Source organism: Delphinapterus leucas, chromosome 10 (assembly GCF_059928025.1).
Source record: "Delphinapterus leucas isolate spDelLeu-1000000601 "Yukka" chromosome 10, BTC_Dleu_Yukka2, whole genome shotgun sequence".
In the NCBI taxonomy this organism is placed as follows: domain Eukaryota; kingdom Metazoa; phylum Chordata; class Mammalia; order Artiodactyla; family Monodontidae; genus Delphinapterus; species Delphinapterus leucas.
Window position 1 is genome coordinate 15,705,749 of NC_143138.1, and position 141,937 is coordinate 15,847,685.

A 141,937-nucleotide genomic window follows, 5' to 3' on the forward strand; every position below is an offset into this window, starting at 1 on the left:
CATATACAAGTATCTATTCTTTTTCAAATTCTTTTCTCATATAGGTTATTACAGAATATTGAATAGAGTTCCTTGTGCTATATGGTAGGTCCTTGTTGGTTATCTATTTTAAATATAACAGTGTGTCTGTGTCAATCCCAAACTCCCAATCTATCCCTCCACTTCCCCTCCCCCTCCCCCCAGTAATAATAAGTTCTCTAAATATGTGAGTCTGTTTCTATCTTGTAAATAAGTTCATTTGTATCATTTTTTTTCATTTGGCCTTCTGTCTGCTGTCCTGATTGGGTACTTTCCATCATTCTATCTTCCAGGTCATTTACTCATTCTGCTATTCATTGCCTTTAGCTCAGCTTTTGTCTCAGCAAATGAGTTTCCTAATTTTTCTTGGTTCATCTTTATAGTCTCTAGTTCCTTTTTACAGTACTCTGCATTTCTGTCAATAGCCTTTCTTAATTGCTTCAGTATCTTCATTATCTCCTTTATGAAATCAGTGTCTATTAGACTTAAGAGGTCTGTTTCACTGTTTGTTCTTTCAAGGGAATTCTCTTGGTCTTTTAACTGGAAGTCGTTCCTCTGCTTCTTCATTTTACTTATATTTCTCTTATTTTGGGGGTTTAGGAGAAACAATTATCTACTGTGGTCTTAGAGGGTTATATATATGTGGGAGTGTCCCTATGTAGCTTTAATATTTTTGGTGTGAGGGCTGTTTTTAGTGTGGGTGTCTGTCGCCACTTTCCTCGGTGTGTGCTGACCATTATGCCCTTGATAGGGACTGTGCAGATGAGGTGATTGGTGCTCTGTCCTGGGGTTTTCAGTGGCATCAGCAGCTCACGTGTACCCCCAGAGCACACGATGGAAATGGTGACAGTTCAAGACCTCTCCCGGAGTCCAGGAGTCCAGCGGCAGCGGCTTGCAACCACTCCTGTAGCCCAGGGGTGGGGGTGGGATGGCAGCTTGCGATTGTTCCTGGAGCTTGTAGCCTTATGTAAGTTTAGGGAGTTAGACAAAGCTCAGGTGGGCTGGGCCTTCTCTCAGCAAATGCCCTTCCTCTTGGGCCTCATCACATCATTCACTGAGCCTGGAACCTTCACTAAACATCCTTCCAGGAGGGGACTAGCCACCCCACTATCTCTATGGGCAACTGTGAAAGCACAGCCTGCTCCTTTGGGTGGCCACTGCATTAACTGGTACTGATTTGATGCAAAGGCAGCATCCAATTTCAGGATAAGGGCAGGCTTAACTTCACCCGGACGAGAGGCTGGTGAGTGGTGATGGTGCTGTGCCGGGTAGCCTTCAGGCACTGTGAGATGAGGTAGCTCCAAACTTACAGGAAAACAAGGATACAGCGACCAATCACTCTGTCATTCTGCATGCTGGGATTCCCCCAGGTATTCCTGCAGCACATGCTCTGGATCTTGTCTTTCTGGTCACATTGTGAGCTCTTCAAGGGCAGAGAATGGGTCTTCAGCATCTTTACCTGCAGTGCCTAACAGAATGCCAGACCCATTCCAGACCCAACAAAATTTGATAAATATGAAAATGCATTAATTAATGGATGGGCAGATCAGGGGGTTTCAGACTATGTAAACTGCCTGCCTGAGTGGCTATTTCACATAATGTGCTTTCAGAATTCCCTGAAGACACATGCCTTCATTTCAAAAACTAATTGTGAAAAGCAGAAAAGATGTTTCCCAGCACAAAACTGATTCCATCAAAACTGTCAAACCCAACAACGCATTAAACATGCTTTCAATTCCTCATTCATTCAGTGAACACTTACTGACTCTTCACTACATGTCAAGCACTATGCCAAGTGCTGGAGACAAGAAGAGATAAGATGTGGTGTCTCGCGAGGCTGGGCATCGATCACTTATTTTTAAACTTCCTGTTGTGGTTGTGATGTGCAGCCAAGGTGGAGAAGGGCTGGCCAGAAGGACCCTCTGCTCACCGCCCTCAGCCTGCAGAGTACAGAGGGCACACCCACCCCATTCTGGGACCACCCACCAACTCCTCTTTTTTCCTCCCGATTTCTGCCTTTTTCTCTCTCAGCCTGTCAAAATCTCAGACTGAAGCACTTACTGATTTTTTGCAACTACTGAATAATGTTCCTCTTCTTTATGGTAACCTTAAAACTAAAATAGAAATGTTTTTAATTGAATGAAATATTCTTTAAAGTCTATAGTGCTTTACAATTTTCAAAAGTTTCATATACATGATTTCATATAATCCCATAATAACCCCTTTTTTCTCCTACCCCTGTGTTGCCCCTCCCTTCCCTCTCCCTACTGGTAACCACTAGTTTGTTCTCTATATCTGTGAGTTTACTTCTTTTGTTTTATTCACTAGTTTGTTGTATTTTTTAGGTTCCACATATAAATGATGTCATACAGCATTTGTCTTTTTCTGTCTTATTTCACTGAGCATACATAATGCCCTCTAAGTCACTCCATGTTGCTGCAAATGGAAAAATTTCATTCTTTTTTATGGCTGAGTAGTATTCCAGTATGTGTGTGTGTACATATATATGTATATATGTTTGTGTGTGTATCTTCTTTACCCATTCATCTGTTGATGGACATTTAGGTTGCTTCCATACATTGGCAATTGTAAATAATGCTGTTATGAACACCGGGGTGCTTGTTTCTTTTTGAAGTAGTGTTTTGGGGGTTTTTGGATATATATCCAGGAGTGGAATTGTTGGGTCGTATGGTAGCTCTACTTTTAGTTTTTTGAGAAACTCCATACTGTTTTCCACAGTGACTGTACCAAATCTCACTCCTACCAACAGTGTACAAGGGCTCCCTTTTCTTCACCTTCATGCCAACATTTGTTACTTGTGTTCCTTTTTTTAATTAATTTTTATTGGAGTATAGTCGCTTTACAATGTTGTTGGTTTCTGCTGCGCAGCAAAGTGAATCAGTTATATGTATCCATACGTCCACTCTTTTTTAGATTTCCTTCCCATTTAGGTCACCACAGGGCACTGAGGTCACCACAGAGCACTGAGTAGAGTTCCCCGTGCTATACAGTAGGTTCTCATTAGTTATCTCTTTTATACATAGTAGTGTATATATGTCAATCCCAATCTCCTAACTCATCCAACCCTCTCCTTCCCCCCTTGATAACTGTAAGTTTGTTCTCTCCATCTGTGACTCTATTTCTCCTTTACAAATAAGTTCATCTGTACCATTTTTCTAGATTCCACATATTTGTTTTTCTCTTTCTGACTTACTTCACTCTCTATGACCATCTCTAAGTCCATCCACGTCTCTGCAAATGGCACTATTTTGTTCCTTTTTATGGCTGAGTAGAGTAATATTCCATTGGACATATGTACCACATCTTCTTTATTCCTCTGTCAATGGACATTTAGGTTGATTCTATGTCCTGACTATTGTAAATAGTGCTGTAGTGAACATCAGGGTGCATGCATCCTTTAGAATTCTGGTTTTCTCCAGATATATGCCTAGGAGTGGAATTGCTGGGTCACGTGATAGCTCTAGTTTTAGTTTTTTAAGAACCTCCATACCGTTCTCCATAATAGCTGTACCAATTTACATTCCCACCAAAAGTGTAGGAGGGTTCCCTTTTCTCCATACCCTCTCCGGCATTTATTGTTTGTAGACTTTTTGATGATGGCCAACCTGACCAGTATGAAGTGATACCACATTGTAGTTTTAACTTGCATTTCTCTAATAATTAGTTATGTTGAGCAGCCTTTCATGTGTTTGTTGGCCATCTGTATGTCTTCTTTGGAGAAATGTCTATTTAGGTCTTCTGCCCATATTTTGATTGGGTTGTTTGGTTTTTTTTGATATTGAGCTGCACGAACTGTTTGTATATTTTGGAAACTATTCCCTTGTCAGTTGCTTCGTTTGCAAATATTTTCTCTCATTCTGAGGGTTGTCTTTTTGTTTTGTTTACAGTTTCCTTTGCTGTGCAAAAGCTTTTAATTAGGTCCTGTTTGTTTATTTTTGTTTTTATTTTCATTACTGTAGGCAGTGGATTGAAAAAGATCTTACTGTGATTTATGTCAAAGAGTGTTCTTCCTATATTTTCCTCTAAGTGTTTTATAGTATCCAGCCTTACATTTAGGTCTTTAATCCATTTTGATTTTATTTTCATGTATGGTGGTAGGGAGTGTTCTAATTTCATTCTTTTACATGTAGTTGTCCAGTTTTCCCAGCACCACTTATTGAAGAGACGATCTTTTCTCCATTGTATATTCTCACCGACTTTGTCATAGATTAGGTGACCATAGGCGCATAGGTTTATCTCTGGGCTTTCTATCCTTGTGTTCTTTTTGATGATAGCCATTCTGACTGGTGTGAGGTGAGATCTCGTCGTTTTGATTCACATTTCCACGATGATTAGTGATGTTGAGCTAAAACAGAATATTTCAAATCTGGCCTTTTCAAAAACAAACCCTAAAAAGTATTTCTTTTAAACTGAAAGCTCATCGACCCAAAACATATTTATTAAATGCATATTATGTTTAGGACAACTAGGAACTCTAAGGCAATAGGAACAGTCCCAATCTTCTGTTTAAACTTTAGTCCTAAATTGAAATTTTTTCTACGGTTAAATGTTCTCAGGGGAAAAAAGGTACCAATTGCTCTTGGAGGTGTTGTCCTTTTAGTACTGAATAAGGCCTCATAATATGAAAAGGGTGTCCCAGGACCTAGCACTGTCTGAAATAGAGAATCTATAAGCCCAGGTTCCACAGGCTTGGCTTCCATTCCATAACGAGTAATTGATTCTGAGTGGTCTCTTAAGGGACCAGTGGTCCCTGTTTGCCCAGGACTGAGAGGTTGGCAGAGTCTCTGCAAAGCAGGACTGCTGGTCTCCCTAATGATCACCTCTCCTCTCGCCACCAAAGTTCTTCTCTAAGAAATGAAGATACTAAATATAGAGAACCCCAGACATAAATCATATTGCAAGTTCAAAGATTTCATTGTAAGATGGATTATTCCACACACTCCATGCCAATGGTGATGTATACCATTTTTGCTGGTGTGCAAGATGGGTATTTTTCTTGGTCTTGCACCTCAAAATATTCCTGTTGGAGACAGACCCTGACAGATTTTAGGCACCTACATTCTCTTCCCTCTATCCACTATCTAATATTCCTCCTGGGACAGCAAAGTAGGGTTGCCACAAGGTTCCCTGGTTAAACTGGGGTAAGCCTCCTATGCTGGCACAAAAGTGCTACTTCTCAACTTCCATTGTCTCACATAAGGAGTAGAGCTCAGGTTCTGAGCAGCATCAGGACCACACAAACTATTTAAGGGACAAGCACATCATTTCACATTTCATTGTCCAAAGAGACGCACCAGCAGGATACCTCATAGAAAGATCCACGGCCATTGGCTCTCTTGGGAACGTCTTGGATTCAAATCTCAGCTCAAGCACTAAGTCTGTGACTCTGGGGCAGTTAGCAGCCATCTTCCTGATTCTGTTTCCTCATTTGTAAAAGGAGGTTAATCCTACCTGCACTGTTAGGAACGAAGATCAGAAATCAAACCAAAAACATCCAAGCACCTGACATGTAGTACAAATTGAACGTGTGATGCTCAAATTTTAAGCAAGTAAAACCCTGTACACATTTGTTAAAACACATACACACACACAAAATACACACACATGCTTCAGAACGGCAAGTCTGACACAAACAAAAAGCACTTCTTTTTAGAAATATTTCCTTTATGTAGAAATGCAGTATTGATTTAGTAAGAAACTCATTTTTAACCATCTGATTTGAACAAATTCTCTCCTCCCAAGGTATTTGATTGAGGGTACAACATGGTAGCATATATTTTATTATTATCATTATTATTTTCCACAACAGTTAATACCACGTTTCCTTCTCCCACATAGAATATCACCCAATAGAAGTTTCCCAAAGGAGCCACAGCACATTCATTACAAAGATAGAAAGGAAAACCGTTTTTCAATCTCTGCTTTCTAATAGGATGATTCAACTAAAACAATGTCGGATTTAATCAGCTATGAAACTGAAAAAAAATGGAGACCAGCCCGAGTGAACATCATGGGCTGTGATCATGAACACCTCTGAGAAGTGAGGGGAGAGAAGAGAAATATCTGCCTCTTCTTCCCAAACTTCAATATAACTTTAAATTACTTTAAAAAATATTTATAAAAAGACATCCCTCTGCCTTAATGGTGTGAAATCTGGGTGTCTTCTCAGGGCCATGCCTGGGCCAGCAGATGGCACATATGCAATGGAAAACAGTAGCCCCTCTGAGACTTCTGTTATGTGGACAGGAGACTTTCTGATTTCCAATCCTGGCTCATTTCAGAAGAAAGAAGGGTTACATCCCTGGGGAGGGGGGGTGGCGGGGGAAACGCAGCCACCTTCAGGGCACGTGCCTGACCTCCAGTCCATTCAAGTGTCCATTCACAGTTCTCCAGGCTCATTGAATTTTCAGTATTCTGCAAACCTTCCTCCACACGGTCCCTCCCCGGCAGTCTTCTGAGTGTAGTTAATGTGTTTGAGAACAGTAATGTCACAAGTCAAGGGACTGGCGGCTTCCCAAGGAACAACCGTCTTGCATATGTTCTGGAAGACAAGTCATCTCAGCTTTACCTTCTAACTTCTGGAGCAGACGCCCGGGTTCCCAACGTCCAGATTTCAGTGGTTGGAGATCATGCCAGAAAAGTGAAGACCCAGCTAGCCCAGAGTGGACTGCCTCTGCAGTTCTAGCACACTCTCCACACACCTCCATACTACTGAAATGTCCTAGAAAGTATTAAATCAACTGGACATGGCTGATTCAATGGTACAAAAAAAGCTTTATAAAAATACTCCCTGCACTTAAAAAATCAAAACAAAACAGAGGCATGTAAACATCACCTCTAAGTCACTGGAGAACTCTGGAGGCTTTTTATCTCCTCTGTCCAGTGATTTGCAGTCTTATGTGTTCAGCTTTTGTTTGTTTCTTTTCTTTGGAGGTATCGATCTATTTTTTGCTTATTGACAGAGTTCAGAGTCTGAGGCCGCCTTTGATTAGGAGCTTGTGGTTTGATTGGCAGGAACAGTATGATCAGGAGACTGATAATGTGTAAGTAAAAGTACACGGACCTAGGAATAAACACACAAATTATATTTCAAACAAGGGTGTATGTGGGAAATGTCACATGAGGCAATTACATCACCTTTTGGCACTGGCGGACCTGACTGCACTCAGGCTCGCCTTGATCCACTCCACAGATAACTCCCTTTGGTGGGTGAGTGGGCCAGGGGTGGACCAAAACCACAAAGCTGGGCAGAGCAAACCAACCAGCCCATCTGCAGGCAGATGTATGGCAATGTCCCACTGACGTAATAAGCAGATCGAGAGAATTAACCCTGACAGCTAGAAACCCACCATATTAAAAGTCTAAGGATGCATGGAATGAAATTGAAGCCCTACCCTATGTTCCCCAAACACAAATGCAACCGACACTTTAGCCAATGTGCTCCACTAAGTGTCAGGGGTTCCTGTATATATTATGAGCCTGAGGAATCCAGATTTCAAAAGCCTACTCCATAACTCGATTTTCATCCAAACTAAAACAAGTTTTGCTTTTGAGGTTTGTGGACTTATTGCCTAAGTGTGATACTGGACACAGGGTAGATGCTCAATAAATACTGTACACATCAATGAATGCAAGTAATTAGAAAGTAGCTTTTATAAGATTGTTCTATATCCATTTGGGAAAACTGAACTTACACTTTCTCCAATGCTTTTTCAAGGGCAAAGGAAAATAATGTTAAGGGGCAGGGGACCCACAATTGGTTTACATATAATTCCCCAGCTTTTGTGATCATAATGTCAGGTCTATAGAATAGTTAAAAGCTCCAGCAGAACCAAACATATCTTCATTTCTTCTTTCAATAAGCATTTACTGCCTAGGATGTACGAAGCATTGAACTGGGATCTACAAAAAGGCAAAGACCCCACCCCTCCTTTGGGGAATGGAAAAGAAGAGACGTATAGACACAATGGTAGTAATTAGCAGAAGGGTGAAGAGCCACAGGTAAGTGACCATCTGATTTACTATTTAAACCAGGACATTAATGAGGGTGAATAACAGCTCTACAGAGAAACACACTGGTTCAGCAAGTGTAAGCTGGGATTCTCACAGGCACACCCCAGGCAGAGGGAACTCCAGCTTTCAGAGTCTGCTCTCGTAAAATGTACTTTGTTCTTGCATTTTGCCTTAATCTTTTACATGTGGCCAAATCTACACTAGAGCAATTTTGTTAGATTAAAGCCAAATATTCTGGAAGTCAAGGGAGAAAAACATCAACTTCCCAGGGAGGTTTAGTAACCTATTCTGACACTCCATACTTCTCTCAAATTTTAAGCAATACTTCCATCTTTTTGTTATGGAAAAACTCAGCTAACATTTATAGAGCATGCTAGGACTAAACTAGGTGCTCCAGATACACAGATGAATAAAGCATAGTTCTACTCTCAAGGAGTTTGCTATCTACAAAAATTCCTACACAAATTCTAACATTCTTATACATTGCATTTAATAAAGTGCTATCTAGTTAAAGACAACAACACATGAGATTTTGCTTTTGAAAATGATTTCATAGAAAGGTTCTGCTCTGGCTAAATGTTTGTGTCCTCCCCCAAATTCATACGTCGAAGCCCTGACTTCCAATCTGATGGTATTTGGAGAAGTAGACATTGGGTGGTAATTTGGTTTAGATGAGGCAATGATGGTGGGTCCCCCATGACAGCATTAGTACCCTTATTAGAAAATAAAGGCAAATCAGAGCGTGAGCCATCTTTCTCTGTGTCCCTCTCACTGTCCCTCACCCCATCTCTTTTGCTGTCCTTGTCTCCCTCCGTCTCTCTGCTATGTGAGGACACAGTGAGAAGGTAGCCTTCTGCAAGCCAGAAAGAGAGCTTTCATCGGAAACCAAATCTGCTGGCATCTTGATCTTGGACTTCCAGCCGCCAAGATTGTGAGACATAAATGTCTGCTGTTTAAGTCACCCAGTCTGTAGTATTTAGTCATAGCAGCCTGAGCTAAGACAACTCCGTTCTTTTTAAAAAAATTTTATTGGATTATAGTTGATTTACAATGTTGTATTAGTTTCAGGTGTACAGCAAAGGGATTCAGTTTTATATATATATATATACATTTTTATTCTTTTCTCATATAGGTTATCACAGAATATTGAGTAGAGTTCCCTGTGCTATACAGGAGGTCCTTGTTGGTTATCAATTGATATCTTATAGTAGTGTTTGTATGTTAATCCCAAGCTTCTGATTTATCCCCCCAACCTACATTTCCCCTTTGGTAAATATAAGTTTGTTTCTGATATCTGTAAGTCTTTCTGTTTTGTAAATAAATTCATTTGTATCATTTTTTAACATTAGATTCTAGATATGGGTGATATCATATGATATTTGTCTTTCTCTGTCTGACTTCACTTAGTATGACATCTCTAGGTCCATCCATGTTGCTGCAAATAGCATTATTTCATTCTTTTTTATGGCTGAGTAGTATTCACTGTATATATGTACTATATTTTCTTTATCCATTCCTCTGTAAATGGACATTTTATGTTGCTTCCATGTCTTGGCTATTTTAAATAGTGCTGCAATGAACATTGGGGTGCATGTTCATTTTCAAATTATGGTTTTCTCTGGATATATGCCCAGGAGTGGGATTTCTATTTTTAGTTTTTTAAGAAATCTCCAGACTGTTCTCCATAGTGGTTGTACCAATTTACATTCCTACCAACAGTGTAGGAGGGTTCCTTTTTCTCCACACCCTCTCCAGCATTTACTGTTTATAGACTTTTTGATGATGGACATTCTGACTGGTGTGAGGTGATTCCACATTGTAGTTTCGATTTGCAGTTCTCTAATAATTAGTGATGTTGAGCATCTTTTCATATACTTTTTGGCCATCTGTATTGCTTCTTTGGAGAAATGTCTATTTAACTCTTCTGCCCATTTTTTGATTGGGTTGTTTGTTTTATATATATATATTTTTTGACATAGAGCTGCATGAGCTGTTTGCATATTCTGGAGATTAATCCCTTGTCAGCTGCTTCGTTTGCAAATATTATCTTCCATTCTATGGGTTGTCTTTTTGTTTTATGGTTCCTTTTGCTGTACAGAAGCTTTTAAATTTAATTAGGTCCCATTTGTTTATTTTTGTTTTTATTTTTATTAGGAGGTGGGTCCAAAAAGATATTGCTGCAATTTATATCAGAGTGTCGTGCCTATGTTTTCTTCTAAGAGTTTTACAGGTCTTTGATGCATTTTGAGTTTCTCTTTGCATATGGTGTTAGAGAATGTTCTGATTTCATTATTTTACATGTAGCTGTCCCATTTTCCCAGCACCACTTACTGAAAAGACTGTCTTTCCTCCATTGTATATTCTTGCTTCCTTTGTCATAGATTAATTGACCATAGGTCCGTGGGTTTATTTCTGGGCTTGCTATCCTGTTCCATTGATCTATATGTCTTTTTTTGTGCCAGTACCATACTGTTTTGATTACTGTAGCTTTGTAAGTATAGTCTGAAGTCAGGGAATCTGATTCCTCCTGCTCCATTTTTCTTTCTCAGGATTGCTTTGGCTATTTGGGGTCTTTTGTGTCTCCATACGAATTTTAAAGTTTTTTGTTCTAGTTCTGTGAAAAATGTCATTGGTAATTTGGTAGGGACTGCATTGAATCTGTACATTGTCTTGGGTAGTATAGTCATTTTGACAATATTGATTCTTCCAATTCTAAGAACATGGTATATATCTTTCCATCTGTTTGTGTCATCCTTGATTTCTTTCGTCAGTGTCATAGTTTTCTGAGTACAGGTCTTTTGTCTCCTTAGGTAGATTTATTCCTATGTATTTTGTTCTTTTTGATGCGATGATAAATGGGATTGTCTCAATTTATTTTTCTGATCTTTTGTTGTTAGTGTATAGGAATGCAAGATTTCTGTGTATTAATTTTGTATCCTGCAACTTTACTGAATTCATTGATGAGCTCTAGTAGTTTTCTGGTAGCATCTTTATGACTTTCTACGTATAGTATCATGTCATCTGCAAACAGTGACAGTTTTACTTCTTCTTTTCCAATTTGGGTTCCTTTTATTTCTTCTTCTCTCTGATTGACGTGACTGGGACTTCCAAAACTATGTTGAATAAAGTGGCAATAATGGACATCCTAGCCTTGTTGCTGATCTTAGTGGGAATGCTTTCAGCTTTTAACCATTGAGAATGATGTTAGCTGTAGGTTTGTCATATATGGCCTTTATTATGTTGAGGTAAGTTCCCTCTATTCCCACTTTCTGGAGAGTTTATATCATAAATGGGTGTTGAATTTTGTCCAAAGCTTTTCCTGCATCTATTGAGATGATAATATGGTTTTTATTCTTCAGTTTGTTAATGTGGTGTACCACACTGATTGATTTGTGGATATTGAAAAATCCTTCCATCCCTGGGATAAATCCCACTTGATCATGGTGTATGATCCTTTGAATGTGTTGTTGGATTCAGTTTGCTAGTATTTTGTTGAGGATCAGTGATATTGGCCTGTAATTTTGCATGTGTGTGATGACTTTGTCTGGTTTTGTTATCAGAATGATGGTGACCTCATAGAATGAGCTTGGGAGTGTTCCTTCCCCTGCAATGTTTTGGAAGGGTTTCAGAAGGATATGTGTTTAACTATTCTCTAAATGTTTGATAGCATTTACCTGTGAAGCCGTCTGGTCCTGGAATTTTGTTTGTTGGAAGTTTTTAATTGCTGTTTCAGTTACAGTACTTGTGATTGGTCTGTTCATATTTTCTATTTCTTCCTGGTTCAGTCTTGGAAGGTTGTACCTTTGTAAGAATTTGTCCATTTTATTGGCATTAGTTATCTGTAGTAGTCTCTTATCTTTTGTATTTCTGTGCTGTCAGTTTAACTTCTCCTTTTTCATTTCTAACTTTATTGATTTATAGAGTCCTCTTCCTTTTTTTCTTGATGAGTCTGGATAAAGGTTTATCAATTTTGTTTATCTTCTCAAAGAACCTGCTTTTAGTTTCACTGATCTTTGCTAATGTTTTCGTCTCTATTTCATTTATTTCTGCTCTGATCTTTATGATTTCTTTCCTTCTGCTAACTTTGGGTTTTCTTTGTTCTTCTTCCTCTAGTTGCTTTAGGTGTAAGGTTAGGTTGTTTGAGATTTTTCTTGTTTCCTGAGGTAAGACTGTATTGCTATAAACTTCCCTCCTATAACTGCTTTTGCTGTGTCCCATAGGTTTTGGGTCATTGTGTTTTCATTGTCATTTGTCTCGAGGTATTTTTTGATTTCCTCTTTGATTTCTTCAGTGATCCATTGGTTGTTTAGTAACATATTGTTTAGCCTCCACATGTTTATTTCTTACAGTTTTTTTCCTGTAATTGATTTCTAATTTCAAGTGTTGTGGTTGGAAAAGATGCTTGATATGATTTCAATTTTCTTAAAATTACCAAGGCGTGATTTGTGACCCAAGATGTGATCTATCCTGGAGAATGTTCCATCTGCACTTCAGAAGAAAGTGTATTCTGCTGCTTTTGGATGTAATGGTCTACAAATGTCAATTAAGTCCATCTGGTCTAATGTGTCATTTAAGGCCTGTGTTTCCTTATTGATTTTCTCTCCAGATGATCTATCCATTGATGAAAGTGGGGTGTTAAAGTCCCCCCCCATTATTGTGTTACTGTCGATTTCTCCTTTTATGGCTGTTAACATTTGCCTTATATATTGAGGTGCTCCTATGTTGGGTGCATACATATTTACAATTGTCATATCTTCTTCTTGGCTTGATCCCTTGATCATTTTGTAGTATTCTTCTTTGTCTCCTGTAAGTCTTTATTTTAAAGTTTATTTTGTCTGACATGAGTATTGCTACTCCAGCTTCCTTTTGATTTGCATTTGCATGGAACACCTTTTTCCATCCCCTCACTTTCAGTCTGTATGTGTCCCTAGATCTGAAGTGGGTCTCTTGTAGACAGCATATATATGGATCTTGTTTTTGTATCCATTCAGCCAGTCTATGTCTTTTGCTAGGAGCATTTAATCCATTTACATTTAAGGTAATTATCAATATTAATGTTCTTGTGGCCATTTTGTTAATTGTTTTAGATTTGTTTTTGAAGGTCTTTTTTTCTCCCCTTCCTCTTTTGTTCTCTTCTCTTGTGATTTGATGTCCATCTTTATTGTTGTGTTTGGACTGCTTTTTCTTTTTGTGTGTGTGTATCTGTTGTAGATTTTTGGCTTATGGTTCCCATGAGGTTTTGATATCGCAGTCTATATATGTACAAGATTGTTTTAAGTTGCTGGTCACTTAATTTCCAGTGCATTTCCAATACCCTGCATTTGTGCTCTCCTTTTCTCACAATTGCTGGTTTTGATATCATATTTGTGTGCAGATGATTTCCTACCTTTACCTTATGTTTGCCTTTACTGATGAGCTTTCCCATTCTTAATTTTCTCGATTCTAGTTGTGGCCTTTTCTTTTCTGCCTAGAGAAGTTCCTATAGGATTTGTTATAAAGCTGGTTTGGTGGTGCTGAATTCTCTTAGCTTTTGCTTGTCTGTAAAACTTTTTCTCTGTTGAATCTGAATGAGAGCCTTGCTGGGTAGGGTATTCTTGGGTGTAGGTTTTTCCCTTTCATCACTTTACATAATATACCACTCCTTTCTGGCCTGCAGAGTTTCTGAGTTTCAGCTCATAACCCTATGGGGATTCCCTTGTATGCTATTTGTTACTTGTCCCTTGGTGCTTTTAATATTTTTTGTCTTTAGTCTCAGTGTGTTCCTCCTTGGGTTTATCTTGTATGGGACTCTCTGCATTTCCTGGACTTGATTGTTTCCTCTCTCATGTTAGGGAAGTTTTCAGCTATAATCTCTCCAAATATTTTCTCAGGCCCTTTATCTCTCTCTTCTCCTTGTGGGACCCCTATGATGTGAATGTTGGTGCATTTAATGTTGTCCCAGAGGTCTCTGAGACTGTCCTCACTTCTTTTCATTCTTTATTCTGTTTCACGGCAGTGATTTCTACCATTCTGTATTTCAGCTCACTTATTTGTTCTTCTGCTTCAGTTATTCTGCTCTCGATCCCTTCTACTTTATTTTTCATTCCAGTTATTGTTCATTTCTGTTCGTTTGTTCTTTAAATCTTCTAGCTCTTTGTTAAACATCTCTTGTAACTTCTTCATCTGTGCCTCCATTCTTTTTCTGAGATCTTGATCATCTCTACTATCATTACTCTAAATTCTTTTTCAGGTAGGTTGCCTATGTCCACTTCATTTAGTTGTTCTTGTCGGTTTTTATCTTGTTCCTTCGTCTGGAACATATTTCTCTGCTGTCCCATTTTGTCTAACTTTCTGTGTTTGTGGTCTTCTTTCTGCTGGCTGGAGGATCATAGCTCCTCTTGCTTCTGGTGTCTGCCCCCTGGTGGGTGAGGCTGGTCTTGAGGTTTGTGCAGGCTTCCTGGTGGGAGGGACTGGTGCCTGCCCACTTGTAGGTGGAGCTGGGTCTTATCCCTCTGGTGGTCAGGGCCATGTCAAGGGGTGTGTTTAGAGGTGGCTGTGAGCTCAGTATGGCTTTATGCACTCTGCTGATGGGTGGGGCTGTGTTCCTACCCTACTGGTTGTTTGGCCTGAGGCGTCCAAGCACTGGAGCCTGTAGGCTGGTGGGAAGGGCCATGTCTTGATGCCAAAATGGCAACCTCTGTGGGAGTTCACGCTGATCAATATCCCCTGGGGCCTCTGCTACCAGTGTCCTTGCCTCCCCACCCCCAACAAGCCACAGCTGACCCCTGCCTCCCCAGGAGACCCTCCAAGACTTGTAGGTAGGTCCAGCCCCAGCTCCTATGGAGGTACTGCTTTGTGCTGGGTCCCAGGGTACATGAAAACTTGTGCATGCCCTCCAAGAGTGCAGTCTCTGCTTCCCCCAGTCCTGTGGAGCTCCTGTACTCAAGCCCCACGGGCCTTGAAAGCCAAATGCTCTGATGCCAGACCCTCAGGTGGGGAGCCTGACGTGGGGCTCAGGACTCTCATTCTTGTGGGAGAACCTCTGTGATATAATTATTTTCCAGTTTGTGGGTCACCCACCTGACGGGTATAGGATTTATGTCGCAAAAGCACCCCTCCTACCGTCTCGTTGTGGCTTCTTCTTTGTCTTTGAATATAAAATATCTCTCTTGGTAGATTCCAGTCTTTTTTGTTGATGGTTGGTCAGCAGTTAGTTGTGATTTTGGTGTTTTCACAAGAGGAGGTAAGCTCAAGTCCTCCTACTCTATCATCTTTTCGGAATCACAAGTTCTTTCATAATACATTTAGATGTTCACTTGGGGCTCATTTACAACTTAAAGGGAAAAAATTAGACTAAGAAATTTAAAGCTGGGATTTGTAATCACTGTATATTGAAAAGTGACTAGCCAGAAAAATGAAGCCCATCTGACATTTAAATGTCAATCAGGGAAGGGTATCCTGAGAAATGGATTTGCATACAACTGCCATTCATTGCCAGTTATTTAAATTATCCCCTAGTGAGGAACAGATCTGGAATGCATCTAGACCCACCTTGACTAAAAAGATGATTCAGTTTTTATTTCTTTTGCCAGATTCAGTGATTCTCTTAAGAGTTTCTGAAAAAAAATTGTTTTTAAAAGATTCTGAAAACTTTTTTTGAGAGGCAATCTATAATAGCCATTGGCAACATGTGGCTGTTAAAATTCAAATTAGATAAATTGAAAACTCCGTTCCTCAGTCACACTAGCCAAATTTCAAAAGCTCAACAGCCACATGCACTGGTGGCCAACATATTGGATGGCATTTTGGTCATTGTAGAAACTTCTATTGGACAGAGCTGATCTAGATAGGGAACTTAAATTATATACATAAGCAACTATGAAAACAAGATAACATATTAGGTTGACTTGCTTGTAATTGACAGAAGTGACAGCAATGTCAATTTCACCCTAAACAAAGGTGTTTTCTAAAAAAAAAAAAAAAATAGATTGTTTTTAAAAAAATGGAAATCTACATGAGTGATCTGGATTGATTGATAATCATTGAATTCTTTCCCTAGAACTCCTGCCTAAATATAGAAATTAGCATACTTAGTTGGTTAAATGCATGTGATCACAAACAAATCACCACTCTGTGCTATTCCCCTAGCAGTAACATTCTTCCAAAATAGCTTCTCCTAGAGAAATTTTTAGTAACTGCACTACTGCTCTTGCTGTTGAAAAGAAAAAAAAGTTTGCATCTGAAACTCGGGCCTTGCTCTGTGAGTTTTAACTGCTCACCCTCTCTGAGCCTCCACTTCCATATATGATAAACAGGGACACGGATACCTACCCTTGTCTCTTCTCAGCTCGCTACTCTCTACCTTGGATTGATTCTATATTCTGCCCACACTCATGTTTCTCGGGGCCTCCTCCTATCACAACTGCTCCCTGGGTCTGGAACACAACCCACAGCGTTCCATCCACCACTCTCAGCACCCTCAGACTCCAGGACTCAAACGCTGCTTCCTCCCAAGAGCCGATTCCTGTTACATGCTCTCATAAATCTTTGTACCATTCACTCAGAGTATGATCTTAGTGGGTATTTATAAATTTGTCAATTGTTTCCTGTCACTTCCACCAAGCTATCTCCTCCATGGAAGTAAGAATGATTTCTATCTTTTGCTCACCATCCCATCCCCCAGCTTCTAGAGAAGTGCCCAGCACACTGTAGGTATTAAATGGTACTGAGTTAAATACAGGCATTTCTGCTACAACATGATACATATATTCCTGAAAAAAATCTTGCGTCTGGTAACATCATGTGCTTAAAACGCCAGGACTAGGGTGGTTTTTCTGTCTCTCTCTAGTTCCTGTTTATTAGTCCTCATAGGCACTTAGATTTTCCAAACACGGGGGGAAACCCTCAGCCCCATCCATCTTACTCAGGAATGCAAGTCAATGTGTTTCAATGCGTGTTATAAAAAAACAAGTACCTCTTTTTAAAAAATCTGATTTAACGGAACATTTTTTATTTCACTGTTCCACTTCTTTTATAAAAGTCATCTCCTCACTAGCAGCTCTCTGCCCTAGAGTAAGGAAGTGTGGAGGGGATTGGGCCACCTACAAAGAAAAGGGAGAGAAGGGCCCAGGGTTACAAGTTAACCTATGAAGACGGAAGCAGACAACTCAAAACCTATGAGACTTTGTAACACAACGAACACCCAAGCCAGAAACTTGGACAGCCTAGGCAGGTAGCTCAACGGGCTAAGGCTGCTTCAGGGGGCAATAAAAGTCCCAGATAATGAAGGGCAAATGCTGGCTAGAGGGCACTGAGACAAGAGAAAGGACAATAGAGCTGTGAGCAAGTGGGGCTGCCCAGAGGGAGGGTGCAGAGGAGGTAAACCAAGATGGTGCAGCTTGGGCGGGGCGCCTCTGAGAAGAGGAAGCCCAGCGCTGGGCGGGCACTCATGGCTCCTACCGCTGTAGCAGCTGAACTGAGGGCTATTTTTGGCTGAAGATTTCATCGTCTTTCCACTCTTCTGGCATCCCTTGTCTAGAAAAATTTGTGTATAAACCAGCTCAACTTCCATATTATACGGACATAACTCCTGTGACCTAACCGGCATTATAGAAACAGAATTCATTGAGGAGCACGGTGTACTTCCCTCTACCTTCTTTTCCTATAACCTAAAAAAAAAAAAAAGTCATCCTAGACATTGATACCTGTACCAAGTAGTAAAATTTCTTTGATCATTCCTGACCAGCGAGTCCAATCCCTGATGTACAATAAGGCATGTTTGCATGTTTATTTCTAAGCCACTTTTCTGACTGTAGCTATGGTCCAAACTCAATCTGCAAAAGTCTCTGCAAATCAGTAAAGAACACAAGTTGGTATTTATCCAGTACAGACTACACGCCAGACACTGGGCTGAGCCCCTTGCACGTTTGCCTCATTCAACCCTAACACCTAAAGGTGCTTGGAGGTGAATTCTATTCTTACCTTCATTGTACAGTTGAGAAAACACTGGTAAAAGAGGTTAATAACTTGCCAGAGGTCATGTAACCATTTCTCCAAGAGCAGTGAAACATGACTAATTCAACAAAAGAGGGAAACAATAAAAGCACAAAGAGGTCTGCAGTTCATCTGGAGGGCTGGTGTTTGAATATAAGGGCCTGACACCCTTTCCCTAAAGGCCTCTTGTCTGTAGGGTGAACCCAGCCCCAGCTGCGGCCTGCTTCTGTCCCTCTCTGAGTGCCCCACGGCCTCCAACATAGCCTAACCCCAGGAAACAGAGGCAAAGGGCAGCGAACTCACCCTCTGAGTCTGTGATCTGGATACGGCCCTTCAGAATTCATTGCCATAAGCATCTCCTACTTACACGAGTCATGGCTGAAGGGCTACCAGTCAGCTGTGCTCACTGTATTACTATTTGTCTGCTGGCATCTCCAGGACGGACACTTCCTCCTAAAGCTTTCTCTAGACATTTTCCCATCGAAACCACACATAGAGATTGTCAGTCCTGATTGATTCAATTTGCCAACTCCTAAGTCCAACACAGAACAGACAAGTTTACTATAGAGCAACCAAGAACAGTGGAAACTTACTTGTATAAACTGATGGTGGGTTCAACGGCCAACATAACGAAGGGGGCGACGGTATAAGAGACGGCCAGCTGAGTGGCAGCCCAGGTGACTATGTCGTAAACAACCTTGAGGGCTTTTGAAGAAAGGAAGTAATGTCTGTAGTTGTTCCTCACCTGCTCACCAAGGAAGTCATGGTGGATGGGGGGGGGATACAAAAAAATAGAAACTTTTACTCCATGCATGCAGGTAATACCCCTCAGGAACATAGGAGGTAAAAACTACCAACCATCTGAGTTCTATTTTCAACGAAAAATACCACTATGGCTTTTCTTATTATTAAAAAGATATAAGTTCATTCACTGTAGAAAAATGTTTAAGGAGCTAAGCAGAATCAGATTTTTTTTTCCTTTAATATCTCCCAGAGAAAAGCACTGTTGAAAAACTTGGCACATACCTTCCAAGTCCTTTTATATTCATATATCCATATTTACGTTTCCAGTGGCGTCAATATATGTTTAGCCTGTTTTTTCATTTAGTAACATGGCATGAATGTTTTTCCATGTCATTAAATATTCATCTGATACAATTTTAATTATGGGAAAGTTAGTCTCCTATCCCCTGCTATTGTAAACAATTCTGTGATGTATACTCTTGTAGAAAAGTCTCTGCCCTGTTTCCTAATTATTTCCTCTGAATAACAGTAATAATATAATAGTATAATAACATGAGCTACCATTTATTGAGTGCTTACTGTGTGCCAAGCCTGTGCGAATTCCTTATGGGTATCACCTCTGTTGACTCTCCCGGGACACAGGCCTATCATGTAAGCATCAGTATGCCTATTTTCCAGACAAGGAAACAACATTCTTTGAGATGGAAAATGCTGGGTCAAAGGATACTCATTTGTAGGTCTTTTGACACAGATTTGGCTCCAGAAAGACACCTAATTTCCAGATGCCAGAACCAAACACAGAGCTGCAACAACGGCTGTGTTACAGGTAGGTCAGCCTCAAATCAGGAAAGACTTCCTAGGGCTGCCTGGGAAGCTGAGGGCACCTCCTAGGCTCTGAGTTCCTCAGGACAGAGGCTAGAGGTCCATCTGTGGGCAGTACTGAAAAGCATGTAAGAGATTTTACTAGGTAACTTCCTGGGCCTGAGACGCTTCATGACTGTTTGAGTTCATTCTCCTTTTGGAAAAAAAAATGGAAATACTGTTCTATCAACCCTCTCCCCTCCATCCCTTACCTAACTTATTTGTGAAAAACATTTCCAGGTCACCCAAGAGGCTTTACATAAGTTAATCCTTTTATACCCACTGAAGTCAACTAAAGACAGCTTAAGAAATAATACTCTGAAAGTATTAACAAAATTCTGGCCTTTGTTCAAGCTTGTCCTCCCATCTGTTTTTCAGTTTTGTGATCCAAGTCAGTATATGTACGGGAGAAAAGAAGATGTCTTCTGTTTTCAATGCACAAATATGTAAAAGAGGTACTTTAAAGTGTGCTAATCAGGATAATCAATTATCCATCTTGTTCACACATGTATCCCCACAAACCTTCTTCTAACTAAAATAGAAATTCCATGAGGAACTTTTGTTCACTGCAATAGCCCAGCACCTACTAGCATATAGTAGGGCTCCTGAAACATTAATAGAACAGATGAATTCAAGAATCAGTGAATAGCTAAAAGAAATGGAAAAGAATTCCCACTCTACCTGTCTCTCCATTTAACAAATATGAAGAAGTTCTCCATTTCTATTCCCAGCATTAGACCAGGAGCAGGGGCCACATGTGTTCTACCCTCCATTTTTTCTCCAGTGCCCGTCACAGTACTTGGCACGTACTAGGCACTCAATAAATATATTTTTAAGATAAAAAAAAAAGAGCGAGTGAATAGCTGTGCTGGGGCTCCTAAATCCACATCTAAAAATACAGCTCAACAAATCTCATTAAAAGCTCTTGGCACCTGAATAAGGAATGCCACAATCATTATCAAGTATTGAAATGAAATAAAATTCAAAGCTCTGTATTTGACAGAATACAGTGAATTGTAATTACTTATATACATGTTCATCTCATTCTTTGAGAGCAGGCATATTTTTTAATTCTGTTATTATTCTTGCTCTACAGCCAGCAAATGGCAGGAACAGTCTAGGACAAACTGAAGGCTACCCCCAAAACCTAGAGAACCAAATTTATCAAATTCACAAAGGACTTTACACAAACGAATTTAATTGGATCCAACATGAGGGCTGAGAGCAATCTTTAAGAGAACAGTTCCTATGGCTGCAATTTTTCCGGTTGCTCTGAAACCAAATTATTTTTAGGTGTAGGATAATGAAAAGAGAAATTAAGTAGAGTCTAAGCAAAATGAAGTTTTACAGAGCCTACGTTAATAATCATTGTCACCTGTAATTAGTAGACTGTATGTTTACAGCCTTTAATGATTAAACATGTTTTCATCTCTTAAGGCACTAAACATTGTTCCTAAAAGTCCTTTTGTTTTGCAAACCCCCCCTGCAAGTAATATGAAAATAAAATGCTTAACCATTTTATGACCATAAGTTCCAATATATTTAAGTATTTCTCTAATGGGAAGGCTTTTGTTGATTTTTCAAAACATCACTCCTACCATCACCCCCAACACCACTTCTGCTGGGACCTAAAAGACAAACACACAGGCATCCGATTACTAAGGAAAAGACCCCACAGCCAAAGGGAGCTTACCGTTCTGGCTGCTAGCGTGACAAGGATTCCAGTTAAGAAGGTAAAGTAGTATCCAGGGTAGACACCATGCCACAAGGCAGACAGGATGAAGGTTAGCACTGTGGGGTGCCAGGGAACCCGCTCATAGCACACTCTGTGAAGACAGGAAGGTACAACGGGCCATAGGTCAAACATACCAGAAACTTCCGCCTACACCTGCATCATTTTGGAACCAATCATGCAGAAATCATTTGATCCAATATTGATGGCGTGCCTGCCTCACCCTTTTCAGGCACTTGCAGTGCAATCCAAGCAGCTTTGAGCTCTAGTTTTCTTAAACACTCCCAGATGGGCCATTCACACGGTCCAATCCCTTTGTAAGATGCATGAATGTTTAACCTCCATAGGACTAAATGATCTGGACCCCATCACACAATATCTAATAAAAGAGTGGTCGCTTTTCCCCAATGAGAGCTCCTGCCTTATAGAAGCTTATTCCACCAATGGCCTAATCTACCAGGGATACTTATGGATAAATAAGTGCCACTGGCACTAAAACTTTTAGAATCAGGGTCTTTAGAAGTGAGATCCTTATTTCGTCTAAATTAATTTACTTTTCCACACTGGCCCCAATGTCATCTAACTCATCAACACTGCAGCCTTCTCATCTCTCTTGGCCATGACTCCACAAAATCAATGTGTCAGTTATATGGCTTCTTCAGTCCTCAGTATCTATTGGATTCCAATCCATGAATTTGCCTTAAAGAGTGAGGACATCCTAAGAATCTAGAAACTGTCAGCAAATACCCTGGAGATCTTTGGCTTCTTGGTTGTTTATTAAAACAACGTGAAAGGGGACTTCCTGCCAAATTCAGTCCACGGATTGCCAGTGGCACCATAGGAGCAACTACATGGCTTCCTAAATGAGAGGGCCCAGATGAAAAGTAAAACAGAAATCCCAACAGTTAATACCAATCCAGCCTGCAAGTTAAACCCAAACTAAGGACTATGGCTCTCTCTTCATAGGAAGAAAGGGAATGCATTTGAGGAAAGAAACACAGGATGGGACTCCGTTTGTAATGTTCCTTTTTGAAATGAGAGGTAGTTTGCATGGGTATTTGTTTCTTACCCTCTGTATCTTTTTGTATGAATGAAATATTCCATTTTCTAAAATGATTTTTAAATAGTTTTTTTTTCATTTTTTTATGTGCCCACATGTATGTTCAGTCACATAAAAAATGTTTATGTAGAACAAACTCCTAGTGGAGACTGTAGGACTCTCCATACATTGGGATTATTCAATATACAGAAAGAGGTTTATGCTAAAATGACTTGCAAAATGAATAGCAATAACATTAAGGGCAAATTTTCAAAAACTGCATGTTCAGAGTAGTTGCATGAGTTTACTTTGTTGGAATTATTATACATTGTCTCTTCTTTTACCCCGATGTTTTAACTGATGAAAAATGCTGCTTATCAAAATCGGCAGAACCAACAGCTTAATATTTTTATACTCTCCCTGCACTCATGTGATAGGAATATTCACGAGCTCAAGTTTGCCACTTCAAGGATAGCATATCATTAGTTCCACAATAACTAATGTTTCTAATTTTGGAATGTGTAGAAAAACAAAAGGACAGAGAAACAACAAAAATACAAAGTTGAAAAGCATAAGCATTTGGGGCACCATAAAGCTTTCAATACGGGGGATAAAATAAACACAGCAATCTTCAGTGATCTGATGCTGACACTGACTTTCCATGACATCTGAGCAATAGGCTCTCCTCTAGATAAGAGGCAGCACATCATAGAGCTTAAGAGCCTGGCTCTGGAGAGACACTCATATCTATCATCTATGAGATACGGGTTCATATCTATTGCTCATAAGCAATAGACTTTGGGCAAGTTACATAACCCCTCTGTGCCTCACTTTCCTCATCTGTAAAATGGGGATAATAATTACCAACACCTCATGGGATTGTTATGAGGATTAAATGAGTACCTGGTACACAGTAATGGCAGTATGAAGTATTTGGTACAGTAAAATAAATATGCTACATTGTGACCTTCTCAAATTACTGTATTTCTACTTTTTCATTTACACAGCATAGATGTTAATACCAAACACAAGTGTCAGATGAGGTTACCACTGGCAGACTATCGCTGTTCATCTAATGACACCCATCTAAACATATCCCAGTGCCATGAGTAATGAGGTCGTTTTTGGTTTCCTTACCGCTTTAGCCAAGTAGCTGTCTGAATATTCCAGTTTTCTAAGTACATTTTGAAACTTGTGGCAGTCTAGAAAGGAGAAAATAACACCTATCATTAGCTTTAAAAATACCCCAAGAAATGGAAAGTCCTCCCCAGAATTTCCCTGGCGGCAGATTAGACGTGCTATTCCAACAGTGAGTACTGACTCAGGAGCAGATCTGCTGTTCCATCACACACAGTCAAATTTTCGGGGGTTTATAAGATTTACTTTGCAACTAAAACTTGGCTCACAAAGTCTCAATTTTTCTCAATCTATTTTCAAATTATAGGACGACTGAAGGAATGTTTTGTAGGTTTTCCTTCCATTCTGGTGAAACACAAAATTTAAGTCATCTGAATTTTAAAACTAAATACTCTAAAATGGGATTTGCCACCGGAAAAGTTTCATCATGTGAATTTAGCGCCTTTACGGAGACGGCTTGAATTTAATTGTCATCTTTTCATTCTGTGGCCATCTGTAAACCAGGTCAGTCTGGTGAAGTTATTCTACAAATAGCACAGGTTCAAATGCTTCCAATTGTATCTAGAATAGTAAGGAGATTTTATGCAGGAAGGAGTCACAATACAGAAAAGGAAACAGATATCACCCAACTGGCAATGATGCAGGTAAATCAACCATTGAGAAAGAGAGATTCCAAAATAAGTCATCAACTGGGTTTTCTCATTCAAAAGAAAAAAGAAGAAAAAAGGACTTAATAAAGGCTGGTGGTAGAAAGCATGAAGCAAACATTTAAGAACCAGAATTCCTAACGAAGTTGAAAAGTGCAAATGTCACTGTTTTCTGTTTCAACCGTAAGAAAATCTTAGGCCACACACTGGCCTAATGTAATATATTTGGAAGGAAGGGAGAGAAATATCAGACCAATGATGGACGGACAGACAGACTTTTGTACTATGAGTTTTTAATGTCAAAACCCTACGGAGTTTTATTTATCCATTTAGACACCTTCTATGGCTGATAAAATGCTATACACACAGCTTCAAGGTGCCTTAAATAAGTCGGACTTCCTTGGTATCCTTTAGCTCCTTGCTCTATATCAACTTTATTGGAAATACAAGCTTTCTCCTTCTGGTTTTCTTTTATAATAAATACATAACTCAGCCCTTTACCCAGAACACAGGTCTCCTGAAGGCCTAGTTTCCACCAAATGTGGGTGGCAGGTTGTCAGTCTCCACATCCCGGGTTTCCTGCCCTATAGGGCATCCCCTTTCTGCCCAAACTTTCCAGTGGCACTCTGCCTGCCCTGTGGCAGGTGGAAAATCAACCACCAGCAACCATGAGTCACGTGGCTGGAGAACCAACACTTTGGTATGTTGAGAATCATGCCCTTCCTCCCAACCAGCTGCCAGGAGGAAAAGGGCCCAAGACTTGGCATTCCTTTCAGCTCCGAGGGATGACAATGCCAAGGGAACCAAGAAGGATGGGGCCCCAGAGAGACCACCTCTAGAGACGGAAACATATCCAGAACTGTGGTCCAAGAACAAAGCCAGCGAAAAAGAAAAACCACGCTAATTCTAGTGGCCTAAAAGCTGTGCACCAATTACAATTCTTAAAAGCGAACGCATTACAAATGTTTCCAAAGGAACCACCAAGAACACTGGCAATGCTGAAATCTAAATACAACTGCTAGTCTGTACCCTTGACTGAGGAAAGGAGAATGTGAACAAGAGAAAATGATATCTGTACTTTCTAGTTGACGGAACAGGAATGTAAGCAACAAAAAGATTTTCCTGGCTCTTTTTCAGATTTTTCGTGTGTTGTTACTACTTGAACCATTAATACTGCCAAGAAAGTAGGCACCTTAAAAGAAAAGAAAAAAAAAAAAAGGAAAGAAGTTCCAAGATACAAAATGTCCCCGAGCCTGCTGGAGCCAGCATTTCCTGATAGCAGCTTTTCCTCGCACACTGATGATAAACTTCTATGGATACCACACTCATAGCAAACCATCTGCTTTATTCACAATGGCAGCTTGATTCAAAAGCATGATAAACTCACCTCAATTTTCCAGATGTTTAGGTTAGAAAGCAGATCCCAACAGAAATTTCCATTCTTATCCACTCCGCTGAACCCAAAGCCAGCTGCGTTATTCACTGCGTCAGCTATGGTTTTTAAAACAACACATTAGGATGTGGAACAAAAGTCACATTGCTGCTTCAAAAGATACTAAATGTCTGTCTAGCTTTAAGATGAAGAGAGAGAGTTTCCTTGGAAAAGAAACCAAAATAAATTTAAAGGACCTGGCACCATTATCAATCAGTTTGGGCTCTTGGGTGACCTCAACTTTTATTCATTTTTATTCATTCACTAGCGTTTAGTGAGCACCTGCTAAGTAAGAAGGAAGGTGCTAGATGCTCACAGAATGCAAAATGAAAAAAAGAGAAATGAAGAAGCAAAACAAAGAAACAGGAAGATTTAGTGACCAACTGGTATAAGGGGAGAAAGGGAAAAAGGTGAAAATACATATAAGCTCAGAGACCAGAAGATATAGGGGACTCCGTCCAAGAGCTGTCATTAAAGATGGCGGGACACAGGCTGATATCATTATATCAGGAGGAGAACCAGCTCTGAAAGAGAAATTGGAGCTCATTCTGGACATGTTAAGCATGACATGCCAGTAGGATATCAGTTGGGGCAGCCAAGATACAGTTAGAAAAATTTAGAACCTAAGAAAAAGAACGGTTCTAGAGATGTGAATTTGGGACCAGCTGCCATAGAGGCCACATGTGGACACAATGACCAAAGCCACCCTACCCACAAAGTCAGTCCAAAAGCTCCTGTGTCCACCGTTATGTCACTTCACTGAACTCTATGAAAATGCCCCCCTGCTGTATTTCAGTTCTACTCAATTCCTTAATGAAATTTTTTACACTCAAAAAGAGATCTGATGAAATCAACACAGTTGTATTATGATAGCCAAGAGGCTAATTTTTTCTCTTCACTTATCTTCTTTCAAGTTCAGTCTGTTAGAATATTTTCCTAAGAAAAATAAACTAATGAAATTTTAAAGTCTGAGATCTGGGGGAGAGCTCAGAGAAACCTTTCCTTCGCTAGTTCTGTTCATTCCATTTCTATGGGAGTTCAGGTCCAACTCAAGCTGGACTTCTGAAGAAAAATCACCCGCTCTAAGTATGCCTCCTTTCTTTTTTGGCATCGTTGATGATTTAATATCGCTTATCTTATTTTTAGCTTCACTGTAAAATGATCTGGTTTCTTTTAGAAGAAAGGAGGAAAAGTACCGAGTCCTAATATGTCTTTCTCCCAAGCCGACCGGAGGGAAACTCAGTGGAAAAGAAAAAGAAGAACAAAGGCAGAGTGTACCAGTTAAGAAACCAAGAGTTTTAAAATGTGTGGGCACAAACTGTGAATGACAGAAATAAACTAAACCAGGAGAGGACAAGCCCTTGAGGGTTGTGTTGACAACTAAAAACAGGGCTGGGCTGACCATGCTGGGACCAGCATGGCAACCCAGGAATTCCCTCTCCCATCTCCAGCCTCAGATCTAAAAAAAAGAAGAATAATGACTTTTTTTTTTTTGGTCCTTACTGTTTTCCCAGGATTCTGTAAAGCATTCCACAGACATTTCTCATTTAATCACACCACTGTGAGCAAGGTGGTGGTTCAGGGTGGGAATGACAGCTCTCCTGGGTTCCCTTCTCCACTTGGGAACAGGGTCAATTCACAGCCTTGGGAGAGTTGTCTAACTTCCAGAAACCTATTCCCCTGCGTAGAAAATGGATGTAATAACAGTACCCATTTTAAAGGGATGTTGAAAGGATTAAACCAAATTGAATATATGTAGAGTGCATAACACAGGGCCTGGCCCAAGTCAGCACTCAAGAATGGTTAGCTGCCACCATTATTATCATTATTTATTACCACCCCCATCTTGCTATTAAGAAGATTAAAGCTTAGTAATGTTACCACCTGAGTGATCTTAATGTTAAACAGTGCTAGAATCTGAATACTAGAACTCTGGTTCCACAGCCTGAGTGGCTAGGAGTCGTCTGAAAGATAAATGTAAGAACCAGAAGTGGTGACTCTCCGAACTGCTGCATTTAGAGGAGGTCAGAATTCCCTGCTCCCCTGAGCGCATTCTGCTACCCTGTATCCAAGACTGGTTTTTGCTTTAGAGCAGTTAGAGGTTCTAATTTCACCAGTCTAAAACTGGCTTCGCTTGCATCGTACACGGCTCTAACATATGACTGAAGATAAATTCATTTAGACACCCACATTTTGGAATCTGTGATCTTTAGAACACAGCCTGGGCTAAAATTGAGTCTCACTCATTAGTACTAATTAGTAGAAGAAAAACAACCAACCAGCCTCCTATGCTAAGTCCAAAGAAAATAGCTGTACTCTTTCAATAGAAACGGTAACTAGAATTAGGCTTACACAGTGCAACTCAGCTGAGATTCATCAAAAGGCCAGCTTTAAGGATTAAATTTATAATCATGTATTATTAGTATATCAATTATATGTAAATGGTGTTTGAAAGATCTGGATAAAACAAGTATTCAGTTAAGCAGTTTAAACATTCCCTGTTACACTATTCATTGCTTCTTTACTCATAAATAATACAAAGCTTAATTTCAGACCAGCCCACGCAATCTAAACTACAACAAACTTCAAATTGAGGCCAAAGTAATGAAGTGTTTCTATGGAAGCCACGAGAAACAATAAAGAAAGGGCAGTGGGGGAGAACAGACAAAGAGGTGAGTCCACAGAGAAAGCTGTCCATGGAAAGGGTCACTCCTCTATTCCAAATATCTGGGGTCACTCCGCAACGAGCAGACTGATGGCAGACACCCCTGTGCCCTGTAAGCCCCTCCCCACCCAGGTCCCCGCCAGCACAACCCACCTCGTGTTAGACTTTCCCTATGAGACTACGGCATGGCCTTTCTTTCCTCCTTAAATCAGGAGCTGCTTTACTCCAGAAGCCAGCCCATAAGCCCTGGGATACAGAATATGGCAGCGGGAAGGGGAGGGAGAGGGGAAAAGAAAAGGAGGAAAAGTGAAGAAGTAGAGGTTAGGAAAGGAGTGAGATTCTATTACACACACACTCTCTCACTCTCTCTCTCTCAAGGTTGGAGCAAAGCAAAAACTCTACTTCACATACAAAAATATGCCCAGTATTCCATCCATAGTAGGCCCAATGCCTACCTACAAAGGAAATTATTTTTCAATAATAAAGCATCTGCAGAAAAAGGGATCAGATACACGGAGACTCTGGAAGCCCCTCCCCCAAGGACCAGTCCATATACATCATCCCCTCTGTAATCCTACTACTGGGGCAGCTCTTGACGTGCATTGCCTGGTTGGTGTACACGTCTGTGTCCTCACAGACTGCAACGGTCTTGAGGGCTGAGATATCTTACTCACCTTTGAGTTCCTCATAGCACACAGACTGGTGCTCCACAAAAAAAACTCCTTGAATTAAACTGAATGGGACCAGAAACAAAATTTCCCCCGTGGCAAATTTTGGAAAAGCCCTGAAGTCTCTCTCTGGTCAAGCATAACATAAATACTGCGCTAGGCTGAACTGGTCTCTGAACATTGTGACCTTTAAAAATAATTTGGACCAGGAGCAGGGAAGAAAGAGGAATGGGGGGTTATTCCTTTGTTTAATGGACAGTTTCTGTTTCAGGAAAAGGTCTGGAGATGGATGGTGGTGACGATGGTTGCACAACACTGCAAATGAACTTAATGCCATTAAATCGAACACTAAAGATGGTTAAAATGGCAACTTTTACATTATGTATATTTTACCATAAAAAAAATAATAAATGAAAAAAAACAGTAGCTACGAACTTGATTTGGGGGCTACAAACGTGGAGCATGAAATGAGAGAAGAGAACTCAATTAAGTGCTGTGCCCTTATGAAATATGGACTAAGCACTGGGAACTGAGTTTAATAATCTATTTGGCTTCATAAACCAAGTCACTGTTCCCTGACATCAAGCCCCAGGTCACTGGCAGCTAAGGTGTTAAACTTCCATTCCTGAAAGGGTTCCAAATGTGAAATAGGTACGGTTACCATGCCTTATCAAAATACTTTACCATTCTTGGTAAGTAAACAGAAGGTTTATTGCTCACTTTAGCAAAGGTTTCAACTTTTCTGGTCTAAAATTATTTAAAAGGAAAGAGATGGAAGCTTAATATTGACTAAAGATATCTCACAGGGGAAAAAAAAAGTGTGATAATACCAAACTAAGTTGAACTTTCTACCTTTAAAAAAAAAAAGTCACTTGAAATCAGTTTCTTTCTAAGGTATAAAGCTTAACCAACAATTTCTTAAAGAAGTGTAACCTAAATGAGCTCATGTGTTGATACAATTAAGTCAGTGTATATCCTGTATTACAGACAAGCCAGAAAAATTACCAGAAAGCCAGATCATTCTGGAATTTTTCCCTAACTTTCCAAGTAGGATTGGTAGAAGAAGCAGCTTCCAGGTTGTGACGTCTGTTAATAACAACAGCCGGGATTTCTTTCCTCCTTATCACAGATAATTGAGTTTATGGGCGGCGGGAAAGAAGAGGGTTACTCCGGAAGGTAGAAAGTGACCCTGGCTCAACTGCCTTCCATCATGCATTGGACTTTTTTTAGATTAGCTGATCCAAACGCTGCCCTGGCCAAGCCATCCAAGGAGTATCATTTTTCCCTCATTCATTTAGCACCCTCCAACAAACTCACCTAACGTCCAGGCAAAGTAATACTTGGGCTTCGAGGCTTGCATGACAACATATAAGTAGCAGAGTCGGGTCAGAAAGTTTGCCTTATGAACAAACCAGTCGTCAACCAGGCAGGTGACAGGGAAGGTCTTCGTAAGCGTCAAAAACAAAAGGAGAGACACCAAGGTCATGCACAATTTGTGTATCACGGCTCCCTGAAAATGGGGGGAAAAATGAGGTAACTATTCAGAAGACACTGGTATGAGGAAAACAATCTCAGCAAAGGCACATTGAGAACAAAGCCGTTTCAAAGCTGCTTTGGCAATATTCTCTAGAAGGAGTGGCAAAAGGCATTCTTCCTCAGGGCACGTATTGGGTGATGGGCATTATGTGCTATATTTAGATGCAGAACACACCTCTGACACCTGAGGTGGATGGATCTAAAACAAAAGAAAACTTTTACCGGCACATTCTACCAACAATGGGCAGGTGGTTTTATTACCCAAAACATAAGAGAAATCAGTAACATTACAGGGTGGCAATCTTCCATCAGAAAGAAAGAACCATTGGCCCTGCGGTCCTGCAGCCAGCAGAGCCAAGGAAATGGGTTTGAATCGCCAGCAAGGGGCACAGAGGCTTAGCTGGGAAGGATTATGTACACATAATTACATGTCTGAGCCAGGACGTGGGCAGGTAGTAGAAAGCTTTAGAAAACCTTTCTGGTTGGTTTACATGTAGTCTGCTCTGGGGTTAAGCTATACAGAGGTTTTAAATTCCTCTGGATGGAATCGTTTTGCCTGGTTCCCCTGACATTCCAAACGTCAACAGAATTATAGTTCCCAACTTTATAAAAACAGACTTCTTTTACTTGTAACATAGGGATAGCAGTAGCACCTCCCCCAGAGGGTGGCTTGGGGTTTCAGCGCGTGAATATTTACAAGGGGCTGAAAGCAGTGCGGGGCTCCCCGTTAAGTGCGCACCACGCTTAACTATGACGACACTGCTGAGGGGCCAGCAGCTTGTGTGCGCCAGCCCCTCCCATCCATGTGTCCTTAGCCAAAATGGAACCTTAACCGCTTCATGTTCTCTGGGCACAAAAAAATGCGAGAGTCTCCTTGGAGGGTGATGTGAAGACTCTCTAATAATGTTATTTTCCAAATTCAAGTATGTGAAACGCAGCACTCCTGTGACAGATACTCCCTAGAAACACCTGTGGTTACTTTGATGTCTCCCAGCCACAGTGACCTCACTCCTAGATTCTGTCAATAAAGCCCCTGGGGCTGAGACATCTAAGTAATCATAAAGTGCAGAGGACCCAAATGTGTCAAAACTCTCCAAAAATGCATGCTTTATTAATCAATCACTTAAATTTTCAAATACTTAATGTTGCCTGATGGTAGCACTTTAAAAATATTTAAATTACCCTCAATTTCTCCCTTTCCAATGTTCCCCATCCCTTCAATTAATTACAGGTTTCCCTTAAATATAAGATATTTGATCTGGATAAATTCAGCATATTTGTAAAGTTCAATGAATTAAGCGCATGTTGACTAATCTGAGGTTAATACACTTCAGATTAAAATTTAAATGTTGTTTAAAAAAACCACCTAAACTCTCTCAAAGTCAATATGACCAAACTACAGGCATGCCAGTGTAAAACTGGTTTCCCTTGCCATAAAAGCAGGATCTGCAATAAAAAGCACATTTATTCTGGTCCCACTCTTTCCTCCTCCACCATTTATGACATAGTATCTTTTGGCTGTCTATGAATTTCTATTCATAAAGAGAAAACACTCATAAATTTGAATGTGTTAACAAGCACAGTCATAGGCACATTGTAGGCACTAAATATTGGCTGGTTGGCAAATGGGTTAATTGCTTCAATATTCCCAGCCAATGAGCTGTGAATTGGCTCTGTGAAATAAACATCTGTTGCTCCAACACAGAGAACTACTGCAAATAAATACCAATATTGATATTTTAAACAAACGGGGGAAAATGTTACCAGCCAAGATTTCTGATAAACTGTTTGGCTTTTTAATTAGAACAATTAAAAGTGACAGTCAGCCCTGGCGGCAAAGCTCATTTTCTGGACCTCTGGGTAAATACTTGGCACTAAAAACTTACAGTGGGAGAAGGTTCTGGCAGGCTGTGGAAGCCTTTTTTCTTCCAGTTCACTTCCAGCAACTTCATGTGTGTATGTCTCCCCTCAATGAAGGCTATATACTCCTTGAAATTGTTACAAGGGCCTGCTATGACACTCATGAAGTTGAGAAGGTAGCTTACGTATTCCAAAAAGGAGGGTTTTGCTCTGCGAAAATAAAGTAAAAGGTTGAAGAGTCTTCAGTCTTTGATTTTTCGTTCATATTGCAAATATGCCGATCGTAAACACAGGTGTTGTCTCTGTGGGTTGTTAAACGCGGCATGATCTTTCCTTGTTCTGGTTCTTTAAAAATCCGTCCAAGGAGAAATCTAGTTGAAAGGAAGTTATTGAGGTGGGTGGCGCAGAGACGGCACAGCACTCCGTGGCGCCCTCTGCTGGCCACCCACAGCTATAAACGCGGAGGGCCAGGAGTGGGCCAAAGGCAACCCTGAGGCTGGGAAATGCTCTTTCTCAACAACAACCTTGGCTGTCTGTGTACCAGAGAAAATGAAGGTACTGAACATAAGGCAAGGTGGGAACCCGACCTAACGGGAGTTGGTTGAGATGCTTTGAAATGGGAAAGCTCCCTCCCAACTGCCAAAATAAATACAAAACAAATGATGGGTAGAACCAGTTTCCACTTGAGGCCACACAAACTGCAGCTGTAACAGCCTCTTGTCTGCTTTGGCAACCAGGCACGAGGTCCCGGACAACGGACAAGGGAAGTGGCGGGAAAAAATTTTCTAGAGACCAGTTCTGTCTAGTGTTTTAAGGGCCTTTGAAAGGGCATGCTCTTCAAGTAGGACAGAATTGTGGGGAAAGGCTTCCTCAGATGCCATTGCTAACCAGTCACTGGAATTATGCCCTATAGCATTTACACCCCCATGATGCTTAGCAAAGAACTTGGTTCATTAGACTCTTCCAATGATAACTTTCTACATTGCTTCCAAGTCCCAATTTCTTAATGAAGGAATGAAGCTGGGACCCTCTCTTACATATCCCAGTTATTTCCCGCTACTCTCTGGTAGGAACCCTCCACCATGGCTGCACCACTCTTCCCCATGTGCTACCCCATAAGCCATTTCTGCTCCTCTGTCAGCGTTATTCTCCTACTTTAGACGGCCTCCCTTCCTCTCCAATACCCATCCTCTTTCTACTACATATCAACACTGGCCAAAGACCACCTTCAGCTTCCTCCTTCATCCTATTCTCCAGCCCATATTTATCTCTCCAACCCCACATCCTATCTTTTTTCATGCCAGCATAATCATACTGATAGGCACTGATAATTAACTGTTTCTTGGCAACCCTCAGACACATGCCCAATAAAAATAATTTTGGAATAAAGAGAACAACCCCACTGAAGGAGAATCCTGTAAAACTAACAAAATACAGAGCCATTTACCCTTTGATCTAGCACTCTCAGTTCTGGGAATCTATCCCACAGCTATACCCAAACCCATTTAAAATGACCTATGGACAAGGTTATCATGGCTTACCGTTTATAAGAGCCAAAGACTGGTAGACAACCCAAGTGTCCATCAATAGCAGATTCATTCAATAAACAACATTAAGGAAGATCTCTGCATACTGATACCCAAGGGGCTCAAGAATATATTGTCAAACTTACTTTACAGCAAGCCGACGTTGCTCAGTGGAAAGATCTTCAGCCTTTCGACCTAATCCTATGAAAAGAAATATTGAGAAATAAGAAGTTTTAAGTGAAGTAGATAACTTAATCCTTAAAGAGGCTTATAAAAACTCATTTGAAAGAAGTGATTCGTTTTTGTTTCATCAATCATAAACAGTCCCCGTTCTCCATTTTTTTCAATGGATCAAAGGGCTGCCTGTAAGGACACGTGTGAGGAGGAAAGTCTCTATAGGTTATGAAGAGGGGAGAATTCAGGGGTTACCCCGATTTAATTCACACAGTATGAACATGGATCCCAGAGAACCCTTCACACCTCATACACTCCTTACCACGCTGTATACGTTTTCATTGCTCCATGAGAGACATAAGCCTGCCTTTGCAGCCAGCACCTGCCTAACTGCCTTCCTGATTATGCTGGGTGCAGATACCTGGTATAAGCTGGGAATGCAATGGAATGGATGGGGAAAGGAATAGGGGACTTTCCTCTTCCAAAAAAAACAGGAAACGTAACCCTGAATGCACGGAAAACACAAAAGAATTAACAAGAGGTTTTTCTTCTTTTAAAACCCATCCATGCCAGAAAAACTCCCAACCAAATCACATTTGTGCTTCCTATAAAATCTGTATGTTAACTAATAGTCAAGGAAACCGAACTGTCATCTTAAGAGCAGAAGAAGTCGACTTTAAAACTGTATATTCAGCTAAGACTGATTAGGGTTACCATCAAGGCAACTCAAAAACATGCCTAAGAGAAGGCAGAGAGTTTCTGGGATTTACTTGTTCCTCCCACACACAAGAAAAAAAAAAGAAAAAGGCAAATAAACATTTTGCTGCATGTAAGGGATGTTCCAAAAAACAGGGTAAACTGAGAATGCTTTAAAAAGTAAATTTAGGCAAAAATCCTGTGTATTAAAAACAAAACAAAACCAAGAAGCAATGTTAATAAAAGAAAAAAATCACACTCACTTTTTTCTAAGATCTCATCAAATAGTACACCTCTGGCAATCCCAGGAATTAAACTGATTTTAGCTATTGACTTACGGTGCTAATGTGAGTCTATAACAACTACCAAATGGTTTTCAGGTACAAAAATATTGACCAAATCACCCCATTTTGCCCAGGACTTTGCCAATGTGGGCACTAAAAATCTCATATCCTGGGAAACTTCTGGGTTCTGGGCAAACCAGGACAGTTGCTCACCCTAGAAAGACTCCATCCTCAGAATAAAATTACTCAGTTCTCTACAGAATGACTAAATCACCAAGTATGAACTAGGAATAAACAGGGTCAAAACGAAATTAAATCAGCTCCCCAGCTGTAAGGAAAAGCAGGAAGACTCGCTAGCAGAGACTAAATCTTCCCAACCCGTCAACACATAAAGAAATTTCAACAGTCGCAAAGTATTTGCCAGAGCCGTACAAATCCGCAGAAGATACCTTTACTAATTGCACCTGGCATCTCTTAAGCCCATATTGAAACCTTCCACATGGATGGAAGGGCCATCCTCCTTTCCTGGAACCCAGTATTAACGGTGGAAATAATCACACTTTCTGGCCATTATCAGGAAGGGCCTGAGCGAAGAAAATGTTCAGTTTTATATAAAGAAAAGATAATTTTTCTTCCCAGCTTTTTATAGGTTTGGGCTAATCTCATTAGATAATTTTCCAATCCCCCGCACCCCCAAAAAATGGTTAACTAGCCAATGCTGTTTAACATTTTACTACCTCATGAGCTTCTCAGAGATTAAACCAAAGAAAAAGGATTCCATTTCTTCTGAATGGATTTGGAAATGAAGGGCAGAGAGCACCACACATCAACTTAAATTTAAAACACTGTAAAACTAAACAGAAAACCCACCATTCTCAATATAAACATTTTAGCCAAGACTATGGATGCAGCAGGGAAATGGTAAATAATAGCTGGGAAAGTAAAAAGCTATGATTAAAGTGGGCTGCAATTTTTTTTGCAAGATCTGCCAGCCCTTGTCTAACCTTTGAACTGTGTATACAGTAGAAAAGAAGAGCTCTGAAGGTCAGGCTCACTCTTAGAACCAAAAGGAGGGCTGTTTTTCTCACCGTCATGAACTTGGAATGCCAAGGTTGTGATCTTCTGAGTGACAATCATCAAAGGCCTAAAAGGAAGATAGAAAACAATCAAGATCGGCAGGACTGCCACTGGAGAAAACACTTATTCCATTTCTGGGCATGGTAGTGTTTCATCTTGAAGGTTATGAAATAAAATACAAAAATACAGAATTCAAACAATTGTTTTTCCCTTCCAAATCACTTTAAATAAGTAGATAGGCAACAGTGAACAAGAAGATCACCGGAGAAACTCCCTCTTGCATTCTTACTCTAAGCTAAGTTCTAGGACCAGCCCTGCCAGCATCGCCTGGCGCTTGTCAGAAACATAGACTTTCACACTCCATTCCCACCCCAGAAAATGAGAACCTGCATTTTAACAAGATCTCCATGGAACTCAAATGCACATTTAAATGTAAGTAGCGCTGGTTTGGGAGGTGACCTAATCCAGTGCCCTGGTTCCACCTGGATGGATATGTATCTTGGCTTCTTCATGCGAATATGCTCTAACATGCTTTGTTCTATTTAAAGGCAATTCTTTCATTCACACATAGTAAAAGATACATTTGTAAAATGTAGCTGCCTGTAAATAAACCATTTAGTGACCAAAAATAGCACCAATCTTATTTTGAAAAAAGCCATCAAATACAAGCCTAAGAAGTGACACCCATGTCAACAAGCATGTCAAGATAATTCAGTGTATACCTATATCCCCATATATATGTATACATACAGCTGATTCACTTTGTTATACAGCAGAAACTAACACAACATTGTAAAGCAATTATGCTGCAATGAAGATGTTCAAAAAAAATCACACACACACAAAAAGATAATTCAATGGAAGCAATAGTATTTTCAACAAATAGCGATGGGACAACTAGATATCCACATAAAAAGCACACAAAAAGTAACTAAAAATGGTTCAAAGACCTAAATGGAAGCGCTAAACTATAAAACTCTTAGAAGAAAACACAGGCATAAATCTTCATGACCTTAGATTTGGCGATGACTTCTTAGATGTAACACCAAAAGCACAAGTAACAAAAGGAAAAGATAGATTAAATGGATATCATTAAAACTTAAAATTTTGTGCTTCAAAGGACACACACAATCAAGAAAGTGAAATTCACAGAATGCATGAAAATATGTGCAAATCATATATCCGCTAAGGAACTCGTACTAGACTATGTAAAGAACACTTCCAACTCAATAATAAAAAGACAAAAGTAACAATTTAAAAATGGCCAAAGGATCTGAATGGACATTTATATTAAAAAAAGATATAGAAATGGTGAATAAGCACATGAAAAGATGCTCAGTAGTAATCAACCCTCAGAGAAATGCAAATCAAAACCACAATGAGATACGACTTCACAAACACTAGGATGACCAGAATCAAAAAGACAGATTGTTTTGGCCACAAGGTGGAGAATTGGAACCCTCACACATTACTGGTGGGAATATTAAACGGTGCAGTTACCTGAGAAACAGTCTGGCAGTTCCTCAAAACGTTAAACATAGAATTACCACATGACCAAGCAATTCCACTCCTAGGTATACACCCATGAGAAATAAAAACATGTCTACACAAAAACTTGTACATACATGTTCAGAGCAACATTATTCATAACAGCCCCCAAAGAAATAACCCAAATGTCCATCAACTGATGAATGGATAAATAAAATGTGATATGTCCCTCTAACAGAATATTATTCAGCAATAAAAACAATAAAGTACTGATACATGCTACAACATGGATAGACCTTGAAAACACTATGCTAGGTGAAAAAAGCCAGGCATAAATGGCCACATATTGTATGATTCCACTTATATGAAATATCTAGACTAGGCAAATCCACAGAGAAATGGATTGCTGGTTGCCTAAGTCTCAGGGAATTGGGAGGAAATGAGGAGTGATAGCTAATGCATACAGGTTTCTTTGGGCTGGGTGGGTGATGAAAATGTTGCAAAATTAACTGTGGTAAAATGGTTACACTCTGTAAATTCACTCTGCATATGTGTTTAAACCTGCTGAATTGTATACTTTAAGTGGTTGAATTGCATTGTATGTGAATTATATCTCAATAAAGCTGCAATTAAAATGACACCTGAAAACTGAACAGCTACACGTAAAAGAATGAAACGAGAACATCCTCTAACACCATAAAAATAAACACAAAATAAGCCCAAAAATAAACTCAAAATGGATTAAAGATCTAAATGTAAGGCCAGACACTATAGAACTCTTGGAAACATAGGCGGAACACTCTCTGACATAAATTGCAGCAAGATCTTTTTTGATCCACCTCTGAGAGTAATGAAAATAAAAATAAACAAATGGGACCTAATGAAACTTAAAAGCTTTTACACTGTGAAGGAAACCATCAATAAAACAAAAAGAAAACCCACAGAATGGGAGAAAATATTTGCAAGCAAAGCAGCTGACAAGGGATTAATCTCCAAAATATACAAATAGCACATGCAGTTCAATATCAAAAAAACAAACAACCCAGTCAAAAAATTGGCAGAAGATCTAAATACACATCTCTCCAAAGAAGACATACAGATGGCCAAGAGGCACATGAAAAGATGCTCAACATCACTAATTATTAGAGAAATGCAAATCAAAACTACAATGAGGTATCACCTCCTACCGGTTTAGACTGGCCATCATCAAAAAAATCTACACACAATAAATGCTGGCGAGGGTGTGGAGAAAAGGGAACCCTCTGACACTGTTGGTGGGAATGTAAATTGGTACAGCCACTATGGAGAACAGTATGGAGGTTCCTTAAAAAACTAAAAATAGAGCTACCATATGATCCAGCAATCCCACTCCTGGGGATATATCCAGAGAAAACCATAATTCGAAATGATACATCCACCTCAATGTTCATTGCAGCACTATTTACAATAACCAGGACATGGAAGCAACCTAAATGTCCATCAGTGGAGGAATGGATAAAGAAGATGTAGTGTGTACATATATATATATATATATACACACACAACACACACACACACACACACACACACACAATGGAATATTCCTCAGCCATAAAAAAGAATGAAAAATGCCATTTGCAGCAACGTGGTTGGACCTAGAGATTATCATACTGAGTGAAGTAAGTCAGACAAAGACAGACAAATATCGTATCGCTTATATGTGGAATCTAAAAAATGGTACAAAGGAACCTATTTACAAAACAGGATAGAGTCACAGATGTAGAAAACAAACTTGTGGTTACCAGGGGGGAAAGGGAGGGAGGGATAAATTGGGAGATTGGGTTTGATATATACACACTACTATATATAAAATAAATAACTAATAAGAACCTACTGAATAGCACAGGGAACTCTATTCAATGCTCTGTAGTGACCTATACGGGAATAGAATCTAAAAACCAGTGGATATATGTGTATGTATAACTGACTCACTTTGCTGTACAGCAGAAACGAACACAACATTGTAAATCAACTATACTCCAATAAAAAATTAATTTAAAAAAAGACATCTGTTTTTCCAATCATCTAGCCTAGCTTAGTACCTTTAATAGCTCTATCCTTGCCCAGTGAGACGAGATAAAATCCCACTGCCCAACTACCCTACTTTCCTTCAAACCTTCTAAGTTTAGCCTGGTTATCTGATCTCCATTCTCATAGCTTCTTATTGAATTTGCTATCTCTGACCCGTATGGACTGATGACTCATTTACATAGAAAGCTGAGGTTTGGTCAACGTCCTATGACAGCATCCCTGGGATAAACCTAGGATGCCGCACAGCCTCTGTGCCCTGAGCTCAGGCCACGCTCAGGTGTGGCAGGATGGGATCAGACGCAAAGCATCTTTAGGCCAAGGCTGATGTGTCCACTGCGCTCGGCCGCCTCTCTGTGAGTGCATTTTCTTTAATTCCTCTCGTTCTCATTTCCATTTTCCATCTCTTTAAAATAATAAGCATGTAATATTTTAAACTGTCAATATGAACTAATAAGATAAACTATTTTAAAGAAAGTGTCAACAAATGCCCTTTGACATCTTAACACCTACACCCAACTTTATATCTTATTTGTAAAATCCAGTGGCCAACGTTTGAAACAAGATTCCTAATGTTGTGTAAGGCGAAGAGAAGGAGAAGTGATTTGTCTGACTGCGGAAGGGAGGAGTGACTTGCTCTCCAGGACTGGGGGAGAAGTGGGGGGTGGCAGACAAGGGAGCCCCCAAAGTGGTCATTCTAGCGCAGCAAGACATGCTCACAGCTGACAGTAATTTTGACCATTCTCTTGTATAGTGAAAAAAATAACTGCTTCCAGAACACCGAGGTTTGGGTCCTAGAAATAAGGATTACATCAAAACTTTCTATAAGAGCAATTTCGTCTTACAGACAAATATATAACTTCACAGCTCATCTTCTTGATGTTCAACACCACCTCTGACCCAGAATGTATAAAAGATGCCGAGAGCTGTTTTTCTTGAAAGGGACTTACACTAAGCATCACATTCAATGTAGTTGCCAAATATGACTGTTTTTGTTTTCAAAGCCTCTTTGTGCTTTTTTTTTCCTGTAAGATTGTAAGCCTGAGGAATCAGTAATAGGACTTAAACTCCCAGCCTTCTTTACACAAAGCCCGGCACACATTTTTTGTGTTTTGAGACACACATTCTGGTAACCATGCAACTTGCAAACCAAGTTCCTACCTCTGATTTAATTCACAACTTCATTTTAAAAAGGTCTAAAAAATTGATATATCCATAAAGGAAATGTGTCATGGAATTAGCCTGACCTTCAGCCTCTACAGAAATGTACCATTTGTTTTCCTCTTTCTGGGGTTAGATTTAATGTATTCCAATTAGGCACATGTTCAGCAAAGCATCTGGAGTCTATTCACAGAAGTGGTGGGCATGAGAAAGCACCTCTCAGGTTGGCTGCTGGGGGTGCGTGACTGACTGGCTACAGCTGCATCCTCTGATTCCACCACCTTGCTGGTGCTCAGCCCACGCCTCCCTGAGGCTACGTCCAGCCAATGACTGAGCACAGCAGGGTAGCCACGCCCTCCAGACCAGGCGCGGTGCTCCTCAGCCAGGGAATTCCAGCTCGAGGACTCATCCTTGAACTCGCTGAAACAGGCTCAGAACTGCACTGCAGTCCAAGACCTCCCTTCCTTCCTTCCCTCTCCCATCTCAGGGGTGAGACGTGCATTTTAATCTGATGGCTCTCCCAGCCTCATCCAGTTGCCTCCCTGTTTTCCCTCACAGGTATTTCGCCCAACAAATCTCATACATCTGTTCTCATCTTGGCGTCTGCTTCTCAGAGAACCCAGACTAATGTAATACACACTACTGAGTATCTAGATCAATGTAAATAAATAATAATTACTCCATGTTCAATCTGTACCTTTGGGCCTATGTAAGAACCACATTGTTATCATTCTTTAAGGGAAAAAAATCTCCCTTTTGGGGGGAAAAAATAAGAAGCTATGGATCAAATTTTGTTACCCATCATCTAGACTATACTTTTAATAATATATTGTTTCTGTTTTAAACATCTGAAGAAGTTTCTAGCAACTTAAATAAGAAGCGACTCACACATGTGATCATGGGCTTATAAAAAACAACATACTGACAACTTGCAGAAAAGGAAATGGAGTTAGGTTCCTCCTACATTCTTACTTTTCTGTGGGTGTAAGGAAGAGCGCCATACGCTCCTGAACAGAGGAAGTCCATTCTGAACGCTTTTCACTGATCAATTTATTTAAACCGATGGGTAGATCAGATGCCAAACTCAGACTGCACAGCTTACTGAGATTTCAGAGTCAAATCCAGAGAGTTACCGACTTAGGATAAAACTCAAATACCGGGACTTCCCTGGTGGCACAGTGGTTAAGAATCCGCCTGCCAATGCAGGGGACACAGATTCGAGCCCTGATCCGAGAAGATCCCACATGCCGCAGAGCAACTAAGCCCGTGCGCCACAACTACTGATCCTGCACTCTAGAGCCCGTGAACCACAACCACTGAGCCCGTGTACCACAACTACTGAAGCCAGCGTGCCTACAGCCCGTGCCCCGCAACAAGAAGCCACCGCAATGAGAAGCCCGCGCACCACAACAAAGAGTAGCCCCCGCTCGCCGCAACTAGAGAAAGCACACACAATGCAGCCAAAATAAATATATAAATATATTTTAAAAAACACTCAAATACCATCGATGTTGCATTTCAGTCAAAACATAATATAATCTAAGACGTGTTTGTTGGTCTGTGATCGGAATTCATGTTTTTTCCGGCAAAAATACAAAACCCAGGAGATCGAAGCACATACTACAAGCACACGAAGGGCACAGAAAGGCTCCTTGATGCAGCCAAAGGACTTCCTCAGGACAATGAGGCCTTAGAAGCTTAGCTGTACTCAGATTATCCACCCCCTGAGAAGTAGGCCCTGTCCTTGGATTTTTACACACTCACCAGTCAGAGGCCCCTGCCCTTGAATCTATGGGAACTATCTGACCAATCGGAAACCAAGGTTTGAATCCAGCAGGGTTGAGATGGGGCCATTTCTCTTTTGTCCTGTGAATTTTTTTCATGATAAAAAAAAAAAAAAAAGCTGAAGAAAATTTTTTCTTCCTGAACCTAAAATTATTAGTCTAATTTGGATAAAGAAATATAGGGGGAAATAAAGTATGGGGAAAACAGGCAGATGGAGATGTGTTTAGAGTAAAAAGAAAGAACTATGCCACTCTGCTCTCCCCACCACACACACACACACACACACACACGCGCACACGCACACACACACACATATAAAATCAATGCCTTCTGATACAGACTTCGGGCAATTTACCAGTAGTGGTACCCATTCATCCATTTCCATTTCCCGTATCAACTCCCAACAAAAAATAACCTGTTTTTAAAACACTAAGCAAAACCCTGTTTTGAGCAGTATTCCAGTATAACCTGCATATTGTACCTTAATCTTTGGACCTTAAGTGGTTAAGTTCTCTGTCCTGGTAAAGCTTGGATGGAACAATGAGATGATGCAGTCATCAGTTAGAGGTGTCAAAAGAGCCAACCAATCACAGCTGGCTGGACAGCATCAAGCCAAATCTGACATTCAAGGATCTTATTTTCCCTAACAGGTAATTTTAGATGCAAAAAGTTATACTTTATCTTTTCATCAATTCTTTGTTTATAATACAAATCCACTTACAATGCATACATACTAGGAAAGCAAGGAGTCAGGCCAGCAAGAAGTTTGACAGGATGGGAGAATCCAATGCAACAAACTTCCAATCAACCGCAATCTAGGACGGGGCTGGATCTTGCACAACAACTAGGGGTGCCAAGATACAATGCAAACTGCAGCCCGTGGCCCAGACCCAAGAGCTGAGGGCCAGACAGGAGGCTGTTGCTTCTGCCCCTCCAGTATCCCCCTGCTCCCGGGATTACTGAAGAGGGGGGTGATGATATTATACCTTTAGTACAATGCTCCCAAACTCCTATCAACTATGCCAGCCTGGGGGAAGAAAACAAGGGACTCCTGGAGTCAGAGCAAAGAAAGTACATGGTTCCACCAGGCTTCCTAGAGCTGCAAATGAAGGCAATGGAAACTCCTCTGGACTCACTTCAGAGTTCACTGGTATCTGTTCAGACCCATCTAATCTCTATACTTTGGCACTCAACAACAACAGAATCACCAGCTCTCCGTTTTAACAGGAACCCGCCAAATATACTTGGTATAACTTATACTCATGTCCTCAGAATTAAATTCCAAGTGATGGTGCTAATTACTGAAAAGCTGGCAGCAGACTGAAGGAGAAACATGAAATACGCTAATCTGGAAATCTCTTTGCAAATCTCTTCTTTTGTTCATATTACAGAACCCAGTTATTTGCACATACTGGGCTGGTTAGGTAGAGTGATCAGGATATCATAAACCAACAGAGGAAAACATCTCGCATGGAACAACAGGGCAATGATCTCCACTGCTCCAAGGGATGTGGGCAAGTGATACTTCTAGAATGCCCAACAGGATAACCAGGAACACAAACGACTATTGTCCCACTGGTTTAGGCTGCAGCTCAGCACGATGCGCATGCATAGTACGCGTTCAAACACATTTAAATAACATGTAGAATTTCTTATCACAATCATATAAAACAACTATTAAAATCCCCAATAAAGACCACCCCCAACCCCAGACAGAATCACTGTCTTAGCGTGTATTATTTCCTTCTACTCTTTTTTCTACACATGTCCACATTCATAAAAGTGGAATCTTAGGGCTTCCCTGGTGGCGCAGTGGTTGAGAGTCCGCCTGCCGATGCAGGGGACACGGGTTCGTGCCCCGGTCCGGGAAGATCCCACGTGCCGCGGAGCGGCTGGGCCCGTGAGCCATGGCCGCTGAGCCTGCGCGTCCGGAGCCTGTGATCCGCAACGGGAGAGGCCACAGCAGTGAGAGACCCGCGTATCACAAAAAAAAAAAAAAAGGAATCTTAATACATGTATTTGTTTTGTGGTTTTGATTTTCCATTATATTGTAAGCATTTTCCAATGTCACTAAATATTCTTTGACGACATCATTTTTAATGGATGTATATTAGTACCATAATTTAATCATTCACCTCTTTTGGGCCAATCAGGAGCTTCCAATTTTGCACTATTATCGACAACAGTTGAACACGCTTATGAATAAATTTGATTTCATTAAGGTAATTCAGTTCCTAGGAATTTATCCTATTATAGGATATAAACTTTAAAAAAATTCTTGCTTAAAATTTATGGCTAACTTGCCTTCCAGAACGGTTGTACCAATTCATACTCCCACTAGCAGCGTATGAGTTCTCATTTCATAATGTTTTCAAAAACACATGGGTAACTCAAATTGCCAACATGATGGGAGAGCAATTATCTGCCTGAATCTGGCCTTGCCTGCAAAAGGAATTAAGCTTCCTTCTTGCTGCTTCCCTCAGAAGAAAACTCGAATTGCGCCCTTCTGTGAGCAAAAAGGAATCAGTTCACCATCACCAACTTAAAAGGAATCAACTATCAGCTTTATTACAAGCAGTTGTTGAGCTTCCCCGGGGAGAACAGTAAGTGCTCCAGTATTGTTAATCACCCATATTCACAGAGAAAACACGGAGGACACTGGCTTCTACATGTGTTGATACAAACTACATTAGCAGCACTAATAAAAGTGTATCTTGTGTGTCGTCCTCACCATTTAACATCAGTCTTGATTACTTTCAGAATGGTAACAAAATTGCGAGCCCCAGAATCATCCGAAGTACAAGTTAAAAACATATATACGTCATTGGACACAAACACTAAGATACTCCAATCCTGTTCAATTCCTGTCTGTGCTCTTACTCTAAGTACGTATGTTCAGCACATAGGTTCACATGCAAGCTCAAAAGAGAGCAGCTATCACATCAGGCTGCTTTAAAACGCCAAGTTCAACTTCAAATCACCGCTTCATTCCTCAACAAAACCCTAAATAAGATTTTTAGGCTGAAATAAATAGTAGTGTTAAACAAATTCCGTTCTGAAGGAGAACTGGTGGTTGCTTGCATGTTCTTAATGAGACTGGACACTGGAAAAGAATCTCTCTTACTGACCATTTGTGATTTAAAACATCTTGTCAATTTCAGTACGTACCCCTTCCATTTATGTTTCTGACATTATCCAAGAAGATGGATTTATATCAGTGAGGCACTGTGCATTTATGGCGACAGGAAAAAAAATAATTCTGCTGCTTAATGATGCCCTATAATTTTTTTAAAAAAAGACATACCCTCCAAGAACTGGATGAAGTATGGTCACTCCACAATCAGGGATCTAAATCACATTCTACTTACAGGAGCAGACACATTTTTGTTGTATCCTTTCCCAAACAAAAGTGTCCTTTCTCATTCAAACAGTCTACACTTTTGTGTGTAAAGCCAGAGATTTCTTAATACAAGAAGATCCAAAAAATAACAGAGAACAAACATCGCCTAAGGAAATTTATCATGACTATGCCTATGCCACTGAAAGCGGAATGGACAGGAACTGCTTTCCATCCTCCCCTGCTGTCAAACCCCAAATCCACCCCATTTCACAAGCACATGACTGTCTTCCCTTTATTTGCTCTTTATTTTTTCCTTTCGGTAACTTTCCACAATTCTGATTATATTAAAAATGGCATAACAGTCATTCACGAGTTTACAGTTTTATGGGCAAAACCACTGGAGGAGGAGATGTGACGAGAACAGAGTGAAACATGGAGAGTGGAGGCATGACCAGGACCAGGGGACAGCTGTCAGCTCATCAAAGGGTATGGAATCATATAAAAATGGGTATTCATTTCCTAAAGCTGCCATAACAGATGACCACAGATTGGGGGGCTTAAAACCAGAAACGTAATGTCTCACAGTTCCGGAGGTCAGAAAGTCCCAATCAAGGTGTTGGCAGAGTTGGTTTTTTCTGGAAGCTCCGAAGGAGAATCTGTTCCATGCTTCTCCCTAGCTTTTGTGGCTGATGGCAATCTCTGGAGTTCCTTGGCTAGTAGCTGTATCACTCTTATCTCCACCTCCATCTTCACGTGACCATCTTCCCTCTCTGTGTCTCTGTGTCTGTCTCTCTCGTGGCCTTCTTAGAAGGACACCAGTCGTAATGAATTTAGGGCCCACCCGAATCTAGTATGCCCTCACTTTAGCTAGTTACATCTGCAAAGGTCCTATTTCCATATAAGGACATATTCTGAGGCTCCAGGTGGACACGAATTTGGGGGAACACGTGTCAAGCCAGTACACAATGACATGCTCACATTTGACCTTCCTATACAAACCTGAAATAGGTAACTACATTCATTCCACAGTCTTTGGTCACCTCTGTCTCCTATAATTGTGCCTGCCATATATAGGTTCTCAGTCAGGTCTGCTGAATGATGAATGAATGAACCTTTCAATGCAGGACCAAAGCTCTTCCTTGTGGATCTGATCAATGGTGGCTACTCTCTTACATAAACCCCATCCACTATCTCCAGAGTTGTTTCCTCTAACAAGGATTGAGAAGGTAAAAGGAAGTAAAGATGCTTGCAGAGCAATCTGTGTGCAGAATTTTTACTTGGTATAATCCTCCCTGAGATCCTTTCGGCTTTCTCAGCCACATTACATTTAATTCAACCACTATTACTTTTAATATACTAAATTTGCTTTGGTGGCTTTCCAAAGGACCCTACCTAGATTTAGAGAAACCACTCTCTCTCCTTTCACATCCATATATAATCAGCTTATTTATAATAAGTACAAACTGGAATAAACAAATTTGGGGGTAAACACATGACACTACCTAAGCGTACAAATCAATGAATGAGAGCAGAAGTGCCCATGCTCACCACCTACAAACACTCCGTGCACTGGGGTCTCAGTGAGTATGATTCACGGGCGATGGGCAGCACCAGCCAGTGAGAGCTGATGAGAGGCCTCCTGCTACACAGGTCCAAATGCAGGGACTCACGAGGTGGAAGGAAGGGGGCGCGGGAGGGAGGAGGCAGCCAGCAGGGAAAGCTCTGTAAAGCAGTAATCTTTGAGCTGGGTTATAAAAAGTGAAGTGAGAGATTTCCATGCAGTTAAGGATGGAAAAGGGGCTTCTAATCAGGGGAACGAGTAAGGCAGAGGTGCAGAGACAAGAAGTAACCAAGCGCATGCACAGACCCTAAACTTTTCTGCACTGCTGCCACATGCCGTGCACGCAGGGAGGCGATGCAGCAGAGGAAGCAGGTCCAAATCACCATTGGCTTTGATACTCTAGAGAACATAGACTGGAGAAGAGGTTCAGGATGGAAGGAAAGATGGCCAATTAGGAAAGGCGCAGACATGGTGAGCCAGGGTGGTGGCAGTGGGCATGAGGGGCAGTGGACGGATTCTAGGGACTGCCAGGCTGCTGACATAAGAATGTGGGTGGCAGGGAAAGGAAGGTGGCTTTCCGAGACCTCCACAAGCACCTCACATCTCTGTGCTCCTGCAGAGCTATTCCCTTTGCCAGGAATACCCCTCCTCCTGCTAAAATGCACGGTGTCTCTGACACCTGGCACTGTGCATAGCATATTGCAGACTAAAAAGTTGTTGTAGAAATGAATGAATGAATATACACTTGTGTCCTAAAAAGAAAGATGATATAGATGAGAAACAAGTAATAATCTACTTTAGGCTAAAGTCAAAGTTTTTTGTTCAATATCCCAACCAAATATGGCTGGAGGGGCTGTTTAATTGAGGCTCCTGGAAGCATTAAAAAAAAAAAGGACAAATACTAGAGTATTTAACTCATTCCTTTAGTGAACATCTATGAAGAGCCAGGAACTCTTCTAAGTATGGGGAATGGGGTGTGGGGGCCCAGTTCTGAGGTTGATCCAAAAAAAATAAAGTTTGTTGATTAAACACTAGGGAAAGTTATGACCACCATTTAAAACTACTTTTGAGATTCCCTAGTGGTCCAGTGGTTAAGATTCCACCTTGCAATGCAGGGGACACGGGTTCGATCCCTGTTCAGGGAACTAAGATCCCACCTGCTGTGGGGCAATTAAGCCGGCGCGCAACTACTGAGTCCGCACACCACAACCAGAGAGCCCACATGCTGCCACTACAGAGGCTGCGCGCTCTGTAGCCCACGTGCCACAACTGGAGAGAAGCCCGCGCACTGCAGAGGAGGATGCGTGCCACAACTGAGACCCAATGCAGCCAAAAATAAATAAATATTGTTAAAAAGGGGCAAGATGGCAGAGGAGTAGGATACGGAGATCACCTTCCTCCCCACAGATACATCAAAACTACATCTACACGTGGAACAGCTCCTACAGAACACCCACTGAACGCTGGCGGAAGACCTCAGACCTCCCCAAAGGCAAGAAACTCCACACATACCTGGGCAGGGCAAAAGGAAAAACAGAGACAAAAGAATAGGGACGGGACCTGCACCCTGGGGAGGGAGCTGTGAAGGAGGAAAAGTTTCCAAACACTAGGAAGCCCCTTCACTGGTGAAGACGGGGGGTGGGCAGGGGGGAAGCTTCAGAGCCACGGAGGAGAGCGCAGCAACAGGGGTGCGGAGGGCAAAGCGGAGAGATTCCCGCACAGAGGATCGATGCCGACCAGCGCTCACCAGCCCGAGAGGCTTGCCTGCTCACCCGCCGGGGCGGGCGGGGGCTGGGACCTGAGGCTCGGGCTTCGGTCGGAGCACAGGGAGAGGACTGGGGTTGGCGGCGTGAACACAGCCTGCAGGGGGTTAGTGCACGACGGCTAGCCGGGAGGGAGTCCGGGAAAAACTCTGGATCTGCCTAAGAGGCAGGAGACCATTCTTTCAGGGTGCACAAGGAAACGGGATTCAGAGCACCACCCAAACGAGCTCCAGAGATGGGCACGAGCCGCGGCTATCAGCGCGGACCCCAGAGTCGGGCATGAGACACTAAGGGGGCTGCTGCAGCCACCAAGAAGCCTGTGTGCAAGCACAGGTCACTCTCCACACCTCCCCTCCCGTGAGCCTGTGCAGCCCGCCACTGCCAGGGTCCCGTGATCCAGGGACAACTTCCCCAGGACAGCACACGGCGCGCCTCAGGCTGGTGCAACATCATGCTGGCCTCTGCCACCGCAGGCTTGCCCTGCATTCCATACCCCTCCCCTCCTCCCCGAGTAAGCCAGAGCCCCCAAATCAACTGCTACTTTAACCCTGTCCTGTATAAGCAAAGAACTTATGCCCTCAGGTGACCTATACGCAGAGGCAGGTCCAAATCCAAAGCTAAACCCCAGGAGCTGTGCCAACAAAGAACAGAAAGGGAAATCCCACCCAGCAGCCTCAGGAGCAGCAGATTAAATCTCCACAATCAACTTGATGTACCCTGCATCTGAGGAATACCTGAATAGACAATGAATCATCCCAAATTGAGGAGGTGGACTTTGGGAGCAACTGTAGACTTAGGGTTTGCTTTCTGCATCTAATTTATTTCTAGTTTTATGTTTATCTTAGTTTAGTATTTACATCTTATTATCATTGGTAGATTTGTTTATTGATTTGGTTGCCCTCTTCCTTTTTAAATTTTTTTATATATATATTTTTTCCTTTTTCTCTTTTTGTGAGTGTGTATGCTTCTTTGTGTGATTTTGTCTGTATAGCTTTGCTTTTGCCATTTCTCCCATGCTTCTGACTGTCCTTTTTGGGGATTTGTTTTGGTTTTTTTAGTATAGTTTTTAGCATTTGTTATCATTGGTGGATTTGTTTTTTCGTTTGGTTGCTCTCTTCTTTCTTTCTTTCCTTTTTTTAAATTATTTTTTTTTAATAATTCTTTTCTATTTTAACAACTTTACTTAATTCTTTCTTGCCTTTCTTTCTTTCTCTCTTTCTTTCTTTTCCTTCGTTCTTTCTTTCTTTTCCTTCCTTCTTTCTTTCTTTTCCTTTCTTTCTTTTCCTCCCTCCCTCCCTCTTTTCTCCCTTTTCTTCTGAGCCATGTGGCTGACAGGGTCTTGGTGTTCTGGCCAGGTGTCAGGCCTGAGCCTCTGAAGTGGGACAGCTGAGTTTAGGACACTGGTCCACCAGAGACCTCCCGGCCCCAAGTAATATCAAACAGCGAAAGATCTCCCAGAGATCTCCATATCAACACTAAGACCAAGATCCACTCAACGACCAGCAAGCCACAATGCTGGACACCCTATGCCAAACAAATAGCAAGACAGGAACACAAACCCACCCATTAGCAGAGAGGTTGCCTAAAATCATAATAAGTTCACGGACACCCCCAAAACCACCACCGGACGTGGTCCTGCCCACCATAAAGACAAGATCCACCTCATCCACCAGAACACAGGCACCAGTCCCCTCCACCAGGAAGACTACACAACACACTTAACCAACCTTTGGTGTCTGCCTGGGAGCAGACACCAAAAACAACGGGACCTAAGAACCTGCCACCTGCTAAACGGAGACCCCAAACACAGTAAGTTAAGCAAAATGAGAAGACAGAAAAACACACAGCAGGTGAAGGAGCAAGGTAAAAACCCACCAGACCAAACAAATGGAGAGGAAATAGGCAGTCTACCTGAAAAAGAATTCAGAGTAATCATAGTAAAGAAGATCCAAAATCTTGTAAATAGAATGGAGAAAATACAAGAAACGTTTAACAAGGAACTAGAAGAACTAAAGATCAAACAAACTATGATGAAAACACAATAAATGAAATTTAAAATTCTCTAGAAGGAATCAAGAGCAGAATAACTGAGGCAGAAGAAAGGATAAGTGACCTGGAATATAAAATAGTGGAATTAACTACTGCAGAGCAGAATAAAGAAAAAAGAAGAATGAAAAGAATTGAAGACAGTATTAGAGACCTCTGGGACAGCATTATATGCACCAACATTTGAACTAAAGGGGTCCTAGAAGAAGAAGAGGAAAAGAAAGGGACTGAGAAAATATTTGAGGAGATTATAGTAGAAAAATTCATTAATATGGGAAAGGAAATAGTCAATCAAGTCCAGGAAGTACAGAAAGTCCCATACAGGATAAATCCAAGGAGAAACACACCAAGACACATATTAATCAAACTATCAAAAATTAAATACAAAGAAAAAATATTAAAAGCAGCAAGGGAAAACAACAGATAACATACAAGGGAATCCCTATAAGGTTAACAGCTGATCATTCAGCAGAAACTCTGCAAGCCAGAAGGGAGTGGCAGGACATACTTAAAGAGATGAAAGGGAAAAACCTACAATCAAGATTACTCTACCCAGCAAGGATGTCATTCAGATTAGACGGACAAATTAAAACCTTTAAAGACAAGCAAAAGTTAAGAGAATTCAGCACCACCAAGCCAGCTCTACAACAAATGCTAAAGGAACTTCTCTAAGTGGGAAACACAAGAGAAGAAAATGATCTACAAAAACAAACCCAAAACAATTAAGAAAATGGTAATAGGAACATACATATCGATAACTACCTTAAATGGAAATGAATTAAATGCTCCAACCAAAGACATAGACTGGCTGAATGGATACAGAAACAAGACCCATACATATGCTGTCTACAAGAGACCCACTTCAGACCTAGAGACACATACAGACTGAAAGTGAGGAGATGGAAAAAGATATTCCATGCAAATGGAAATCAAAAGAAAGCTGGAGTAGCAATTCTCATATCAGACAAAATAGACTTTAAAATAAAGACTATTACAAGACACAAAGAAGGACATTACATACTAATCAAGGGATCAATCCAAGACACAACTGTAAATATTTATGCACCCAACACAGGAGCACCTCAATGCATAAGGCAAATGCTAACAGCCATAAAAGGGGAAATCGACAGTAACACAATCATAGTAGGGGAATTTTAACACCTCACTTTCACCAATGGACAGATCATCCAAAATGAAAATAAATAAGGAAACACAAGCTTTAAATGATACATTAAACAAGATGGACTTAATTGATATTTTTAGGACATAGCATCCAAAAACAGCAGAATACACTTTCTTCTTAAGTGCTCATGGAACATTCTCCAGGATAGATCATATCTTGGGTCACAAATCAAGCCTTGGTAAATTTAAGAAAATTGAAATCGTATCAAGTATCCTTTTCGACCCCAATGCTATGAGATTAGATATCAATTACAGGAAAAAGTCTGTAAAAAATACAAACACGTGGAGGCTAAACAACACACTACTAAATAACCAAGAGATCACTGAAGAAATCAAAGAGGAAATCAAAAACTACCTAGAAACAAATGACAATGAAAACACAACGACCCAAAACTTATGGGATGCAGCAAAAGCAGTTCTAAGAGTGAACTTTATAGCAATACAATCCTACCTCAAGAAATAAGAAAAACCTCAAATAAACAACCTAACCTTACACCTAAAGGAATTAGAGAAATTAGAACAAAAAAACCCCAAAGTTATCAGAAGGAAAGAAATCATAAAGATCAGAGCAGAAATAAATGAAAAACAAATGAAGGAAATGATAGCAAAGATCAATAAAACTAAAAGCTTGTTCTGTGAGAAGATAAACATAATTGATAAACTATTAGCCAGACTCATCAAGAACAAAGGGAGAATACTCAAATCAATAGATTAAAAATGAAAAAGGAGAAGTAACAACTGACACTGCAGAAATACAAAGGATCATGAGAGATTACTACAAGCAACTCTATGCCAGTAAAATGAACAACCTGGAAGAAATGGACAAATTCTGAGAAAAGCACAACCTTCTGGGACTGAACCAGGAAGAAATAGAAAATATAAACAGACCAATCACAAGCACTGAAATTGAAACTGTGATTAAAAATCTTCCAACAGGGGCTTCCCTGGTGGCGGAGTGGTTGAGAGTCCGCCTGCCGATGCAGGGGACATGGGTTCGTGCCCCGCTCTGGGAAAATCCAACATGCTGCAGAGCAGCTAGGCCTGTGAGCCATGGCTGCTGAGCCTGCGCGTCTGGAGCCTGTGCTCCACAACGGGACAGGCCACAACAGTGAGAGGCCCGCGTACCGCAAAAAAAAAAGAAAAAAAAATCTTCCAAGAAACAAAAGCCCAGGACCACATGGCTTCACAGGCGAATTCTATCAAACATTTAGAGAAGAGCTAACACCTATCCTTCTCAAACTCGTCCAAAATATAGCAGAGGGAGGAACACTCCCAAACTCATTCTACAAGACCACCATCACCCTGATACCAAAACCAGACAAAGAGGTCACAAAAAAAGAAAACTACAGGCCAATATCACTGATGAACATAGATGCAAAAATCCTCAACAAAATACCAGCAAACAGAATCCAACAGCACATTAAAAGGATCACACACCATGATCAAGTGGGGTTTATCTCAGGAATGCAAGGATTCTTCAGTATACAGAAATCAATCAATGTGGTAAACCATATTAACAAATTGAAGGAGAAAAACCACATGATCAGCTCAATAGATGCAGGAAAAGCTTTTGACAAAATTCAATACCCATTTATGATAAAAACCCTCCAGAAAGTAGGCATAGAGGGAACTCACCTCAACATAATAAAGGCCATATATGAGAAACCCCCAGCCAACATCGTTCTCAATGGTGAAAAACTGAAACCATTTCCTCTAAGATCAGGAAAAAGACAAGGTTGTCCACTCTCACCACTGTTATTCAACATAGTTTTGGAAGGTCTAGCCACAGCAATCAGGGAAGAAAAAAAAATAAAAGGAATCCAAATCGGATAAGAAGAAGTAAAGCTGTCACTGTTTGCAGATGACATGATACTATACATAGAGAATCCTAAAGACGCTACCAGAAAACTACTAGAGCTAATCAATGTATTTGGTAAAGTAGCAGGATACAAAACTGATGCACAGAAGTCTCTTGCATTCCTATACACTAACGATGAAAAATCAGAAAGAGAAATTAAGGAAACACTCCCATTTACCACTGCAACAAAAAGAATAAAATACCTAGGAATAAACCTACCTAGGGAGACAAAAGACCTGTATGTAGAAAATTATAAGACACTGATGAAAGAAATTAAAGATGATCCAAACAGATGGAGAGGTATACCATGTTCTTGGATTGGAAGAATCAACATTGTGAAAATGACTATACTACCCAAAGCAATCTACAGATTCAGTGCAATCCCTATCAAACTACCAATGGCATTTTTCACAGAAGTAGAACAAAAAATTTCACAATCTGTATGGAAACACAGAAGACCCTGAATAGCCAAAGCAATCTTTAGAACCAAAAATGGAGCTGGAGGAATCAGACTCCCTGACTTCAGACTATAGTACAAAGTTACAGTAATCAAGACAGTATGGTACTGGCACAAAAACAGAAATATAGATCAATGGAACAGGATAGAAAGCCCAGAGATAAACCCACGCACATATGGTCACCTTATCTTTGATAAAGGAGGCAAGAATATATAATGGAGAAAAGACAGCCTCTTCAATAAATGGTGCTGGGAAAACTGGACAGCTACACGTAAAAGAATGAAATTAGAACACTTCCTAACCTAACACCATACACAAAAATAAACTCAAAATGGATTAAAGACCTAAACGTAAGGCCAGACACTATGAAACTCTTAGAGGAAAGCACAAGCAGAACACTCCATGACATAAATCACAGCAAGATCCTTTTTGACCCACCTCCTAGAGAAATGGAAATAAAAACAAAAATACACAAATGGGACCTAATGAAACTTAAAAGCTTTTGCACAGCAAAGGAAACCATAAACAAGATGAAAAGACAACCTTCAGAATGGGAGAAAATATTTGCAAATGAAGCAACTGCCAAAGATTAATCTCCAAAATATACAAGCAGCGCATGCAGCTCAATATCAAAAAAACAAACAGCCCAATCCAAAAATGGGCAGAAGACCTAAATAGACATTTCTCCAAAGAATATATACAGATTGCCAACAATCACATGAAAGGATGCTCAACATCACTAATCATTAGAGAAATGCAAATCAAAACTACAATGAGGTGTCACTCCACACCAGTCAGAATGGCCATCATCAAAAAATCTACAAGGGCTTCCCTGGTGGCGCAGTGGTTGAGAGTCCGCCTGCCAATGCAGGGGACACGGGTTCGTGCCCTGGTCCGGGAAGATCCCATATGCTGCGGAGTGGCTGCGCCCGTGAGCCATGGCCGCTGAGCCTGCGCGTCCGGAGCCTGTGCGTCCGGAGCCTGTGCTCCGCAATGAGAGAGGCCACAACAGTGAGAGGCCCGTGTACCGCAAAAAAAAAAAAAAAAAATCTACAAACAATAAATGCCGGAGAGGGTGTGGAAAAAGGGAACCCTCTTGCACTGTTGGTGGGAATGTAAATTGATACAGCCACTATGGAGAACAGTATGGAGGTTCCTCAAAAAACTAAAAATAGAACTACCATACAACCCAGCAATCCCACTACTGGGCATATACCCTGAGAAAACCATAATTCAAAAAGAGTCATGTACCACAATGTTCACTGCAGCTCTATTTACAATAGCCAGGACATGGAAGCAACCTAAGTGTCCATCGACAGATGAATGGATAAAGAAGATGTGGCACATATATACAATGGAATATTACTCAGCCATAAAAAGAAACAAAATTGAGTTATTTGCAGTGAGGTGGATGGACCTAGAGACTGTCATACAGAGTGAAGTAAGTCAGAAAGAGAAAAATCAAATACCATACGCTAACACATATATATGGAATCTAAAAAAAAAAAAATGGTTCTGAAGAACCTAGGGGCAGGGCAGGAATAAAGATGCAGACGTAGAGAATAGACTTGAGGACATGGGGAGAGGGAATGGTAAGCTGGAACGAAGTGAGAGAGTGGCATGGACATATATACACTACCAAATGTAAAATAGATAGCTAATGGGAAGCAGCCGCATAGCACAGGGAGATCAGCTCAGTGCTTTGTGTCCATCTACAGGGGTGGGAGAGGGAGGGTTGCAGCGAGATGCAAGAGGGAGGAGATATGGGGATGTATGTTTATGTATAGCTGATTCACTTTGTTATACAGCAGAAACTAACACACCACTGTAAAGCAATTATACTCCAATAAAGATGTTAAAAAATATATTAAAAAAACCAAGGGATTACAATTACTCCTCTAAAGGACACATGTATGTTATTGTTTAAAATAAAATAAAATTACTTTTAACGCTATAACTTCACGACTATATTGTTATCTTTGTTGCTGCCATATTTTCCGTATTTTGTTAGCAGTACACATTGTTAAAAAGTAAAGAAGTTTGTGAACATGTTTCAGAAAAATTGAAAAGTTATGCTCTACAATCTGGGAGGAAAGGAATAAAGAAAGGAGGCAATTCAAAGAGAAAAAGGTAAAATCGAAAGGACTGAGGGTAAGAGGAACCGATGCCCAAAAAGCTAGTCTGAGACCAAACTATGGTTATCGAAATCCCAATGCAACGGTTTTTGTGTCCCAAACAACACTTTGCCTTCCGAAGCCTCTTCACAGTGGGACAGTTTAGTTGCACAACTTGCAAAGTTCACACCAATGGGCAGTAATCTGTAGCTCTTTATTTCATTGACTATTGTCTACCAACTCATCCAATGAAAGGCAATTCAACCTGAGAGGAGAACCCAGGCTCTCCCTGACTCCAGACTGCCTGCGTAGACCATGACCAAACTCCTAAGGAAGTAACGTGGATAATGTACAATGTGTCATGAGAAGTAGCTCTGCTTTAGTACCCATTCCTCAAGATTCATAAAAAGTTGCTCCTAAACAAATACCAACAGAGCAATAGAATTTTCACTGATCCACCGCCGTCTTCACCCAGTGACCAATCAGGAGAGGGGTGGCCCCCAGGTTAAGGCTATGGTAACAGACAAAATTTTTAGAAGAAGTATGGAGACCCTTGCTGTGCCAAAATTTTTAGAAGAAGTATGGAGACCCTTGCTGTGCCAGGCATTGCCCTTCTCATCACTAGAAGTCTGGGGGATCTGGGGAGGGGGCCAGGGCAGCCAGGCAGCACTCACGGGGCTCAGGGTAGCAGCTGTTCATCAGCTAGTATGGAAGAATTTTGTATTATTAACCAGTAGGAGATAAACACCAACTCTGTGTTAAGGACCTTAGAATAGGGGTTGGCAGACCTTTCCTGTAAAGAGCAAGACTGTAAGTATTTTGGCTTTTGTGGGTCATATAATTTCTGTCATAACTACTCAACTCTACCACTGTAGTGCAAAAGCAGCCAGAGACAACACATAAATGAGTACGTGCCTGGGTATGTTCCAGTGTAACGACAAAAACGGGTGGCCAGACAGATATAGCCCGTGGGCCATAGCAGAGCTCACCATCCCACAGAGCAATCAAATCTTCAACCTCAACCTCATTAGCACAGTCTTACCAACTGATTTAATGAGCTGCCGATGACTCTTACGTGCATGCTTGATCTTTACAGACCCCAAGGGACCGAGTCAAGGGACTCAGCAGTCAAGGGGCTGCTGGACTGAGTCAGCAGTCCAACTGTCCCCACACAAATTGAGATACTCACCCAGAGAAATCTGTAGTGAGAATGCCATAGTGGAAGATGTATATTCGGCTGATGTGGCATATCGTAAGGTAGCCCATCGCTACAAAAAAGGAGTATCTGGAACCAAAAACACAGAGGATCAGATTGTTGCGCACCCACTCAGTCAACTTTCTCTTCTTTCTCTCCCTCACCCGCCACATGCAATTAGTCACAAAGTCCTATGTGGTCCATCTCCATCCCAGCCCATCCCCTCTCCTCACTTTCACACCCACTGCTCTGAGCCCTTCGTCTTTTCTCACCTGGACCACTGCAGTAGTTCTCAACTACGGCAGCGTAATGGAATCACCTGGGGAGCACCGGGCCCCACCCCCAGATACCCTGATTTCATTGGGATGGGGTGCACCTAGCAGGTATAATTCCAACGTGCAGCCAGCGCTGGGAACCACTGGCCTGTAAGGTCCTTCACTCAGATTTTCCTCTTCACAAACCATCCTGTTTACACAATGATCTTCCTAAAATACAAACCATCATCATACTGCCAACCACTCCCTTCCCAAAACACTTTGTTCTCTTGGCTTCCATTCTCCTTGTTTCCTTCCCAGCTCTCTGGTCAGTTCTTCCAAGGCGTTTGCTCAGCTCATCTTCCTCAATCTACTCCTTAGGTGTTAGCATTCCCAGTGCTCTGCTTAGGACCCTCCCTGCTGATGCCTGAGGCTTCAATTACCACCTACCTGCTCATGTTCACTCCCCGGCCTCCTTCAGAGACAGGTCCTGACCATCCTATAGTATAAACCCCCAATGCACAGACACACACCATTCAAAACATTCATCAACTTGTACATATAAAGATCGGTGATAATCTGATTAACTACCATCTCCTTTACAAGCCTGAAAGCTCCATGAAAGCAAGGATGGTCATGTGTGTTTCATTCACCACTGTGTGCTGAGCGAACCTACTGTGTGCTGAGTGAACAAACAATAAATGAATGTTACTGGTCTTAAAAGTCTCCAGTGGATCCCACTATCTAATCACATCAAAACTCCTGAACACAGCATCCAAGGTGCTTCGCATGCTAAGCTCTACCTTTCTTTCTGGACTCATCTCCAACCATGTTCCATATCCACCCTGTGTTAAACCACAATGGACTGCTCCCTTTCCACAACTACATCCTGCATTTTCAGGCCAGGAATCTTTCTCCTTCCTCTGCCTGCAACTCCTTGCTCCCTCCTATGGTCTGTCTGGAAAGTAACTATCAGATAAGGCTCAGCTCCAGTGTCACCTGGCATAGTCTTGCTGTATCCATCCCACCCCCACTCCCAACACAATTCGCTGCTCCAATGCCTGTATTTCTCTAGTGCTACATGCTAACATATATAATTATAATGTTAAAATCATATGTATGGATCTGTTTCCCCAACTCTGAGCTTTCATTTTTCTCCATCTCAGGAAAAAAATCTGTATCCTATAGAGTTGTCCTAGAAAGAATATATTAGCAATAATGATAGGAAATAGTAAATGTAATAGTATATTAAGTGATATACTAAATAAGGGTCTATAGATCAAAATAATGAAACATAATATATTTACGAGTGCTCAGCCTAGCACCTGGCACGAAGCAAGTACTCCAAAATTGGTAACTGCATCACCAAGTTCCCACATGAGGCCTTCCATCCCAGGAGATATTATATTCTGTTCCAGTTGGTTCATATGAGGTAAGTGACTACCTGTGATTTCTGCCCAACAGAGTGGCTTGGGAAGGAAACAGAAATGGTACCCCAAGAACTCTCTAGATAAATCCTGAATAACAACAATCAGTCCTGAAATGGGTTCGTTCCACATAGCTGCAAATATTACCTGTCCCCTCCTATTCCCAGCTATGCACAGGACAGGGCTCATAACTCGGTGAAAGGAAGAGGAAAACAATTCACAAAGAACCCAGAAATTCTAGTCTTGAAGAGAACTTAAGCTCAAACCACCACAAACCCTACATTTCATAGGCAGGAAACCTGACATGCGAAGAAGCTGCCCGGCTTTTCCAAACCCACAGTGCTGGAAAGAGCCAGGCTTCCTGACTCCAGCTTCTTGTTCTTTCCCAGCGGCAATAGGAAACAACTTCCATCCATCGGGAAATGTGAACCACTCCCTATTTCTGCAGTATTGGCAACCACACAAGCAAAGAATGAGGGGAAGAACTTGTTCTGGCATTTTTTCTTTTCGGTCTTATGACATGGCTCTCTGCTACCACAACATTATTTGGGGGAAACAGTCAGAGCCTGTCTGTAAAGTCTCTGCCAAAGCTGGAAGATTCCACTCCTGGCCGGAGACTAACCCAGAGAACCTGGAAATGCAGCTTGACCCTCTGCAAAACAGACTGCACCTCACCAACATCACACAAGTGTGGGGAAAGGTGACAAATTACAACTGGTAAGGTAGCTGGAAATGTGCTCTAGAGATGCAACAACGCTTTTATAAATCATTTAATTGCTTCCAACATCAAGTGCAGGAAAAGCCAGGCATCTTTACCTCCCAGGGAAAAAAGCATTTTGTCATAATATGAAGCATTTCCAAAACCAAATTATAGAAGTACGGATTGCCTATTTCCCGTCTGAAGGAATGACTCTATCCCCTTCAAGGAGGGCACTTAGAAGAGAGATGATTAGAATTCAAATTTCCAGAGCTCCTTTGAATACAAAGTTGAATGACTATCCAAGTTAAAAGCAGGCAAAAATATTTTCCCTTACAAATCAGAAATTTATTGGAAGTAATTACAAGATTATACACTCAAAAATTAAATTACAGTGCTTTTAAGAAGGAAAACGATTGTGCTAATAGTCTCATTAATCAAAGAACTTTCTGAGGCTGAAAGAAGGCATCTGCTTTTTAAGAGAAGCCATCAGAAAGGAAGCCATAGAAGGGTGAAGCTCTTTTCAAGTATACTCAGTCATTCCATAAATATTTATTGAGCCTTTATTTGTGCCAGGTATTGTTCTAGGCTCTGAGGCTATAACAGTGAACAGGAGAGAAAAGTCTTTGTTCCCACAGAGCTTCCATTCCAGTGTTACTGAGGCTGAATTAATTCTGAGGTTTCAGAAAGACCATGGGAAACAGAGACAGTGCAAAACAGCTCTTCCAGGTATCTCCCTGGATTGTTCAAGCGTGTAGTTTGCAAGGGAGAATTAAATTACTTCTGCACTTTGAAGTCAAAATAGCATAGTAAGAATATTTCTTCCTTTTTTTTTAAACACTTATTGGACATATGTAAAGTATACAAAATTTTGACCTATTTCATACTCAGAAAATCTCAGCCAAGTTCAAGATAACAGACATATCCATCACCCCCCAGGTTGCTTCTTTCACATCTCCCTGAGCCATCTCACCCCTGGTTACCTCTGATCTGATTTCTGTCACTACAGATTAGCTTGCATTTTTGAGAACAGAATTTGTGGGTCCTCCTTCATTCAGCATGTTGATTTTGAAATTCATCCATGGCATTGTGTGTAGCAATCATTCATTCTTTTCTATTGCTAAGTAGTATTCCATAGTGTGACCATCTGGGTTGCTTCCAGGTTGGTGCTATCACAAATGAGGCTGCCTCATTCGGACAAACTCTCTTTCACCTGAGTCCCAATTCACATCACACTTTTTTTCCGTAAAGCTTTCTCTGAAGACTCCCAGCATTTAAGGTCTCCCATCCCTCCTTTCTGATATCCCAAAGCACTTAGGATACGCCACGTGTGGCAAATGGGGAGGGCATCCCTTCATCCTAGAAATATATTTCAAAGATCATGAAAAGCCTCACCTTGCATCGTTCATTCCCAGGGTCTTACCTGTGAATATCGGATGTGCTTGCAGTGACCATGATTCCATAGCACATTAACACCAGCACAAAAAGATGCACAGAGTACCTGTAGGCCATCATGGGGAGGAAAGGGAAACACTGAATATATTTCATATTAACATACCTCTTGGCCACCCATACGGCACCTCCACCTCCACTCCCACAAAAAAGCAAGTGATCAGTTACCCCATGTTTATGTAGGAGAAAATAAATCAAGTATTTTCGTTCTATGTAATTAAGATACTGTGTGACACTAGGAAGACATGACATAGTCTGCCAACTGCAGTGAAGAGAGTTCTTTCTTTCAATTTTAAAGTATCAAGACCACAACTGAGCTGCCCCAGATACCAAAATACTCATCATCCTTTCTCAAATTTTCATTGAAGGAGGAAGAGCCATAATCTACTACCCTGAACAAAGTCACAAATTCCCTGAAGTTGTACTTCTAGAAATGTTCATTCCTAAAACTTCTTCCCCAAGAAGTACCCCTCCCAGGGGATTTGCCCAGCTTTCCTAGTAGAGAAAGTCTTAGACCACAGACTTTCTCTGTTAAAGAATGACACATTCCCTAACACCAGCACGAAAACTATTGTTCTACTCTAAATGCAGGATTAACACCAGTATCTCTAGCAGTGATGCAAGAAAAACACCAATATCTACAACAGTTAGGAAAGGGCCCTTGTTGGGAAAATTAAACCTTAGAACATTCCATTTACATGACCCAAGGTGAGATCAGCAGAAGTCTAATTTTAAGAAAAATTCACTGAATTGATTTCTAATAGTCTGTTTATTGGTTCCAGTTTCTTACAGTAAATGGAGATTTCTCAACATCCCCAACATTTTACAATACGAGTAAATATCTTTTTTTTTTCCTTAGTGCCTGGGAAATGCCAAGAATATCGCTACAAAACCAAATGATAAATATTAGAATTCAGGAGGCTCATACTCACCAGCCAAAGCAAAAGATGACAAAATAGATGCCCAAAATGGTGGCGAACGCATGCCGGACATCAGGACTGGTTTTACCAGGACTCAAGTAGCTGCGGAACCAGAAAGCAGCAAACAAAGCAAAGAGCTGGCATGCCACAAAATTCACCTGTATGGGGAAAAAAAGAGAGAATCGAGACTTTTACTGTTTGGCCTGTGTGTGAGTTTTCCCTACTTCTTTCAGATTCTACGTCAAGGTGCATCTCAGACTTGGATGTTTTCCTCAGTAGAGCATTCGTTTGGAGGAGGTGCGAGAGACTGAAAAGATAACCATACCCTCATCTGGTATAAGAAGTGACAAACCCAAAACTTCCTTCTCCAGTCTCTGAGACTAGCCAAAGCTGCTTTCCCACCAACAAACAGGAGACTTTCTATTGGAAGGGGCCTTATCAGACTGTGAGATCACTTTGCTGGGTGTCTTCCCCTCCCCCACCACCCAGCATTATGTTCTTCTGGAGATGCAGATGAATCAAATCCATGAGGCTTCCCTCACTGGCACCTCAGAAAACACATGCTTCTCCAAAACAATCATCAGCTGTCTTCTGAGTCTAATTTTTCTCATTTTAAATTAACACGAAATAAGCAAGAACATTGCTCAAACCCAAGGTGCACCACTAAAGACCCACAAAGTAAGAACCAGCCCTGCATTGAAGTTTCAACACCAAAACTATCCAGTTATGCAAAATAGGCACCACATCTCCTTAGAAAAATCTCAGTGATCTCTCTCCCAAAAATATTTTACCTAAAAGAAGCTAAAATTCCCCGATACCCTTAGAAAAGATCAGCTGATCTAACACAAAACCAAAATACATTAAGTGGTTTAACCATTAATTAACGTTGGAAAAGCAGTTTAAGCTTTGCAGAGTATTCAGCATGAAAACTTCGGTATCAATTTGCTTTTAGAACGGATGGAGGATATGAGTATCTGAATAAACCCTCAACTTCAGCCTCGACAGTTTTTCATGCTACGAAAAACTGTGGCTGTTAGTGAAATTCATCAGGGTTATGCTCCAAGGTAGGGCTGCAAGTAGCCGTCAGCTCCACCCAAAGCTCATTTGTTTTCCTAATAACAGGAATACTTTAAACTCCTTATAATTCATAGAAAATAACACTTTCAGAGAATTTCTTGTTTTTAAAATTGACTGTGCTGTGTTTCCCCTCTATTTGGAGATCACCCTTCCCCAGTCTTTCCAAAAACTTATTCCTACTAGTGTTCATACTCGATTTCTACCTTGAAAGACAGAAGGTGAACTGGGATCCTATCCTGCATGATGTGGTCATATCTCTTTATAGCCTAAATGCACAACCAACAACACACACACACACTCACACACACACACACACATATACACAAATAGAAAAATAACTGTCTTAGCAAGGTTCAGAATGTAAAGGAATTGGCAACTAGGAAGTCAAAGTTATGATTATTTGTAGACAATCGGTCACACATTCTTTCATTGTCTCAGCCTGCAGACCAGCCCACAGTGAGAGCAGAACATAGTTACTCAGAAGAGCAAGCAAGGGGAAATTTGCACCATTCTTTTTGGCTGGCCAGTAATTATTGAGCACCCTTGTGCATGAAGAATGGTTCAGGGGCTAGAGCAGCAGTTCTCAAAAGTATGGTCCCCAGACCAGCAGGAGTAGCATCACCTGGAAACTTGTTAGAAATGCACACTCCCCGGCCCCACCCAGACCTACTAAATGAGACATTCCCAGAGTGGGCCCAGCAATCTGTGTTTTATCAGGCCCCCCAAGTGATTGTGATGCACACTCGAGTTTGAGAGCCAACAGGACAAAGGAGAAAAAAGGCATGATCCCTGCCTCCAGGAGTTTATAATCTAACTGGCAAGAGAACACAAATAACCTACAAGAAATTGTAAAGTAACATCAACATTGTGTGCCTTTAGATCCAAAGTAAATGACAAGAAGTTCATCGTTAAGGAGGGATGAGATTCAGGCAGACAATCAGGAAAACTGTTGAAACAGGTGAAAATTGAGGGATGTTACGAACATTAAAAAATTAAAAAAATAATGCCTGCGTCCTATCCTCAATCATTCTGATCGATCTGGCCTGTCGTCAGGCCCTTTCAAAGTGTTCGGGTGATTCTAACATGCAGGCAGGATGGCGACCTCCTAGATTAGAAGAATAAAGAGAGAGACCTACAGAGGCACCCATTAGGAGCCGGGCTTTCCCAGAATGCAAAACACAAATACAGGACAGGGAGGTTGGACTGTGCAAGCTTGAGGCAAGGATGAAGTAGAAGAGATTTAAGAGTGATCAAAGCCTGACTGCCATCACTCAGCCAACCCAGGGCTCCTCAGGGCTCCTGAGCTGGGCTGGTCGTCTTCAAGACCCCTTCAAACCTATCTCCAAGGAAGAGAGGGCCTCACTGTGGGAAAACTACATCTAGTCTTGTCACGCCAGCAACTGAAAAGGAGAAAGAGAAGACTCACTTGGCCATTGAAGCAAACTGCCATTATTTAGTCACCATAATGTCATATGTAACCAACTGAATGCCCTAGTCCTGACACTGAAAAGCCAACTGGTCAGGCTTAGGTAATTCATGGATTAATTCCACAAACATTTAGTGGTTGACTCTATGTGTTAGATACTGGGGACAGTGAGCGAGACATTGTCACTACCCTCAAGTCAAGAAGAGGAGCTTTACATGCTCTGGGTTTCAATTTCCTTTCATGAACTGGTCTCTAATGCCTCTTCCAGCTCTAATGGTCTCTGATTCCATACATATCTAACCAGAATCTTTTCCCTTAACTGTTCATGGTAAATGTGCAAATGTAACACTTCAATATGGATTAAAAGCTTTCCCCTATATACAAACACAACCCACTCCCCCTGCCTCTTCCCAGGAGTAAGTCACAGATGGCTAGCTGAGGGTTCAGGGCAAACTGTTCCAAGGTAAAAGTAGAAATACACAATAGCAGCACTTAGTTCTAGCAGGAAGGTTCTAGCAGAATTGCTTTTCAATTACCAGAGGTACAGCTTAAAAGGTACGGGCTGAACCACAAGTAGACACCACTTCACACCATTAGGATGGTGATTATTTTAAAGACAAAATAATGAGCATTGGCAAGGATGTGGAGAAATTAGAACCCTTGTGCACTGCTGGTAGGAATGCAAAATGGTGCAGCTGCCATGGAAAGCAGTGGTTCTTCAAAAAATTAAAAATATAATTACGTACAATCCAGCAATTCCGCTCCTGAGTATATACCCAAAAGAACTGAAAGCAGGGTCTTGAAGAGATATTTGCCCACCATGTTTATAGCAGTATTAACCACAATAGCCAAAATGTGGAAACAACCCAAATGTCTATAAACAGTTGAAGGGATAAACAAAATGTGGTATATATACATACAGTGGAATATTATTCAGCCTTAAAATGGAGAAAATTCTGACACATGCTACAACATGGATGAACCTTGAAGATATTATGCTAAGTGAAATCATCCAGACACAGAAGGACAAGTATCTAATTCCACTTATATGAGGTACCTAGAAGAGTAAAATTCATCAAGACTGAAAGTAGAATACTGGTTGCCAAGGACTGAGGAGTGGAGAGATGGATGGTGGTGATAGTCTCATAACAATGTGAATGTGCTTAATGCCACTGAACTGCACTATATGCTTAAAAATGGGTAAAATGGAAAATTTTACACTATGTATATTTTACTATGGTTTTTAAAAATGTACAGGCTGGAGCACAATACCAATTCCTTTGTGTTTCCTTGCTCATATCAATACTGGTAGCTGGTAGGAACTATGGCCATCTCTGCAGCCAAGAGTGGCTAGCTGCCGTGACAACAATTCGTATAGGAACATAATTAGATCTTTGTTCCCTTCCTCTCTAATGGACTAACAAAGTTGGAGACATTATATTTTAAAAATATATCCCCAAATGGGTTTGATTTAATGTATGGGATCTACTTCCAAATAATCTTGAGGGGATGGGAAGAGTGGAGTGAGCATAAATCCGTGGTCCTCAGCTAGGGATGAACTGCTCCCCAGGGGACACGTTTGGTTGTCATAACCAGAAAGGGGGTGGGGGGTTGGTGCTACTGGCATCTAGTAGGTAGAGGCCAGGGATACTGCTAAACATCCTGCAAGGCACAGGGCAGCCTCCCACACAAAGAATTTTCCAGTCCAAAATGTCAGTAGTGCCAAGGTTAAGAACTCCTGGTCTAGATGAAACAAGATTGGCCATGAGCTTCAAACTGCTGAGGCTGAGTGCTGGGCACATGAAGAGTTCACTCTACTCATCTCTCCACTTTCACATATTTTTGCCCTTTTCCCTAATAAACAGGTTTTTATAACTACACAACTCTGGAAAGCAGATCACTGGCCTGAGATGATACAGAGTTTAAACCCTAGTGATAAAGAAGTCTCTTTATCCACATCAGAGAAACAGCTAAGTTAGTGAGGAAATATACGTAAGTATAGAAACAAACCAAAACAATAAAGGGATGATGGCTTCCTAAACAGGAAAAGAACCACCTTTTATGAAAGGATCAAACTCCCGAAAGAGGAGAACCAAATTATAACAAATGCAAGAGAAAAGTATTTTTCAATAATAATCAAATTAAGTACTTGTGGCCTCCCAGCCCGTGACCAGCAACAGAACCAGCGGTTACCAGCAGAGGCAGACTACTGGGCTGCAAGACCCAGCTTCACCACTTACTGGCTGAAGAGTTACAAAGCTCGCTTCGTCTAGGCTCCGGGTTCATGTGATGGAGGCAGTAACAGTAGTACTACTTCTCAGGTTGTTTTGAGGGCTAAAGAAGTTAACGTAGAAAATCACTGGAAACAGTCCTGGCACTGACAGGCACTTGCTATTAATATTATTCTATATCCACTAAGTTAACACACAAATTGTGCACAGATTAAACTCAATATGCGGTCACCACTGTTGGGCTGTTAAGAATCGGCTTCCCCAGTCCCCTCCCTGCTGCTCTTGGACGGATGCCCTTTCGCACCCATCATTCAGGCAGCTGCCTGAGTCTTCCACGTACCCTTTCTTCCACAGGGAGAGGCAATGCAGCCTAGGACGAGAGAGTCAACCCCTGGGTTTTCCAGTTCCTGATTAGATTCTTCTAAACCTAAAGCAGAGGTAAATCTGAAAGTCAAAGCAGTCTCCAGAAATTTAGGAAAGCTCTCTTTTTCCTTTTTAATCCTGAAAGCTTATCTTCATAGATCAGGAGCAAAACTGAAGAATTTAAAGCATTGGAGTTTCTACCATAATCCCAGAGGGAAGAAAAGCTCTTAATGATATAAGAGCTGTTTTTCGGCACAAAAGTTGATAAAGAGCTTGGCCAGGGTGCTTCCCTGGCGGCACAGTGGTTGAGAGTCCGCCTGCCGATGCAGGGGACACGGGTTCGTGCCCCGGTCCAGGAGGATCCCACATGCCGCGGAGCGGCTGGGCCCGTGAGCCATGGCCGCTGAGCCTGCGCGTCCGGAGCCTGTGCTCCGCAACGGGAGAGGCCACAGCGGTGAGAGGCCCACGTACCGCAAAAAAAAAAAAAAAGAGTTTGGCCAGGGATCTGAAGGAGGGATTCCGTGGGTCAGGACTACCACTTAGACATGGGGACAAAAGGGTAAGAGCAAAGATGCTCAGACCATCGAAACGGATGGCATCCCTAGAGAAGTCTGGAGGAAGGATGCAGGTTATCACAGAAGAGAGGGTGGCCCGGCTTCTCAGAACGCAGCCCGGGGAGATGGCCAGCCCTGTAGAGAGGCACTCCAGAGGACCACAAGATGGGCTCCTCTTGAGCAGAGGCCAGCAAGGTTCCAATGGCACGGGAACCCAATGCCTGCCAAGGCCACGGGGAAGGTCTGCTTCTCAGTCCCAGGTGCAGAGGGAGACGAAGCTTTACAGCCTTAAATGGGAGGTGAGCTGCCTAAAACTGGCAATTCAGCTTGAAAGGTAAATTAAGTTTAGTAGGGAGAAATTTTAGAAGTTCCGTTTTTGCATATCTGTCTGTGGCTGTAAATTTTAAACCCACTGTTATTACAAAACAAAGGATGCACCTTGCACTACAATCCTTTTCAAAAGGAATATGGTAGTATTTGCTACAAGTCATACTTTTGACCAATTCCTGGAAATGTATTCATTGGCTGGTAAAAAGCTTAATGCTGAAAAACTGTCAAGGCATTATTTACAAGACAAAATAAAGCAAAATCTACCTACATATAGGATAATAGAGGGATAGTAATTAATGGTAAACCCGTTCAGTATAATAGTATTAAAATGGGCATTACAAAGCACCTATAATGAAATGAAAAACATTTGCTGTAACTAATAAAAAACAGAATATAAAACTGTATGGACATGTACAACCATGTTTTAAAAAAAACAATAATGGCATATGGAAAAAAGGCAAAGATAACATGTAAAATTGAATATGGCGGTTTTATCAAGATAACAGGAATCCAGGCAAATTCTTTGTAAATTTTTTTTCAACTTTTTTCAATGTTTTTTTCAATAATGTAATTTCCATAACGAATTTCTCATACACACACACACACACACACACACACACACACACCACACAATCAGGGCACTCTAAGAAACTCACAACAATTCTTATTTAATTCTACTCTATCCTCAGGGTTGCATTTATTAGCACCTACCATAAATAAAGTTTAGGGAGGAGTTAGGCATAAATAGAAGTCAACTTGTAAAAAGCTTCACCTTAAAGAAAAACGCCCTTTTTACAGGCAGCAAAATGTCAGGAGTAACCTTGATGTGCATGGCCAGAGAAGATGAAAATACGCAGCTTTACACTTAATAAACTCTTCACATTTAAAAGGTAAGTGTTAATTCTCGATATCACTCTGCACAGTAGTCAAAGAGTCAAGTTTTTACTTTTAGTATTAGAAACTACATGAATAAATGTATTTATAAACATATTTGTTCTAGTAATGCTATATTGGATGCACTATTTAATTTTAAAAAATCGCTTTTAAAACCTCTTTTCCATTTCTTAAATTTTACTATTTTGAAACAAACATGCCAAGCGGCGAGTTAGTTAATTTCTAGCTCCATTCTACTATTTAAACTCATTTGAAACAAACATGCCAAGCGGCGAGTTAATTTCTAGCTCCATTCTACTATTTAAACTCATATGAATATTACATTCTGTCAATAGCACAGACCACTGTATTTTCATTTAAAACATGTAAATTGTATTTGTATATTTCACTTGTGTATTTATAAATTTTTACGGAAAAACTTTGTTACTAACTAGACCTCTAAAATTACAAAATTATTTTGTTTTTGCCTTAGTAAAAAAATTAAAATTAAAAAAAAAAAGGAAGGTGTGCCAAGTTTTTATTTTTCTACTGATGCCCTCCCTCTAGAGCAGGAAAGAAAGCTGCGCTTTCATTCGTGATCTCCAACAATACGCCCTCCACAGTTAAACAATTATGTGGGCCCTTCTACAGAAGGAAGCAGTAGAGCACAGTTGTTTTGATCCAACATAACTTGGATTCAGCAAGAGCTCAATTTTCACTGCTCTCGCAAGATTTCAAAGTCACGTACCCAAGGGTTTGACTTCTTATTTCACCAAAGCCCAATCACACTGAGCTGCAATTTTCCAGTGTAAGTTTTCAATCTTTGTGCTCTCATGTGCTGCTAGAAAGGCATTTCTTTGGGAGTTGTGTTCCATGGCCTTCATATGCTTCCCAAAAAAACCAAACTTTGCCAGGAGCACAAAACATTGCCTTCCTCCTAATGAAGAGATGCAAGCAAGATTTTTTTTTTTTTTTTTTTAATGGCTGTGTTGGGTCTTCGTTGCTGCGCGCGGGCTTTCTCTAGTTGCGGCGAGCGGGGGCCCCTCTTCATCGCGGTGCGCGGGCCTCTCACTATCGCAGCCTCTCTTATTGCCAAGCACAGGCTCCAGACGCGCAGGCTCAGTAGTTGTGGCTCACAGGCTCAGTTGCTCCGCGGCATGTGGGATCCTCCCAGACCAGGGCTCGAACCCGTGTCCCCTGCATTGGCAGGCAGATTCTCAACCACTGCATCACCAGGGAAGCCCCCAAGCAGGCTATTTTAAACGAACAGCAAAGATTAACAGTCCAAAATGATTTCCCTGCTACAGTGATTTACCAGAGGTTCACCAGTGAGACCGAGGCAACTGTCCAGGCCTGGAATGCTCTTCTCAGCAACGCTGCCTTATATGTTCCCAGACAAAACCAATCTAATTAAGCAATTCCTTATTTAAAGGCGGGCTGTCCCTCCTCCACAAACAGTGCTTTTTGTGCACCGCCTCCTACAAATGTGTGTGGCCCAGGAAAGTATGAAAAATGCTATTCCCTTCTGTACCACAGAACAAAAAGTGGCTGTCCCATACTCTTTAGCTACTTTGCACTTTCAAAGACATCCTTGTTATACTTTAAATCTAAACTCCTTGGAATGTCAGCAAGAAATGCTTTTAAATCTGTAATAAGCCAGTGTTTTCCAAGCTTGTAGATGAACAAATATGATTTAAGACTGATAATGTGTGCAACGTATAACCACACAAACTTCTAGTTGATATTCTGTCTCATCGTAACAATAAGCACTTTTTTTCTGAGTGCTTACCAAGCGTCGGCCACAGTGATAAACTTTACATAAATGATGTAATTTCAGCTTCACAACTTTATGAAGTAGCTTACTCCCACTTTACACAGTAGGAGAAGGAAAAACAAAGGCTGAATTCACAAAGCTAGTGAGCGACACAGCCAGGGTTTAAAACCTGGCCTGAGTCCTCACTCATTGCATTGTACTGCTTCCCCTCAACTTCAAACATTCTCCCCAGAAATACTGTCACTCAGGGAGAATTTAGTAGCTGCCTGGATTAATTTCCTCAGGCTGCCATATCAAAGTACCACAGACTGGGGGGCTTAAACAACAGAACTTTATTATCTCACAATTCTGGAGGCTCTGAATTCAAGACGTCGGCAGGGTTGTTTTCTTCTGAGGCCTCTCTCCTTGCCTCTTTTTTATAAGGACATCCGTCATTGGATTAGGACCTACCCAAATGACCTCATTTAACTGAGTTACCTCTTTAAGGACACTATCTCCAAATGCAGTCATGTTCTGAGATACTGGGGGTTAGGACTTCAATATTTGGATTTTTCAGGAACACAGTTCAACCTCTAACACTTCTCAATAAAAATCCTCTACTCAAAGACATGGAATGAAACAGACCTCATTTCCCTTGCTCCTGCAGGTGGGAAGTTAGCAAGACCCAAACCAAACTGTGAGGGATGCTGAGTCTCAGCATAAGCTGGAGCCCCCTCCTCGCCTGGAGATACCTCTGTACAGGGAAGACTTGACAATTCAGAAGTATTTGAGGAATCCTGAAAAACACTGTCCACAAGCATGCTGTCACCCACCTCCTCTGGAGATATCATTTTGCCATTAGAATTAATTCCATTGTTAGCCAGTTAAAATATTAATAATAATAATAGCTAGTATTTAGGGTGCTTACTATATCCCAGCACTGCTCTAAGTCCTTCTGCCTGTAAGTCACAGACAGGTTAAGAAATTTTCCCAAAAATCACACACCTGGTAAGTGGCAACACTGCAATTTAGACTTGGGGATACTGGGTCCAGAGTCCATCTGCTCAGCCACCCCAGAATGATTCAGTTAGTTCAATCTTCTCACGTAATTCCAACATCTCATTTTCCGGATAAGGAAAGTGGAGCCCAGAGATGCCCACTCACTCAGCCTGGGTCACACAGTCACTGAGGATCAGACTGGGACAAGAACGAAGGAGGCCAGCACAACTGCCCAAAATTACCCACCAGCCTTGGGTATGGGATGGAAATAAAACAGGGTGCAGGGGGTCAGACAGGCCCATCTAGAAATAAGTTCTGAGTAAGGATCCCTGGACTGCCAAAGAGGGGAGGGGAAACAGGCTGCTGTAGAAAACACCACTGAACAAGCACGTGCAACGTCTGCAGGTGACTTTATAATCTTTTCTTTTTTTTATTGAGATACAACTGACATATAACATTATATTAGTTTCAGGTGTACAACATAATGATTTGATATTTGCATGTATTGTAAATGATCAATACAGTAATTCTAGTTAACAGCCATCACCACACACAGTTACAACTTATTTTCTTGTGATGAGAAATTTTAAGATCTATCTCATAGTTACTGTACAACACAGGGAACAATATTCAATATCCTGTAACAACCTATAATAGAAAAGTAATCTGAAAAAAATATATATATATGGTAGCAACTTTCAAATCTACATTTCATTTTCTTATAAAATTAATAATTGCTCATTTGAACAAATACAGAGACATGCAGGGTAAAAGCTCAGTTTCCCCATTGCCAACCTTCCACACACACTCTCCACCATTCTTCTTAGCAAACTACAGTATGTTTTTAAATACTTTTTACTATTTGCAAAAATATACCCATATACACGGTTTCTCCTTTGAATATAATCACGGTATAAAAATTACCTGTAACTCAATTTTTCACTAACAAAATATCACAGATATCTTCCCAAGTCTGCTCACATTGAGCTAGTTTATACTTTAAAAAGTAAAAAGCTGCATGATATTCCAAAATACGTGCTGGGGGAGAGGGGAACACTCCCCACTTCGTAGATTTCCATAAGGACAAAATAATTTCCAGTCCATTCCCTAGGAGGGAAAATAAAAAAGGAGAATTTCCACCTTCTGTCCACCCTGACCCCTTGCTTCCTCCTCCCCAGGGAGGGAAGAATGACTTAGCCAACTGGTGAATCGCAGAGGAGACACTGGGCATGCCTGGTTCAGCCCCCTGGGATTTCTGTCTTTGGGGGCCAGTCTGCATTTAAACAAGGACATTCTCTGCTCTGTGCTCCCTGCCCTGCTGCCCTTCTCCCATGAGTACCAGTGGTTGGGGGCATAAGTCTTTCTCATTCAAGGGTAAAGAAACAGGAAACTTTTGGTCAATCAGCTTTATCACTAATAAAGATAATATTTTGATCTCCCTCCGGCTGTCTCTTGGGTCTTATTTCCTAACTGGTTCCACATCTAGGAGAGGAAGAAAAGGGTTTTGTTGATTAGTTTCCCAAAACGCCCATATTATGTATGTGACATAATTTATGCAAGCATCCTCCAACTGCCAAGTGGTTTCCAGTTTGGGACCATTACAAATAGCACCATTAAAAAAAAAAAAAATCCTTGTACATACATCCTTATGTACTGGTGATTTTATGTCTCTAAGATAAATTCCTAGGAGTTCGATCAAACAGAATATTTATTTAAAATTTCAATAAATATGACCAGGTTACTTTCTCTAAAAGTTTAAGCAGTTTTGTAATAACTGCTGGCCCTCCCGCCAGCTACGTATGAGTATGTGTCCTTTCCCCACACCCTTGCCTGCAGCAGATGCTATGAATCCGTTTAATCTTTCCGATCAGGTAGAGAACTGGTAGTGTATTAATTTCAATTTGCATTTTCCTGACTACTGGTTGAACATCTTCTCATTTATTATTGGCCTTTGGCCAATGAATTTATTAGCCACTGGATTAACATTTTCATTATAGTAGAAAGGGAGTGATGCAGATCAATTAAGCACTCAGATTTAATCAATAGTACAGGGTCCCTCAGTATCTGTGGGGAGTGGTTCTAAGACCCTAGCAGATGCCAAAATCTGTGGACTGTTGGCCCTCCTTATCCTCAGGTTCTATCCACGGATTCAAGGACTTCTAATCCGCAGACAAAGGAGGGCACACTGTAACGAGAGCTAGCAGAGTATAGGGATAAGAGTACAGGCTCTGGAGCCAGACTACCGAGGCTTGAATCCCACCCTAACTTACCTCCTGGCTCTTCAACTTTAGCTAGTTATCTAATCTGTACTCCAATTCTGTAAAATGAGGATAGTAATATAGCTACCCTCATAGAATTAAATGAGTTAATACATGTAAAGTGATGAGCACGGTGCCTGACCAGCATGAAATGCTCCAAGCGTGCTAGATATTATCTTTTTTTCCCCATCAAGCTGTTTACCCAACACAGTAACAAGAAGAGCTCAAATGTACTAATTAGAGTTGATCAATTTCTCTGCACATCCTTTAGTAAAAAGCATATAAATGATGAATGTCCGCCCCATCACTTATGGCCTACCAAATGCATAAGCTCTTATATAGTCAGCAGCTGTCCTAAACGTAAAAATGCAATTAGTCCATCTTCTCTCCCAAGTGAGATTCAACTGAGTACTTTAACGAGGCCACATTCATTACTCTAACATTTTAAAAAATCTCCTTATTATTTAAAAGTTCTTAGACATTACCGATCTGAAATAGTAGAATTAATCAATAAACATAAGCCAACCGGAATGGAGCATGAATCAATTACACTATGATACTATAGTGTCATCTTATAAAAAAAAGTAACTAGACACAGACACACACACACACACACACACGCACACTGTATTTGGTTATTTCACGTCCCTAGGGAGGCAGTACGTACAAATATCATCAGTGTTTCCCCAGTGGGTAAAATGGAGAGGTTAAATAAGGTTTATTTAACGAAACAGAGGAAAACAGACTCCCAAGTCACCTCTTTCCCCAACAACCTATCACTGCCTCGTAAACAAAAAACCTGACCTGAACAATTTCTTTCCTGGTGGACTTAAGTAAAAACTTTACCACTCCAAAGAAAGTGCCTTCCACAGATGGATCTGCTTTTCCATCACCCATAATACTACTTGCTATTTAAGATGCTACTGTGAAAGAGATATGGGAACATATGTGTATGTATAACTGATTCACTTTGTTATAAAGCAGAAACTAACACACCATTGTAAAGCAATTGTACTCCAATAAAGATGGAAAAAAAAAAGATGCTACTGTGAGTGAGATCTTTGGGGACAAGGGAAAATGCAGAACCAGGGCTATATTTTCTTATGCAACACCCTAGGGTGTGACCGATTATCTCAGACTTACGAAATTCTCAAAAGTCTCGACACAGAATTAATTTTAATTCAGTTTTAAGTTGAAAATAAAACATATCACCTTTTAGCTTTTATAAAACAGAGCTCTTGTGGAGCCAGACGGGATGCAACACAAATGCCACAATTCCAAGAAAGGACAGACCGAAGGCCTCGTGGCCATTGTACAACCAGGGAACATCAAAATAGGAATATCTGTGATTCTGCCTGTCCCTAAGTACTAAGCTATTTCCAGTTTCTATTATGTAATCACCTTCTCTAAAATATGTTTATAATAAAAGGGAAACTCCAATTTGGACCATGAGTCAAAGGAACTGTGCATCCCTTTTTAAAAAAACAAACGAACAAACAAAAAACAACCTTAGCCTACTCAACAGGAAACAAGACAACCGTTTTCAAAGGCAGGAAACAAATGACCAACTACAGGTTAAAAAAAAAATTCAAGTAGTGGGCAAACGTTTCTTTGGTGCTTATTAATTCTCCCACCTATAGAGTCATAGGGAGGGACTGGGGGAAGGATTTGTACTTTTAAAATTTAATTACAAAGAACCCCTAAAATCAGACTCTATTTCTTCCCCTCCCCTTCATGCCATAAATCACGACATCTCCCTAACACTCCAAAACAACTGCTCTGAGCAAATCGCCAACCATCTCCTTGTTTGCTAGAGTCAATGAACCTTATCCAGTCTGTGCCTGCCATGAGCTCTCAGCAACATCTAACACAGTGCCTTATCCTCTGCTCTTCTTGACTCCCTGACATTCCCTTGGTTGTCTTTACCTTCTGATCACTCCTTACCCCTCTCCTTTGAGAGCTGCTCTCCTGCCGCGCACCTCTGCTGAGATGGTGCCCTCTGGGCCAGCTTCGCTTCCCATGCCGAGTGATTGCCAATATATGCCAAAGGATCTCTCTTACGCCTGTGCCTCCAATTACCAGCCGATGACTTCCAGATCTTTTTCTGCAACCCAGATGTCTCTCCTACATTCCCAGGCATACACCCCCGTGCCTACTGGAATCCTCACTTGGATAAACCACAGACGCCTAAATTTCACGAGGTCCATAACAGCTCATCATCTTCCACCTCACCTAGGCCTTTTCGCCAGGCCTCTTATCTAAGGGTGGGCCCTTCAACCATCCAATTATTCAGGCCAGAAACCAGAGAACTGTACCTCTCTCTTAAATCCCATAAACGGAATCAATCTCCTCACTATATTAATTCTACCTCCTAAGTCTCTCAAATCCATTTGCTTCCCCCGCTACATGTCTACCTTAATTCATTCATTTCACCTGGACAACTTCAACAGCCATTTAACTAATCTCCCAGCCTCTGACCATGCCCACCCTTCCCTCCCCTCCTCCTCCATCCTCCTAATTGCAGCTTAGAAGTCACCTCCTACAGGAAGTCTTCCCTTCTGCCGCTCCCCAGCACCCAAGCTTCTGCGGTCACAGCACTTCTTGCACTGTGTTGTAATGATCTCATTGCCTGGGCAATAGCTTCAAGAAGGCAGAGGTCAGGTCTATCCTTTTGATCAGTGTATCCAGAGAGCCTGCTATATATTGGGTTCTCAATATTGGAATGAATGAATGAATGAATGAATGAAAGGCTCAGGAGCAAGGGAGGTTAGTCAGCACATTAGGGGGATAAGAAAAGGTAGGTAAAGGAAAGGCAGAGCAGAGAATAAGTAATAAAGGGCTCTGAAGGCCATGCTTACTCTTTATCCTGTAAGGAATACAGTTCCAGGCCTCTACCAGGCATTCAGAAAACATTTACTGAAAAGCTGATGTGCAAGGATGGGCTGTTTCGGAGCCACGGGTGACTTCATCAGACGTGGCCTTCTTTGAGACACAGGTGTCACTTTTTAAAATGATCAGTGTTATTTCACGTGCATACATTTAGAGGAAATTAATAGAAACCAAACCCAACAATCTCTTTCCAATCTAATCCTCCCTCCCAACTTCAACAGTAAACATTACAGTTAACCCCATCAATCCAACCCCAGCAGCACTGCTAACAGCAGGGGATTCTTACACATTCTTGAACAGAAGGAAAACAAAAGAGGAAATAATAAATATGCTGTGGTACAAACTGCTACGAGAAACTGATTCCTAGGAATGCCTCAATTTTCCAACACTCTACCTGCAAATCAGAGGATCTGCTGCCTTGCTTTCTCAACTTTTGCTCTTAAAACCAAACAGAACGTGAAATCAGCTTTCTTGCCTTTCCAAATCTGTAGTTCGCAAATACCATTTTCTTGTTCCAAGAAAAGTAAATTCCCAGAACTACAGTGAAAAGTCCTGCAAACACATAAATGTAAAATATGTGTGTGTATGTATACACACATATACATATATATGTATATAACACCTTGGTGTAGATCTACAGATCATCAATCGTATATTTAATAAACATTTCAGTGTGATAGGATGCACAAAAACATATGGGAAAAAAGGCCAAAAATGTAAAAATGTATGAACACGGTTTAGCTTCCTGGATGGACTCTATGAAGAAAAGCAAGGTCTCCTCCATGTCACACAAAACTGGAATTTTGTGGTCTCTGAGTAATAGAAACTGGTATTTTCTAGACCTCTGTTCCCATACAAGAGAAAAACTTCTGAAAGTTAATCCAGGATTTAAATCTTAAAATTCCATAAAATAATCATAGAGATTCAAACCGGTTTTTAAAAGACACCACAATTGAATGGAAACATTTCATCAGAAATGATTAATGACTCATTTTGGAAAATACCTGCAATAAAGTCAGAATACATTTGGCTGTTCCTAAGTAGGAGGACACAAAAGAGATTAAAAATTTTCTTTGACTTAGAAGAGACAGACCAGAAATCGGACAAATCTTTAAATCTGAGTATTACATGAAGAACTAGGCAGTGCCAGTAAACATTTAGGAATACTGGGTTGAAAGTACAGAGAAAGGAGAAAGACAAAAATGTTGGGGAAGGGAAATAAACAAGAAGGGAAAAGACAAAAAGGATATGGTTTAACTGCTGCTTCTTACAAGACTGCTCCACAACTCAGATGAGGTCCTAGAATTGGCAGGATAGCGTAAACAATGAAAACTCTAGATAAAGTCTATTTTTCGAACAGAATGTGAGGGTCTCATGAACAGAAACCTAATGGCTTATTACTCTTTGGATCCCTGGCACCTAGCACAGTACCTGGCACATGATAAGCATTTAATCTCTGTAGAATGAAGGAATGAGAAAAGGCATAAAAAAGGAAGCTAAAGAAAACCTAGGAAAGAAAGGAGAAATACTAAGACAGCTACAACAGGTATCACTCAGTGATGCCCACAACTGGTGGCTCCAAAGAAGGACTCTAACTAGTTCCTCTCCCTTCTTGGCTTTACAGTAGATCACAGCTGTGTGAGTAAAGGCAAAATGATACCCAGGCTTTGCTGACTGGAAGACTGCTGACTTCTTTTTTCTCTAGAGTTGAAAAGCAACGGTCAATCTACCCTGATGTTCTCACACTCCACCCACCCCTTCTCAATGCCCAAGGGACCAACCAGTCCTATATCACAGTATGCACCAGGCCGGGGGGGCGGGGGCCGGGGAGCAGCTCTCTCTCCATCCTGAGGACCAAGCTCCACAGGCTACCTGTCCTAGTAACCTGGGGCCAGCCACTTACTGGGGCCTCTGCAGACTCAAATGAAAAACGGGACTAATAATAAACGTCAGGACTTCTGCAGAGATTTGCATGTTTTACAAAAAACAAAGGGTTTGAAGGAACCTTGGAAATGATAGCAGAGTAACTCAACAAATCTGTGATGGCACTAATTGCAATGCTTGTGGTGCCCTCCAGATCCAAGGCAGTCCAAGAAAGACGTGTGTGTGTGTGTGTACGCATATACACAATGTATGTGGATGTCAGTGGACCACCTCTTCCAGGTGGTAAGGACGTACTTGTTCTTAGATAAAAACTGAGCCTCATAATACGGTTCATGCTGTTTAGTATGCTCGAAAGAGGAAAATTAAAACATCTGAGGGAGAAATAGGGAAAAAAAAGTATCACGTGTCCAGGTGCCCAGGCCACCAATCTATAGAAGGGTGTGTAGCACGGCCACACCGGTCACCTCCAGGCGGCCCCTCCTGGTGTCACGCACAGCACCAGGTGCCCTGCTGTGTGCAACACTGGGGGGTCAAGAGTACTTGAAAACAGTTCCACTCATGGGATCCACACTGAATAAAAATAATACCAAGTAGCCAATTATGGAGAGGAATTTTCAAAGCAAAAATTTAGTTACTATTTTTAAATTCCTTCGATTTCTATTTTCATGTCTGACATGATGGGGACACACCAGAAGAGGGGCAGTGACATCCACGAGAGGCAAATTAATCTACCCTGGATATATCAGTTACTAAGACAGTCAAGAAAAAGAGTTCACAGCAAAGCTGCTGCTTGGTAAGTTCAGAATGCAGAATGAAGATGGCTGCGGGCAAGGAGGGGAAACAGAGAAGTAACCAAAAACCATTCCCTCCCCTAAAATCTGGTCCCCTTTAAGAGCCCACAAAAATATGTCTTTTAGCTAATAAAAATAATATAGCCAGAAAGGTCCTAGGAGAGAAATTATCTGTAGCACAGACACTGCTTTCTCTTAAATGGAGAATTTTAAGCCTAGGTTCTTAAGAGAAATTTGTATTTTTCTCTTCAAGAGAAATTCAAGAAAAAAAATATTACATATTGAAAAAGATATATATAATTGCAACACATATCAAGTAGCCCAAGAGAGCATCACAACTGTTGCTGGCAAAGAACTATTTGGAGCGTGATTATGAGGGCACGCGCGTTTTTGGCTTTGTTTGTTTCAGGATTAATACAGTGTAGCGTTGTGGTTAAAAGCTAATTTTTTTTTAAGCTGAAGCTTTAAGCAGTCCCAAAGTAAGATGCAGAAGGGATACTGGCATTTACCATCAGTTTTTACTCCATTTCAAAGATGATAAAGATGTCTAGCCTCATAATTATTAATCATAAAAATGGATAGAACTGGACAGTTTACAAAGCTATCTCATACACAGTAGAAACCCTGAATTTTTTTTTAACAGTCTAGCCTACCATCAAGAATTACCGGCCCATAGTCACTACCGGGATGAAAACACTAATAAAGACCCTAATTGTTGGTGTTTCGGCAATTAAAAATAGGCTCGTGCTTAGTCACCTTTCGACAGTGAGCTGGCCTTTGATCTTCAGGAAGTTACATTCTCTCCTGCTTCATGAACTTATGCAGCAAACAGAAGGGTTCAGGCCTGCCTTGGGGACGCTATAATAACAAGTATGCCTATAAAAAAATCCACCAAGGTACGTCGATATGGACAATACAGTGAAGCACAACACCGGATTTCTTATGAAACTTGGCAAACGTTTCTGACACATCATCCTAAAACGTCTGCTTTCTCTAAAACTTTATTTTCTCACTTTTGTTTTTCCCCCCAAAGCTCAGCCTGTCTGCCGCCACCTCTACCACCTTGCTTCCCTCCTTCCCTTTACTCTGATGCCAGCTTCTCTAAGTCCCTGGTGGCAGGATGAATGACGATGGGGCAGATTAGCTGGCATCAAGTGTCACTCACAAGACTCACATCCCACAGTTGTCTAAAAGGTTCTACAGGTGCACGTGAGCATTACAGCTACTCCCTGTCAGTGTGGAGTGAAAAGACCTTTGGGTTTTATATGTAACCCATTCATCCTCTAAAGTATGTAATTTAATTTTTTTCAGTAGTGTAAACATAAAAAAAAAAATTACTCACCTCAGAAGCCTACTAAGCCAAGGTGCGACTTCCTGTCTCCTACTGTGGTTTTCCTATTTGTCTTACATTTAAATCTGACCGTTCCACAGTATAAGGCAGAAGTTACTGCCTCCTGCTACTGGCTTCCAATGATGTAAATTCTACGGGGAAAGAGGAAGAGGCAGAGGAAGAAGGGCACCTGCACATGATGACCAAGAAAGTCCCTACAATGTGTACGTACTGTACACACAGCCGTGACTTGTTTATTCAATGAATGGACTCCTAACACCACCCCACACGACACCATTTTTCTTTAGAGCAAAAGCTAAGCTTGCCATGGCTAACTACTTCTATGAAGATTCCACTCTTGCAATACTTAGCAAGTAGCTAATGCTACAGAAACAGGACAGTGTTAGAGAAGGATCGTAGGACTCTGGGAAATATGTACTTGTTGTTCTAAATGTGATGGCCCTTCCAAGGACACCTGGAATCAGAGTAAGGATCTCGATTCCCTGATCTTGGAGCAGACACAGACTGGCTCTGAGATAGGCTCATCGTGGGCTGCAGTCAACGACTATGATACACTGAACATCAGACAACCCATCTAACCCCCGAGGTCCTAAGCTTTCCACGTGGAAAAATCAGGAGACCAACTAATGATCCACAAGATCCTTTCTAACTCAACAAATTCTTATAAATGTTTTCAGTGCTTTGGCTGGGATGAAGTGACTTAGCCTGTGGGAGCAGGCTGGCTGTCATCTGTCAGGCAATGATGAACTGATCCACTTCACGTAAAGTCACTGGTGTCTACACCGACAGCATGGGAAATAAATCCATTACACTGACACCAATAGAATGGTTAGAGCACAGTCATCCCACCGAACGGCCACTCTCAGAAAATAAAACCTACAGTGGGTTCCTCGTTGGTATCAGGGACTTGCTAAGAGTTGGATTTTAAAAAAGAAAAAGCCAGTAGCTTCTCTCAAAGAATCAGAGAGAGGCAAGCATCGAATCTCTCCCTCCCTTCGGCGGCCACTGCAATTGCCTTATGCCAGCCTGTTGCACCCATCACATCCTATCTAGTCCCCTAAGTATCTGTGTACATGCTATCTCCACTACTAGGCTGTTTCTTCCTTGAAGAGTGGATCCTGTGGATCCTTACCCAGATGATCTTTGCACTGCCCAGAAAGTAGACACTTCTCGGCTCTTTTTGACAAACCTCTGATGTAGTTTAATACCCTCCGACCTGTTTTAATTTCCCCCTCATTCCTTTTTCCAACCACTTCCAATCCCCCTTGCTCTTACTACTGGCCATTTTCATATGTTCCCGATTCTCCTGCCCATCTTTCCCCACGCTGGCCCTGCCATTTTCCATCCTTTGCCCACCCCTGCCATCTCCCCAGGGCCTCCCAGTGTGGATTCTCAGGCCTCATGGGCAACTCACTAACCCCTTTCTTGTTCCAATAACCACCAGTGGCCCTGGATTGCCTGCACCCCACATTCTGCCCCTCACAGAATCAGCTGCTCTGATATTTTGCTAACTAAACTCAACAGTCATCTGCATTTGGTGAATCTGCCCACGAAATTCCGCTTTTGAGTTATACCCTAACATTATTTAAATTTCTGGCCTTTAAATATGACACCAACTCTCCCTTCTACCACCCAACAAATACCAATTATTTTTTAATACCAATTATTTGTTAATTTTCATTTTTTAACTTCAAAACATACAGTATCCATGGACAAGTGAATTTAATGAAAACTTCTATTTAATAAATGGCATCTCTTATGCAAACTTGTGAAATGTTTTCCAATTGGAGGTATAGAATTTTAAGTTCATTAGAACTTAAAATCTAAGAAGGAAAGAAAGTGAAATGACCAGAAACCAGTTTGATGTGGCCCAAACTGAGTTTAAGGAGACTATAATTAAAATAGAAATAGTAGCAAATGACTACCTTGAACTGATCAGTTCTAGGCAGTGCTAACAGCAGGCTAAAAATAGAAACCAGATAATTTAATCTTGTCTACTTCACAGCTGCCAGAGGACTTGCCCGTTGAGGGCATTTCCCATCTTGGTGGCTGCAACAGAGAGGGATGAATTAGGAATGACCTCTGGCCACTGCTGTAGTGATTCCCCTCCCTAAACACCCACCCAACCCCGCTAAGACAAGAGTGATCAGAGCCACTCAAAAGGGTAGGACCATCTCAGGTGGAGGAGGAAGCACAACATCCCGGACCTGAGTCACTTCTTTCTTCTTTTTAAAAATTTCTTTTCTTTCACCTCCTCATTATCAGTTTCCCTCTGTCCTCCTCTTCCTGTTCCCACTTCATTCTGTTTTCAACTGCCGGCCTTTCCTCTCCATTATATTTTCTTCTCTCTTAAACTCTAAAGTAGATGAAAAGTAGTCACTTAAATTTTTTCAACTAAACAACTAATCCCAGGGCTTCCCTGGTGGCGCAGTGGCTGGGAGTCCGCCTGCCGATGCAGGGGACGCGGGTTCGTGCCCCGGTCCGGGAAGATCCCACATGCTGCGGAGCGGCTGGGCCCGTGAGCCATGGCCGCTGAGCCTGTGCGTCCGGAGCCTGTGCTCCACAACGGGAGAGGCCCGCATACCGCTAAAAAAAAAAAAAAAAAAAAAAGAACAAGTTGACATACAGAGCTCTCCAGACACTGAAAATCCACCCACCTTATCTCCCACTCCACTTCGGAGAGCTGAGCTATAGCTACAGCCAAAGAGAACTCTCCGTCCTCTTCTCCCCTTTGTTACTCTCTCACTCAAGGTGACTGGAAGGCCATCTTGTCCTCCAGGCTGGAATGTAACTAAAATAAACTGTAATCTAATCCATGGTACTATGATCTAGATAATGTGTTTACAGAAAGGGGAGGTCTGCAAGGATTTCATTAAAAAACAAAAAAAGACAAAAGAGTTGACTACGTGAGCACCCTCTAGGTAAACTGGTACAAAAACCAGCTGACTCAGGTACAGCCATACTGGGTCCATCTGGCCAGCCTGGCTCAATCACCCGTGACCATGATGCCCACACCCAGCTGACTCCATTTATTTCTGATCCGACTTTGAATTTGCAGAGAAAGTCTCCTATATGGGAGATAAACAGAATGACTACCCAACATCAGTATTTCCATCCGGCTTACCAGTTGTATTAGTCACAGTGAATGGATAAGATGGCATTCTGTTTGGTTGGAGTCTATCACTGAGTCCCATCAAGTGTAAGTTCACCAACAAAAATCAAGATTCTAGACTAATTAGCAAAGCTAACAACAGGACCTGGACAGTTGTTACTACTGTTGACAGGGCCCTGCGCCAAAGGCTTGCCACTCAGCTCCAAAATCTTTGACATCGCTTCTCCTTAAATTGAACAGTATCTTAGGACTCCATAGGCAATAATTCACAGCAAGACAGAAGGGAAGGGGCAGGGACCTAGCATCAGAGTTACCCAGGAGGGGAGCATGCTGGGGACCATCTAGGGGCTGGTGTTAACAGGGAAGTCCAGCCTGGCTGCCAAAGCCAGCTCTGTTGATCACAGCATCCCTGGTCACTGTGCAGATGGGGTAGGTGGTGGCGCAGGGGGAGGACGGGACTCTGTCTACAGTGACGCCATTCACAACAGGTAGACAGAGAAGAGCTGGGACAATGCAGGTAGACTACACTAGACTGGAAGCCCACACCGGCAGACAGGCACACAAGGGATGGGCAGTTACCCTGGAGAGCAGGACTCTAGTCACTGAGCCAAGGCTGAGGGTTGGGCCTCAATCACTGGTTGGATAACTAGCCCCTGTGTGACTATAAGACTCGCCAAAGTTTGTGGTGAGCAATTCGTCTATACTTACCCAAACCATCCTCCACCAAATGAACTGCTTAGAACAACCCAGCCATGTCTCTCCCAGGCTTAAAGCCCTTCAGATACAGCCCAGCGTCTGCCATCATCTAACCCCCAACTCCCTACCTAACTCCATTCTTTTGGAAACCATCTCCTCATTCCCACCCTCCAACCCCCATCTCTGGACACACATATGCACACAGAGCTAGGTATCTGCCTCTACATTACCTCTGTACTACCGTATGTATCAAATATTTTAATTGGCACACATAATTGCCATGTTTGTGTGTGTGTGTGTGTGTGTATTCTAGCTATGTTTGAATTCTCTGTAGGCAAGGAACAAGTTTTACTCATCTCTGTAAGCCTACCACCTAGGAGAGTGCCCACCACGGGATAAGCAAAATTAATTTTATTCTCTATAGTCTCAGCACTTTCCATATTTTTTTCATTCCATCCTCTTAAGAAAGCTGTGAGGCAGGTATTCTCATATCCATTCAACAAATGAAAAGACTTAAAACTCAGGGAGGACAGATGGCCAGTAGGCACATGAAAAGATGCTCAACAACGCTAATTATCAGAGAAATGCAAATCGAAACTACAATGACGTATCACCACATGCCAGTCAGAATGGCCATCATCAAAAAATCTACAAACAAAAAATGCTGGAGAGGGTGTGGAAAAAGAGAACCTTCAGGCACTGTTGGTGGGAATATAAATTGGTATAACCACTATGGAGAACAGTATGGAGGTTCCTTAAAAAAGTAAAAATAGTTTCAGCTGCATCGCTCAAATATATGCATTGGGCATATATCTGGAAAAAAACATGGTTAGGAAGGATACATGAACCCCAATGTTCATTGCAGTGCTGTTTACAGTAGCCAAGACATGGAAGCACCCTAAATGTCCAACGACAGATGAATGGATAAAGAAGATGTGGTACAGGGGAGACCTTCAAGATGGCGGAGGAGTAAGACACGAAGATCATCTTCCTCCCCACAAATACATCAGAAATACATCTACATGTGGAACAACTCTGACAGAACACCTACTGAACGCTGGCAGAAGACCTCAGACCTCCCCAAAGGCCAGAAACTCCCCACATACCTGGGTAGGGCAAAAGAAAAAGACAAAACAGAGACAAAAGAACAGGGATGGGGCCAGCACCTCGGGGAGAGAGCTGTGAAGGAGGAAAAGTTCCCACGCACTAGGAAGCCCCTTCGTGGGCAGAGACGGGGGGTGGCGGAGGGGGGAAGCTTCGGAGCCACTGAGGAGAGCGCAACCACAGGGGCGTGGAGGGCAAAGTGGAAAGATTCCCGCACAGAGGATCAGGGCCGACCGGCACTCACCAGCCCAAGAGGCTTGTCTGCTCACCCGCCGAGGCGGGCGGGGTTTGAGACCTGAGGCTCGGGCATCGGTCAGAGCGCCGGGAGAGGACTGGGGTTGGCGGTGTGAACACAGCCTGCAGGGGGTTAGTGCACCACGGCTAGCCGGGAGGGAGTCTGGGAAAAGTCTGGAACTGCCTAAGAGGCAAGAGACCATTGTTTATGGTTGCGCGAAGAGAGGGGATTCAGAGCACCGCCTAAATGAGCTCCAGAGACGGGCGCGAGCTGCGGCTATCAGCGCGGACCCCAGAGACGGGCATGAGACGCTAAGGCCGCTGCTGCCGCCATCAAGAAGCCTGGTGTGCAAGCACAGGTCACTGTCCACACCTCCCCTCCCGGAAGCCTGTGCAGCCCGCCACTGCCAGGGTCCCGTGACCCAGTGACAACTTCACCGGGAGAACACACGGCAATCCTCAGGCTGATGCAACTTCACGCTGGCCTCTGCTGCCCCCGAATTCCATACCCTCCGTCCCCCCGGCATGAGTGAGCCAGAGCCCCCTAATCAACTGCTACTTTAACCCTGTTCTGTCTGAGAGAAGAACAGACGCCCTCAGGTGACCTACACGCAGAGGCGGGTCCAAATCCAAAGCTGAACCCCGGGAGCTGTGCGTACAAAGAAGAGAAAGCGAAATCTCTCCCAGCAGCCTCAGGAGCAGCAGATTAAATCTCCACAATCAACTTGATGTACCCTGCATCTGTGGAATACCTGAATAGACAACGAATCAACCCAAAATTGAGGCAGTGGACTTTGGGAGCAACTGGAGACTTGGGGTTTGCTGTATGCAACTGACTGGTTTCTGCTTTTATGTTTATCTTACTTTAGTATTTAGAGTTTATTATCATTGGTAGATTTGTTTATTGATATGGTTGCTCTCTTTTTTTTTGCGGTACGCAGGCCTCTCACTGCTGTGGCCTCTCCCGTTGCGGAGCACAGGCTCCGGATGCGCAGGCTCAGCGGCCATGGCTCACGGGCCCAGCCGCTCCGCGGCACGTGGGATCTTCCCGGACCGGGGCACGAACCCGTGTCCCCTGCATTGGCAGGAGGACTCTCAACCACTGCGCCACCAGGGAAGCCCTTTTTTAAAAAAAAATATAGATATATATTTTTTCTTGTTCTCTTTTTGTGAGTGTGTATGTGTATGCTTCTTTGGGTGATGTTGTCTGTATAGCTTTGCTTTTACCATTTGTCCTAGGGTTCTGCCTCTCCGTTTTTCTTTTTTCTAGTATACTTTTTAGCACTTGTTATTATTGGTGGATTTAATTTTTTATCTTAATAACTTTATTTCTTTTTATATCCTTTCTTTCTTTTCTCTCTCTCTCTCTTTCTTTCTCCCTTTTCTTCTGAGCCGTGTGGCTGACAGGTCTTGATGCTCCAGCCAGGTGTCAGGCATGTGCCGCTGAAGTGGCAGTGTGGAGCTCAGGACACTGGTCCACCAGAGGCCTCCCGGCCCCATGTAATATCAAATGGCAAAAGTTGTCCCAGAGATCTCCATCTCAATGCTAAGACCCAGCTCTACTCAACAACCAGCAAGCTACAGTGCTGAACACCCTATGCCAAACAACTAGCAAGACAAGAACACAACCCTACCCATTAGCAGAGAAGGTGCCTAAAATCATAATAAGTTCACAGACACCCCAAACAACACCACCGGATGTGGTCATGCCCACCAGAAAGACAGGATACAGCCTCATCCACCAGAACACAGGCACTAGTCCCTCCACCAGGAAGCCTACACAACCCACTGGACCAACCTTAGCCACTGGGGGCAGACACCAAAAATAATGGGAACTATGAACCTGCAGCCTGCAAAAAGGAGACCACAAACACAGTAAGTTAAGCAAAATGAGAAGACAGAGGAAACACACAGCAGATGAAGGAGCAAGGTAAAAACCCACCAGACCTAACAAATGAAGAGGAAATAGGCAGTCTACCTGAAAAAGAATTCAGAGTAATGATAGTAAAGATGATCCAAAATCTTGGAAATAGAATAGAGAAAATACAAGACACTTTTAACAAGGACGTAGAAGAACTAAAGAGCAAACAATGATGAACAAACAATAAAGGAAATTTAAAATTCTTTAGAAGGAATCAATAGAAAAATAACTGAGGCAGAAGAACGGATAAGTGAGCTGGAAGATAAAGTAGTGGAAATAACTACTGCAGAGCAGAATAAAGAAAAAAAAGAATGAAAAGAATTGAAGACAGTCTCAGAGACCTCTGGGACAACATTAAATGCACCAACATTCGAATTATAGGGGTCCCAGAAGAAGACAAGAAAACAAAAGGGACTGAGAAAATATTTGAAGAGATTATACTTGAAAACATCTTTAATATGGGAAAGGACATAGTCAACCAAGTCCAGGAAGTGCAGAGAGTCCTATATATGATAAATCCAAGGAGAAACACGCCAAGACACATATTAATCAAACTATCAAAAATTAAATACGAAGAAAAAATATTAAAAGCAGCAAGGGAGAAACAACAGATAACATACAAGGGAATCCCCATTAGGTTAACAGCTTATCTTTTAGCAGAAACTCTGCAAGCCAGAAGGGACTGGCAAGACATATTTAAAGTGATGAAAGGGAAAAACGTACAACCAAGATTACTCTACCCAGCAAGGATCTCATTCAGATTCAATGGAGAAATTAAAACCTTTACAGACAAGCAAAAGCTAAGAGAATTCAGCACCACCAAACCAGCTTTACAGCAATTACTAAAGGAACTTCTCTAGGCAGAAAACACAAGAGAAGGAAAAGACCTACAAAAACAAACCCAAAACAATTAAGAAAATGGTAATAGGAACATACATATTGATAACACCCTTAAATGTAAATGGATTAAATGCTACAACCAAAAGACATGGATTGGATGAATGGATACAAAAACAAGACCCGTATATATGCTGCCTACAAGAGACCCACTTCAGACCTAGAGACACATACAGACTGAAAGTGAGGGGATGGAAAAAGATATTCCATGCAACTGGAAATCAAAAGAAAGCTGGAGTAGCAATTCTCATATCAGACAAAATAGACTTTAAAATAAAAACTATTACAAGAGAAAAAGAAGGACACTACATACTGATCACGGGATCAATCCACGAAAAGGATATAACAATTGTAAATATTTATGCACCCAACATAGGAGCACCTCAATAGATAAGGCAAATGCTAACAGCCAAAAAGGGGAAATCGACAGTAACACACTCATAGAAGGGGACTTTTAATACCTCACTTTCACCAATGGACAGATCATCCAAAATGAAAATAAATAAGGAAACACAAGCTTTAAATGATATATTAAACAAGATGGACTTTATTGATATTTATAGGACATTCCATCCAAAAACAGCAGAACACACTTTCTTCTCAAGTGCTCATGGAACATTTTCCAGGATAGATCATATCTTGGGTCACAAATCAAGCCTTGGTAAATTTAAGAAAGTTGAAATCGTATCAAGTATCTTTTCCGACCACAACACTATGAGACTAGATATCAATTACAGGAAAAAATCTGTAAAAAATACAAACACATGGAGGCTAAACAATACACTACTTAATAACCAAGAGGTCACTGAAGAAATCAAAGAGGAAATCAAAAAATACCTAGAAACAAATGACAATGAAAACACGACGACCCAAAACCTATGGGATGCAGCAAAAGCAGTTCTAAGAAGGAAGTTTATAGCAATACAATTCTACCTCAAGAAGCAAGAAACATCTCAAATAAACAACCTAACCTTACACCTAAAGCAATTAGTAAAAGAAGAACGAAAAACGCCAAAGTTAGCAGAAGGAAAGAAATCATAAAGATCAGATCAGAAATAAATGAAAAAGAAATGAAGGAAACGATAGCAAAGATCAATAAAACTAAAAGCTGGTTCTTTGAGAATATAAACAAAATTGATAAACCATTAGCCAGCCTCATTAAGAAAAAAAGGGATGACTCATATCAATAGAAGTAGAAATGAAAAAGGAGAAGTAACAACTGACACTGCAGAAATACAAAGGATCATGAAAGATTACTACGAGCAACTCTATGCCAATAAAATGCAACCTGGAAGAAATGGACAAATTCTGAGAAAAGCACAACCTTCCAAGACTGAACCAGGAAGAAGTAGAAAATATAAACAGACCAATCACAGGCACTGAAATTGAAACTGTGATTAAAAATCTTCCAACAAACAAAAGCCCAGGACCACATGGCTTCACAGGCCAAGTCTATCAAACATTTAGAGAAGAGCTAACACCTATCCTTCTCAAACTCTTCCAAAATATAGCAGAGGGAGGAGCACTCCCAAACTCATTCTACGAGGCCACCATCACTCTGATACCAAAACCAGACAAAGAGGTCACAAAAACGAAAACTACAGGCCAATATCACTGATGAACATAGATGGAAAAATCCTCAACAAAATACTAGCAAACAGAATCCAACAGCACATTAAAGGATCATCACCATGATCAAGTGGGGTTTATCCCAGGAATGCAAGGATTCTTCAGTATACAGAATCAATCAACGTAATAAACCAAATTAACAAATTGAAGGAAAAAAACCATATGACCATCTCAATAGATGCAGAAAAAGTTTTCGACAAAATTCAACAGCCATTTATGATAAAAACCCTCCAGAAAGTAGGCATAGAGGGAACTCACCTCAACATAATAAAGGCCATATATGAGAAACCCACAGCCAACATCATTCTCAGTGGTGAAAAACTGAAAACATCTCCTCTAAGATCAGGAACAAGACAACATTGTCCACTCGCACCACTACTATTCAACATAGTGTTGGAAGTTCTAGCCACAGCAATCAGAGAAGAAAAAGAAATAAAAGGAATACAAATCAGATAAGAAGAAGTAAAGCTGTCACTGTTTGCAGATGACATGATACTATACATAGAGAATCCTAAAGATGCTACCAGAAAACTACTAGAGCTAATCAATGAATCTGGTAAAGTAGCAGGATACAAAATTGATGCACAGAAATCTCTTGCATTCCTATACACTAATGATGAAAAATCTGAAAGAGAAATTAAGGAAATACTCCCATTTACCACTGCAACAAAAAGAATAAAATACCTAGGAATAAACCTATCTACGGAGACAAAAGACCTGTATGCAGAAAATTATAAGACACTGATGAAAGAAATTAAAGATGATACAGACAGATGGCGAGATATACCATGTTCTTGGATTGGAAGAATCAACATTGTGAAAATGACTATACTACCCAAAGCAATCTACAGATTCAATGCAATCCCTATCGAAGTACAAATGGCATTTTTCACAGAACTAGAACAAAAAATTTCACAATTTGTATGGAAACACAAAAGACCCCGAATAGCCAAAGCAATCTTGAGAAAGAAACACGGAGCTGGAGGAATTAGGCTCTCAGACTTCAGACTATACTACAAAGCTTCAGTAATCAAGACAGTATGGTACTGGCACAAAAACAGAAATATAGATCAATGGAACAGGATAGAAAGCCCAGAGATAAACCCACGCACATATGGTCATCTTACCTTTGATAAAGGAGGCAAGAATATACAGTGGAGAAAAGACAGCCTCTTCAACAAGTGATGCTGGGAAAACTGGACAGCTACATGTAAAAGAATGAAATTAGAACACTCCCTAACACAAAAATAAACTCAAAATGGGTTAAAAACCTAAATGTAAGGCCAGACACTATAAAATTCTTAGAGAAAAACATAGGCAGAACACTCTATGACATAAATCACAGCAAGATCCTTTTTGACCCACCTCCTAGAGAAATGGAAATAAAAACAGAAATAAACAAATGGGAACTAATGAAACTTAAAAGTTTTTGCATAGCAAAGGAAACCATAACAAGATGAAAAGGCAACCCTCAGAATGGGAGAAAATATTTGCAAATGAAGCAACTGACAAAGGATTAATCTCCAAAATTTACAAGCAGCTCATGCAGCTCAATATCAAAAAACACAAACAACCCAATCCAAAAATGGGCAGAAAACCTAAACAGACATTTCTCCAAAGAAGATATACAGATTGCCAACAAACACATGAAAGGATGCTCAACATCACTAATCATTAGAGAAATGCAAATCAAAACTACAATGAGGTATCACCTCACACCGGTCAGAATGGCCATCATCAAAAAATCTACAAACAGTAAATGCTGGAGAGGGTGTGAAGAAAAGGGAACCCTCTTGCACTGTTGGTGGGAATGTAAATTGATACCGCCCCTATGGAGAATTGTATGGAGGTTCCTTAAAAAACTAAAAAGAGAATTACCATATGACCCAGCAATCCCACTACTGGGCATATACCCTGAGAAAACCATAATTCAAAGAGTCATGTACCACAATGTTCACTGCAGCTCTATTTATAATAGCCAGGACATGGAAGCAACCTAAGTGTCCATCGACAGATGAATGGATAAAGAAGATGTGGCACATATATACAATGGAATATTACTCAGCCACAAAAAGAAATGAAATTGAGTTATTTGTAGGGAGGTGGATAGACCTAGAGACTGTCATACAGAGTGAAGTAAGTCAGAAAGAGAAAAATAAATACCATATGCTAACACATATATATGGAATCTAAAAAAAAAAAAAAAAGGTTCTGAAGAACCTAGGTGCAGGACAGGAATAAAGACGCAGAAGTAGAGAATGGACTTGAGGACACGGGGAGGTGGAAGGGTAAGGTGGGACGAAGTGAGAGAGTGGCATGGACATATATACACTACTAAATGTAAAACAGATAGCTAGTGGGAAGCAGCCGCATAGCACAGGGAGATCAGCTCAGTGCTTTGCCACCACCTAGAGGGATGGGATAGGGAGGGTGGGAGGGAGACGCAAGAGGGAGGAGTACGGGGATATATGTATACGTATAGCTGACTCACTTTGTTATAAAGCAGAAACTAACACACCATTGTAAAGCAATTATACTCTAATAAAGGTGTTAAAAAAAAAAGACGTGGTACATGTATACAATGGAATATTACTCAGCCATTAAAAAGAATGAAATAATGCCATTTGTAGCAATATGGATGGACCTGGAGATTATTATACTAAGTGAAGTAAGTCAGACAGAGAAAGACAAATATCATATCACTTATATGCATTATCTAAAAAAATGATACAAATGAATTGTTATAAAACAGAAACAGACTTAGAGAAGGAACTTATGGTTACTGGGGGGAAGGGGGGATAGACTGGGAGTTTGGGATTGACATGTATAAAGTGCTATATTTAAAATAGATAACCAACAAGGACCTACTATGTAACACTGAGAACTCTGCTCAATATTCTGTAATAACCTAAATGGGAAAAGAATTTGAAAAAGAATAGATACATGTATAACTGAATCACTTTGCTGTATACCTGAAACTAACACAACATTGTTAATCAACTATACTCCAACATAAAATAAAACATTTTTTTTAAAATGCAGGGAGGGTTAGCCAATTGCCCTCACAGGGAGTTAATACCAGCTCTGACTCCCTGCCTTTAACTACTATTGTACATCAATAAATGATTGGGAGGAAGGAAATGTGGGGAAGAGGGCTGGAGTTTGCCGGAAGCTTCCATACAGTGCTTATCTGTATCTGACTCGTCTCACTTAGCATAATGCCCTCAAGGTTCATCGACGTTGTCACAAATGGCAAGACTTCCTTTTTTGGTGGGGGTGGGGGGCAGGGAGGGCTGGATAATATTCTATTGTACACATACAAACCACACTTTCTTTATCCATTCATCTGTCATTGGACACAGGTTGTTTCCATGTCTTGGCTATTGTGAATAATGCTGCAGTGAAAATGGGGATGCAGATATCTCTTCGAGATAGGATCTCATTTCCTCTGTAAACATACCCAGAAGTGGGATTGCTCAATCATACAGTGATTCTATTTTTAGTTTTGGGAGGAACCTCCACATTGTTTTTCATAGTGGCTGTACCAACAAGTGTTCCATCTTCAGTGACGCCTCTAGCATACCTGTTCCTACTGCCCTCATTCTCCAGGTCCAACCACTTACAAATCCACGTGTCCTGAGTTTCACCACCCTTCCTACAGCCTAGGGTAAGGGAATGAGAAACAGAAAGAGAGGCAATAGTGTGACCCTGTGTAGAATAGATAAGCACTTGCTCTTTGAAGCAAGTTTGCCGGGCAAGTTCTTCCCTGGCTGGCTGCCGGGCCTGAATCTGGAGGGTCAATGAGGCCAGACTGAAATGCCATCACTTTGAACCAGAGCCCTGGCGGAACCTTTGAAGAAGTAGCACAGATCAGAATATTCCATTAAAGGTACACCTTGGACAATGTAAAGGCCTTTTAACTCTATCTGAGTCTGGGACTTAAGAAAACCACATGAGAAAGAGAACATCTACTTCTGAAAGTAAATAAACTAACCAGAAATTCAGAAGAAAAAACATAGAACCTTGAGTTATTCCCAATGACTAATTTCTAGTTAATTAAACAAGTTCTACACTCTGACATGTGGAAAGCAAAGCATAAGCCACTCATTTTAAGCAAAACCTGCAGCCTGTAAATATGGTTATAAAACTATTTACCAAGTTGGTTGGAAACATTTATTTCAAACCTAAACACCTTTGGGATAAAAATACCTTCCTATGTTTTTCCGCTAAAACATCTTGGACCGTCACAACTTGTTCATTCAGATACAAATATAACGTCCTTCTGAGACATAAGAGAGGATTCCCAAGCTTCCTGGAATGTTTAAACACCGACCAACAGCAACTCTGTGTGCAATGACCATGTAATACAGAGGTCTAGCCTTCTCACCATGGCCACATTTTATTAATTCTGAAGATATGAACAAAATAGTAAGCATGCCATATAGGAAAGAGCATCAATTTTGGTGTCAGACAACCAGTTCTGCCACTAGCTAGCTAGGGTGTCCTTGGACAAGTGATCTAATCTTAATGAGCCTAGATCTGCTTGTCTTTAAAATGAGGAAGGGAAAAAAATAATTGTTAGGATAATTCTGAAAATTCCATAACAAAATATAGGGATCACATCTCGTACAAGCACCTAAATGGCTCTTCCACAGTTTATGGGGAGTGTTCTCCGGGGCAAATGTCTACTATGGTTCCATAGAGCTCACTTTCTTCTTCCCACTTCCCCTACAAAAATAGTTCCAAATTCTTATTTTACAAGTTTAAAACAATTTACAACACCAGAAGAGGTTCAGCAATCTCTACCTTCGGCAAGAAGGAAGAAAAGAGAGTCTCGGCACTAAGAGTTAGACTCCTGGATTAATTAATGTGAAAGAATAAGCAGAAAAAGAAGAATTTCCATAAGTCAGGTCAAGAAAGGAAGAAACTTAGCGCACTGGTTTTCTACCTAAGTTTAAAAGTGAAATGGGAACACTATACAGGCGTACCTCGTCTGGTGGCACTGCACTTTCCTGTGCTTTGCAGATAATGTTTTTTACGAATTGAAGGTCTGTGGCAACCCTGTGTAGTCAGATGACGGTTAGCATTTTTTAGCAATAAGGTATTCTTTAATTAAGGTGGGCACAGTGGTTTTTTTAGACATAATGCTATTGCACATTTAACAGACTATAGCATAGTGTAAATATAACTTTTACATGCACCGGGAAACCAGAAAAAATTGCTATATTGAGATACTCGCTTTATTGCAGTGGTCTGGAACTGAACCCCCAAGATATCTGAGGTCTGCCTGTGTGAGGCGTAAGAGGCAACCCTGTGAACCTGGAAGAGCACCTAGAGAAAAGGACTCCACGGTGCTCAGAAATGCCTTGGAATCTTTGTGGGAACAAGACACGGCAGGCTAAGAACAGTAAACAACCAAACACATATCCACACCTACAAACGCCAGCCCAGCCTTAGAAATAGCAAGGTGCCTGATCACCATGGAAGACTTGACATCCCTAAGTGGCCAAAAATTCAGAACAAGCCCCCAGAGAAGTAAAGGCTCAGACAAACCTTCAGACAATATGCAAAGTATTTATGCTCCAGAAAGGCATGCTTCCTCTTAAATGACTCCTAGCATCCCAGGCAGATCCTGAAGTGTAGACTGAGTCTGGTTTTTTTCCTTCCAGTTTTATTGAGATATTATTGACATACAGCACTGAAGACGTTTCAGGTGTACCACATAATGATATGACTTACGTACATCATGAACAACTATCACAGTAAGTTTAGTGAATATCCATCATCTCTTATAGATACAAAATGAAAGAAACAAAGATTTTCCTTGTGATGAGCAATCTTAGGATTTACTCACTTAACAGCTTTCACATATAATGTACAGCAGTGTTCATTCTATTTATCATGTGGTACATTGCATCCCTAGTACTTATTTGTCTTACAGCTGGAAGTTTGTAACCTTTGACCACCTTCATCCAGTTCCGCCTCTTTCCACCCCCTGCTTCTGGTAACAACAAATCTGATCTCTTTCTCTATGAGATCGTTTGTTTGCTTTTGAAGTGTAATTGACCTATCACACTATGCTAGCTCCATTTACACCATAATAATTCGATGTTTCTATACATTTCAAAATGATCAGCACAAAGAGTCTAGTTATATCACCATACAGTGATATTACATAGCTATTGACTATATTCCCCATTCTGTAAAATTTATACCTGTAACTCATTTTTGGTTACTGTAACTTTTTTTTTAAACATCTTCATTGGAGTATAATTGCTTTACAATGGTGTGTTAGTTTCTGCTGTATAACAAAGTGAATCAGCTATACGTACACATATATTCCCATATCCCCTCCCTCTTGCATCTCCCTCCCACCCTCCCTATCCCACCCCTCTAGGTGGTCACAAAGCACCGAGCTGATCTCCCTGTGCTATGCGGCTGCTTCCCACTAGCTATCTATTTTACATTTGGTAGTGTATATATGTCCATGCTACTCTCTCACTTCGTCCCAGCTTACCCTTCCCACTTCCCATGTCCTCAAGTCCATTCTCTACGTCTGCGTCTTTATTCCTGTCCTGCCCCTAGGTTCTTCAGAACCTTTTTTTTTTTTTTTTAGATTCCATATATATGTGTTAGAACTGGAAGTTTGTATTTCTTAATCTCCCTCACCTATTTCTTTTCTCCCTCCACTACCCTCCCCTCTGGCAACCACTTGTTTGTTCTCTGTATCTATAACTCTGTTCTGTTTTGCTATGTTTGGTCATTTGTTTTGTTTTTTAGATTCCACATATAAGTGAAATCACACAGTATTTATCTTTCTCTGTCTGACTTATTTCACTTAGCATAATACCCTCTAGGTATACCCATGTTGTCACAAATGGCAAGATTACATTATTTTCATGGCTGAGTAATATTCCATTGTGTATATATACCATATCTTCTTTATCCATTCATCTATTGATAGGCACTTAGGTCACTTCCATATCTTGGCTATTGTAAATAATGTTGCAGTGAACATAAGGGTGCATATATCTTTTCTAATTAGTGTTTTTGTTTTCTCTGAGTAAATAGCCAGGAGAGGAATTGCTGGATTATATAATTCTATTTTTAATTTTTTGAGGAATCTCCATACTGTTTTCCATGATGACTGCACCGGTTTATATTCCCACCAACAGTGCAGAAGGGCTCTCTTTTCTCTACATCCTTGTCAATACTTGTTAATTGTTGTCTTTCTGAAATAGCCATTCTGACAGGGGTGAGGTTGTATCTCACTGTGGTTTTGATTTGTATTTCCCTGGTGATTAGTGATGTTGAACATCCTTTCATGTATCTGTTGGCCATCTGTATGTCTTTTTTGGGAAAATGTCTATGCAGATTGTCTGCCCCCCCATTTTTGGGACCCAAACAGGGATGTGAACATCTGCTTATTTTTTAATCAGGTTGTTTGGTTTTTTGACATTGAGTTTTCTGAGTTCTTTGTATATTTTGGTTACTAACCCCTTATCAGATATACTGCTTGTAAATGTCATCCCCAATTCATTAGGTGACCTTTTTGTGTGGTTGATAGTTTTCTTCAATGTGAAAAAGCTTTTTTTTTTTTTTTTTTTTTTGTGGTACGCGGGCCTCTCACTGTTGTGGCCTCTCCCATTGCGGAGCACAGGCTCCAGACGCGCAGGCTCAGCAGCCATGGCTCACGGGCCCAGCCGCTCCACAGCATGTGGGATCTTCCCGGACCGGGGCACGAACCCGTGTCCCCTGCATCAGCAGGCAGACTCTCAACCACTGCGCCACCAGGGAAGCCCTAAAAAGCTTTTTAGTTTGATGTAGTCCCGTATGTTTTCATTTTTGTTTCCCTTGCCTGAGGAGACATATCAAAAAAAATATTGCCTAAGACCGATGTCAAAGAGCTTACTGCTTATATTTTCTTCTAGAAGTTTTATGGTTTCAGATCTTACATTTAAGTCTTTGATCCATTTTCAATTTTTTTGTGTGCACGGTGAGAGAGAGTAGTCTAGTTTGATTCTTGTGCATGAAGCTGTCCAAAATTCCCAACACCATTTATTGAAGAGGCTGTCTTTTCCCCATTGTAAATTCTTACCTCCTTTGTCATAATTTCCCATTTAAGTGTGGGCTCATTTCTGGGCTCTCTATTCTGTTCCATTAATCTGTGTGTCTGGTTTTGTGCCAATATCATACTATTTTAATTACTGTAGCTTTGTAGTATAGTTTGAAATCAGGGAACATGACCTTCAGCTTTGTTCTTCTTTCTCAAGATTGTTTTGGCTATTCAGGACCTTTTGTTTTTCCATACAAATTTTAGAATTATTTGTTCTAGTTCTATGAAAAATGTCATTGGTTTTTTGACAGAGATGGCATTAAATCTGTAGACTGCACTGGGGAGTATGGTCATTTTAACAATATTAATTCTTCCAATCCATGAGCACAGTATATCTTTCCATCTGCTTGTGTCATATTCAATTTCTTTCAGCAGTGTATTACAGTTTTTCAAGTACAGGTCTTTTTCCTCCTTAGATTTATTTTTAGGTATTTTATTCTTTTTGATGCAATTATAAATGGGATTAATTTTGTAATTTTTCTTTCTGATAGTTCATTGTTAGTATGTAGAAATGCAACAGATTTCTGTATATTAATTGTATCCTGCAATTTTACTAAATTCATTAATGAGCTCTAGTAGTTTTTGGTGGTGTCTTTAGGATTTTCTATGTAGAGTATCATGTCATCTGTAGTGTCAGTTTTACTTCTTCCTTTTCAATTTGGATTCCTTTTATTTCTTTTTCTTATCTAATTGCTGTGGCTAAGACTTCTAATAGTAGTTGAATAAAAGTGGCAAGCATGGGCAGCCTTGTCTTGATCTTAGAGGAAATGCTTTCAGCTTTTCACCATTGAGTATGATGTTAGCTGTGGGCTTGTCATATATGGCCTTTATTATTTTGAGGTATGTTCCCTCTATACCCACTTTGTTGAGAGTTTTTATCATAAATGAATGTTGACTTTGTCATAAGCTTTCTCTGCATCTATTAGGATGATCATATGATTTTTTTTTTTTTTTTTTGGCAGCACCGCATGGCATGCAGGGTCCCAGTTCCCCAACCAGGGATCAAACCATTGCCCACTGTAGTGGAAGCACGGAGTCCCAACCACTGGACCACCAATGAGTCCCAATCATATGATTTTTATTCTTCAGTTAATGTGGTGTATCATACTGATTGATTTGTGAATATTGAACCATATTGTACCCCTTGGATAAATCCGATTTGATCATGCCACTCCCTTCTTGCCTGTAACTTGTGTTTCCCTTGATGCTTTTAAGATTCTCTCTTTATCTTTAATTTTTGCCATTTTAATTACAATGTCTCTTGATGTAGTCCTCTTTGGGTTGATCCTATTTGGGACTCTGTGTGCTTCCTGGATCTGAATATATGTTTCCTTTCTCAGGTTAGGGAAGTTTTCAGTTATTATGTCTTCAAATATGTTCTCTGCCCCTTTCTCTTTCTCTTCTCTTTCTGGGACCAGTAAAATGTGAATGTTAGTATGCTTGATGCTGTCCTGGAAGTCTCTTAACCTGTCCTCATTTCTTTTTATTCTTTTTTTCTGTTTTCCTTCACTGATTTCCACTACTCTGTCTCCCTGCTCGCTGATGTAGGTCGATTCTTTAGACTCCCTCAGTCTTAGACTGGGACTTCTTAGGAAATTCTGACTCAGAAAGATCAGGGATGGGGCCTAGGAATCCGTGTTTAAAGTGTTGCCCAGGTGATTCTGATGATGACCACTGTAAACAAGGACAACTTGAGCCACCTCATGACACCTTATGTCCTTAGGATGCCTTAAGTCCTTATGATACTTTGAGCCCCGTCCCACCCTTTTGATGGTTCCCATCTACTCGGCTCTTTCTGAAGAACAAATGCTGATAAATCTGTTTTCACATGTTCATCCAGGTATTCTTCAGTCAAATGAAGAAACAAAGCCAAGGCTATTCAGGAGGAGCACCCCATGCTTCTTCCTGTCTCCATCTTGAAGTGATTCAGGCCCACACCCACCCTTCCAGGTGCAGAGGGGACCTTGTCTCCGTGTCCTCAGCTGACCATGTGCTGGATCCTGTCCCCTCTCACACTTAACCCACTCTGCATCAAGTTTCTGTCAACTTCTTCTCCACAGGTTTTGTGATTTCTTCACTTCTGTCTTCAGATATGGATAACTCCCCTCTTTTTTTTCTTTTTTTTTGCAGTACGCGGGCCTCTCACTGCTGCGGCCTCTCCTGCTGCGGAGCACAGGCTCCGGACGCGCAGGCTCAGCAGCCATGGCTCACGGGTCCAGCCGCTCTGCAGCATGTGGAATCTTCCCGGACCGGGGCACGAACCCGTGTCCCCTGCATCAGCAGGCGGACTCTCAACCACTGTGCCACCAGGGAAGCCCTCCCCTCTATCTTTAAAACCGAAAACAAACCTCCCCTTGGCCCTTCCTGCCATTGTCTCATCTCTCTTCTTCAAAGCCATCAGATTCCTCTTATGAATGGTCTACACATATGTCCATTTCTTCCCTAAACACTGTATCATTTTCCCTCTTCACCACTTCTCTAAAACTGCCTTCTCCACCATCCCAAACAATATTTTTCTCAAAAATTTCAACCCTCCTCCTCCCTTGAGGGCCCTGCAACACCCCTCCCACCCTCACCCATTTCTGTGCTACTAAATTACCTTCCTAATGCTGTGCTCTCTCTGGGCTCCTCCACAGGCATTCAATGGGGAGTGTTCACCAGAACAAGTCTCTGCTGTGGTCTCATCTCATTTCCGCCCTCAGTAAGTTTGTTCCTTTTCCTGGTTTCATTCACCCCACCCCAACCCATGCCAATGACTTCCAAATCTCCATCTCCCCAGCTCTGATCTCTCATGCCTCACACTGCCTTCAGGGCATTTCTTTTTTGAAATCCTGCTCTCATCTTAATATGGCTCAAGCAGAAGTCATTAGTTCACCTCTTAGTCAACCTCTGTTTCCAGTTTCTCCATTTCTGTCAGAAGAAGTTCCGTTCACCAAGACACTCTTATACTCCCCTCTGCAACCCCATTGGCTTTATGCCTGGGAGAGCCCCAAAATAACCACCAGACAACCTGATATTTTGCACAACTATTTCATTCCTTTGGGTCTTGAAGATCTTTCCTTTTAATGTTTTTAAATACCCGAATACTATGTTTGCTTAATAAAACACAGATGTAAAAAATTTAAAGTTTCCTTTATCCTCTGCAGCAATCGGGGTGACTGTTAAGAGGGTCAAGGTCACTGTGACCACTAGCTACACGTTGGTGACTATCATTCCAAAACCAGATAGATAAATAGATGAAAGAGAGAGCATTTTTATTTTTTTAAATTTAAACAGGACATGGGATCATAATATACATACTGTTCTTCAACTTGCTCTTTTCACTCAATATGATGAATATCTTTCCATCTGACTTTATTTTCTCTAACACTTGTATATAATTCCACAGCTAGAGTATACCATAATTCAATCTAACTATTCCTCTACTGCTTAACATTTAGGGATCTTTCTATCTTTAAATGCCCATTGAGAAAGGTCACTCTTTAAACCACTGACTTACTTGTCAATTAATACTAAAACTAGGATCACTGTGGACTGACAGCTAGATAAAGAAAGAACTCAGGGCAAGCAGGGAGGGACATCAGGAAGGAAGGGAGTAGACCCTGACAATAGGAGTCATCACCACACAGCCTCTGCTTGAATACTGCCTGGGATGGGGGACTCATGAACTCCAATGATGATCAATTATTTTATCTACACAACTCTCATTAATAAGAAATTTCTGACAATTGAAACCTACCTTGCTAAAGTTTCCATCCCTTGAGTTTAATTCTGCAGAGGACACATCATAATTATATTCTTCAAATATCTGAAAACTACGATTATATCCTATCTAAGGCTTTTCTTCTTTAAGTTAAACACCTCTTCTTCCTTCTGTAATCCTCCTCATAGGAACTAGGTTCAAAATCTCTCACCTTCCCTCTCACCTTATCTGATTCCAACACAGGTAATGTTTACCTGATAAAAAGAGTCATTCCTATGCGAGATTCCTTCTCACTTCCTGGGTTCACTAAGTTTACTAATGTTTCAGCTTGGATCCCCACCTTCCCATTTCACTACAGTCAAAAAAAAAAGTTTTCTTTCCAGCTGTCACCCCTTTCTTTACTCACTGCCTTCTTCTGCCCCATCTTTTCTGCCTTGAAGTATGAAATTCCTTCATCCCATAGAATCCCCAAAGTCGAGTCTTTTCTTACTCTTCACCAGATTCTAACTGAAAACCCAACTTCCCCTCCAAATGCCACCTACACTCACCTCACCTAAGCTCAGTGCTATGACATAAGCATTTTTCCCTATGAGCTTCAAAAATGTGACGAAGGTGGTGATGGGGAAATGATAGCAAACAACATCCACATAATTACTGAGCAGTTTACTAAAATCTTCCCTATGGATCACCTGCCTCATTTGAAATACACAAACACCCCTAATGTATATATATTAGCTCATTTTACAAATAAGGAATCAGGCTCTGAAAGGTTAAATAGCTTGTCCAAGGTCACACATCTACAAAAGACTGGCTCTAAGCCTAGAACCCAGCTCTTCCAAGTCTATTCCAGCATTGCTCCTACTATGTTAGAGCAAGGTAAGTTCACAGGACAGAACCCAGAAGGAAACACAAACATTCATTACACAGCCTGGGTCTAAAATTTAGTCACTTTTTACAGCTTGCACTCCATAATGCCTTGAGAAGATTTTCGCGTGAATTCTTGTGGCTTAAGCAATATACACTCAGAATGGTCCGGCTGAATGGACAACTGAGATGCAGAATAGTATTTCTGCGGTCAAAATAATGAGGAAATATCTCATTGAGCAATGGTAAATGCCTGGAGAGTTTTGTCCGGGGGTGGTTCTGCTGTTTGATGTTACAGGGAGAGAAATATTTATCTTACTAAACAACTATTCATTCATGAAGATTACCGGATGGATTCAGGATGAACCAAAAGTCCTTTATATCTTTACTGAAAGTGACTTAGATGCATGCAATGATTTTAATAAATCTGACTTTAAAGTAAAGCACAGACACATACCAGTGTAACTGTGTGCTTTCTTTCCATTCTTCTGACTCGAAAATTCTCTAAAAGCACGCTGGTCCCAATGTTCACAGACATAGCACAACTAACAATCCTTGATTTAAAATAAAAAGCATCATGTCTTAAATAAAATTTATTTTTCAGAACAGTTCTAGATTTACAGAAAAATTGCAAAGATAATACAGAGAGTTCTCATATATCCTACAACGTATTTCCTTTATTATTAGCACCTTACATATAAAGGTTTCATCTGTCATAGTTAATGAACCAATATGGATACACTAGTATTAACTAAAGCCCATACTTTATTCAGATTTCCTTATTACCCAATGCCCTTTTTCTGCTCCAGGATCCCATCCAGGACACCACATTGCATTCACTTGTCATGTCTCCTGAGACTTCTCTTGGTTATGCCAATGGTTATACAACCTGGTGAATATACTAAAAAAAACACTGACTGGTACACTTGAAATGGGTGAATTGTAAGGTACAGAATCCTAGACTAGAAAGAGGACATTAGTGGAAAAATTGGTGAAATTCAAAAAGTCTGGAATTTATTTAATGATTTTCTATCAGTGTTGATGTTTGACTTTTGACAAGTGTACCTAACATTGAGGAAAACCGGGGGAGGCACATATAAAAACTGTCTGTACTATCAGTACCATTTTTCTGTGAATTTTAAATTATTCCAAAATAAGTTTGTTTTTCTTTAATTACCATAGAATGTGATCTATTATTATGAAGCAAAGGGCAAACCTTAGATGAGGTGCAAGTCGCTTCTTGAAATATTGGTGAGACCCTTAGTATTTTCCCTCGAGCTAAAGAGGGATAATTACAAAATGACATGACAAAGGACTTCTCTGAGGCCATCAAGTTCAAGGCCTTCTTCAGGAAATGAGGCGCATCAGTGGCACACCCCATCCATGGTTACCTAACCGGCATTTTATGGTCCTCATTGATGGCTACTCCACAGTCTGTGGCTCTTGCCATCCTTTGTCAACTCTTTTACTCAAGTTCATTTCCTTTTTTGTTTAGGAAACTTCAGTCCAGTTGTTCTTAGAACCATTTTTCCTGCTCGTTTCTAACTTCTCCATATCATCTAGAAACTCTGCAACAGAGAATCAAATCTCGACACATATAACTCTAATAAATATTTGAGGGTTGCCAAGCACACAAGAGCTGGTTTTCCAGCTCTCCTAAAAACTTTTAAGTGGTCAATTTCTAAATCATTTTACAGCCCACTACCGTCTTTCTAATTCTCTCTGCAGTTTCCACTAGCTAAGATGCACAGTCATAATTCATTATTGGTTATGACAGTGAAATTGGGTCTCACCTGGTATCTTGATGAAATGATTACTTTTAGTTTATAGCCTTCTTTCGCCCTTCTTTCAAACTAAGATAACAAAACTGGCCATCGGGTAAAGATATCTATGAAGGCTCTCAATACCTCAGTAGAAAGATAAACACATAAGTCAACTTAAGTTTTGCAACTTAGGCTCACTATAAAACTGAGGTAAATGTTAACTCGATAAGGCTGAGGTTACAAAACAGTCCTTTATTATACTCTTTTTGTAAACTCCACCCCCAGACCCTACACATTAAGAAAATGAAAAATCTTCTTGTTCTTCCCTCCACAATGTGTAGAAAACAGCTCTCTGAGTAGAATTTCATATACAAATTGATTTGCTTCCCTTTTGTTCAGTAACCTGCAGGCAGGTTAACACTTACTGTTTGGAGATGAATGGCGATTCTCTTTTGGAACTGAGAAGGGAGGAAAACCAGCTCAACATCTCTAGTAAACAAGAAACAGAAGCTCTTTTTCACACGGTCTTATTTCCATTGTAAAGCACACAAATTCCTAAGGCGTTCTGACCTTGCTCTAACGAGGAGGTGGAAGAAGAGAGATTCCAGAGCCCTGAAGGTCAATTCGCTTCAGCCAACATGCATGGAAATGCACTCATTTCACTGGGAGAAACAAGAAAGGAAAATATACAGATACAATCCTTTTAGCTACATCCACTGAAAAGTAAAAAGAGAAAGAAAAGGCCTTGGAGGGGGGCCTTTACCCTCAAGAAGTGTTTCTTTACAATCTAAAACCAAGCCTTCCTTGCTACTGTTGAAGATCTTGGAATCACAGAATTTTAGAGCTGCACTGGGCTTAAAGAGCATCATTTCCAGCAGACGGAGAGACCAAAACTTCCGCTGACACCGGGTCAGTGGGAGGCAGAACCATTTTCATCCCTGGGGCACAAGGGAAAGGGAATCTTTAATGTCCTCATGCCTAAGTCCAGAGGGTACGCTCTCCCTCCCAGGGAAACTGGAGGCAAAGCCCATCTTCTGCTCGCCCTGAGCTCAGTGCTCATCCCGCCGCCCCACCTGCCCCACTGAACGTGGTCCCCATGTTCTCCATGTTCCTGGGGACCATGCCAATGTGGGAGACCCCTCCCCAAACTCATCACCCACCCCCACCAGCGTCTTTCAGCGTCTGCTAAAGGACAAGGCCGTTCCTGGAAGCAGAGAAGCAGAACTCTCAGAAAAGGCAGAAAGGAAGTCAACGTCACAAGAACTCTGTAGATGCAGATATGAATCAATCCCTAAGAGACACTGTTAAGTTTTTTTAAAAAGGCGAAGAGTGGAAGAACCGTACACTCTCGTTTGTGTCAGAAAAGACAAAAAGATTCTGTGTACATGGCTGCCTCGCCTACCTCTGGCCACCAGCGCGGAGCGGATCTGAGCAGCTGCAAACTGGGGGCGGGGCGTGAGGGGGTGTGCACCACAGGGACTGACCTTTCATTATACCCCCTTTTCTGCCTTGCGGTTTGATACTAAGTACATAAGCTACCTAGTCAGAAAACTCATTTTTTTAAACTGTATTTATACAAAATAAAAACCAAAAAAATTCATCAAACACAAAACATTACAGATAAATAAATATCTAAAATAAATGAAATTAAATTTTTAAAAAGACAGAGCAAAAAATGATGCCAGGGATAAAAAAAAAAAAGTCTTTGGAGGAAAGAAGTCTCAACCCAGTGACACTCACAGTTAAACCGCTTCATAAAATTTCACAAAATGACTTTTGAATTTAGCAACTTCCTCTAGGCCTTAGCAACCTTGTGTTGTATACCTCTGCTGACTGTTTCAAATGAGAAGTACGGAATGATGAATGAGACAAAAATAGGGGTGGGGGAGACAACCACTCATTTTTTAATTACTTGTTTGAAATAAGAAGTTAGAATTCCCTGAACAAAACTTTTCCAATGTACCCCTGCTCCTTTTTCAAATGAGGTTTTCAAACCCGAGCTTTGTGTTGTTGTTTTGGTAAATAGGCTGGAGAATGGAGTATCTGTAATAATATGATGGTTGCAAAATCCGCAGCACCGTCCCCCAGCCAGAAATCCTAACGCAACACTTAGAGCCCCTTTTATGCTGTGTGGACTTTCAAAACCATACTTCAAAAAATGATTAACCACTGATAACAAAGTTATAGGCAGAGCCCCACTATTATAAGGAAGTTGGTAAATGATTAACCGAGTGCCTATTTTTTGGCTAACTAAAACGGGTTAATGAGTTCATCTTGTGGCAGACGATCACATTTCTAAGCCCTATGGGATAGTGGGCTTTTAATAAAGCACATTTTTAACCCAAATAAACTACTTGAAGTTACTTTTCCCGCTGATTATTCTCTATCCTTCTGCTATCCTGGCAAAACTACTAGAAATTGTCATTAACAAGACTGTAGCAAGTTCTCCCTTTGTCTTGTTTACTGAAAGGGTTGACTTACTTAAAATAGAAAGCTTCTGAAAAGCATACAACCAAATACTGTTATTAAATTACACAGACTGAATTCTTTTTACAAGTTGCTGCTACAAAAAGATATTTCCAGATTGTATCTCCTTAGATATAATCTTTCCATGAAATTTTTCTTTATAAATGTAATTCAGAGGCTGTGCTTCAAAAACACTTGGGAGTACTTGGGTATACAGCACTTTCTATATGTAAGTGACTTGACTTCAAACTGCAAAAGGAAAACTGTACATGTTGTTCACACACACTTGAGACAACTGGTCCAAAAAAATGATATTAATATCTGCCTTTATAATGGTAAGTAATGCATCTATCAACTCCACATAATGAAAACGGGAATGGAGAATTTTATATTTAAACAACCCAAGATTCACATTTAACTATCAGTAATTGGGCCATTAATTAACTCTCAAATCAGAAATTAGGCCTATTCGATCTGAAGTGTAGGGTCCAAATAATAAACAGGCCTAACCAGTTGGTAAAAAGAACCGGCTCCTAATTTATCATCACTTAGTCATCCGTTCCAGTGCAAATTATGTAAATAAAATTCCACTTCAAGGGAACCAAGTTTATTTAGTTCTTACTTCGCACTAACAAGCATACCAAGATGACTAAGATTCAGCCTCACTCACTGCCCAAGAAGAAGGGTCATCTTTTCTCAGCCTCAGTACCTTTGCTCAGACAGCTTCCTCTTCCTGGCATATTCTGCCTGTCCCACCTGGCCTCACCCCTGCACTTTCCCCTTCTCCTTCTAAAGCAGCAGCTCCCAGGAAGCTCTCCTCACCTTCCCCAGGACAGGCCCAGGAGTGCTGAGGCCCACACGTACACATTTTCTGGAGCATTGAGCACACTGCTTTACAAGAGTTTACACGTAATAAAGTAATTTACCAAGTGCGTATTGGTTTGTCTCCTAGAAGGCAGAGATCCTAATTAATCTCTGTATCCCCCTTCTAGCCCAATATTTGGCATCCGGTACTCCATAAGCAACTACAGAGAGAAGCCTCTCAGAATCAGGCAGGGCAGCAAGACGATAAATATCTGAGACATAAAGTAAGAGGCACCATGTGGGAGAAAAGAATGAAATACTGCCATTTGCAGCAACATGGATGGACCTAGCGTATATCCTACTAAGTGAAGTAAGTCAGACAAAGACAAATATTACATGATATCACTTATATATGGAACCTAAAAAATAATACCAATGCATTTATATACAAAACAGAAAGAGACTCACAGACATAGAAAACAAATTCATGGTTACCAATGGGGAAAGGGAGGGGGGAGGGATAAATTACAAGTATGGGATTAACAGATACAAACTACTATACATAAAATAGGTAAGCAACAAGGATGTACTGTATAGCACAGGGAATATATGTACTGTATATTCAATATATTGTAATAACCTACAATGGAATATACTCTGAAAAATATACATATAACTGAATCACTTTGCTATACAGCTGAAACTAGCATTGTAAATCAACTATATATTTCAATTTTTAAAAAAAGACAGAAACACACACATAACCAATATGCAGACAAGTAGATATGCATATACAAAGTCAATAAACATAATCTCCCCCACCAAAAAAAGAAGCACATAGAGTATGGAGAGAGTGTTATGGAGAAAAAAAGAAAATAAAATCGGATCCATTTGGCCCTGGGGGAGGGGGGGGGGATGATCTATAAGGGGAGAGGAGAGAGCAAGGCCAGGGTTCCAGAGAGCAGACAGGAGGGGATGAAAAAGGAAATGAGGATGAGTATGAGGACTAATGTCAGGCAGAGGGAAAAGTGTGAGCAGAAGCTGGAAGGTGTGAACGACGCAGTGGATCTGAGGCACAGGAAAGAACTCATCCGCTGCGCTGATGGTACAGCGCCCAGGGAGGCAGTGGCTGGGATGCAGGGCAGTGACTACGAGCAAAGTCTGCAGAGGCAGTCCTGGGTTCGAGCCCTGCCCAGTTCCCAGGCTGCCCACCCTCTTTGTGTGCAGCTCCAGGAAAGACCACAAGGCCCAGGGTCAGTCGCTGGCCGCGGCCTTACCAGGACTCTGGGCCCCCCGGGGACACCTCTACCTGCCAAGCACCCCGCCGCTCATCCCGGAGCCTCCTGTGCCCGGCATGCAGGCTTGCAGTCATGGGCTCCGAGGTCCTCCTCAAAGCCCTCAGTCTGCTCTGCTCCGGAAGCCTCGGTGTCTTCCCAGCTCTCTCCCTCCCTCTTAGCCTTGCGGGAGAACTGTCCGCCCCCAGGCGTCTGCTTTCCCATTTTACCACCACAAACGGCAAGGAAGGAGAGAGAAGAAAGTCACTGCTTTTCCAGATTCCCCTATTGCTGCTTTGGACCATTTTTCTTCCACCATCCTTCTGTCACTTAAGAATATACTTGTGGACTAAAAGATATAAGTGCTGTATAGAATCAGCCAATTATGTGAAAGTAGCGTATCTGCCTTTACTGTGTTTGTCATTAACCTGAATGGAAAGACCTTTAAAACTGACTTCTTTAGAAAGCATTTGAATGCATTTTGTTTGGTATTGTATTTATTCAATAAAGTGTTTAAGTAGTGCCAAGTGTGAACTGGGCCCTAGGATGGTGTCGGTTGGAGGGAACAGGGGGTGGTGGGACTGAAAGAACAGAGCAGGCTGACCCCCGCTCAACAGGCTCAGCTGCTGCCTCCCTTGATAAAGGGGCTAAGAGAGCTCTTCCAACTTCCTTTGAGAGGCACCGTCCCTCCAGCCAGGAAGTACCTCCCTCCAGACCCCACTCTGCGTCCTAACATTAAATGAGATGCGCCCTGGAGAGTGGCTGGCTGAGTGCCTAATAGCAGAGCCTGTCATACCCTCTCTGGTCCTTCTTCATTGTCAGGATCTACCAACCTACCTCCACATTCCTGGAGAGTTTAGGTACCACAGAGTCTTTCTCTCCACCTCACATCCTCAGTCACCTGGGCAGCTTCAATGTTTAGGACGATCAACCAAATCCCCCAGTTCCTCGGCTTGCTAAACCGAATCGACTTTCACCCCTTCTCCCATGACCACACCTTGACTTTTATCCTTGCCCAGGGAAGCTTCCCTAGGAATCTTCAGCTTAAATATCCTGGCCCCCGGCTCTCTCACTTCCCCTGCACCCGCCCCTCAAAGTCCCTCCAATCTCCAAATGTTTCCCTTTTCACTGCCATCACCTCCAGCTACTTGTCAGCATCTTTCAACACCCTTACTTCTTAACGTTCCAACAACCTTCCCTGCAAACGTCCAGCTATTTATTTTACTTTTGCTCCTACAAGGAGCTGCTGAAAGACAAAAACCACATATTGGCACAAATCCTGAAATTTCTGATTTTCAGTGCGTTGATTATACTCAGCAACCCATTAAATTGACCCCAGGCCGCTCCTTCTCTGCTCCCCCATTAAGACTACTCTAAATATCCACTCATTGTCAAAAACCCCTGCTCCATCCCTGCATCCTTCAGCCATGACCTCCTGCCCCACTTCACAAAATGAAAATCCTTTCACATCTTAAACCCTTCAATGCCTTCCCTTGGATGGTAGTAATGCCTCTAAACTTCAGGTAGCACAAGAATCACCTGGGCAGCCCTGTCACTCGGATATGTATTTGGATTCACTAGGTCTGAGTCAAATCCCAGAAGCATATTTGGCAATAGATACTGATGACGGTCCATCCACCAAATGTGAGGAAAATTAGTCTATAACAGGGGTCTCAAACTCCAGTCCTCAGGCCAAATCCAGCCCTTGCCTGCTTTGTGTGGCCTGCATGTTAACTACATGTTTCTACATCTTTAAAGGGTTGGAAAAAAAATATCAAAAGAAGAAAATTTCACAACATGTGCAAATTACATAAAATTCAAATTTCAGTCCATAAATAAAGTTTCATGAGAACACAGCCAGGCCCAACGATTTACATATTGTCTATGGCTGCTCTCACCGCACAATGGCACGGTTGAGTCGTGCAACAAAGACTGTACTGCCTGCAAAGCCGAAAATATTTACTGTCTGGCCCTTTATAGAAATAGTTTGCTTCCCCCTGGTCTCTGCAGGGTGAAGTACAAACACCTCACCAGAGCCTCCCAGCTTCCTCATGATGTGACCCCTGCCTCCCTCCCCAACCTAGAGTCCCAAAATCTTCACAAGGGCAGCCTCACCAGCCACTTCAGTGGACTCCGTTCCTTGAACAAAGTGCACAGTTTCACACCTCCCCACCTCCGTATGTGCTGTTCTTTCTACCCACTTTGCCTGACAAATACCTCTTCGGCCTTCAAGACCCAGTTCGTGGTCCTCCCCACCTGTGAGATGCTCTCTGACAACCACACCTCACCCGCCTCCACTGCGCTTAATTAATTTGTATCCCATTTATCTGCATACAGCAGTGGTTCTCAAATTTTTGGGCATCCCAGCACCACCGAGAGGGCTCATGAAATCCCCCGCTGGCTGGGTCTGTGCCCAGAGCAGCAGACAGGGTGCCAGGCAGAGAATAACTTTTCTAACAAGTTTCAAGGCTGATGCTGCAGGTCCAGGCACCACACAGGAGCAACATTGGTTGACTTCTGTGTCCCCACCCCACCCAACAATGAGTTTTTCGAGGATGGACCCTATTTTATTCATGTTTGAATGATAACAGCCTCACCCAGTCCCAGGAATTCCTGGAACATGGCAGAAACTCAGTATTTGCTGTTTGTAGTCTAACCAAATGATGCTCCTCCCATAAGCCAATGATTTCACTATCAGACAGTGAAAGGGAAATTAAGTGGGGAGAGGAGACCTAGCCTTGTAGGCCAAAAAAATGAATGAAGTGGCTCTCTGCAGGATGGACATTCTGTGACCTGCCATATGCATCCTGAGCCGGGGTCAGCTGGAAAGCCCCAGGGTGGAGAGTAGATTGTTCAAGTCAGAAACCCAAGAGTACAGCCTGGAGGCAGCACCAACAGGCAGAACGTTCGGTAGAGGACCCTCCCCACCCGTCCCACAAAGATCCATCTCTCTCCACTTTAAAAACAGAAGATTCTGTATCAAAGTCTGATCATGTATATCGTCAGCATTGGCATATATTGCTACTAATGATAAGCATTTGTTGAGCACGCTACTACTTGCTTGGAATACCAGGATAGATAAAACCTAGACTTCAAGGAGACTTTAAATTAGTTTGAAACTCAGTATTATAAACCAGGCAGGATACCTAACAAAATAAGGTAACATTTTGTGTCAAGTGTCAAATATAAACCGTGTCAAAGGTAAACAGTAAGTTCCACAAGAGTCCAAGGTGTCCTGTGGCTTTCCCTTCTCTGTTCCACTAAGGTACCACCTACAAACCTCTATTAGTACCTACATAGGTCTGTGAGGACACAGCACTTCTATAGGTCTTTTGTCTCCTCCATGGGCGTATAAACTCTTCAAGGATAGAAACCTTGATTTTTTTTTTTTTTAAGCCCTATATTTCTAAGACGTGACCAAGTCCCTGGTACTACTAGTGTTAAATAAATATTTAATTGATTTAATAATGACTGTGGAATGTGAGCTGAGCTTTTAACCAAGGGCAAGACTTAGATAAGAAGAGAAAATTGAGGGTTGGGCTTTCCAAGAATAGGCAAAAGAACCAACCAGGTGACTGAAAGCTCCAGGCAGGTACAGAAACTGTGGTCAGAGGCCCCGGTGGAGTCATCAAAACCCACTGCTGATATCACCATAAGTCGAGAGGGTCAGGCCTTCAGAGCTGGTCTTCACTGATCTTGCCTTTTAAACTGTAACACAAGCTTACATAAATAGGCCTAAACCTGGACTGCTTTAATCTCAAAAATCATTTCCTGGCACTCAGAGTTCCCCACCACCAAATTGCAAATTCCTTAAAGCCAGGAATTCCTCCTCTTGCACACTCCTAGGATATGACCGTGTACCACACAAATTAGGAACGTCGGTATTACCGCGTCTATCCTGGTAGCTGAGTCAATTTCGCAAACTTCGAAGGCTGGGATAGTTTAAAGACAGATCATGCCATACCCCACGACCAAAACCGAGTGGAGAGGGCATGAGCAGATGATTTAAACAAAAAATCAAACAAAAGAGTCATCCTCAGTTCTTTGCCCGAGCTCCACATCTGCTCGAAAGAAACTCATTCTAGAAACGCAGTTTTCATCAAACTCATCTGTGAGGCACCTGTGAAGGCCCCTAAGTCATCCATTTCCTATACTCTGGATCTGAACTGCTGTGCTCTAGTCTCTAATTAAATAAGATGATTTTGCATTTAACATCTTGAGGAGGAGGCCAGGCTAGTAAAAGTCCCTGGAGACTAAAACCATAGACTTTTCCTGAGTATAGTCACAATTGCACACAGGCTCCCCCCATAAGCTAACAGAACAGATAAATGGAAGAATCGGATGAAAAATAATTAAAGACAGCCACTATGGAGAATAGTATGGAGGTTCCTTAAAAAACTAAAAACAGAGCTACCATATATATGATCCAGCAATCCCTCTCCTGAGTATATATCCAGAGAAAACCATAATTTGAAAAGATACATGCAACCCCAATGTTCACTGCAGCACTATTTACAATAGCCAGGACATGGAAGCCACCTAAATGTCCATCAACAGATGAATGGATAAAGAAGAGGTGGTACATGTATACAATGGAATGTTACTCAGCCATAAAGAAAAAAATGAAATAATGCCATCTGCAGCAACATGAATAGACCTAGAGATTGTCATACTGAGTGAAGTAAGTCAGACAAAGACAAATATCATATGATATCGCTTATATGTGGAATCTAAAAATAATGGTACAAATGAACCTATTTACAAGACAGAGTCACAGATACAGAAAACAAACATGGTTACCAGGGGGAAAGGGTTGGGGGAGGGATAAATTGGGAGATTGGGACTGACATATACACACTACTATTTATAAAATAGATAACTAATAATGACCTACTGTATAGCACAGGGAACTCTACTCAATACTCTGTAATAACCTATATGGGAAAATAACCTAAGAAAGAGCAGATATATGTATATGTATAACTGATTCACTTTGCTGTACACCTGAAACTAACATAACATTTAAATCAACTGTACTCCTGTAAAAATATTTTTAAAAAGAGTTCTTCACTCACGTAGTAGAATGCTCAACAGATATTTCAGGTTTTGCAAATAATAAACAACTTGACACAGGGAGACCCAGAAGCCAAAGACATTCTCACAAGTGCAATCAATACAGAAATTAAAAATATACGTGTGAAATGTTAAGACATTAAGAAAAGGATTCACTATCTTTAAGTGGCATATGAAGAACCACTTGGACAACTTGAAGTATATGTTTTATCACTGTTAGCAAATCGAAGGCCAATAAAAAGTCACTCTTTAATGGGCCAGGAGCAAACATGTATCAAGGACTGGGCTCTTACCCTAGGACTGTCCTCCAGACCTGGCTCCACTTTTCTCTTCCCAATTTTGTGCCCCAGGGGGAGCCCCTGCAGACCACATCGCCCAGGTGCCCCAGGCCAGCCACCCACTGGGGGGCCACTGCAAGAGATGGAAGGGGGCTTCCCTGGTGGCGCAGTGGTTGAGAGTCCGCCTGCCGATGCAGGGGACACGGGTTCGTGCCCCAGTCCGGGAAGATCCCACATGCCGCGGAGCAGCTGGGCCCGTGAGCCATGGCCGCTGAGCCTGCGCGTCCGGAGCCTGTGCTCCGCAGCGGGAGAGGCCACAGCAGTGAGAGGCCCGCGTACCGCAAGAAAAAAGAGATGGAAGGGCCAGGAGATGGGGAGCAGAAGGGCTGAGGTTCTCTCTCCTGTATCTCTCTCCCCCCTGTATCCTGGCAAGAGGACTTTCTTCCCTTTCCCTTGCCCGGGTCTTGGTACCTGAACATCCTTTATTGGTTCCCTTAATGCCACCCACACCTCTCTAAGTAGTTCATCAAAGCTTCTTCATTGCCATCCACTGAGTTGAATTGTTTCCTGCCAGGACCCTGTCTGATACAAGGACTGTAGGGCATTTTATATCTATATAAAATGTCTCGGCTCCAAAATGTAGGTCTTTTTGTCGTCTCCCATTTTACACGTGAAGACTCTGAGGCTCCAGGAGGGTAGAATACCAGCCAGCAGTCATAAAGGAAGTTTTCTGGCAGAGCACAAATTGCTCCCAAGTCAGTCTAACAACTAAAAAGCCCCTGAAAGTGCGAGGGAGAAAAACACATCAAGCTTCCAAACTCTCAAGCCACAGTTTAGCCTCAAACCACATTATTTATGGTTTGGGATTCTCCCTCGGCCTGAAATGAGCCAGCTGGGGCATTGCCCTTTAAGTGCTTCTTCCACTGAGAGTCACTTAGATTTGACCCTGCTGGAGGGCAGTGGGGTTTCCTAAGATCTAAGAGATCACAGGTGCTCCTTCCTTGCCTATCTCCCACATTTTTCCTTCAGTTCATCCCAGAAATCCCTTCCTTCCAGCCTTAAACATCCCACAGGCTCTCTTGTTCTTTTTTATAAATTAAAACCAGAATTCCTTTGCCAGAAATCCAGGAGATGGAGGATGAGGGTGGATGCAGTTACAAAGCACTTAATAACATCATCCTAGGCACCTCTCAGTCGTCAATCTCTGGGATTCGTTAACAATCTAACTCTTTCCATACAAAAAACCTCCCTGGATTCCTCTTCTCTGTAGCTGTGCTGAATTGCTGAAAATGGAAAATGCAATTAAAATAAATTGTGATGGAGAGTAGAGGGGTAAGTACCAATGAACTCCCCTGAAGGAAATTCAGCTCTGAGTTATATTTCATTTCAGGGCTAAAGAATTTGCTATTATTTCTGCCTTTGCAGGTCCCTGGCGGTCACTACACTCTCACTACAAGAACAGGCGTTAGCAGCTGATACCTCTCCCAATTTCCTGACCGTCTGGATTTTACAATTGATGGCCCACAGTCAGATCAGGTGGAGTTCTGAGTCAGATCCTCAGAGGGAGCCAGGTGGAAGGGTGGCTCAGTAAACAGCATCTGAATACGGGAAACATCTAGGTCTCACTTCCTCATTGCTGAGGGAATGTGAGTGGAAAGAGCAGCAGGTATACTCTTGTTTGAAGGAAAGAAGAATTTTTTAAAAGATCACTAGTGGGCCGTCCTCCAGCATGCCTTACCCAATTCCATTTAAATAACATACAGCTGACCCTTGAACTACATAGGGGTTAATCTGTCTATAATTTACTGTTGGCCCCTTGTATCTGTGGTTCCTCGGAAACTGTGGATTCAAGCAACCTCGGATGGTACAGTACTGTAGTATTTTCTACTGAAAAATATACACATATTAAGTGGGCCCATGCAGTTCAAACCCGTGTTGTTCGCGGGTCAACTGTATATTTATTGACTCACTGCTAAATACAGGGCCTATCTAGCCTGCAGCACCTAAGGAGACAAGAAAAGGGGTTAAGATAGCCTCAGCCCTCGGGAAAATTTCTTACCTGGAATTACTGTTGTTTGCTGCCATTTTCAGTTTTAATGGTAGCAGACAGTTGCTGGACAGTCCAAATACCTGCAACAGTGCCTCTCTTCTCCCACTAACCTGTCCTACTAGGGAGCCTGGACCCCCGAGGGTAGACTGACTGAATAACCTAAGGCCCTCGGAAAACCACAGCATCCTGTGTCCCTCCTCCCTTGACGATGTTGATCACAGGTGGTACAAAATAACTGTCAACCCGACTTCACAAGCCTCACTGCAGAAAACCCAGGTCTCTCATTCAAAAGCTACTTTTGCATATAGGCTTTTGCATATAGATCACTCAGGTTCAGTTTCTAAGTAGTTTCATCTAACTTAAAAATAATAAAGACTTGACTACACTGATGATAGAAACACTTGAGTCATTTATCAGAATGTTTTAGCCCTGGGTTACAGGAAACGAGGAAACCCAAAACTTCAAACAAAACAAAAAAGTTTATTCGAACCTTCTGTGCAAGGTATACCAATTTTTTTCACACTTACAGGAGAAAAACATCAATTTAAAACCAACAAACAAAACTCCACCTGTCTAGTTTGTAGCAGTGAAATCTGCTATGGGGGCGGGGACGGAGGTAGATAACATCCCCACCAACACCCCCGCAGGCTTCACGCCCGCTCCGGCTCAGGGAGGGTTCCCGCGCTCCCGCCCCAGCCGCGGGCCGCCCGCCCGCCGTTACCTGGTCCAGAGGGATGCCCAGGAGCTCGCTGAGCGGATGCAGACAGGTGGAGCCCGTGGTGCGGTAGGAGAGGCTGGGAGGAGGCTCTGCTGCCATCCTGCATCTTCGGGAGGCGGCAGCCCCGGCCCCAGGCCGCGCCACCCCGCTCGGCGTCCTCCCGCCCGAGTGCGCGCGGGTGGCTGTCCCGAGGGCCGCGCGGCCGCCTGGCTCGCGGGGACCGAGCGGCGAGCCGGAGGACGCGACCCAGCGCAAACTCTCAGGGCGCAAACTTGGCGTTGGCGCAGTGACCGCGGGCGCGGCAGGAGGGCTGCGGCCGAGAGCGTTTGCTTCCCGCTCCCCTCCTCTCGCCGCTCATTGGCCCGGCCGCCCGGGACTGCCCGGGAGGAGGGAGGAAGGGAGGGAGGAAAAGTGGGGACTCGGAGACCGGCCCTCGAGCGCCACCCGGCCCGCCCTGCCCGGGCCAACCCGAGAGGGAAAGCGACGACAAGGACGCCGCCGCCTAGCCCGGCGCCTGATGGCGCGCGGCCCCGGGGGCGGGAGGATCCTCTGCTCTTACTTCGCCCGAGCTCTCCATCCTCCCTCCCCGCCACAAGAAACGACCTCCATCCCGGTCACCCCGGCGGGCTCCTGTGCGCTAGGGAGCACCCTGACCCCACCCCGTTCTGGTTCCGTCGCAGCGTCGGCACCGCGGCCCTCCCGGTCCCCGCGCCGGCTAAGATTTCCTGCACTTTCCTTGCAAGGCTTCTCCCTCGCAGTCCTTGCGGCAAAGGGTTAATCTGCCAGGGGCTCGAAGCCCAAGGACACCCCGGGGCTCCCAGCCAGCACCCCAGCACCCAGCCTCCTTTTCTCCTTACATGCCTGTGGGCAAGACATAGTTTCCTACACCCTGATCTGACATGGTCTGTGTCACACAGGCGCAGACACTAGGGCTGCTAGCTTCTGACCATTAATGTTCGGCCCTTTGGATTGTGAATTCTTTTTACCCCTGTTAGAAACGGCGCTACAGTTATGTGCATTCTGATCAGCTTTTGCCAGAACCGGTTCTAAAAAGAGGTACCTGGCCCCTTCGCTTCTCTGTCCTCAGACACCCAAGTGTATCACTGGCACTTGGAAAACTTTAGTTGATTAATAGGTTTTGAGAATCATAAACGTCTTGATCCTTTCCAAGAACTGTTGTATGCTCGCTGATGAAGAAGGCTTTCAGGAAAGCAGGAAAGCAGGAAATCAGACGGGTAGGAAAAAACAAAGAAAACTGAGTTGGTGTCAATCTCTAGGCTTCACCAGGTAACCAAGCCCAAAGCTTTGCATCAGCAGTTTCCTGGGAGCTGGTAGGAGCCACAGAGCCGCGGATTAGTTGGTGGAGAATCCGACCTAACAGGGGGCCAGTAACTTTGGGGCAGAACTAACATTGTCATCAACATGGCTTCCAGCTTCAAATCCAACTGAAGGCCTGTCAGACGGTCACAACAACTTCCCCTCCAAGGCTGGGCCTCACCCTGGCCTTCTGGAAGAGCTTCATCACCAAAAAGCTGCACAGAACTTTAAATGGCCGGGCCAGAGTTTCTCAACTCATGTCCCCACCGCTCCCTGTCCCCGTGGAGATTTTATAGGAGGCCACCGCCACCAGATGACAATCTGCTTTTCACACCACGCACACATATACACACACTCACACACACATACATATACACACACTCACATACACACACAGGCATATGCTTGAGGATCAGTTAGGCTAGAGAGGCTCATTAAATATCACACAGTTCTAGAAACTGACCAGAATTGAAGCAATGTTCCTCTTATCTTGAGCAAAATGACAGCTTACATGAGGTGTCTGAGGGCAGAAGGAGCTAGAAAGCGTTGTTAAAAGAAAAAAAAAATCAACACTTAAATGTGAACTGCCAGAAAAGAAAAGTAGGCCAGTTTGGGTAGTATTTACGAAGCACATGCTCAGACCACTCATAATTTTCCGCAAAGCTATGCTCTTCAGACTTCAAACACTAGTCTTCACATTGGTGTAGGTTTAAAAACAGAAGATTAGCCCTACACGGATTTTCTTCTGCTCAACAAAACACAGATTATCATCTAGTCTAAAATTTCCCCTTAAAAATGGAGGAACTACGCTTAGATCTTGAAAACAAAACATCACAGAACTTAAATCTTAATAATTCTGTTTTACTGATACTGTAGTACAATTAATGTTCAAAGAACTTTTAGGTGATGCAGCATCAAGAGAATGGATCAGTTACACTATAGGTTAATTCAGCTGGCTTCTGGAGGGTGGGATATGATTCTAAGATGTATAAGAGCTGTACCACGGACTCATCACTTTTCCTTCCCCTTTATCTCTGTTTCCATCAGAGATCAATTCATAATAATAATTATTACATGTTAGATATACCTTTTAAAAAGCTCTCTCATTTACCAGTGACAATAACCCACATGGTTGTTATTATAATCTCTATTTTATAGATGAGAAGCCTGGAGTTTGGAGAGTTTAAGTATCTTGGCTGTGTTTAGGGAGGTTGAATAAAACATGCCTGTCTGATTCCAGAACCTGGGCCCTCAGTCATTATGCCACGTTGCCTCCTCTGAAACAAAACATTTCTCTCTTTATCAAGAGGCCCACTCATACACCCACAGGCCTGTCATTCCTGTGGACAAAGCACTGTATTTACTGTTCAAAAATGAGGTGGCTTGGGGTGATGCTACAGGCACTCCGTCTCACCTGTTTTCTGTCTGCCGTAGAATGAGGCTTGATATCAAGGTCAAGTTTCTAATCTCCTTTCTGAAGCTATACTCAGAATGTGAAGTCATCCAGAAGATCCAGTGCTTATCCTGATGACTGGTCTAAAATTAAAGGCCAGACAAAAAGACCTGAAAAAGGATCTGGCATATTTCAGGGAGGCAGCATGATACTGTCGACTGATAAAAATCCAACACCAGTCTCATGCCAATCCAGACCCAGCCAAAGATACTCAAACAACAAAATTGAATTAAAATCAGCCTCCAAGTTTACAAAGGTGTAACCCTTCAAGAAGATAAATTCTCATGATTCAATCAAAAATAATCACCAACAAAAACTAATTAAAACCATCTACAATGACATAACCCACGTAAAAATAAAATACCATGCTAATAATACCACATATTCGTGTAATGATATTGTGTATTCACAGAGCACACTCAGTTATATCATCCCTTTTGATCCTCCCAACAATTCTATGGGTTGAAAGGGCAGGTGTTATCACTTTTATTATTATGTCATCACCCTCTCCATTTTTATTCACGAAAGTACAAAGTTTCTGGTACATCGCAGCTAGCTTATCCAGCTGGTAAACAGCAAAAGTAGGATTCAAACTTGGCTATTCCATTGTTCTTTTTATTACACAGAGATCTTTTTATTATACTAGGAGTCCACCTTCAGGAAAACGGCAGAAACTGTTGCCTGCATAGAACATTTAACTCCACGCCCAACATTTGAGATCTGATCCGGAGAATGGTCTGAACTGACCCACGATGGGTATCACTCTTGCTTTTTAAACAGTTTCTTTAAGCATCATCCACACAAAACCATAGGGAATTTAGATTTTGCAATCAGTGCCCTACTCCACCACGTTTTAGCTCAACCATTCTGCGTTTGCTTGGAGCATCTGTTACCTCCTACCTGCCTAACATATTTTCTGAGTTGAGGTCACAGTTAAACATCGTTTTTATAATCGTTCATGTTCAGAAAAATTAAGAACTTAATATAACTGAACACCTACTAGATTTAGCTCTTACTGCTGTATAATATAGCATTTTCCCCTGAGAATACTATCATTTAGTCATTCCAGATAAATCGACACAAATCCTCTCAGCCTGCTAACCTCTGTACTTACATCAGGGAGATGCTGATATGCCTAAAGACAAAAGAATCCAAAATAATATGCCAACCTCTGAAAGAAGCCAGTTATGAGAAATACGAAGCAGAAATTAGTCACGGATAAGCAAATGTAGAAATAAATCTCACTAACAAAACACCATTAACTAAAAATACACAGAACGATATTTATAAATACGATTTTGCACAACTTCTGAGTGGGCAGGATTGGAGGCTAAAATGTAGAAAAGAAACAGGTAATGAAAATCTAAAGAACCCAGCCTTTAAAGCAAAGCAAAACTGGACCCGAAAACCAGTACTGCTTTCTACTAGTTTTGTGACTTTGAGCAAATCAATTATCTTCTTCAAGTCTCCGCTTCCTCCTCTATAATGTGGAAATAAGAATTACGGTCTCGGGCTTCCCTGGTGGCGCAGTGGTTGAGAGTCCGCCTGCCGATGCAGGGGACGCAGGTTCATGCTCCGGTCCGCGAGGATCCCACATGCCTCCGAGCGGCTGGGCCCGTAAGCCATGGCCGCTGAGCCTGCGCGTCCAGAGCCTGTGCTCCGCAACGGGAGAAGCCACAACAGTGACAGGCCCGCGTACCGCAAAAAAAAAAAAAAAAAAAAGAATTACAGTCTCTTGTGGCTGGTGTAAGGACTGAAGGAAAGATTATATATGAAATAACCCATCATCAAGTAATTGTTCAAAAAATATTAATTATCTCTGCTCAGCGGAGCTTACCCTGTACAAGCTAACATTTTATGTTTAACTTTAGCCTTTGGGGAAGGAGAGGTTTCTAAAATGCATCGCACATGTCCCTGCATACTTAAATGGAGTTCGTGACCATTACTGAGTTTTTGCTGATAAGTCAAGAACCCATCCTGCAATAGAGTGATGTCTTGGAGTCCATTGACTTGTCAACACTTTGTCCGTACACTAAACTACGCCCAAAGAGGTCAGCTTTTTCAATTACTGTGTCTACTTTCTAGCTTTTCAATCTCCTCTCGTATTTCGGTTGTTGCTGCCTTGACTGCTATTCTGGTTCTCCTGTGAGTTAGGGAACTCTAAAATTGCTAGGCTTTGGCAGAATGCCTAAGGAGTTCTTGTAGAAGTCAAGTACAGTTGTCCCTCAGTATCCGGGGACGGTTGGTTCCAGGATGTGCGGCAGACATCAAAATCCATGGAAGCACGAGTCTTACAGTAGACTCTCCTGTCTGCGAGCTCCACATCCGGGGATTCAACCTACTGCTGATGGAAAACGTAGTACTGTATGCAAACTGTATGTACGGAGGGCCGACTGTACCTCGTTTTTAAGTAAGCTCTATGCTATCTATCTCGGATATTCAGAGGTTTTTTTTGTTTTTTTTCTTACTTCCTTTGGGTGTCCTGACATGCTTGGTGTCCTGATATGCTTTGGGTGTCCTGACATTCTCCATCCCGTGCCCCAGCCCCACTGTGGGTGTCGTTGCTGAGACCGCTGCCATCTTAGGCTTCAGGGAGCTGCCCAGCATTAATCCTTTAATCCTAGACCTCGTATTCAGATCAGAGGCCACTTGGACGCTCCCTCAACCCATATTTTTACCTTACTCTTCACTCTTTGTTCTGCTGCCTGATTCCTAGGCCCAATGATAGTGTCAAGCACAACAATGCTTTAGAATGAAGGGATGGATGGTTTCCTGGCAATCAGTGCAGCCAGTGGTACTCATGACTTCTCACTTAAATCCTCATGACCCAGCCTGTTGTTCAGAGCCTGTGTGGCTCTCCGTGTCAGCACATTAGGCTGGCCAGCCCTAAATGCTGAGTGTACACTGTAGTCTATTATTTATAGGACTAAAGTAGGTATTTGTCCCTATTCCCTAAGCCTTTCCTATACTCCTATTGTGCCATTTCTGCAACTTTCATTTACTTTGAAACAATTTCCATCATTATTGATCAATTATTTCAGAGTATCTCAAAAACATACTAGCAGGCGCTCCTGTTGGCAGTCTCTAAGAAAGGAACGTCAGGCTCCGTTGACCACAGGACTTTTTGTGTGTGTACGTGGTGCATCCTTCAGAATTAACATTCCCCAGATTCACTTGGGGAAACAGGGCTTTTGCTTGTGAAGATTGAGTTGATATTCAGCAAATGTTTATTGAGGAACTGTTATTTATATAGCACTATTCTAAAGTACAAACAGACAAAAATACCTCCCCCAATGGAGCTTATACTCTAGCAGGGGAAGACAACAAAAACATTAAATATATATATATATATATGATATGTATATGCAGGGTACATATGTTGTAGTGTTTTATAGGGTGGCCAGGGTAGACCTCATTAAGATCACATTTAAACAAAGACTTGAAAGCAGCTAAGGAGTTAGCCAGGCAGATTTCTGGGCAAAGACTATTCCAGAAAGAGGAACTGTCTAGCACAAAGGCCCAACGACAGGAGTAGGTCTGGCAGAGTGGAGAAACAACAGGCTGCCAGGAAGCCTGGTGCAGAGTGATTGAGGGGAGAGAGGGAGGAGATGGGCCAGAGAGGTGTGGAGAGCCAGCCTATGGGGACCTTGAGGGCCATTACAACAATTTTGTCTGTTCCTCTGATTTTGATCGGGAGCCACTGCAAGGATTTGAGCAGAGGAGTGCCTATACTCTTTAAACAGCTCCCCTTTCCCCTCCCCCTAGCCCCTGGTAACCACCATTCTACTTTCTATTTCTATGAATTTGACTACCTTAGATACCTCCTATAAGTGGAATCACACGATATTTTTCTTTTGGTCACTGGCTTATTTCATGTCCTCAAGGTTGATCCATGTTGTAGCATGTGACAGGATTTTCTTTCTTTTGAAGGCTGAACAATATTTCATTATATGTAAAGGCCACATTTTGTTTATCCATTCATCTGTTGATGGACACTTGGATTGTTTCCACCTCTTTGCTATGGTGATAGTGCTGCTATCAAAATGGGTGTGTAAATATCTCTTTGAGACCCTACTTTCAACCCTTTGGATATATCCCCCATAAGTGGGATTGCTGGATGATATGGTAGTTCTCTCTTTAATTTTTTGAGGAACCATCGTACTGTTTTCCATAGCAGTCGTGCCATTTTACAATCCCATCAACAGTGCACAAGGCTTCCAATTTCTCAACATTCTTACCAACGCTTGTTATTTTCTGTTTTGTTTTTATTCGGTAGTAGCCATCCGAGCGGGTGTGAGGTAATCTCATTGCGGTTTTGATTTACATTTCTCTGCTGGTTAGTAATGCTGAGCACATTTTCATATGCTTGTTAACCATTTTACATCATCTTTAGAGAAATGTCTGTTTAAGCCCGTTACCTATTTTTTGGTCATGTTATTTGATTTTTTGTTGAGATGTAGGAGTTCTCTGTATATCTGGCTATTAACCCTTTATGAGATATATAATTTTCAAATATTTTCTCCCATTCCGTATGTTGCCTTTTCACTCTGTTGACTGTGTCCTTTGATGCACAAAAGTTTTTAAGTTTGATGTCCCATTTCTCCCTTTTTACTTTTGTTACTTGTGCTTTTTTGTCATATATAAAAAATCATTGCCACATCCAATGTCATAACGTTTTTCCCCTATGTTTTCTTCTAGTTTTCCAGTTTTAGGTCTTACGTGTATGTCTTTAATCCATTTTGAGTTAATTTTTGGATATGGTGTAAGATAAGAGTCCAACTTCAGTTTTTTGCAGATGGATTTCCAGCTTCTCAACACAATCTTAGACTGTCCTTTTCCCATTGAGTAGTCTTGACACCCATATGTTGAAGCTCATTTGACCATATGTGTGAGGGTTTATCTGAATTCCCTCATTTTTTCATGTAAAACAATTAAACTATCTCTTTCCTTCCAAGCTCTTTAAAATCCAGCCTATAAAAGGACTTATTATTTTCCTACATAAAGATAATTTTCTCCCTGAAAGAGATTCTCCTGCCAGCTGTGAAAATTTTAGATTTTCCGGCAAATGTCACAGCTATGAATTCAGTCTTCCTGGGCTGCAGTTTCCATGTATGTGGATGAGAAATAAAACTGCCCTGCAACCATTGTAGATTTTTTAAACTATATTTATTGAGAGATACATTATATATGTAAATATATATATACACACACATATATATAATTTAAATTAAAATAACCAAATTAAAGATATATGCATGTTCCCACAACTCTTTTAAGAAATAGAACATCAGGAATATCATCAACAGTGCTCTCCAAACCAAGGCTTGTACCGCCCTCATCCCCCCACCCCACTCAGGTACAAAAGGACTTTCTGGGGGTACCTAAGCATCCACCAGTTTAAGTAAATTATTTCTAGATACCCAAATTCCATATATACTCTTCCTTAACTCAATTTGCCTGAGAACTCTTGAGTTCCCAATAGTCCTTCTCCCACTTGACCAAAGCACCCATTGCAAATCTCACAGTGCACCAGGGTCCTGGGTGTGAACCCCTCTCATCTCCAAATGGGCCAGGTCTCCTGAGGATTAAGCAAGGTACCATAAACCCACAGGCCTTTCTGTGTTTCCCATTTTATGCATATTTCTGTCAATGGTAAAGCATGAATTTTAGAATCAAGTATTGTGGCTCCTGTCAAGATGTTCTGAAATCAGATCTATGGTAGTGATAAGGATGGGGGTGGCAATGATAATTTTCTACCTCTTTCTTCCCCAGTTTATTTTCAAAGAATGAGGAAGAGTCCTGGGAGAGAAAAACAAAGAAAGCATGGATGAGAAATACCCAACACTGAAAACTTGGGCTTTCTTTTTTCATATATTTAAAAACAAGCATTTCTTTTCAGCTATTTTCAATACTCTTTCCTAGGGTGTGTCATTTGCTGGAAATAAAAACATCTTGATCAGCTGAAGAAGCAGAATGATTCTGATTCTTTTCAGTGTTACTGGAATGTTTTCTGGGACTGCCAAAAATATCAGGATAACTTTGGGTAAAATCCAAAGTTAAAATTTTTATGTAACTTCTTTCCATTTTGGTATGTGGTACTCAATGTAGTAATTAAAACCCATTTTATCAATTATATTATGAATTTTTTGTAATTACATTGCATCCTCGTATTATTTCATCCTATGAAATGTTTATTATTTTATATCTCCTATTAATAAAAAAAAGTATATGAAATAACTGCTAGCCCCACCAGTTATTACCAGTATAAACCATTCTCTTTATTAAAAGCATAGAAGTAAGATCATGATTCTTCTTATAAAAGGATTTATTTCCAAAGCCAACTATACTTCAGTAAAATGTAAAATAGATAAATAAATAAATAAGCCAAAAAAAGGATTTATTTCCAATAAATTTTACTTTTTGTGTTTAATGATTATTTATCAACAGTTATAACATATTTAAGAATTTTTGATAAAGTGGGTACTAATAATTACAAAGGTAATTTTTTTAAATGTTGGAGCCTTATGACTTCAGAAAATGAGATAAATGTTAAGATTACACGTATACGCATATTTTGTTTTGGATAAGTATGATAGAATAATCAAGAGAAGAGTTTCAATCATAAAGATATATTAGGACAAAAGCTTGTGGAGGAAGTAGGATAGAAATATTATTCAAAGAGAAAAAGGGAAGATTTACATATTTTAATGTTTTGTTTTACTGAAGATTAGTTGATTTACAATGTTGTGTTAATTTCAGGTGTACAGCAGTGTGATTCAGTTATACCTACTTATATACCTATTTTTTTCAGATTCTTTTCCCTTATAGGTTATTACAAAATACTGAATAGTTCCCTGTGCTATACAGTAGGTCCTTGTTGGTTATCTATTTTATATATAGTAGTGTGTATATGTTAATCCCAAACTCCTAACTTATCCCTCCGCCCCTTCCCCATATTCTTTAACAAGTTAAAGAGCTTGTTTACATATGTTTTAAATGGTTGTTGGTAACAGTATAAAATTATTGTAGTTTTATATCTTATTGAATACTTTTAAAAGCAAGATGTGACAGTTTTATTTTTAAATGTCAAATTTTACAACACTGGAAATTACATTCTTTGCAACTCTTTCAACTTATAATGAACATTTTTAGATGGTAATTTTAAAATGTAGGAACAAATACATAGTTTCTCAAAATTCTTTACGGGAATAAGTGAACAAAAGATTTGAACTAAAAAGTCCTATGTGTCCCTTCTCAATGAATTACCATCTCACAAAGGTGACAATTATTTGAATTTTATGTTAAGTATGTACTTGCTTCTTTTTGTAACTTTGCCATGTATGTATATATCTCTAAGCATAATTGTTAGGGTTAGCTTGTTTTGACCTCTGTACAAGAATTCCCCATTCCTTGTGGGGTTTTTTTTAACACTCAAAAGGTTTTTGCAATTCATCCATATAGGGATGTGGTTAAAATACCTTAATCATTTTCACTGCTGTGTGGTATTCCTTTATATAAGCTATATCACAATTTAACAATTATTTAACAATTAATTATCACAAGTTAACCATTAGCAGTGGTTAAGAATCCACCTGCCAATGCAGGGGACATGGGTTTGAGCCTTGGTCCAGGAAGATCCCACATGCCACAGAGCAACTAAGCCTGTGCACCACAACTACTGGGCCTGCACCCTAGGGCCCATGAGCCACAACTGCTGAAGCCCGCATGCCACAACTACTGAGCCCAGGTGCCTAGAGCCCGTGCTCCACAACACGAGAAGCCACTGCAATGAGAAGCCCGCATGCCACAACTAGAGAAAGCCCACACGCAGCAACGAAGACCCAAAGCAGCCAAAACTAAATAAATTAATTAACAATTATCTGGTTCGTTTGATATCTGGAAACAATGGATTCCAGATTTTTGCTTTTAAAAACACTAACATAAAACCATAACAATGCTGACGTAAATATTCTCAACCCCTGGTAAACATAGATAAGAATTTCTTTGTGGTAAAGATTTAGGAGTGAATATTGCTGGATCATAAGCTAAATGCACATTCAACATTTCAGGAAGAGACCAAATTGTTTCCCAAAGTGGTTGTACCAAGCTGCCCTCCCCCAGCAGTGTATGAAACTCCCAGTTGCCACATCCTCACTCACACTTGGTATTTTTTTATCTTTACTGGAGTAAAATTACTTTACAGTGCTGTGTTAGTTTCTGCTGTATAACAAAGTGAATCAGCTATACATATACATATATCCCCATATCCCCCACCTGTGCCTCCCTCCCACCCTCCCTATCCCACCCCCTAGGTCCTCACAAAGCACCGAGCTGATCTCCCTGTGCTATGTGGCTGCTTCCCACTAGCTATTTATTTTACATTTGGTGGTGTATATATGTCCATGCTACTCTCTCACTTCGTCTCAGCTTCCCCTTCCCCCCCGTGTCCTCAAGTCCGTTCTCTATGTCTGCGTCTTTATTCCTGCCCTGCCACTAGGTTCATCAGTACCATTTTTTTAGATTCCATATGTATGCGTTAGCACATGGTATTTGTTTTTGTCTTTCTTACTTACTTCACTCTGTATGACAGACTCTAGATCGATCCACCTCATTACAAATAATTCAGTTTTGTTCTTTTATGGCTGAGTAATATCCCATTGTATATATGTGCCACATCTTCGCTCAACATCACTAATCATTAGAGAAATACAAATCAAAACCACAATGAGGTATCTATCACCTCACACCATTCAGAATGGCCATCATCAAAAAATCTACAAACAGGGCTTCCCTGGTGGCACAGTGGTTGGGGGTCCGCCTGCCGATGCAGGGGACATGGGTTCGTGCCCCGGTCCGGGAGGATCCCACGTGCCGCGGAGCGGCTGGGCCCGTGAGCCATGGCCGCTGGGCCTGCGCGTCCGGCGCCTGTGCTCTGCAGCGGGAGAGGCCGCAGCAGTGAGAGGCCCGCGTACCACAAAAAAAAAAAAAAAAAAAAATCTACAAACAATACATGCTGGAGAGGGTGTGAAGAAAAGGGAACTCTCCTGCACTGTTGGTGGGAATGTAAATAGATACAGTCACTATGGAGAACAGTATGGAGGTTCCTTAAAAAGCTAAAAAAAAAAAAAAAAAACACTAAAAACACACTTGGTATTGATAGCCTTTTAAGCTTTTGTCAGACTGGTGAAGGTTAGGTCCTTTTATTATTTTTTCTTATTAGTAATGAAGTTTAGCATCTTTCTATTTGTCTAGGGACCATTCATGTGTCCTCTTCTCTGAAATATCTATTCATGTTTTTTGCCTATCTTTCTATAACTTGTTTTGTGTTTTATCTATTTCTGTTTTATTTTTAGGAGTATTTTATATGTTCTGGATACCAGTACTAAACATTTATCAGTCATAATTATTGCAAATATCTTCTCCCAGGCTGTAGCTTGTGTTTCACTCTCTTCATGGTGTTTTTAAGTAAATGATCTTAATTTAAATTTAGTCACATATTCAACCTTTTTCTTTATTGTTGCACCTTATTTAAGAAATCTATCTTACCCATAATTCACAGATAAGCTTATTTTCTATTATCTCCTAAATTTTTAATTAATAGGGGTTTTTTTTGTTTTTGTTTTTGTGATACGCGGTCCTCTCACCGTTGTGGCCTCTCCCGCTGCGGAGCAAAGGCTCCGGACGCACAGGCCCAGTGGTCACGGCTCATGGGCCCAGCCGCTCCGCGGCATGCGGGATCTTCCCGGACCGGGGCACAAACCCGCGTCCCGTGCATCAGCAGGCGGACTCTCAACCACTGCGCCACCAGGGAAGCCCAATTAATAGATTTTTTAAGAGCAATTTTAAGTTTACAGAAAAATTGATTGGAAAGTACAAAGAGTTACCACAAACCCCTCTCTTCCCACCCACCCCCAGTTTTCTCTATTATTTACATCTTGCATTAGTGTGATACATTTGTTACAATTAATGAACAAATACTGATACATTATTATTAACGGGAGTCCATAGTTCACCTTAGAGTTCACTCTTTGTGTCGTACATTCTATATGTTTTGAAATATGTATAATGACATGTATCCATCACTACTGTATCAAACAATATGGTTTCACTGCTCTCAGTATATTCTGTGCTCCACCTATTTATCCTTCCCTCCCCCATCTCCACCTCTGTAGATTTGCCTTCTCCAGAATGTCATATAGTAGAGATCCCACAGTTTGTAGTCTTTTCAGATTGGCTCTTTTCATTTAACAACATGCTTTTAAGGTTCCTCCCTGTTTTTTCATGGCTTGACAACTCATTTCTTTTCATCACTGTGTAATATTCCATTGTATGGATGCACCACAGTTGTTTATCCATTTACCTACTGAAAGACATCTTGGTTGACTAAAGCTTTTTAAAATTTTGCTTTATACTTAAGTCTCATCTAGAATTAATTCTTGGGTATGATGTGAGATAGAATTCAGGTTTCATTTTTTACATATGGATTATTAGATGTTTCAGAAACTTTTATCAACCTGTTCCTATTTTTCCCACCGATCCAGCTCTGTCATATATCGAATTCTCATTTTTGTGCTGATCTGTTTCTAAGCTCACTATATTATTCCACTGGTCTCTGTGTCTGCTCTGGGCCAATACCACAACGTCATAATTACAGTTGATGTATGAAAGTCTTGGTACCTGGTATGATGTGTTCCACCACATAGTTCTTCAGGAGCATCTTGACAATCTGGGACCTTCTTCTTCCATATAAATTTTAGAACCAGCTTGTTAGTTTCATGAAAAACTCTTGGGCTTTGACTGGAATTGTATTGAATTTCTTTCTCAACTTGTGGAGAAATTCTCATTTGTGGAGAACTGAAATCTTTATGATATATAGAATCTTGTGCTCTATGAGTATTGTATTTCTCTCGATTTATTCAGATCTTGATGTTTTCAATAAAGTCTTATTGAAATACCTTGATCATTTTTATTAGATTTGTTCCAGGCACTTTACATTTTCTTTTACACTTGTAAATGTTCTCTCTCTTTTTTTTTTTTTTTACACTACATATTCTGTTTGTTGCAATTTACTTTTGAAATTGATCTATTATATATAGCAACCTTTTAAATTTTTATTCATTTTACTTATTTGTATATAGATTCAATTTTTCTAAGTAGAAAATCATATCTTCTTTTAAAAGTTACAGTTTATGTCCTCCTCTCTAATCTTTATATTTTTATTTCTTTTTTTTTTATCCTATTGAGCTGGCTAGAACCTCCAGTACTTTCATATGGAATCTGAGAAGACATAGTCCTTCTTGAAGTGCTTTACTGAGGGAAGTAAACTCATCAATATGATACATCGTGACAGGACATAGGAATAGTTTGTATAAATTATATGGAAATTGAGTATGGCTACATTTAATTCCTCCCTAGGAGACAGAGGTCAGGTCCTACTATGTATTGGGTTGGCCAAAAAGTTCATTCGGGCAACATGTTACCAAAAAACCTGAACAAACTTTTTGGCCCATGCAATACTTATCATTGTAGCTTAGAAGTATACATTAATATTTTGCTAACAAAAGTCAATTATATAATCATTCACAAAGTCTTAAGACAGGTAGAACATTGTTTTTGAAATGAGAAGATAGATTTTTAAAAACAATTATTTTATTCATACATGTATTGAACATATATTTATAACACCCTTACCCAACATTGTCCCCGACCATACAGTATACTGATGCACAGACAAACACAGTCTGCTCTCAGTTTTTAACTGGGGAAGGGGAGGGACTCTGTTTAAACAGTGAAACATTTTTGTGTCGATTGGTTCTTCCAAGAAAATAACAAATATATGGGGCTCATATGTAACCCATGACAGTCACTGTGGAAAAAGCATATTGGTTAAAAATTTTGCTCATATTGAGTTAAAATCTGCTGTCCCAAAACTCTTAACCACTATTCCTAGTTCTGCCTAATGAAATAAAAAATATTTTCTTCCAATTGACTGTGGTCAAAATCTGTGAAAAGAGCCTTTTTTTCTTTTCCCTTCTAAGCCTTCCTTTCCATTGGCTAAACTAGTCCTTCAATAATGGTATGATTTTAAGATCCCATACTATTTTAGTTACCCCCCTCCTGAGAAACTATTGTATGTCCCTGTCTCTCTTAAAAACCATTACACAAAACTGAAAATAATTTTCCAAGGAAGAAATGACCAGCGCATTGTAGATGGAGACTATAAAATTGCTGTTTCTAGAAGTTAAAAATATCCCTGCCATGTAGAAGTAAATTTACATTATTTCTTTTGGTCCCTCAGTATAGAACTCAGACCTGTTGTCATCTATTCCAAGAAAACAAGTTTAAATTAATATGAATAAGAATTTCTCCTAAGAGCCTCTTCCATACAAATAACTATTAGGCCATGTCTCCCCAATCCTATCCTTATCTATTAGCTTTTGATCACATTTTCATTGTTTCTTTTAGTTGTAAATGACAGAAATCCCATTGCAAGCATCCTTAGGCAATTAAAAAACAAAACAAAAAAACAGGGTGATGATTTATTGGCTAATAAAGTGATTAGTCAAATAACTGAAAAGTCCAAGTGTATTCACACTTCAGACACATCTATATCCCAGGTCTCAGTGTTTTCAGGATTGGTCTTTTGCCATCTCTGGATTTTGTTTTCCTCTATGATGTTCCATTCTTATGCAATACTCCCCTTAAAATGGCAAGACGGCTGCCTGCAGTTCCAGGCTATTGTCCTATCCTCCCAACGGGAATCCCAGGATTGAGTCTCATTGGCTCTGGATGGGTCACATGCCCATCTCTGAACCAAATAAAGAATGTACCACTCTGACTGGTCAGGCCTGGGTCACATGCCCATCTGTGGAGCTGGAGACTGAATTAGCACAACTCAATCTTTTAACTGAAAGTGGGGGAAGAGTAATTTTCTAAGAAAAAAAAATAGAGTTCTGTTACCCAAAGAAGGAGGAGGAGTGGATTTCAGGCTTTCAATAAAAACAAATGTCCACTTTAGCTTTACAGTTCAGATATATTTATCTCTATTAAATTGAACCCATATTTCTATATTCTAATGTTGATATCTTCACTAGCTAGCTGCATGCTTTTGGTTTAATAATTTAACCCCTTTAACTTAGTTAATTCATTGTAAAATGAAGGCGAGAAGGAGGGGAAATAGTCACTAAAGCTATTTCCACTTTTAATTCCCTCATTTCATGGTATATATGTTAAGTAAATGGAGGGAAATAGGACTTTTAAATGTATTCTCAAATGTGAAATTCTGCCATTTGTAGCAATGGGGACGGACCTAGAGAATATTATGATGAGTAAAATAAGTCAGAGTGACAAAGACAAATATTGTATATCATCACTTATATGTAGAGTCTCAAAGATAATGCAAATGAATGTATATAACCAAACAGAAACAAACTCACAGATACAGAAAACAAACTAGTGGTTACCAGTGGGGAGAGGGAAGGGGGAGGGGCAAATTAGGGTATAGGATTAAGAGATACAAACTACCATGTATAAAATAGATAAGCAGACTTACATTCTTCAAGATGGCGGAGTAGAAGGACATGCTGTCACTCCCTCTTGCCAGAGCACCAGAATCACACCTAACTGCTGAACAATCATTGACAGGAAGACGCTGGAACTCACCAAAAACATACCCACATCCAAAGACAAAGGAGAAGCCACAGTGAGACGGTAGGAGGGGCACAATCACAATAAAATCAAATCCCATAACTGCTGGGTGGGTGACTCACAAACTGGAGAACACTTATACCACAGAAGTCCACCCACTGGAGTGAAGGTTCTGAGCCCCACGTCAGGCTTCCCAATCTGGGAGTCCGGCAATGGGAGGAGGAATTCCTAGAGAATCAGACTTTGAAGGTTAGTGGGATGTGATTACAGGACTTCGACAGGACTGGGGGAAACAGAGACTCCACTCTTGGAGGGCACACACAAAGTAGTGTGTGCATCAAGACCCAGGGGAAGGAGCAGTGACCCCATAGGAGACTGAACCAGACCTCCCTGCTAGTGTTGGAGGGTCTCCTCCAGAGGCAGGGGGTGGCTGTGTCTCACCATGAGGACAAAGACACTGGCAGCAGTTTCTGGGAAATACTCCTTGGTGTGAGCCCTCCCAGAATCTGCCATTAGCCCCACCAAAGAGCCCAGGTAGGCTCCAGTATTGGGTTGCCTCAGGCCAAACAACCAACAGGGAGGGAACTCAGCCCCACCCATCAGCAGTCAAGAGGATTAAAGTTTTACTGAGCTCTGCCCACCAGAGCAACAGCCAGCTCTACCCACCACCAGTCCCTCCCATCAGGAAGCCTGCACAAGCCTCTTAGATAGCCTCATCCACCAGAGGGCAGACAGCAGAAGCAAGAAGAACTACAGTCCTGCAGTCGTGTAACAAAAACCACATTCACAGAAAGATAGACAAGATGAAAAGGCAGAGGGCTAGGTACCAGATGAAGGAACAAGACAAAACCCCAGAAAAACAACTAAATGAAGTGGAGATAGGCAACCTTCCAGAAAAAGAATTCAGAATAATGATAGTGAAGATGATCCAGGACCTCAGAAAAAGAATGGAGGCAAAGGTCGAGAAGATGGGGCTTCCCTAGTGGCGCAGTGGTTGAGAGTCTGCCTGCCAATGCAGAGGACACGGGTTCATGCCTGGGTCCGGGAAGATCCCACATGCCACGGAGCGGCTAGGCCCGTGAGCCGTGGCCGCTGACCCTGCGCGTCCGGAGCCTGTGCTCCGCAATGGGAGAGGCCACAACAGTGAGAGGCCCGCATACCGCAAAAAAAAAAAAAAAAAAAAAAAGATAGAGAAGATGCAAGAAATGTTTAACAAAGACCTAGAAGAAGTAAAGAACAAACAAACAGAGATGAACAATACAAAAACTGAAATGAAAACTACACTAGAAGGAATCAATAGCAGAGTAACTGAGATAGAAGAATGGATAAGTGACCTGGAAGACAAAATGGTGGAATTCACTGCTGCGGAACAGAATAAAGAAAAAAGAATGGAAAGAAATGAGGACAGCCTAAGAGACCCCTAGGACAACATTAAATGCAACAACATTCACATTATAGGGGTCCCAGAAGGAGAAGAGAGAGAAAGGACAAGAGAAAATATTTGAAGAGATTATAGTTGAAAAATTCCCTAATATGGGAAAGAAAACAGTCACTAAAGTCCAGGAAGCGCAGAGAGTCACATACAGGATAAACCTAAGGAGAAACACGTCGAGACACATAGTAATCAAAATGGCAAAAATTAAAGACACAAAAATTATTGAAAGCAGCAAGGGAAAAATGACAAATAACATACAAGGGAACTCGCATAAGGTTAACACTTGATTTCTCAGCAGAAACTCTACAAGCCAGAAGGGAGTGGCATGACATATTTAAAGTGATGAAAGGGAAGAACCTAAAACCAATATTACTCTACCTGGCAAGGATCTCATTCAGATTCGATGGAGAAATCAAAAGCTTTACAGACAAGCAAAAGCTAAGACAATTCAGCACCACCAAACCAGCTCTACAGCAAATGCTAAAGGAACTTCTCTAGGTGGGAAACACAAGAGAAGAAAAGGACCTACAGAAACAAACACAAAACAATTAAGAAAACGGTCATAGGAACATACATATTGATAATTACCTTAAACGTGAATGGATTAAATGTTCCAACCAAAAGACACAGGCTCGCTGAATGGATACAAAACCATACACACAAATAACACAGCCCATAATAGACATCACAGTTATACCTCAGCTTACAAACTCTCTGGCTGTGGAAACCTAGTACTAATGTTTAGTCTTCTCACTGTTGTGCTCGTGAAAACAATTTTCTAATTTCCTGTATGCAAAAAGGGAGGGCACGGAATCGTTTGGGGCGTTGCACAACACAGAGAAAGTGATGTCCCAGAAGCAGGGGAAGCAGTGGCATGTGCTGGGGTGAAGTCACAGAGGCAGGGAAGGCTCAGGGAGGGTGATGGAAGGAGAGGTACTGTGGAGGTTGCAGGAGAGGCAGCAAAAGGCTCTGGTCAGGGAAGAACCGTTTCTGAGCACAGATGCCTCCTGAGCAGGCCAGAGCCTGGGCCCCTCCTCAGGAAACTTTGGACAAGAAGCGTACCCTCAGAATGCTTCTGCTTCGTTCGTTGTGATGGTAGCAAGTCTAGAGAAGGGAGAGAGCCACGTGGACCGAAATAGTCAAATTCTCAATGAAGTCATGAGAACTGAAACAGAGGATGGTTATTGTGGTCGCTGAGAGAGAACAGAGGGCAGTCCATGGCGGAAGTGACTGGAGAGAAAAGGATCTGAAGAGAGAATGGACAACCAGGAGAGCCTCTCATGGAAGGCTCTTCCAGCCACGGTTGCCAACTTCATCCCCAAGCCAGCTGTACTTTAAAAGCATCTTTATCACAGCCAGTGCTCTGCTGCCACGAGCCCTGAAGCAGGCGCAGACCCTACCAGTACCAGAACCCTCTGAGGTACTTGTCAAAAATGCAGATTTGAGGGCTTCGGGGCAGACCTTCCAGAGCAGAATGGCTAGCGCTGGGGACCAGGAATCTTCATGTTAACTAAAATTCCCCAAGGAGATGAAATTGAAAGCCAGGGAGGCAGGTGGCCCAAATCCTTCCCTGTAAGAAAGATCACTGAAAATAGATTAACACTTCACCATCAGGTGAAGGTCAATGAACTGGGCCAGTAGGAAGAAGATGCAAAGGAAAGAAGCTTTCTGTCTCCCGGTACTGTGGCCACTGCAGAAAGCAACCTTGAGAAACATAAATGGGATCGCTAACATTTAGACTCCTTAGATAGCTGTTTTCAGACCCAAACTTTTGTGGTGCCAACTACTTTGTAATTTTAAAAATAGGAAAAGGACTGTATTTTGCTCTGAAATAGTATTACTTCAATCATTCTGTCTTTTCTATAACTATGGGGGAAATATGTATTAATTGCAGTTAGGGGAAGACTTTCAACAGCATTTAAAGGGATAGATACCCCCTCAAGAACATAGTCATCTATTCACCAGTGGCAGCTATGAACTATAAGCAAATTGTAAGAAAAGTAATAACATTGATGCTCACTGAATACAGTTAAAAAGGCTTTCAGTTTAAAAAAGAAGAAGAATAGAAAGAAAATAACAATAAATATATTACTATGTGTGCCATTTTTAATTTTAGTCCAGAGGGACTTCTGAATGTGGCTCAAGATTCAAAATACCTTTTAAAATCCTTTAAAGTTTCGACACTTCTTTTTAGCACCATCTGCATAGAGGAAAAATGCCTTCACATTACTAGATTGTACCGCACCTATTTAGAGTATTTTGTCTCAAACAGGTGTGGCCTTGGCCACACCTAAGTCTTTTTTGTGTTCAAGCCAAGTGAGAATTCTGCGGCTGGAGACCAATTCCTTCCATTTTTGGAGCTTCATCAAGATTCGTTGAGCTACTTTTTCAAACCTAGGCTTCCTCCTACACGGATGGGCATTTAATAGAGACTACTTTACAGGGCTGTAAAGAAATTTCTATCTTTCTCTTTTCCTTTCAATTTCATTTCATGGTCCATTGTCTTAGAAGATCCCACCTGTTCTTCAAACTTTCAAGCCAAGGCTTGAGTCATCTATTCTCTACGGGCAATTTTTGTTTATGTGTTTTTTATGTTTATGTTTAAGCTTTATGTTTAAGCTTTAAACCAAAGTTCACAACCTTGGCTATACATCAGAATCACCTGGGGGTGGGTGATAAATTACTGATGCCAGGGCTGTATTCCAGGCCAATTAAAGTGAGGTGATCCCCAGCAAGACAAAGGCAAGCTTATTCTAAAATTGATATGGAAAAGCAAAGGACTTAGAATAACTAAGACAATTTTCAAAAAGAGGAATAAAGTGGAAGGAATCACTCCAGTTGATATTAAGGCTTATATAGCTACAGTGATCCAGATAGTGTGGTAATAAAAAAAAAAGATAATGTGGTACTGATGGAAGGATAGATACATAGATCAATGGAACAGAAAAAAACCTGTGAATAGACCCACATAAATATGCCCAACTTATTTTGACAAAGATGGAAGAGTAATTCTAGTGAGAAAGAATAGACTTTTCAAGAGATGGTGCTGGAACAACTGGACATGCATAGGCAAAAAATGAATCTCAGACTAAACCTCATGTCTTATACAAAAAATTAACTTAAAATGGATCACAGACTTAAATATAAAATATAAAACTACAAACCTTTTAGAAAAAACATAAGAGAAAATCTTCAGGACCGAGGGTTAGGTAAAGGGATCTTAGACTTGAGGCCCAAAGCATGATCCACTAAAAGTATTGAAAAATTGGATCTCATTGAAATTAAATTTTCTTACTCTGTGAAAGAACCTTATAAGAGAATAAAAAGACAAGCTACAGAGTGAGGGAAGATATTTACGAACCATATATCCTACAAAAGAGTTGTTTCTAGAAAATATAAAGAACTCAAAACTCATGGTAAAAAGCCAACAATCCAATTTCTAAATGCGCAGAAGTCATGAAGGGACATTTCACCTAAGAGGATATACAGACGGTGAACAAGCACATGAAAAGATGTTCAACATCGTTAGCAATTGGGAAACTGCAAATCAAAATCATGAAATATCACTACACACTTACTGGAATGGCTAATTTAAAAAAAAAGTGTCACCATCTAATGCTGGCAAGGATGAGGACAAACTGGACCATTCATATGTTGCTGGTGGGTATGTCAAATTGTACAGCAACTCTGGAAAATAGTTTGACAGCTTCTTATAAAACTAAGCATGTACTTACCATATGACCCAGGAATTCCACAGTTGGTCATTTATTCCAGAGAAATGAAAACGTAGGTTCACATGAAAACCTCTGCATGATTGTTTATAGCAGCTTTCTTCATAACAGCCCCAAACTGGAAACAACCCAAATATCCCTCAGTGGGTAAATAGTAAAACAGACTGTGAAACACCCATCCCATGGATACTACACAACAATAAAAGGCAGCCAACTGTTAATACATCAGCAACTTAGATGGATCTCAAGGGAGTTATGCTGAGTGAAAAAAGCCAACCTCAAAACATCACACACTGTGTGATTCCATCCACATAACATTCTTGAAATACCAAATTATAGGGATGGGGAACAGATCAGTGGTTGCCAGGGGTTAGACGTGGAAGGATAACATGAGGTAGCCTTGTGGTGACGGCACAGCTCTGTATGTCGATTGTGATGGTGGTTACACAACTCTACAGGTGCTAAAATTGCATAGAAACACACACACATGCACACACAGGGGCATACTAGCACTGGTGAAATCTGAATAAGCTCCTGTAGACTGTACCAATGTCGTTTTTCTGGAGTTGATATTGTACTATACTTAATGCAAGATTATCATTGGGGGAAACTGGATGAAGAGTACACAGAATCTCCCTGTAAGTTTTTTCCAATTTCCTGTGAATTTATAACTATTTCAAAGTAAAATTTTAAGCAAAATTTTAAAAAAGTACATTAATAAAATGCTGATGCTTGACCCCTATTCCAGACAAATTAGATGAAAATTTCCTGAGGTAAGACAGGACACTAATATTTTTTAAACTCTTTCCAGATTATTCTATAGTGCATTCAAGGTTGAACCACTGTTTTAAGCAAGCGTGGATTTCCAAAAATATGTAAATTACAAAGATGATAACTTGCTTTATTAAAAGAATCTTTGCCCTACAATGCTAAATTGATCACAAGCAGTCTTTCAAGAATTGAGCCCTCTGAATCACTTAAGAAATCTAATTCACACATTACCTTTTAGGAACACATATTCTAGTGTTCATGCTGAAACACATGAGCAGTCATAAGTAGCTATTGCTATAAAGAAAAAAAACAAAATTCAAAAGGATATATGCACCCCTATGTTCATAACGGCACTATTTACAATAGGCAAGACATGGAAGCAACCTAAATGTCCATTGACAGATGAATGAATAAAGAAGATGTGGTATATACACAATGGAATATTACTCAGCCATGAAAAAGAATGAAATAATGCTATTTGCAGCAACATGGATGGACCTAGAGATTAACATACTAAGTGAAGTAAGTCAGACAGAGAAAGACAAATATCAAATGATATCACTTACATGTGAAATCTAAAAAAATGATACAAATCAACTTATATACAAAATGGAAATAGACCCACAGACATAGAAAACAAACTTACAGCTACCAAAGGGGATAGTTGGGGTGGAGGGTGAATTAGGAGCTTGGGATTAATGTATACACCACTCTATATAAAACAGATAACCAACAAGGACCTGCTGCAGAGCACAGGGAACTATACTCAATATCTTGTAATAACCTATAAGGGAAAAGAATCTGAAAAAGAATATATATGTATATGAATCACAGTGCTGTACACCTGAAACTAACACAACATTGTAAATTGACTATACTTCAATTTTTAAAAAAATCTATTGCATTCAGCTCTCTGAGAAAATGTATTTGACTAGATTATTAATTTCTCTTTATGTCTACTGCTTGAAACTGCCTGTCTCTCCAAATCAGTGTCAGCAGAGTATCACTTGACAACATTTAAACATTTGCCTTTTGTTTCAAGAGTCTCAAGGGAGATTGAGAAGTAGCCCCCTGGGGCTTCAACAGTGTTAATCACGAGGGCAGATATTTTAAGGATATGAGTTGTACTGACCGGCACTAGACCCTGAGTGATAGAGCCTCCACGGATTTTTAGAGCATTCGTGATATATGCAGGGCCCTCTAAATTATGGGCCCAGTATCCAGGCTCCTCT

At 41.2% G+C, this 141,937-nt stretch overlaps 1 protein-coding gene across 2 annotated transcripts; it reads right to left on the reverse strand.

Moving 5' to 3' along the window:
* Positions 1-5,799: 5,799 nt before the first annotated feature.
* On the reverse strand, positions 5,800-118,726 carry MBOAT1 (membrane bound glycerophospholipid O-acyltransferase 1). 2 transcript variants are annotated; one of them, XM_022586759.2, is made up of 13 exons: positions 118,355-118,726; positions 62,883-63,028; positions 61,922-61,999; positions 58,115-58,210; positions 36,114-36,169; positions 34,018-34,072; positions 32,372-32,555; positions 30,267-30,393; positions 25,572-25,675; positions 23,538-23,602; positions 21,323-21,455; positions 18,618-18,769; positions 5,800-7,102 (listed from the first exon to the last, which is right to left on the reverse strand). In XM_022586759.2, the coding sequence occupies exons 1-13, from the start codon at positions 118,448-118,450 to the stop codon at positions 6,943-6,945; spliced, it is 1,452 nt and encodes a 483-aa protein (XP_022442467.1). In that variant the 5' UTR covers positions 118,451-118,726; the 3' UTR covers positions 5,800-6,942. The 2 variants fall into 2 exon arrangements, with proteins under 2 accessions (XP_022442467.1, XP_022442466.1); XM_022586758.2 differs by having other exon boundaries at positions 30,267-30,459; positions 118,355-118,718.
* Positions 118,727-141,937: the final 23,211 nt, after the last annotated feature.

Excerpts from the sequence above, each read along its gene's own strand:
- MBOAT1 (XM_022586758.2), bottom strand. The coding sequence starts at position 118,450 with ATGGCAGCAGAGCCTCCTCCCAGCCTCTCCTACCGCACCACGGGCTCC. Across the intron at positions 58,211-61,921 it reads AGCACATCCGATATTCACAG|ATACTCCTTTTTTGTAGCGA; the intron begins GTAAGACCCTGG and ends TTTTGGTTCCAG. Across the intron at positions 25,676-30,266 it reads TTACTTTGCCTGGACGTTAG|CTGACGCAGTGAATAACGCA; the intron begins GTGAGTTTGTTG and ends TAAAAACCATAG.